This window comes from Chaetodon trifascialis, chromosome 12 (assembly GCF_039877785.1).
Source record: "Chaetodon trifascialis isolate fChaTrf1 chromosome 12, fChaTrf1.hap1, whole genome shotgun sequence".
In the NCBI taxonomy this organism is placed as follows: Eukaryota; Metazoa; Chordata; class Actinopteri; order Chaetodontiformes; family Chaetodontidae; genus Chaetodon; species Chaetodon trifascialis.
In genome coordinates this window covers 2587501-2705928 of record NC_092067.1, presented here as the reverse complement: position 1 = coordinate 2705928, position 118428 = coordinate 2587501, and the positions used below count along the sequence as shown (strand labels likewise).

At 41.7% G+C, this 118428-nt stretch overlaps 2 protein-coding genes across 3 annotated transcripts in view; both read right to left on the bottom strand.

Moving 5' to 3' along the window:
* Positions 1-7605: 7605 nt before the first annotated feature.
* Positions 7606-88644, bottom strand: mao (monoamine oxidase). Its single transcript, XM_070975310.1, has 15 exons — positions 88482-88644; positions 42718-42812; positions 39952-40089; positions 28793-28897; positions 28608-28699; positions 24827-24968; positions 16937-17086; positions 15711-15870; positions 15509-15605; positions 12496-12549; positions 12349-12406; positions 12158-12255; positions 10609-10720; positions 8623-8685; positions 7606-8527 (listed from the first exon to the last, which is right to left on the bottom strand). The coding sequence occupies exons 1-15, from the start codon at positions 88534-88536 to the stop codon at positions 8372-8374; spliced, it is 1575 nt and encodes a 524-aa protein (XP_070831411.1). The 5' UTR covers positions 88537-88644; the 3' UTR covers positions 7606-8371.
* Positions 88645-117823: 29179 nt separating this feature from the next.
* Positions 117824-118428, bottom strand: part of ndp (norrin cystine knot growth factor NDP) — a 21588-nt gene continuing 20983 nt past the window's right edge. For both annotated transcript variants that reach the window (XM_070975313.1, XM_070975312.1), the window contains one exon: positions 117824-118428. This exon is cut by the window's right edge and continues 681 nt beyond it. The gene's annotated coding sequence lies outside the window, so the exon portion shown is untranslated.

Genomic DNA, 118428 nt, shown 5'->3' with positions numbered 1-118428 from the left:
ACCAATAGACCATATTCACATGCCGGCCATTTTTCGTTCACTTCACACTCAAGCGTGGTTAGGCTCAAATGAGAGCTAGATGAAAATATTGATACCCTCATATCTATATGGTAAAGATGAAGCTAGTTTGTTTACTTCATACAAAAATTTAGTGTAAAATAACACATTGTGGTTTTATGGGGGGTTGTGTGCCTAACTATTAAAATTAAATTATTATGTTATGATATATATTAGTGCTGTCAAAAATATTGCGTTATTAACGCGTTAACGCAAATCAATTTTAATGGCTTCATTTTTTAGCGCAAGATTAATGCTCTTTGTGACCTAGTGAACTTGTAGTTTTTTATAAGCTGTGGTGACTGCTAGTAACGTAAGAAAAACTACAGGATCTGATTGTAAACCGGAAGCAAAACAACGGTGAGTGCGAATTCTCCGCCGCCCCCTTGTCAAAACTAGGCGACAATGGATGGCTTTCGACAGAGGCATATGGATGCTATTATGTTGAAAGGAAACAAGAAAGGAAAGTTTAAGCAATGGTTTAACTGCACTGTAGCCTGAGTCCTAGTTTACAATGATGTGCACTTTGTAACTTTATCTTGTATCACCGTTTTGATCCCTTAGAAAGGGTTGTTGAAGGGGCTTTTTTGTAACCAAGTATTTATTTTTTTTGTCATCTGTTTATTGACAGTGTTAAATTGTGTAAGATTTGATTCATTCAAATGTGAATGACTGTTCAAAGTGAGAATGTTAGTGTGAAATATAACACTACACGTAAATACAATTATTTGCTTTCTTGCAGGCATTAGATGAGAATTCAGCCAGTGTTAATCTTAATAAAGCTCATTTAAAAATTGAAACTGAAATAATAAAAAGTTTTACACTGATTTATGGTAAGACTAAACAAACACATGTAACATCTTTGGCTGCCTGATTCTAAATGCATAAAGGCCACAAATCTTTTAAGATGGATGATTGTTGGAGAGTGATTAAGATAATTGTATCCAATTTCTGTGCCTGTGGAATGTGCACTTAAATAAATAACATCCATCCATCCATCCATTATCTATACCGCCTATCCCTTTCGGGGTTGCGGGGGGCTGGAGCCTATCCCAGCTACAATGGGCGAGAGGCGGGGTACACCCTGAACCGGTCGCCAGCCAATTGCAGGGCCACATGCAAGGACAAACAACCATTCACGCTCACACTCACACCTACGGACAATTTAGAGTCATCAATTAACCTAATGAGCATGTTTTTGGTCTGTGGGAGGAAGCCGGAGTACCCGGAGAGAACCCACGCATGCACGGGAAGAACATGCAAACTTCACACAGAAAGGCCCCGCCTGACCCGGGGATCGAACCGGCAACCTTCTTGCTGTGAGGCACGCGCACTACCTGCTGCGCCACCGTGCAGCCCCTAAATAAATAACATATGTACATTAATGTTGTGTGAACCATGGTAAATTCCAGACCTTCATTCATGCATTGTAACCACAAGAAACACAGAAATTTATTATTGTTATTTATGGGCTGCACGGTGGCGCAGCAGGTAGTGCGCGTGCACCACAGCAAGAAGGTCGCCGGTTCGATTCCCATGCCGGGCCTTTCTGTGTGAAGTTTGCATGTTCTTCCCGTGTATGCGTGGGTTCTCCCCGGGTACTCCGACCAAAAACATGCTCATTAGGTTAATTGGTGACTCTAAATTGCCCCTAGGTGTGAGTGTGAGTGTGAATGGTTGTGTCCTTGTGCCCTGCGATCGGCTGGCGACCGGTCCAGGGTGTACCCCGCCCATTGACAGCCGGGATAGGCTCCGGCCCCCCCGCGACCCCGAAAGGGATAAGCAGCATAGAAAATGGATGGATGGATATTTATTTATTAGAAACTCTTACTTTTAGTGAACTTTGTCACTGCAATTCACCTCAACAACCAGGGGAGAAATTCTACGCAACCCAGATACCTGCAGATGAGAAAACAATCTAACACTAAGTCTGGGAGTGGGAACTATTCAGCGCAGATTGCAGATAATTTTCACTGTTGATGGAACTTGTGGAGGTATGGTTGTGGGTGGATGGCAATTAGCAGTTGCTCCATGGCCCCGAGTCCCACAACACTGCCATATGAATCAAATCCATAGTCTAACAGATTGGGAGGCAAATTGACATTGTCAGATTTCATATCACAGTCTCAGTCTAATAAAGAGAGGAAAGTGTGTTTAAAAGTGGGGGAGCATGTCTGTACATGTGTGCTGGTTCTTGCATGTTCACATGCATGCATATACAGATGTTTTGACACTTACATGATATGTAGAAAACAGCAACCCAAGCACAATCAAGCAACTGCTAGTGCAGCTGCTCATGTTCTGTAGTTACACAATCTTTGCGCAGACTGGGAAGCATATGCTGTCAGAGCCTTGTACCGTAGTATTGGAAAGTGGTTGCTCTGACTAAGCCTGGTCTGTCACTCTGGGATTGTACAAGCCTCTGGCTATCACAGCTCAGACGGGTGATGAGAGCAACATAAGTGCCATATCTCAACCAGCAAAACCCAACCCAGAGACCCATATGACTAACCCCTGCTCTGAATCAATGTGTCAGCAAAGTCTCCCTACACCCATCATATGTGTTTGTGTGTATATAAACAATTGTTACAGCAATTATAGCAACAAATGCGCTTGGAAGACAATATTTCATTACCTTGCTTTGACAGCAGGCGGCATGGTGGCGCGCGCCTCACAGCAAGAAGGTTGCCGGTTCGATCCCCAGACAGGGCCTTTCTGTGTGAAGTTTGCATGTTCTTCCCGTGCATGCGTTGGTTCTCCCTGGGTACTCTGGCTTCCTCCCACAGACCAAAGACATGCTCATTAGGTTGATTGGTGACTCTTAATTCCCCCTAGGTGTGAATGTTTGTCTATTCGGCTGGCGACCGGCTCAGGGTGTACCCCGCCTCTCGCCAGCTGAAGCTGGTATAGGCTCCAGCCCCCCCGCAACCCCGATAGGGATAGGCGGTATAGAAAATGGATGGATGGATGGATGGATGGATGGATGGATGGATGCTTTGACAGCCATGTAGTGGCCATGACATAACTGCAGGTAAAAATCTCTGTTTCAAAGGGCTCTTCATAGTCACTTGTCAACTGTTGTAGGTCAGAAACAAACAGTAGGAGGACATTATCTCACTACTAACATCCTTATATTGGCATCCAGTCATGATTTATATTGATTTGACAAGAATTTATCTTGAATTTATGTGAATGGCCCTGCAGTGAGGAGCTCGAAGGGGTGATTGGATTAAATGAAAGAGATGAAAAGGGTGATGTCTTATCCCTGCAGAGCAGAGCAGAAATTCTGGCATGAAACCACACACACACACACACACACACACACACACACACACACACACACACACACACACACACACACACACACAAACGTACTTTTTATTATCACAGCATTACATATACATGCACCACACATGCACACGCCATGCTTTTTTGTGAAATTAATTCTCTGTGTTTGACCCATCCTCAGTCTGTTGATCCTCCGCGGCCGACCAGGAGCGATGGGCTGCCAGATGCCTGCCGACAGCGGCGACCCATCCTTTCTTTCATCACCATTGGCCAGGTGGTGATCTTCTTGCATGGTTTTAGTGGGGGTTATTTAAGGAGGAAACCCCAGGTGAACACCGGGAGAACATGCAAACTCCACACAGAAAGGCCCCCTTTTTTCCTTGAGCAGCAGGCACCAAAGGCATGGTGGAGGACACACCACCAGCGCCCACAGCGGTATTCGAACCGGGGACCTTCTAGCTGTGAGGTGACAGTGTTACTACTTGTGTCACCGTGCTACCTAAATGACATCCTAATTACAATTAGTCACTTGGCAGACGCTTTTATCCAAAGGGACATACATATGAATTCACACACTGATGGCACAGCATCAGGGGCAATTTTGTGGGGTTCAGTATCTTGCCCAAGGATACTTGGGCATGTGGACTGCCGAGGCCAAGGATTGAACCTCTGACCTCCTGGACGACTACTCTACCTCCTGAGCAACAGCCACCCTACATACAGACATGCAGAAGTGGTATTGTTGAACTTCAAACTGGTTTACTCTTTCTCTTACCCTCCTGCTGGTTTGGCTTTGGGCTTGTCTTTTAAAGAACTTAACTCATTCTTACCATTGTGTGGCCATCAACGCTGTACAGCTGACCCATAGCTCCTTGGGGGTTTTGCCAGACATTTTGATGGGCTTCAGTTGACACATGCACACACACACTATGTACAAGTGGAACTGTCTCAGTGAGCTTGGAGGGCTTTGGCTGCATCTTTCCAATATGACTCATTTCTGGAAATTTATTGGCTATCAGCGCTTTGTTCACTGCATTGCAAGTGACATAACATTGATTATACAAGCTATTAATTATTAATGATCAGCAGGAACTATATTTTCAGACATGCTAGCAGCATGGCTCAAAGGATGGCAAAGTCAGTTGGTCTGTCCCATACTCTGGTCAAGACTGATACATTTCAACAATGTAGGCCTACAGACAATCATGGTCTGCAGAGAACGAATCCTACTCAGTCTGAAGATCCCTTGAAAAATAAAATGTCTTGACAACTATTGGATGGATTACCATGAAATTTGATTCTGACAGTTATGCCCCTCTTCACATTAACTGTAGTAACTTTGGTGATTCCCTGATTGCATGACTGCATACCTGCAAAACTCATTCTCATCATCACCCTCCACTGCACTTTGTTTTGTTCTAATTAGTAAATGTTATGTTAACACACTAAACTACGATGGTAATAAACATTCTGCCTGCTTAACATCATCACTGTGAACATGATTCTAGCATTTAACTTAAAGCTCGCTGTGCCTGAGCACATACTCATGACTGCTAGCATGACTGTAGACTTCACATCAATCACATACATATATAATAAAATCTCACTTGTGACTAACAACTAATGCTTTCTGTGTGCACCATCCTCATACAAATAAATGATGTAACACACATCTCTTAATACTCACAACATGATATGGGTTTCCAAAGGTCTTTACTCTGACATCATTCTACAGCTAGTTAGTATATTTACTTTGCCACAGTTACTTAAGATAAGGCCACGCTTGTGGTCATTTTGACAGTAAAAATATTTAAAAGCTGCCTCATAACCATTTGTAATTTTATTTATGCGTTTTTCTTCCTCCTAAATACAAACTTGTAGTCATGTGTTTTTTTGCCTTGTCATATTTTATATTTTTATAGTTAAGCTTAACTACTCCACAATCTTTTCACAAATCCCCTGACAACTGCTGTACTACCACCTGAGGTACAAGCACTCCTTGGGTGGGAACCACTGCTTTAAGTAGACATAGTACAGAATATACAAAATGATACATAGGGACATTTTAAGACGAGTAAAAGATTTATTTCACATTTTGTCTTTTAATAATCACTAGCTTTTTTTGAGGAATCAAAGACATCAAAACATTGGTCACATGAATAATTAAGGAGGGTCAAATGCACAGAAGGACAAGAGGGATGGAGGAACAGTCAAAGGTCTCCAGAAACAATAAAAAGTGATAAGATAATGAATAACAGTCCATTATGCCTGTTGATGGTGCTAGCAGTGCAGCTTGGAAAGATGGACAGAATGCACTGACTGTGCTTGTCTACTGAAGTCAGACACATTACACTTTTAGAGATGGGTAAAAATGTGAGTGACGTCATTATCCAATCATTACTTCTAGAGTAGCCTGGGTGAGTGCAAAACCAGTACATATGCTGGGGTTAAAAGGGGGTAGGTCAAGCGAGTCAGGGCTGGAGGGTCAAAGGTCAGTGCACACACAGTGAAGCTAAGCAACTAGAGAGACATGAGGGCACCACAACAAGGGGAGACAGATAGCGAAGCACTGAAATCACAATACAAAACACACACTGACTTGGTTTCACTGGATATGAGCAGTTTGATCAACCCAACACTCTGAGCGTTCACAGCATTCACAGCTGATACTATGTTTATACACCCAGCTTTACCTGAGTCCAGTCTGTCCTGCATTTATAACTCAGGTAATACAGAGAATGTTTACATAAGGTTTAAGACATGCTAAGAGGGACATGGAGTTGTTTTGCTGGTCCCTGCATATTGATGATTACTGATGACACATTAAACCAATGACATGGTCCATCTAACATCTCACCTCCAGTGCAGGGAGGAGGGGAGCTGAGTAAGGACAGAGTTTCAGAGTCAAACAGGCACTTGAGAGAAATGACAAAAACATGACAACTTCCATTAAGGCACAACAGACAACTACACACATAAACACACACACCACTCTTTGGGAGAAGAACAGCTTGATTCTATCAATGGGCATAAGGAGTTGCGCACACAGTACAATGCTCTTCAAAACAGATCCACTAAGAGAAGAACTCTTTCAGATTCAGTCATGTGTTGATTTGTTTTCAACATCTATTTCCATAATCAGATTTCCCTTATGTTATGAAACAAACATGACTCCTACTCAAATGACTGCAAACACAGAAGCATAACTTATCATAGATGAAGTGCTTGCATTGTGGCCAATAAATTTGTATTTACTGCAAGCTTTCTGTTGAGTTTTTAATTGTGAAACATGAACTGATGTTTCTCCAAATGTCGGTATAATCTTTCTGGGAATGAGCATTCATTAATTCATGTGTTTTGTTTTTTAATCCACTTCCAGAAGAGGCCATTTTCTTTTTTTTCACCAAATCAAAACTTTTCCTACAAAACACAAGATGCATCTTGTGTGATTTAAACTCTAGTCTGAAGAAAATACATTCGAATGCTTTCATTACATTTACCAAAAGATGACCATACAGCAGTGTAGTAGCAATACATTACCCCAAATACAAGTATTAAATAAGGATAAGGCTCCTGATGCACTTTCTTTTTCTTTTTCTCACTGTCAACAAATCCCATGTACTGTAAACCAATACAAAACAAATCTATAGTATTTTAAGCCAGACTAAGTAAATTCCTAAACAGCTGGGCACTGTCATTTTTAGCAAACGGTACTCCAACAGTATTAATGAGTATGTTTGTTGGGGACTTTCAGCAGTGGATTAAGTGTGCTAATAGTGGTAATGTCTGGTATAAGCATGGTATTGAGGGATCAATGTAAACTACAAGGTTCTCTGTGTTGGACAAATTATTAAGTCCTTTGAGTCAAAATATGATTCTTGGCTTGATGTGTCCACATGAGCTGAAACTGTTTCAACTTAAGCAAAATATTTGAACTTCTCCTGAGGCTGTATGACTCCACTTCATAAATGCACAGAGAAAAGAGGAAAAGGAGAGAGCTGGAGTTCCTGCTGAGGTCTGAGATCAGGGAGTGGGCTTTCAAAAAAGCTCATAAATACAAAAAAAAAATGCATTAATACAGCCGAAGTGACACTTACCTGTCACTTTGCTGCTGGGGGTGAATAAACACAAAATGGACAAAAATTGTGCTTTGCGTTGAGTCTGAATACATTTGTTGACAATAAGAAAAACAACTTCACAAGCCTTGTCCTTAAACCTCCTCTGTGATTTTGTGGGCAATGGCACGACTGTTCTCTTCTAGTTTTCTGGATCTCAACAGCTACAGCTGCTGAACCAGAATAAATCAGCACCTAAAATCAGCAGAGGTAATTAGACACACACACACACACACACACACACACACACACACACACACACACACACACACACACACACACACACACACACACACACACACTTGTACTCACAACTAAATGCCTTACCCTGACCTTTACCTACACCTAATTCTAACCTCACCCTGAAAACCAAGTCCCTCAAACAGCCCCTTGAAGCTGTGAGGAAATGTCCTCACTTTCCAAAAATGTCCTCACTGCGTCTTGTTCCGGTCCTTCTGATAGCAAGTACAACTACACACATGCATAAATGTGCAACTGACAAACTCACTCTCACAGATGCATGCTCACCAAGCATGTGCGCATGTAAACAACAAAGCTCATACACACAAAAGCATGATCTCATGTAATCAAGAATGTGAATGTCATTGGCATATATGGAATATCAATAGCGATAGATAGATCAATTTTTTCCTTTAAAGAATTGATTCTATTCTTCTCTTTTTTCCATCACTGGTTTCACATTCTGAATTTCAGATTGATTGTAGATTTAAACTGAAGTTGATGGTGACTGTCTTATAGCAGGGTGCTTCTCAAAAACATTCTATACCCTATAGAGTTCATTACATTGTGGTTTGGGCCACAAAGTAGTGCACTACAAGAATAACAGTACAGTGTGTATTGAGATGTGCTCCCTTTAGATGCAGAGGAGTGAGATGACACGTGTGGGCAGTTTAACTCCGGGACAGGAGGCCCTTCTTGTAGGCCATCAGGCCAGCTGCAGTGGCAACAGACAGGATGGTCGAGACTCCCACAAACCTCAGGAGACCACCGACTGAAGGCATATTCCTCTCCCAGAAGGTGGTGACAAATGGGAGTGCTGGGATATCCTATTGGAAGGACAGAAGGAAGAGGTGGGTTTAAGTTACATTTATTTGTGTTGCGTTTAAATTAGTTAAAACATATTCAGAAAGATCTCCCTCACCACACACTCAGGCTCTGTCTGCCATATCTGACTTTGGTGGATTTTACCCAAAGCACACATGACCTGCAACAGAACACAGTAGTTGTTCACTCAGTGCACCCACATAAAGATTCAAACCATTTATTTCAACATGATATCCATTTTAGTTTGGCAGTGTGACCATGCTAATGTGTTTCCCTGGAGCAAATCTGAAGACCCTTAGCTGACAAACCACTTGAAACCACATGTATTGCTGATGCTGGAGAAGGTTGGGGAGGATCACTAAGGACCAAAATGGCCTCTGTGCCTGGCCTAAACTACAGCAGTGTTACCTGTACAGACAGTGTTATTAATACTGTTTGGACATATTAAATGACATTGTATTACTAAATTCAAAACATTAATCTAAGCTACTGCAAAAAGAAAAGAGGTATTTTGTCTTTGATTAAGGGAATTGCTGCATTAAAACCAATCATCACAACAAAACATTCCACCCAGGTCAAGATGTAGTAAACTTTAGTGCAGTGATTCTCAAATGGTGGGTCGTGACCCAAAAGTGGGTGGCGGGCCTTTGCCTGGGCAAAAAATAAAAAATTTTAAGAAAAAAAAAATCATGTGCTTTTATTTTGAAGGGGATTTTTTTTGCAGCTTGTCATTAAGGGGTGATGGTGGGTCCCGTAGCCAGACCAGTCGAGAACCACTGGTCAAGAGCAGTGATTCTCAACTGGTGGTCGTGACTGACCTGTTTTCAGGGTCGTGGGCAGTGATATAGTGCATGACATGACCCATCTTACTCTGCCTCTCATTGGCTACTCGTCATTGTTGTCTTATATCAGGGTAAGCCAATCAGAGGCAGAGTAGGGCAGGTCATATGTTGCTAATACCATCCAAGGAAAATAAATGCCGCCTGTGATCTGCTCGTCCTGTTGGATAACAAAGTCAATAATTAAATTAATGACTGAAAGAAGGAAATGAAGGAAACAAGAAGCAAACAACTCGAACAACAATCTGCTTTCAGCTATTAGCCAGCAGCTCAGCTAACAACAGGTCAGTTCCTGCTCCCGCTCATGGAGCTGTTGCTGCTGCTCTGTTCTTCTGTGGCTAATGTTAATTTCATTATGATCGTTACTCCCTGAAGTCAAGCAGCAGAAGTTAAGTGACAATGTGCAAATACAACTGGTAGTGATGTGTTGGTTGCGAACGAAACAGCTCTTAGAGCTGCTTCTTTGAAGTGAACGATCAGAGCTGGCTCCTGTTGGAGCCGCTTTGTTTTTTTCCTCTATTTTTTTTCTGTTCAAGCCACATGTGACTGGTCAACTACATGATGTGTAATGGCTTCTCTGTGTCCGCACTGAGCTGGGGGGGGGCCACTACAGAGACAATTGTAGGCAATTTTGGTTGTCACGTCTTGTCATTAAGAGGTGATGATGGGTCCCGAAGCCAGACCAGTTGAGAACCACTGCTTTAGTGTATTAGAGATATAATTTAAGTATAGGAAAGTCATTACCCTTTTACTTGTGCTTAATTTAAAATATGTTTGACATATACTTTTAAAAAGTGTACTTCTAAATAGATGTCATTAAGTTCTACTTAAATGTAGTAAAAATGAATACTAATATAAAGTATTTATAAAAAGTTTATTGAGTTTACTTTAAGTGTACCTTAATGTATTACATTACAACAAATACTTTTAATAGTAATAACATGTACTTAAAGTATACTTATTTTCAAGTCTTTTGTAATACACTATCAGTATGCATCATTAAAGTGTACTACATTTCACTTAATTTTAAGTATATTTAAGTATATTTCCAACACATTGGTGATATAATACAATTGTAGTGCAAGTGTGTTTTGAATGCTTATGAATCATGATTTTCAATGGTGTACTTTAGTACTTAAAATTTGTAAAACGATGCGCCAATTTAGTATAGTATTTACAGTTAAACATAATTTTTCACCTGAGGAGATTTTACTTTAAATGAATGAGGTTGGCTGTGTTCTGACCTCTCTGGCTGCTCTCTCTCCAGCCTGTACTGCCCCCTCCATGTAGCCACTCCATTCTGTGGCCGTCTCTGTGCCGGCAAAGTACAACCTGCCTACCGGTTCCCTCAGTACCCTAGGGACAGGAAAAGACAGAACATGAGAGGCTGTAGAGTTTCAGTTGATTTTTAATGTAGAGATGTGCATCTCCCCGCCTTTTTCCCCTTTTGTGCTCCTATGTTTTCCACTCCATTTGTCTCCCACCTGTCATGTCAGAGTCTGCGTCACTGCAGGGCATGGCCAACCCCCCCCCCCCGGGCACAGCTGGGCTCAGTCAAGCAATCAAGACTCTGCCTACAAAGTTTTTCAGCACCAGGGTTTCAGCCAGTATGTGGAATTGTCTGCCTTGCTGCATGGTAACAACCAAACCAGAGAAGTACCCTTTTCAGTATTTTGCCTTGTCTGCTACCTGCCTTCCTGACCTGCTTTTGTGCTCAGGTGCCTATTCCTCAGCCGTTGTCGTCCATGCCCTGTCTCTCTCAGACTCAGCAACGTTGGGCTCGTCGTCCGGACTCGTCGCTTACATAATCACTCTACATTGATTAAATTGTTAACTTTCTTAAATTGAATTAACTTTCATCTGCCTCCTGTCTCCTCTGTTTGAGGCCGGTATTTTGGGTTCTGTAACCTCTGGTAAAACATAACATCTAAAGTTTAAAGGTGGCCTTGTAATTGAATATGCAGCCATTAGTCTCTAGTATTATGGATGTTTGCCATAAACCAGCTACACAGGATCTGTCAGAATTAGAATCGACTTTATTGGCTAAGTCTGTGTGCACATACAAGGAAATTGACTCTGCTTTAAACATTGCACTCAATGTACTTGCATAGGAAAAAAGACATGCAGCTCAACAAGAACAAAAAGACTGTGTGTGTGTGTGTGTGTGTGTGTGTGTGTGTGTGTGTGTGTGTGTGTGTGTGTGTGTGTGTGTATGTGTGTGTGTGTGTGTGTGTTATTGACATTGTGGAGACATAAATCTGTTTACACAGTCACATTATGGGGGTCTCGCCTTCCCTAAGTCTCCAGGAAATAAACTCTGTCTGTGTGTGTGTGTGTGTGTGTGTGTGTGTGTGTGTGTGTGTGTGTGTGTGTGTGTGTGTGTGTGTGTGTGTGTGTGAGTCATGGCAGATGAGGCCATGCTGAGAGCTGCATGACTGAGTCAACGTCTCACCTGTTATAATTGCCTTCACAGCAGAGGTCGACTATCTTCTGGACATCGTTGGTATACATGTATCTGGTGACTACACTATGACTGACCTTAAAAAATCCCTGAACTTAATGGTTAGTTATGATTGGCAGACTCATCAAAACAGCACTTGACAGCTGGTTAAGTTTTATTCCACATCAGATGAAACAGATAGCCTGGTTGTGTGGTCTCTTTACTCTGGAGTGTCAAATAATGTAGAAAACCACTGTAAATACGTATTTGGGCCCTGTAGACAACTGTAATGTAATTGTACTTGGTCGACTCAAATAACACATTTTAAAATGTGTGTGTAACTTGTGACTTACTTGCCAAACTGGGTAAGGATTCCTGGGGGGAAGTAGGCTGTGTAGCAGCCCCCAGAGTACTCCTCTTCACACCAGTTCTTCTCCTCATAGTGCACCGGCTGACAGACACAATTGAACACATGGATGGCTTAACAAGTGATGAAATTCCACTGTAGCAGTGCGACTATGTGTTAGTCTGTATCCAAACTCACATGCAGGGCCTCGTCTGAGCCCAGCACTCTGGAGTAGATCTCACAGATCCTCTTCAACCTAAACACAAGATAGCAGTTTGGATTAAACCGATCTTGCATCTTGTGAGAGTGTATTCATCTAACATATTGTCTCCACCGCGCACCAACCTCTCCTCTTTAGTCAGCCCTGACAGCTTTCTGCAATTGCGGGCAAGGATGAATCTGGAGGAGGGGGAAGAGATAAATGTCATCCAATGACTACAAAATATGTCACTACACCAGTGAACAAGCAGTTCCAGTTGCATGTTGTGTACACTACAGGGCCAGACTTCTTTGTGGACTTTAAGTCTGTTTTTTTGGTTCCTAAGGTCATTGGAAAATATAAAGGGCTGGATAGACACCAGAGGATCTGCAGTGTTTGTAGTGACAATCGGTTGTTACATGAGAATCAGATTTGTTTTAAATATGCATGCAACCATGATGAATTATAGAGGAATATATTTGCCTACTTATTACTTAACCTACCCCTCTATGTTTAAATTAATTTTGTTAATTTAAGTTTTTTGTAAACTTTGTTCCTTTTTGAAGAATAGTATTACTTTGTCCAAGCAACATTTGTTATTTGCTATTATTGTTTGTTCTCTTTGTGCTCTATACCATGTGGTCATGGTCTTGAGTCACATAAAATAAATGAAATGAAATGAAAGGAAATCTTAATGCTACACTATACTAGGGCTGAGCGATATGGCTGAAAACTCTATTGCGATATAAGTGTTTTATATCAGTCAATATCGATAATTATTGATATTTTTTATGACCTATTTAAAATAAAGACTAGGAGAAAAATACATTCAATTTAAACATTTTTATTTTAAATTGAACCTTCCTCTGATTATAATCCCCTCAGCTATCAAGGCAGAAAGGAAATGTCAACACAACCATGGAAAACACTCAAATAATAAATGTAAAAAAATGTAAAAATGTAAACAGAGAGAAACCTGAGAACTTTTTTTCTGCAGGTTTAGTGCAGGAAGTTCACTAGCTAATTCACCTTCTGCTGAATAAAATGTTTTCAGATATGTAGAAACATAGCAGAAACTGAGGTAGACTTGACATCTGTAACCTACAAACAAACAAACATTATGGACAGCACAGTAACACTGACTGAACTATAAAACCAGCCTAGACATATGAACAACTTTAGTCACTCTTCTTACCCTAAACATACATGAATTATTCAATTATATTTTTATTGCAAGTGTGTTTAAGAAAAAAAAAGTACGTGTAAGAGATGTTTATAACCTGGCTTCTCCACAGTGCTCAGTGAAGCATGTCTTTAGCTATATGATATGCCGCTGCCTCCGTTATGTCTTTGTGCCTTTTAGATGATTTGTCATCAGGCATTGATGCAGATACCTCTGCATGGTGCTCTGCTGCTTGTGCGGTGGTGCTGCAGTTGTTGGACGTTGGCGAATACGGCTGCGCTCCAAAGAGTGAGCGCGGCTAAGGTGGTTAAATAAGTTTGTGGTATTACCGGTCTTGGTGGGGACGACAGTCTTGCATAAGTTACAGACCACATTGGTCTGACGACGGTCCGACTTATAAAATCCAAAAAACTCCATACTGGCGAGCTGACTTTCCCTTTTTATCGACAATTTCTTCGCTCGCTGCAGCGCTTTCTATTTCTCATCTCACTCCTTGTGAAGCATCAAACACGTGACAACGAGATGGCGCAACCGAACTTGATACTGTTACATGATTGGCGTGTTAGCGTGTCTCTCTCACTGATTAGCAATTACTCCCTACATTGCTCGGTTACCTGAGAGCGAGTGCCTTTGTTAACGCAGCCAACCTCACTTCGCAACTTCAGGAAGAAAAAAAAATTATCGAATGTTTTATCGAACGCATTTTTTATTGATATTGATGACGTGTCTATCGCGAGACATAGCGCTATCGTTTTATCGCCCAGCCCTACACTATACAATGATATTTAAACAATAGGGTGCTGCCAACTTTGAGACAACAAGTGTTTGCTGTTACAGCAGAAAATGTCCTTTTACCATCAAATCCCATGAAATGACCCAAACAAAAATGATCTGATCATACTAACAACTACTGTATATATCCAAGGTCTGGCATGTCCAATTCCTCTGTGCCATAGAGCTCCACTGCTGAACAAAAATGATTAAAAACAGATTACCAAGCCATACTGTTACAGTGGGTGACATGTTCCTTCATTATTTTAACTAATTTTAGTCAATCCCACGTACACTGTCCTGCCATTGTACACTGAACAAAAATATAAATGCAACACTTTTGTTTTTGCTCCCATTTTTCATGAGCTCAACTCAAAGATCTAAAACATTTTCTATATACACAAAAAAACCATTTCTCTCAAATATTGTTCACAAATCTGACTAAATCTGTGTTAGTGAGCACTTCTCCTTTGTCGAGATAATCCATCCCACCTCACAGGTGTGGCATATCAAGATGCTGATTGGACAGTATGATTATTGCACAGGTGTGCCTTAGGCTGGCCACAGTAAAAGGCCAGGTGCAGTTTTGCTTTATTGGGGGGAGTCCGGGGGGGTCAGAAAACCAGTCAGTATCTGGTGTGACCACCATTTGCCTCACGCAGTGCAACACATCTCCTTCACATAGTTGATCAGGTTGTTGATTGTGGCCTGTGGAATGTTTTATTTATTTTTATTTATTGTTTATATTTTTGTTCTGTGTAAATATTCACTACCTTCAACCAAATGTCTATGAATCCCCTACTGAAAATACTCCCCAACAAATGCACTGGTTTCTCATGTTTTAGTCATGTTTGTTAAAAACTACAGTGCCTAACTGTTTACAGAAATTACTTTTTAAATGAAATTATGATTTTTAGTCATTTTTAAAGATTTGCTTCATCAGTTGGAAGCAATGGGCTTGGGGCTGCGAAGAAGAAACACAGAAAACCTTTATAAGATGAACAAACACATGGTTTTGGTCTTTTCATGGGATTAGTTGACAAACAAAAATATATGAAATAATACCAGACTTATACTTTAATGCCCATGGTTTTAGAATGACACAATCACAGGTGTGTAATGTGCAACTGTCCACACACTTTTACATGACCAGAATATCTATCCTTTGTAATTTTGCTGAGAACTAGCTGGAGCTCAGTATTCACCCCATAATGGCAGGTACAGTCCCATCAGGCTTTGTGTCATCCAGTGTCAGGCCAATGGGGGAACCCTCCTCTTCAATCACCATACTGCCACAGTAACCTGGTGACACACACCAACCAAGACAAGTGTAAAAAAAAGGAGTGTAAAGATAAAATAAAGACATATACTGCAGCATCCCCTCACTCCACTCCACATCCTGCATACCCTTTTTCCTCCAGAAGTTTTCTTTGTAATAGACCATGCACTTGATGACAGAGCCCATGGGAACGCGATGGATCAGCTGGTTCCTCAGTGGTGGAAGCTCAGGCTTGAAGTGCATCTTCAGATTCAGACCAGGAGGGGTGGCCACAATCACATATTTGGCCTAAGACAAAGACACATAAAAAAGCAAACACAAAAGGGACAGGACAGATGCGAGACAGGTGTGAGCAGCATGACATAGCACATGGCGGCAGGTTGCTAAGAAACCAGTAGATGGCAGCAAAGAACAACACTGTCTTCTGCATTTTGTGATTCAGAATGTTGGTAGAAGAGTTTTATTGTTTAGCATCTATTTCTTATCCCTAAGGACATGTTTTATGAAGGCTAAATTATGCAGTGTACAAATACTGCATGCGTTTTTTCTTTCTGTTTTTACATTTTGCCAATAATATAACAATAATAACAAATGTGGTTGCAGTGCTGGAAGAAGTACCCAGATGGTTTGCTTCAGTAAAAGTATCAATACAACAATGTAAAAATATCTGGTTACAAGTAGTCCTGCATGCAAAAATCTACTTAAGTAAAAGTACATGAGTATTATCAGGAAGAGCATCAAAATTCATTCTGCTGACAAATGACTTTCATAACTGATGTTTATATTATCATTATGATTTATGACATAAGTAGTAAGTGAATACTAATGTATCCATGTGTAAGTAGGATTTCAATTTTATGTATTTTATCTACATGCTATACATATAGGGTGGTAGTTTGGTCACAAAATAAATCTTGGCAGTTTGGAGACAATTAATGGGAGAAAAGAAAGGACCATGTTTTGCTTCACAAATCGGTTTTAATTTGTTGGACTTTTCTCTAATTTTAGCTTTCTTTGATGTACTGATATATTGGGTACTAACTACTAACAACATATGAAATGTGATAATGGACCCAAACAAGAGCTCCCAGCCAAAAACGTTGGGAATCACAGGTTAAACAATGTGTGTTTAACTACAGCTGTCAGCTGTAACTACAGATAAATATAGTGAAGAAATACAATATTTACCTCTGGAATGTAGTGGAGTAGAAGTATAAAGCGACATAAAATGGAAATGCTCAATTAAAAGACAAGCCCCTCAAAATTATGCTTTAATATAGTGCTTGAGTAAAAACTTTATTTCCACCACTGTGTGGCTGTAGCTCACTCAAAATAATTTTTATGATATACTTACTAGGTAGGTCTGTTTGTCCAATGTCTCTACCACCACCATGTCTCCGGTCTGGTCGATCCTGTAGACTGGAGACTGTAGCTTCACATGGTCTCCCAGCTCCCTGGCTATGCACTCACTGATCTGACCAGAGCCGCCAGCAAACTTTCTCTCCTGCACAGGCAGACAGAGAGATCAGGGGTCAGTCACCACCACCACAACCACAGAACACAAATGCAGCGAGACTAGAAGGGTCTAGTCAAGCTTTTTTATGCTGTACTTTCAAGACGGTCTCAATTTATTTGGCATAAAGTTGTTTCTATCCAGTCTGATCCTGCTATGAGTATGACTCTGCCAGGCTATTAAAACCTATAGTTAGGAGGCAACCTACTAAAAATCTGTTGATCTGGTGTTAAATACTGGTTATCCACAATCAACTCTCTTTCCTGCACTGCAAATTTCAACATCTTAACCCAAAGAGAAACTGTGTTTGTAAAGCTTAGGGTAGCAACTGCTGAATGATGGAGAGTACTGTGGGGGTGAAGAGAGATTAAGTGCTGCCAAAGCTCTGATACACAAAATTAAATAGACAGTGACCTTCTCCACATGGTTAGTGTCAATGTCTCTCTGGTCTCCTGATCAGAAACACATTGTGTGTATTCCACTGTGGTATTTGGATGAATTTTCCTGCCAGTCACCGGAAATTATGAGCTGAACCTAAAATTTGTCCTTTTTGATTAGGATAAGTTTATTTTTTCAGTTTCAGTATTTCTTTAAACAAAATATCAGATCATAAGTTAATTTGTACTCTATATATTGTACACATACTCATACATGCACCCATAAACAAGTATGGATGTTTTAAATGAGAAGGTCTGGCAAATGATAAATGACAACAGAGCTGGCCACAACATCATCTGTTTACCTAAACACAATCCCATTCCTCAGTGGCTATGGCAACAAGGCCACTTGGCTTTAGTATGGCGGCAGAATGTGCTCCCCCAGCACTACATGAAAAACAGCTTTTGTCAGGCTCAAAATTATCCTATGCTGATCAGGAGCAAATTAAGGTAAGAGTATTAGGGCTGATTTAGGAGGTTATGGGATCTCTCACTGATGCTTAACCTCCTGTTTTGCATGAGTGAATGAATCTCTGCATGCTACAGTGAGCTTTAGTCCCACATCACTTCTTGGCAAGCCTCTTCTGCACTAGCCTCGGTCCCTCAGGTTGCTTTTTTGAGATTAACTGAACCATGACATTGTAGTATTCTGTCATTTTTTAATTTGGTTTCTTCAAAAGCTGTATCTCATATTAATCTCTGATATAGATACAATTGCAAAACTAGATGTGTGGCTAGACTTTGCCTCTATAAACAGGCAAGAAATCCCAAATGTAGTGGTACAAGTACTGTATACACACTAGGGGTGGGGGATCTGACCTAAAATTTATATCACAGTATTCTTTTTGTTTTTTACAGCCAAGGTATTCTGGAAAAAAAAAAAAAAGACTGGATGTTTTTATTGGTTCCAAATGGGAATGAAAATAACATATAGGCCTACATCCACACAGAAGAAGTAGCCTGCCCCATTATTTAGGTTAATTAGTAAATGTAATGTGATTAATTTTCAAAGTTAAACAAGGGGTGGGGTTAGGCATCTCAACAGCATTTATTTGGCAGAAAACCCAAATTATATTATATAACTACACAGGGATGGACGGGATCCCAGTTTTGTCACCGTCACCAGAGACACATCATGCCACAACATGGAGTTTCCACTTCTGTCATTACCCTGATGAAAATTTCAGCATATTAAAAATAATATGCTTTATTGTGGCTGTGATAACATGCAGGTAGAGGTCTACACCCATACTCATAGAACTGGAGTTACATCCAGTAACTACTATTTTCCTCACTTTAACTCTAACTTCTGTAAAATGAAGATGTAAAGGTAATATTGTGACCAACGCAGGCTTATTTCACAGTTGATGGGTGCAAGAACACAAAGTATTCATCTACTCTCACCATCTGAGGGAGTGAAGATCCAGTGAATTGAACTGATGTAAATGTCCCCACAGCCACTGGATAACTCTTAGGATTCAAACAGGCTTCAGACTGTTTTGAGGCCAATACAAAGGAGGATTGCTGGTTAGCCTGTTGAATTAATGTTAGCATGCTAAGGTGGCTAGCAGCATCTATTCTAGGCCTAAATGGTGGAGCAATGCAGTCAAGAGAAACTGTGTGAACATTAAACCTCATTTGAAGCCTATTAAATAACCACAGTAGTACCTTGGATTACAATTACAATTACAATTGTAAATGACACAAATTGTAAATGTGTCATTTGGCAAATGCTTTAATCCAAAGTGACGTACATATCAGATTTTCATACATCACAAGCAAGGTTCTAGACGGGAGAGAACAACAAGAGTAAGTGCCAGAATGCAACTTTCTGGTCCAATTCTGGACATAGGTGCTATGAGGCAGTGCTATGAAGTAATGCATAGAGTGCACAGAGTGAGCAGAGAGGGTTTTTTTGTTTGTTTTTTAAGAAAGAAGGTGATCAAGAGCTTGGTCTTTAGTGTTTTCCTTAAGATCAAGAGGGACTCTGCAGAACGAATGGAGTTTGGTAACTCAGTGATTTTCAAAGTGGGGGCCGCCAGGGGGCGCTAGGGGGGGCCTCAGAAAACCGGAGGCAAGGTAAGAAAAAAAGCAAAACATGTTAGTTAATAATATTCTTATGCTAAAAACATGTAATAATTATTGAATAGTGAACACACACACAATTGAGAGAGGTTTGACTTCTTCTGTTCTGTTCTTGTCTGTCAACAGTTTGTTGAAAAGTTCATTATTCAGTGGGAATATAATACATTGTTGAAAACATTTTGTTAATATTCTTATGCTAAACAAATGTAATAATTATTGAATAATGAATAAAAGTAAGAAAATCATTCTAAAAGTTGATGTGTCTTTACATATTTTGTAGCATTGTCGGTGGGTTTGCAAAGGGGGTCCCTGGCCAGAAGCTAATGCTGTTTGGGGGGCCATAGTATGGAAAAGTTTGGGAACCCCTGTGGTAACTCGTTCCACCACGAGGAACCACTGAAGAAAAGTGTCTAGCTAGAGACTTGGGCCTTTTTGAGCTGGCAACACCAGGCACCTTTCCTGGGCAGAGCGTAGTGAGCGGGAGGGAGCATAAACCTGAATGAAGGAGTTCAGGTAGGTCAGAGCGGTTTTGATGGCAATTTTGTAGGCAAGCATCAAGGACTTACACCTGATGCAGGCAGCAATTGGGAGCAAGTAGAAGGATATGAACACTGGAGTGACATGCGCTCGTATGGGCTGGTTAAACACCAGGCGAGCCGCCACAATCATCTGCAAGGGTTTTAACAAGCATGCTGGGAGCCCTGCCAGTAAGGAATTACAATAGTTGAGGTGTGATAATACCAGCGCTTGTACTTGGGTGCGGGAAACAGTTTTTTCATGTACAGTAGGTTTTTGGGTTGTCTCACACAGCCAGACCTAATGTTATCTCCACACTTTAAGATAAGATAAGATAGGACTTTGTTGATCCCACACTGGGGGATCAATAAAGTTATACTGCAAAACAAGCTCAGCTGGTTTTCTTTTTAAAGGAAGGCCCTCTCTGCTCTGAAAGGCTAAAGTGAAGAGATAAGATTTTAGATTTCTTTTGAAAATATTCAGTGAGCTGGGTTCCCTGATATCTCATAAACACATCAATTTTCAAATCTTTTTTTCTTTCCTAAGATGGTAAATGGACTGTATTTATATAGTGCATTTCTAGTCTGATGACCACTCAAAACACTTTTACAACACAAGTCTGCATTCACACATTCACACACACATTTGTACAATGGTGGCTAAGCACCTACAAGAATTAACCATTCACACACATTCACACACCGATGGCACAGCATCAGGTGCAATTTGGGGTTCATTATCTTATCCAAGGATACTTCAACATGTAGACTGCAGAGGCCAGGGATCTAACCACTGACCTTCTGATAGGTGGGCAACCTAGATCTACCTCCTGAGCTACAGCTGCCATGCCAAGATGTGTTGCCTTATATTGTTATTGTAGTGAAATAGGTAGAATCATGTTTTGAGTGCAGTATCCTATTTATTTTTATGATACCTTGATATAATTCTATCACCATGAAAAGCAAAAAAAATAAAAATAAAAAAAAATACTGCGATATTAATTTCAGGTCATATTGCCTACCCCCAGAGGTACAACTGTCAGAGTACCTGGGGGGATGTCTATCAAGTACATTTACAAAAAGCAGCAACTGACACACATATTGACTCAGCACACAGCAGAGGGGGCATTCCTCCAGCAACAAAACCAGCTGAGCTTATGTTGCAGAATGAATTATGAAAATGTTGGATCTGGCTGTGTGAGACAACACAAAAAGCAACATGAAAAAACAGTCTCCCACATCCAAGCTACTACGGTGGTTATTTAATTGGCTTCAAAGGAGGCTTAACCTTCACACAGTTTCTCTTGACTGTTCTTCAATATTAAATACACCAACATTGCTCCAGCATGTGAGCCTACAATGGATCCAACCGGACATGTTAACCATGCAACATGGTATTACCAAATTCACCAGGCTAAACAGGAAAATATTCAGATTCAGATTCAGAGTTCCTTTATTGATCCGAGGGAAATTATTATTTTTTTTTGTAGCAGTGCTCCATACAAAACAGAATTATAGATTAGAATAAAATTAGAAAGAAAGAACAAGAAGGAAAAAAATAAAAAATAAAATTATATATATATGTAAAGGCAATATAAAAAAAGAGTATTAAGACTAAGGATATATGTAAATAAGAAATATACAACACAATAAAATAAAATGTACAGCAATAAAACAATTATAAATACATATACTGAGCATTTGGATGTGCAAAAATTGAAGTAGGATGTGCAAAATTGAAATGGAAAATATATACCATTATACCATTATATATTATATACCATATATATACTATATATACTGAATATTGAATGTGCAAAATTGAATTGGATGTGCAGAAACTGAAATTGGAAAATATACATCAGAACAGACAGTGAAAGTCCAAGGGCCATTCAGAGGGAGGAGTTGTGTAGATTGATGGCCATAGGCAGGAATGATTTCCTGTCGCGTTCAGTCCTTAGTTTTGGTGGTATGAGTCTTTCACTGAACGTACTCCTGTGCCTGGCCAGCACATCATGAAGTGGGAGTGAGACGTTGTCCATGATAGTCCTTAGCTTATTCAGCATCCTCCTCTCTGACACCACCGTCAGAGAGTCACACTCCATCCCCACAACGTTGCTGGCCTTGGGGATCAGTTTGTTTAGACTGTTGGCGTCTGCCATCCTCAGCCTGCTGCCCCAGCACGCAACAGCATAGAGAATAGCACTTGCCACCACAGACTCATAAAAAATCCTGAGCATAGTCTGGCATAGTCGCAGTCGCCTCAGGAAATAGAGACGACTCTGGCCATTCCTGTAGAGAGTGTCAGTGTTCTTTGCCCAGTCCAGTTTATTGTCAATATGTACCCCCAGGTACTTGTAATCCTCCACAATGTCCACACTGACCGCCTGAATGGAAACAGGGGTCACCGGTGCCTTGGTTCTCCTCAGGTCCACTACCAGTTCCTTAGTCTTTGCCACATTTAGTTGCAGGTTCTGCTCACACCATGTGACAAAGTTGTCCACAGCAGCCCTGTACTCCTCCTCATTGCCCTTGCTGATACATCCAACTATCGCAGAGTCATCAGAAAACTTCTGAAGGTGGCAGGTCTCTGTGCAATAGTTGAAGTCCGTAGTTTAGAGAGTGAAGAGGAAGGGAAAGAGAACAGTCCCCTGTGGGGCCCCAGTGTTGCTGACCACTCTGTCTGACATACAGTGTTGCAGGCGCACATACTGTGGTCTGCCAGTCAGGTAGTCCACAATCCAGGACACTAGGGGGGCATCCACCTGCATCGCTGTCAGATTGTCGTCAGTAGAGCTGGACGAATGGTGTTGAATGCACTGGAGAGGTCAAAAAACATGACCCTCACAGTGCTCCCCGGCTTGTCCAGGTGGGCGTAGACATGGTTGAGCACGTAGATGATGGCATCCTCAACTCCAAGTCGGGGCTGATATGCGAACTGGAGGGGGTCCAACAGTGGCGTGACCATGGGCCGGAGCTGCTCCAGGACGAGTCTCTCCAGAGTTTTCATAATGTGGGAGGTCAGTGCCACAGGTCTGTAGTCCTTTGAGGCCCTGGGCCGTGATGTCTTTGGCACAGGAACAGGGCACGACGTCTTCCACAGCATGGGGACCCTCTGGAGACTTAGGCTCAAGTTGAAGACATGGTGAATAACTCCACACAGCTGAGGGGCACAGGCTTTGAGCACCCTGGGGCCGACACCATCAGGGCCTGGAGCCTTATTTGAGTGAAGTTTCATCAGCTGTCTTTTCTTCATAAATAAACAGAAAAGCAACATAAAAATGGTAAAGCTTACAGGTTCTAAGTTTGATCACACTATCAATCCAACCATTGCTCTTCAATTTCAAAGTGAATTCTCCTTTGTATTGCCCTCAAATCAGTCTGAGGTCTGTTTGAATCCTAAGAGTTTTCCAGTTGTTGTGGGGACATTTCCATCAACTTAATCCACTGGGTTTTCACGTCCTCAGATGGTGGGAGTAGATGAAGACACTGGGCTCTATTTCTCGAGGTGCAAAGTCAGGTCCGCTTTGCCGATGGGGCGTAGCGGCGCAGACTTTGGTATTTTCGTGCACTGCGCTGCTGGCGCAACTACTCCCCCTTCTCATCTCAGTCCCACCCAGCGGCGCATCTCAGAATAAGGGAGGGGAGAAGGCATGGAGTGGGTTTGACACAGCCGAGGCCAATCTTCACCAATCACACCAGCTCCTCGCCTCACTTTTAAAAACGCTGCTGGCAAGGCGCATGGCAAGTTTCGAAGATGACTGAGGCCACGCAGGAAACTGTCCGATGCCCAAACTTCTCCCAGGAGGAGACTGATGTTCTGGTCCAGGAGGTCCAGGCTCGCAGTGGCCGTATCTACGGCCTCACAAAATTTATTTCATTACTGTCTATCTGTTTAGTGTGGAAAGTTATTGATCATCAGACCATTACACATGCCAAACGCGCTTGCGATGTGGTCAGATGAAATACTGATCAAAATATAGAAATTTAGGTATGACTGTATGCGCTGACTCGTGGCTGTTGCTAATTATTGATCACAGTGAAATGCCATTGGAAACCTGCCTGTGAGGCCATGACTCCGCCGGTTTACAAAAATCCACTTGCCCAGCGGTGCGCCGCTGGCGCACAGAGTTGACCAGGTCTGGGGTGGTGAGCTTTCAGCGCACTTTTACGCTGGACTGAAATGGACCGTAAATCCAAATCCATCAGCTGATTATGCGGACACCTCCCCCTACTGTGCTGCAACGCCCATCCTGGCGTACTTCTGTGCGCCTCGGTTTACCAAAATAGCAAGTGTGCTGTACGCCCGCCTGCGCTGCACGAAAATACCACTGCACGGGGTGTGCACCCTGCACCCCACCAGTGGCGGGGACAAAAATAGAGCCCTTTGTGTTATTGCAGCCAGCAATTGAGAAATTAGCCTGCGTTGCTGATAATGTAATCTTCACATCTTGATTTTACAGGAGTCAGTGTTATAGTGAGGAAAATAGTAGTTACTAGATGTAACTCCACTTCCATGAGCATGTGCGTAGACCTCAATCTGCATGTTATCACAGCCACAATAGAGCACATAATTATGCTGAAATTTTCATCACGGTAATGACAGTATTAGAAAATCCAAGTTGTGGCACTGTTGACGTGAGAAAACTGGTATACCACCCAGCCCTAATACGCACACATTCATGCAGACCCACCTGTCCTCCATTGGTGGTGGAAAATATCCTCATGGTTCCTCCACACTGTTTAACATACCAGAGGAACCACAGAGCTGACACCTCATGAGGCTCAGAAGTCACGTTCACGTTGACAAACAGTGTGGCGAAGTGACGAACAGTGCTTGAAATAGGGGAGAGAGATTAAACACAGAACTCAATCCTTTAATACGTACATCACAAAGACTGGTCTGTCTAATTGTCCATGATGTGTCTAATCAGATTTTTTAATTTTTTAATCATTTTTGAGCTACTTTATTTACAATATTCCACTATGTTAAGGGGTAATTCAGGAAAAAAAATGTGTAGTCTGAAAGTTAATCATGACATCTGCATAATTTATGCTCGATTACCACGTGTGTGGATTCACAACTTCAGATCAGAAAATCAGAATTGCATACATTGTTAGGACCTGGCAGTGTGTCTCTCCCTTGTGTTTCCTTTTCCCTTTTCCCAGTGTGTTTTTGTCTGTCTGTCTTCCCCTGCCTGTGCAGCTGGGTGTGTCCTGCACTTGGCCGGCTCCGCCTTCCTGCGCACACCGGTGGCTGATCAGGCTAATCAGGCACAGGTTAAACTGAGAGAGTTCTTCCTTACCTGTTGCCGGATTGTTCCAGTCTCCTTCCTCCCGAGATCCTTCCAGGCCTGTTTGAATATCTTTATCATAAGTACTTTCATCTCTTGCTATCGTGAGCGTGCTAATGATTTGTTTTCCACCTTTAATGGTGTGTTTTCTTTTGTTCCAGTTGCCTGTCTGCCACTTCCACATGTGCCTTGCCTCAGACCCGTCGTTACGGAGCTCCCTTAGTTCTTTTCACTCTGTTAGAGTGGGCTTTTCGTTTATTGTTGTTTCACTCCTTTTGAGTGCGCTTTTTGTTTCTAATAAATTTGTGTTATTTTTACCTGCCCTCTCTCTGGTCTGCATCTTTGGGTCCTGGTCTAAAACCGTGGTGAAAACCGTAACATACATTGAGATGGGTGGCTGGTCTAAGTGAACTATACTATAATTAGTGCTGTCAATTGATTGAAATATTTAACAGCGATTAATCTCATGAGTGTCGCACATTTTTATCTATTCTGAATGTCCCTTGAATTATCATTTTAATACTGTTATCAACATGGAAAAGTGGATAGGCTTGCTTTGTGCAAATGTTTTTGAATTGAAAACAACAATGTGTAGTGTTATATTTCGCACTAACATTCTCACTTTGAGCAGTTGAATAAATCAAATCTCACACAATTTAACACTGTCAATAAACAGATGATAAAAAAATAAATACTTGGTTACAAAAAAGCCCTTTCAACAATCCTTTCTAAGGGATCAAAACAGGGTGATCCAAAATAAAGTCACAAACTGCACATCATTGTAAACTATGACTTAGCCTATAGAGCAGTTAAACCATGGCTTAAACTTTCCTTTCTTAAGTTTCCTTTCAACATAATAGCATCCATATGCCTCTGTCGAGAGCTATCCATTGTCGCCTGGCTTTGACAAGGAGGCGGCGGAGAATTTGCATTCGCCATGTGTTTGGCCATCAAATGGTATTTCAGACTGGATGTGCTACAGTGATAACTCAGTTCACACCAATACACAAAGATAACTTGTCTTGTCAGTCGACCCATCTGGCAACTTTTTGAAAAAACGGTCGATCCCCCGATAGTTGGAACACACCCTCAGGTCGTCCTTTTTAAAAAGAGGGACGACAACCCCAGTCTGCCAGTCCAGAGGCACTGTCCCCGTCTGCCACGCAATGTTGCAGAGGCGTGTCAACCAAGACAAACCTACAACATCCAGAGACTTGAGGTACTCAGGGCGGATCTCATCCACCCCCGGCGCTCTGCCACCGAGGAGCTTGCGAACTACCTCAGTGACTTCAGCCCCGGTGATGGATGAATCAGCCTCCAAGTCCCCAGTCTCTGCTTCCTCTACGGAAGACATGATAGTGGGATTGAGGAGATCCTCAAAGTATTCCTTACACCACCCGACAATATCCCCAGTTGAGGTCAACAGCTCCCAATCTCCACTGTAAACAGTGTTGACTGAAAGCTGCTTCCCCTTCCTGAGACACCGAATGATTTGCCAGAATTTCCTCGAGGCCGACCGGTAGTCCTCCTCCATGGCCTCCCCGAACTCCTCCCAGACCCGTGTTTTTGCCTCTACAACCATCTTAGCTGCTGCGCGCTTGGCCTGCCACTACCCGTCAGCTGCCTCAGGAGTCCTATGAGCCAGCCAGGTCCTATAGGAATCCTTCTTCAGCTTGACGGCATCCCTTACTTCCGGTGTCCACCACCGGGTTCGGGGGTTGCCGCCACGACAGGCACCGCCGACTTTACGGCCACAGCTATGGATGGCTGCATCAACAATGGAAGTGGAGAACATGGTCCATCCATCCATCCATTTTCTATGCCGCTTATCCCTTTCGGGGTCGCGGGGGGGCCAGAGCCTATCTCGGATGTCAATGGGCGGGAGGCGGGGTACACCCTGGACCGGTCGCCAGCCGATCGCAGGGCGAGAACCTGGTCCATTCGGACTCAATGTCTCCAACCTCCCTCGGAATCTGGTCGAAGCTCTCCCGGAGGTGGGAGTTGAAAACCTCCCTCACAGCGGGTTCCGCCAGACGTTCCCAACAGACCCTCACGGTATGTTTTTGGTCTGCCAAGTCTGTCCCGCTTCCTCCCCTGCCAGCGAATCCAACTCACCACCAGGTGGTAATCAGTTGACAGCTCAGCCCCTCTCTTTACCCGAGTGTCCAAGACATACCGCCGAAGGTCAGATGATACGACTACAAAGTCGATCATTGACCTCCGGCCTAGGGTCCTGGTGCCACGTGCACTGATGGACACCCTTATGCTTGAACATGGTGTTCGTTATGGACAAACTGTGACTAGCACAGAAATCCAATAACAGAACACCACTCGGGTTCAGATCGGGGAGGCCGTTCCTCCCAATCACACCCCTCCAGGTATCACTGTCACTACCCACGTGAGCATTGAAGTCCCCCAGCAGAACAATGGAGTCCCTGGTTGGAGCACTTTCCAGTACTGCTCCCAGAGACTCCAAGAAGGCCGAGTACTCTGCACTGCTGCTCGGCCCATAGGCCGAAGCAACAGTGAGAGACCTATCCCCGACCCGAAGGCGTAGGGAAGCGATCCTCTCGCTCAGCGGGGAGAACTCCAACACATGGCGGCTGAGCTGGGGGGCTATAAGCAAGCCTACACCAGCACGCCGCCTCTCACAGCAGGCAACTCCAGAGTAAAGGAGAGTCCAGCCTCTCTCCCAGAGTCGTTGTCCAGGGTTTGGGTGGTCGGGGCCCCCGCCCACAACTGCCACCCATATCACATAGCACTGGCCCCTTCTGATCCTTCCTGTGGGAGGTGGGCCTACGGGAAGGCGGGCCCACGTCGCTCCTTCGGTCCCGTGGGCAAAGACCCGGCCACCAGGCGCTCGCCTGCGAGCCCCAACCCCCGGCCTGGCTCCAGGGTGGGGCCCCGGTGACGCCAATCCAAGCGACGTATGTTTCCTTGATTTTTTTCTCTTTCATAAGGGGCTTTTGAACTGCTCTTAGTCTGACCCGTCACCTAGAACCTGTTTGCCTTGGGAGACCCTACCAGGGACATTAAGCCCCGGACAACATAGCCTCTAGGATCATTCAGGTGTTCAAACTCCTACACCACGATAAGGTGTCGGTTCAAGGAGGAGCATACCCTACTCTTCTCACCCTTGTTAGGTAGGAAAAATAAATCAGTTTCCTCTGTGCTTTGTTACCTGGTCCAGCAGATCTTTTCAAAGAGCTCCAGCATAGACATCTTGTCCCACTCCTCAGCATGGGGAGCTCTCCAGGGAGCCTCTCTGGGAATCTGAAATACAGGAGGAGGATGAGCAAAAGACAAACATTTGGCAAAGATAAGACAATAAAGAGCAAAAGAAAAAAAGGGTGACTCTTGTTTTACCTCCTTTCCCATCTCGTCCATTGTCCTCCACAGGTTGTTGAAGTCCAACATAACAAAGGGGTTCCACATGGGAGGGAAGGAGCCTTTGAACGGGTAAGACTTTCCCTGTTGGATAAACATAATCATCATCATCATCATCATCATCATCATCGTCGTCGTCGACATCACATTGTATAATAATCAGTTGTCTACATATGGAAATGCTGCCTTTTAGGAGTATAAGTTCACTTTCTCACTTTGCATGCATATGAGTCAGTGGGGTCACATTCTGTATGCAAAACAGCAAACACTGTCTGCTTGGGAACATGCAGTTGGAGTTACACACCTGTTGATATATAGCTTGGCTGCCATGGTGGACTGTCAATGTACTTAGCTGAGATTGGCCTTTTAAGTTAGATATTGGAAGATGCTGGAAGAATTACAGAAGTTCCTTACTGATTACAAGCAGTTTGTAAGGTGCTTTACACAAATCCCTGAGTTCCTTATACCACAAAATATGTAATACATATGGCCATTCAGCCTTAGGGAGCTGCTAACTCTAAAATCAAATTGTTTTCATGTCCTTCTATCGTCAACACTGCTGTGGACAACACTGCTGCGGACAAATTTTGAGGCAAAGTAACTTACAACTCCACATTAGTTGACTTTGAAGAGTAGTAGAGAGTACATTGGTATATTTCCAGTTGTGCAACCAATTGAGAAATTCAGAGTCATCTAGCATGATGAGTGTCCACAGTCCATCTGTTTGTTTGCCTGGACTATTGCTCTATTTCTCAACCATACAACTGATTTATAGTAATTGTCCATTTTTTGTGTGTGTCTCTCGAGCATAATATCACTGACATTAAGCCTGACAAGTTAGTTAGTTTCAAACCACATTTACCAGCTTCCCCTGAAAGACACTGTTATGTGCTGGGGGCACATTACTCACCTTTTTCCTCGTTTGGTATATTCCTTTTTGAAGTTACGTTTGTCTTTGATTGTTTAAGTTTTTTCTTATAGACTTATTTCGTTAGTAGGTTTTGGGAATTTAATTTATCGCACTCCTGCCCCTCCTATAAATAGGCTGGCTCCAGAGCGCTCGCTCCCTCTTGCTTCGCCCTGCCTTTCCCACCTCACTGGCTCCACCTCACTACCTGCGGCGCGCCTTGGTCCGGTGCGCGCTCTGGGCATCAGCTGTGCCACGCTGCTGGCTTCAACCATGCCGGTCAGGTCGTGTTTTTTTTTCTTTTGTTCATACAGTCTTTTTTCCCGTTTGACCTGGTGGGATCGGCCGACCTGTTTTCGCTCTTTTCTTTGGTTTGGGTTTAGTTTGGGGTTTTCTTTTAGCCTGGGTGTCGGCACCAGCTTCGACAGCCCTGTATAGGGTTGGCCCGGTGCCTGCACCCTTTGGTTTTGTTTGGCTGACCTGCCAGGTCCACTTATGAGTTTATTACTTTGATTAGTTTTTGGGCACGGGCTTGTTAAGAGTTTTTTTGCTCCTCCTCTTTCAGACAAGAGTTGCGTCCAACCAACTTAATGAAAACAACAAAACAATAAATTGAAAGTTTAAACCCTTAACTTCGTTTCTTGTGTCCTTTATAAATATGTTTGTCCCTTTTTATGGGTCATAACAGACACAAAGATGACTTACAGATAATAATGCCTTTGTGAGAGAGCTCTTGGTCTCACAGAGGATGCAGGGCCAGAGTACAGACTTTCTTGGATCGCTCTCATACTGTTGTATTGGCTTGGGCTGCACCAGTATTGAGCCAACGATGGCCTCTGATTACTGTATATTGTGTATTTTTGGATTGTCATGTAATTTGCTGGGATTTTATTGGAGATTCTTTCCTGACCATACATAAAACCACCAAATGTACTATTTTATTATCTCTGTAAATTTCCTCTACAACGTACCCCCAACTGTTATTTGGCCTTACAAACATGGCAACTTGCGGAAAACCTCTGGTTTTAATACTGAAGTGTCTTTTTGCATGGTTAAAGTTAAATATCTGGAATACAAACTACTGACAACAGTCCAATGTTATGTTTTGTTTCAAGTTTCATATAACAGTTTAACCTCCTAAAATCAGAGCCAAATGTGGGTCCAGCTCTACAAACTCAGTTATACTGAAGATACAACATTTCCAAAGATTTAATTCTAGGAAATGTATTTAAAAAATAGACAAAATATCATAAAGAAAACCAAAGAAACCAACAACCTTGAACCTTGTGTTTCATTCTGGTGTAAGTAACAGATACCCAATATAAATGTAGTACTATCGTACTGTGTGAAAGGTAATGCATGTTTTCCATTTGAGAAACTAAGGGCAAAGGAGAGTTAAAATCGAAAATCAAGGCTGGAGCCTATCCCAGCTGTCAACGGGCGAGAGGCGGGGTACACCCTGGACCGGTCGCCAGTCATAACAAAAATGTAGTCCACTCCATTCAATGTATCTGCTTGAATTTTTACTCGAGAAAAAGGTGACTGTGCAAAAGTACATGCTAAGAATGAACCCGAGCAGTCGTACAGATGGACACAGGTATGTCCACGCACTCATTTAGGCGCATCTGAGCAGAGTACCGTTATCTCGTCCAAGCATACGGAGAAACTCCTCTGTTGAAAACAGTTTATCAGCCTTTTTCTGCGTGCTATTGTTCTTAGCTCTCATAAAAGGACGAAATGCAAATAAAACAGTAAACTAACACTTCAGGCTTCTCAACAGAGTCCTCTGTGAGTGCTCTGCTTATTCATGAGACGAAGCAGTGAAACTAACTGCGTAGTTACGCCGGTCAATAGCTCAGTGACCCACCCACATTCACCATAGAAACACCACTGACGATCCAGAAGGAAGTAACCCCAGAGATAGGTTATTGCATGAAGAGCGTTCCCTCCACTCTAGAAACCACCTCCTCTTTATGTAAACAAGCAGGACCTTCGTGATTGATCTCAAACTAACACAGAGTCATAGGAGGAGACATTAGCAGCATTTTTTTGGGCTGGAATATAACTTTTGACCACAAAACAGCAAAGGTTAGATATACTTTATGATTTAGCAAAGTTTTTTTTCTGCTACTCTGTGGCTGCTAGCTCGCTGAGTTTTCGTTGCACAGTGAGGAGGCAGACATCTTCGTGATCACCAAACTCTCTGCTTTCATATGATACCGGGCTTTTGAGGTTTGCGTGAAGTGGTGAAATCAGCTGATGCCGTACCTTTGACGTGCACTATTTTCGTTACATGCGCATATAATTTTGTGGGGTACGAATTGTGTTTTGTTTGGGTGACAATGCTTGGTAGAGGCTTTTAGCTGAGTTTCTCCCCATCATTCTGGTATGCTACAAGTTAGGACTGGTGCTTCTTAGCGTGAGCATTGACCGTCTGAACTACGTGCATGTCACGCTGCCCTGCAAAGTGATTTTTAATTAGTCACGGTAATACCGTATACCCCGGGAAAATGTGGGGAAAGTTTGACGGTATCAAAATTTGAATACCACCCAACTCTAGTTCACAAAGAACAATGGCAAAACCAATTAACACACAAGTAGAGGTGCAGTAATGCCCCAGATACTACTGAATGACTGGCAGTGAAAGATGAAACAAGTCAGTGATCAGTGACCCTCATAAAGCTTCTTCTTACACTAACATCTAAATGCCTGCTGCCCTACACTACCATTCTAGCTACAATCTGAAAATATCTGTTAACATTATCTCTCAACAACAAGTAACCCTCTGCGGACTGCAAGGTCAAGACTATTCTTTTCCTGAAGCATCAACACAAAACTCAAGTCGTAGACAGAAAGAGAGGAAGAAGATTAAATGTCTCACAACACACAGTATCACTGCCATGCTCAGAACTGTCCGTTGCCATGTAACAACAGGTCTATCACCATGGTGATGTCGGCCAAGGGAATTACAGAAGGAGAAGTGCAGAGGAGGGGAGGGGGCTAGGGAGAAGAGAGAATGCACGACAGCATCTGTTTCCACATCAGTGAGCAGTGAGTCAGCCTCACTCAGAGGAGAAAGTAGAAACCTAATGCTACATGGAGACACAGCACCTGTACTGCAGAATAGAAGATATTATATAAATAGATGGAGCAATGGGCTAGAAGTCGAGATGTAATATCTCACTTCCTGTGACAAACCCATTGACAATGAGATAATTATTACCTGACTTTGTAGCTCTCTCTCAATTTTGGTTCATCTGCATTTACATGTACAGCAGGCAGTTGTCTTGAGTGAAAAGACCTGCCCAGCACCAAATTATAGGCAGATGGCAGTCTCACTCGCCCTTACGAAACTTTTATAGTTTAGTTAAAGTTTTCAATTGAGAATCAATTGAAGGACCAGTGTGCAGGATTTGGTGACTTCTAGAGGTGAGGTAGCAGATTGCAACCAACTGAATACCGCTTGCATCACCCAACCTTTGCTAGCGCGTCAAACCTGCGGTGTTCAATGAAAACACAAAAAATGAGAAAAGTGCTCTATAGAGCCACTGTTTGGTTTGTCCATTCTGGGTTACTGTAGAAATATGACGCTCCAACATGGCAAACTCCATGAAAGAGGGCCCAATTCCCCTGTAAAGACACCATTCTAAGGTAACAAAAACCCAATGATTCTAATTTTCAAGTGATTATACACTAATGAAAACATAATCATGAATGTTATATTCAATTTCCGCCATATTCTGCCAATAGATCCCCTTAAATTTTATACACTGCACCTTTAAGATATCTAGTTGTCTCTGCTATTGAACAATTGCATATGGTTAGGAGTGCAGCATTTGTAGTGACATTTATATTTTTTTGTATTTACAGTGTGTAATGAAAATGGTCACTCATAGAGATGAGCGCACAGAAAGTTAGCCAACTCAGATCTTCCTGTTTTAGTGTCTTTCACTCTCATCAATCACTTTTTCATCTGCAGCAGGCAGCTGTTTTCAGCTCTGATAAACCCCTGTAATACAACTCCTAATAAATGCTACTTTTGCTCTGTGTCTGCTGGATGTGGAGATAGGTAATTGTCCACCATAAGATGTTCATAAGGAATTTTATGCTAGATGTTGGGTATTCAGCTTCATCTGGCCTTAAGTGTTCACACATTAATGAAGAAACAGAAATTCTTGCTGGGGATGAGCTATTTCAAAGGCGATATTCAACATGTTTATATTCTGATTATGAAAATCTAAGTTTTTCACCTTTAAAAATATTAAACCAACGAACCATATTCAACTATGCAAATCCCTTTATAATTTATGACAGGTGATATGAAAACAGATGAGGGACTTACAACACAACTACAAACTTATTTCTTTATCAGGGAGCATCAATAATGCATTAAATGTTAGGAAAGATCATACTTGCACAATTGTCAACCATTTCTCTCATTGGTCCTGTGAACATGCAGACTTGCATGATATCTCTGATAACAGAAAAAGTAAGTAATCAAAGTCTGTTTCCCTATCTCTGATAGTGATACCTCGTTAATAAATCCAGTGCTGTGAGCCGCAGCTGCCTGTAAGGCAGTAGTCTGCTGATAAGGGAAACCAGCACTGGCCTTTTGGATTACACTCTGCCATAGAAAAGCTGATTAGCTATGCGGCTTGCTTGAAAGCTAGCCCTAATTACACAATGGCTTGGCAGGCATGCTGGTTTACTATCAAAATAGCTGTCCTGTGAAGTAATGTAGACACTGTCATATAGGTTAGATGAATGCAAATATGTATCATATGCTGTTCTCTTTTATTAAGACTTGTGCAGTGATCATGAGACTTTTACATGCACCTGTTTAGAATTTATTTATCTGAATATTTTGTTGGCTAATCTAAAGCTACTTTTGAATCAGTCACAGTGTAGTGACACTCAACGACAATATATACATCTTTGAACTTGAATGTGGTGAAGTATAGGTAAAAGTTTGATTTTTTCAGTATTGCTGAGGAGGGGAAAGGTACAGGAATCAAAGGCTGTAATTAGAGCTGCTACTATTAGTAATACTGCAGAAAGGCCAGGTGTAGGATAACAGATCAAATGATGCAAAAGTAAGAGTATACATACACCAGTTTAAAGCTTCCAAAACTTTCTGGGCTGCAAAAAGGCAATATTTCTATTCTCCTGGGTCTTCATCAGAAGACGACGAAGAAGACGAAGATGACAAAGTACTAGGTATAGGTACAGAATTGACTGCATCCTGCCAATGTAGTATGTAACAGCAGAGATTGATTGGTGCTTTCATGTTTTGCTGTATGCCCTCTTTTTAAAAATACATCCATCCATCCATTTTCTATGCCGCTTATCCCTTTCGGGGTCATGGGGGGGCTGGAGCCTATCTCAGCTGTCAACGGGCGGGAGGTGGGGTACACCCTGGACCGGTCGCCAGCCGATCGCAGGGCAACATACATACACAAAAAACCATTCACGCTCACACTCACACCTAGGGGCAATTTAGAGACACCAATTAACCTAATGAGCATGTTTTTGGTCTGTGGGAGGAAGCCGGAGTACCCGGAGAGAACCCACACATGCACGGGAAGAACATGCAAACTTCACACAGAAAGGCCCAACCCAGGAATCGAACCGGCGACCTTCTTGCTGTGAGGCATGCGCACTACTTGCTGCGCCGCCGTGCATCCTCTTTTTAAAAATATACTATTAAAATATTTTTACATATTATCATTATGATGTAGCTATTCAGAATTGATAATGTCTCTGGAGGTCGCATTGTAAGTGTTAATGTGCATCCTTTTGTTTGATCAGGATGTAGTCAATGTGCCTTTCTTGTCCTTATCACATTGGTCATTTGCCTGCAGAAGATGCAGCAGAGTTGAAATGTTGCATTTTTTTCAGTCCATTAAAGTTTTGAGACTTTATTCCAAGGTGTAGATTATCTCCGGTTACTGAAATACTTTACTGAACCTTTTGGCACAATTCACTTTTCTTTAGCACTCTGTCAAGGAGGTATAGATAAGGATCAGACCTGCTGAATAAATAAATATCTGACAACCCTGGTTTGAACTGTAAAAGGTACAGCCATGTTGTGTTCTTGTTAGGTCCTACTATATGACATTCTGCACTGCACATTGTTCATATTGTTTGTAATATTAATGCCATTATCAGTTCCCATCTAACTGATGAGAATCATGTAACTTTATAATTTCTATGCCACAACAGAGGGAGCCACATATCTGACATCTCCATTGTAAAACCATACTACCAGCTGGTAAAAGATAGATAACTGGAACCTCTTGTCCCATAATGCACTAACACAGACAAATACAGTGTCTGACATGGATAGGGGTGAGCAGCTTATGATGATGGATGCTGCCATAGAAACCAGTCAGAAAGCTATAAGCGGCATGTTTGTGTAAGTCTGGGTCTTGAGGTGGATCTTTCAGAGATAGTAGCTAGGGTGACACAATCACATGGGAGCTCCCTTGCAGAGCACACACAACGCTTCACAACACCAGGGCTGCCCATTTTCTAACTGCCGTCGGTGCCAAACGTCATGCTGCTGCCATTTCACAGCACTGTTGAAGTAGGTCATGTCAGTGGTACATCAGTGCTAAGGACACAGTGGTGAGATGACTAGTACACTGAAGACTATAAAACTAATCTATTCGAAGCATGGCAATACAGTTTCTTTAAATGGACTGAGGAGGGCGCCCCCATTGCTCACCTGGTACAGCGAGTACCATGTGTCACTCTTACGTGATCAGTGGACAAAGGTCTGCGTGTGCTCAGTTACGATGTAGTATCCTCTCTTTGACTGTGAAACGTGCATGCTTTCATTGAGTCCCAGAGGAAGTGTCACATGTATGATTTGGTTGAGGCTGAAGAACATGCATGTCATAGTCTATCTTCTCATCTACTATTAACTTCAAATTAAGCTTGTCTGTTGATGTCTGTTGGACATCCTAATCTGTCTGACATGGCAGACGAATGTACTGTAAAGCACATGTTTACATTCAAGACTTTTCTTTATTTCATACCTAAGTTTAATGTTCATGGTCTGCATTAGTCATTTAAAGTATAATAGTTTGCACAGGGTGGCTGCATGGTGGCGCAGCAGGTAGTGCGCGTGCCTCACAGCAAGACCCGATTCCCGGGTCGGGCCTTTCTGTGTGAAGTTTGCATGTTCTTCCCGTGCATGCGTGGGTTCTCTCCGGGTACTCCGGCTTCCTCCCACAGACCAAAAACATGCTCATTAGGTTGATTGGTGACTCTAAATTGCCCCTAGGTGTGAGTGTGAGTGTGAATGGTGTGTGTATGTGCCCTGCGATCGACTGGCGTCCGGTCCAGGGTGTACCCCGCCTCTCGCCCGTTGACAGCCGAGTCAGGCTCCGGCCCCCCCGCGACCCCGAAAGGGATAAGCGGCATAGAAAATGGATGGATGGATGGATAGATTGCACAGGATTAAAATGACCTGCACTCACAAGAGATTCACAACAAACAATGCGTACATACATGTAGTCCTACGTTACAGGTAACGTGGCCTATTTGATAGAAGCCTCCCTGTTCACTGATTCACTGATCCCTGTTCTCTTCTAGAGCAGTATGATATCTACATTTAGATACACATACAACACTTCCTGATACTGCTACAAAACCGATGAACCACAGAGTATATATATATATATGTATATGTATGTATGTATGTATGTATGTATGTATGTATGTATGTATGTATGTATGTATGTATGTATGTATGTATGTATGTATGTATATATGTGTGTGTGTGTGTGTGTGTGTGTGTGTGTGTGTGTGTGTGTGTGTGTTATTTTTTTGGCCAGATGCAGATTTCAGGCCAGTTTAGGACACACAATGGTGCAAAATTAATAACTCCGACAGTAGAAAGTCTTTCTGTAGGAGAAAGGAGCAGTGATCGATATTTACTGTATACCTATAATAAATACTGAATAGCTACTACTCTAAACAAGCCTCTTATGTCCATGAAATGTAATTTAAAATTTTAATTCTTGAAGTAACGACTAATACAACAGCCCTATGATGAATCATATTTAAAGTCAGTCTACAATACTGACATTGTTGACAGTGACAGAGAGACTTTAACTGAACACTTTACTCTCCACTTCACACTTCACTCTCCACTGTGTACTGTACTGTTTTTTACGGTTTAGTTCTACTATTTTGGGCTTCACACTTACTGTTTAATTGCACACTTACTGTTTAATGTTTACTTACTGTTTAATGTTTACCTTTGCCAATTTGCACATGCTACTGTCTACACCTACCAGTTCCACACACCTGACCCGTATGATTCACAACCTATATTGATATAAGCTGTCTCCCACCTATCCCACAAACACACTCACACACAAACAGAAAGCTGCCACACACTAGGCAGTTCAGTGATTTACAGTACAGGTAGGTTGACCACGGTACATGGCAGCAACAGCAAATCAAATCAGGTACAGGAACTTAACTGTATTAAGGTCAACGGTGCACCCACAGTAATGAGGTATGGAGCAAAGAACAACGAGAACAAAGATGGCCCCAGTGTTTCTTTCTTCCTTCTTTGTTTTATTTTGCTACCATTTCAACCACTCAGAGGAAAGAGAAACTGCATTACAGAAATCCCTCAGGCAAAGATTAGCATCTCCAGTCACTAATGCTAGAGAGGAGAAGGGTGGCTGGCTGCTCAGCAGATATGTAGGAAGTCACAAAAGGGATACAATGTTTGGTTTTCTTCTGCATGATACTTTGGACTTGTCTGAGCAACCATGTTTTTAGTGATAGCTGAAGTTTGCATCACATTTCCATAGCAGATTGTACAGCTAATCTGTCATATCTTCTAGTTACTGCAATTAAAGTTAGCTGCCACTTCTCATTGTTATCAATGATTTGTAGTAACAGCTTTGAGCATGTGAGATTAATTTGATAGACAAATTCTCTCCACTTTTAGACCAGTGGTAGTGTTTTTACTGAAATGATTTTATATAAAATATTAACATATTACTTATAAATATTGAGTTTGATTGTATTAATTAACCAATTGCAGCATATTGTACTATAACATTGTTTTCACTAGTTTTTTTAAATTGAACAAATTTAAGGACATTAAATTTTAGCCCAGACTTCACCCCCTCATCAGCACTGCTGTACTTTGCCACTTCTAGTTGGCTAATTCGATCAGCTTGTTTAGGCATGATTAGGGCTTGTTTAGTGACACAGAAAACAACCATCATGTTCGCTTCACCATCTATACCATGAACCATGGACCATCTGTAGTTGACTAAAGGAGCCTTCTATTCAGCAATGGATAAGTTGCCTGGACTAGCTGAGTTGATGTTAAGGAGGCTACACCATTTATCTACACATGCTATATCTTCATGCAAATAAATAATGGTAGGTGGGAGTACTAATGTAGGTTTATCTGTTAATAGAGCAAATTATGCTCTCAATACCAAGACAAGACAAGTTCTGCAATAGGCCATTCTACAAAAAAGGTATACAGGACATGTATTCCCTGAAGTTTCTATTGGAAAAAACAGAAACATGTTGTGAGTCATGGAACTAGGTGTCAGCAGGTTAACTGTAACTGATAAAACATACTGTATGTCCTTGCTACCATGGCCTGTTGAATGATGCCAGAAGATTAACACAGACATCAAATTCCTATTTATTGGACAATGACTCAAACTCACAATGTTTTCGTTATCTTTTAAAAATGGCCAGCACTTACTGCAGAACTCCAACAGAAGGACATTTGTAATAGGACTGAACAATTATTCAAAACATTATCTAAATTACAATATGGCCAAGGGCCAAGTCGCAAGAGTTGTAGTTTCTGATAAAGCTAAAATGTGTTACAAGATACCATTATAAATGAAGCACTGTGGTGCTGTGGTGCCCCGACCCACAAATCATATTCTCCAGACTTAAGAGAAAATGCTTGTTTGGTATAAACCCCGGAAAAAAATCACATTTTCATTTTTAGATTTTTTTCAGTGAAAATGAAATATGAAATTCCTATCCCAATTAAATTCATAACATAATGGCAATATCTGTCAAAATAATCGCAATATGATGTTTTTGGCATATCATTCAACCCTAATGTTTGACATGTCTGGATCTGCCATATGAGTTGACATCAGCTGAGGCTTGGAGTAGAATATCATCTGCTATTCTAAAAAGCACACACAGAGGCTGGGTTGCTCACATTGACATAATGCACCAGGTTCTCCTGCTCGTTGACTTTGTAGGTCTTTATGCCATACTCATATGCCAGTCGGAGGATACGGTTCTGAGTTGGTCCGATGTAAGCCCCACCCAGGTCAACCCACTTTGTCTCCTTATTCTGAAAAAGAAAAAAGAAAAAAACACATTGAAACATAAAAAGACAAATGACATCGATAGTCTCTCACTGCATAACTGAACTATATTAACTTCTGTGTGGAAAACACCATACCCACCAGGGCTGTACAGTGTTTTTCTAACAACAAACCGTGGATTAACCCCAACATAAAGGCTCTTCTTAAAGAGAAGAAGAGGGCCTTTAAGTCAGGAAATAAGGATGAGCTGAAGGCTGTGCAGAAGAAGCTGAGAAGGAAGATCAGAGAGGGGAAAAACACCTACAGGAGGAAGATGGAGGATCAGCTGCAGCAAAAGAATGTCAGTGGAGTCTGGAGAGGCCTAAAAATCTCTTGCCACAAGGAACCTGACTCCCAAGCTGCAGGGGACCAAAAGTGGGCAAATGACCTGAACATATTCTTCAATAGATAGATTCAATAGATAGACAGATATCTGCCCCTCCCCCGGCCCAGTCCTCCATGCTGCAGCCCTCCCTTTCTGCACCCAGCGAACCCAACCCAACCCAACTCCTCCAATGGAAACATGGCTGACTGCGCTGACTCCAGACACGGACCCGGCACTGGACGGCTTCAAGCTTCTGCGTTTGGCTCCTTCCCCACCTCCCCCTTGCCCTCTACAATACTCAGCTCACGGCCACCCTCCATTGCTCATCTCATCAACCCAACCCCCCCACCCACACCCTCCATCACGCAGCCCCCCTGTGCCAACCTGTCCCTCACAACAACCCAGGTGAGAAACCAGCTCCGGAGGATCAAGGCAAGGAAGGCTGCAGGCCCAGATGGCATCAGCTCCAGGCTCCTCAAGTCCTCGTGGATCAGCTGTGTGGGATTGTTGATCGCATGTTCAATCCGAGCCCTAAGCTGGGGAGAGAGCCACAGCTGTGGAAAACATCCTGCGTGGTACCAGTGCCCAAGACTCCGAACCCCAAGGACCTCAGCAGCTACAGGCCTTGGCGCTAACATCCCACCTAACCCTGGAGCGGCTGGTCCTTGTTCATCTCTGCCCCATGGTGAGCCCATCTCTGGATCCACTTCAGTTTGCCTACCAGCCTGGCATTGGGGTGGACGATGCTGTCATCTTCCTTCAACACCAAGCTCTCTCTCACCTGGAGAAACCTAGGAGTACTGTAAGAGTCATGTTTTTTGATTTCTCCAATGCTTTCAATAGCATTCAGCCTGCACTTCTGAGGGACAAGCTGGAGCACACCGGGGTGATCACCTCACACACTGGATTCTGGATCTCACCAACCGTCCACAGTATGTGAGGACCTGGGACTGTGTGTCCAACACGGTCGTCTGCAGCACAGGGGCCCTGCAGGGAACGGTCCTGGCTCTGTTCCTCTTCACCCTCTAGACTGCAGACTTCACATACAACACATCCACCTGTCACCTGCAGAAGTTCTCTGACGACTCTGCAATCGCCGGCCTCATCACAGATAGGGATGACAGAGAGTACAGAGAACTGACACAGGACTTTGTGGACTGGTGCTGGTGAAACTGCCTCCAGATCAATGCAGGAAAAAACAAAGAACTGGTGGTGGATATCTGCAGACGAACACTCTGCCCCCTGACACCAGTGAACATCCAGGGAACGGACATCAAGACGGTGGCATCTTATAAGCACCTGGGAGTTCACCTGAACAATAAACTGGACTGGACTCATAACACAACTGCACTTTACAAGAAAGGCCAGAGCAGACTTCATCTGCTCAGGAGACTGATGTCGTTTGGAGTGCAGGGGGCGCTCCTGAAGACCTTTTATGACACTGTGGTGGCATCAGCCATCTTTTATGGAGTGGTCTGCTGGGGGAGCAGCATCTCAAAGGCTGACAGGAAGAGACTTGACAAACTGATAAAAAAGGCCAGCTCTATCCTGGGATGCCCTCTCAACTCAGTGGAGGTGGTAGGAGAGAGGAGGGTGATGGCCAAGCTGTCATCCATGATCGAGAATGACTCCCACACCCTGCAGGACACTTTAACAGCACTGGAGAGCTCCTTCAGCGACAGACTGCTTCACCCAAAGTGTGTGAAGGAACGCTATCGCAGGTCCTTCCTTCTTGCAGCAGTCAGACTTTACAACCAGCATTGCTCCCAGTAGACCACACACTCACCACGACTTTAAAACTGACTGCATTATAATATACATCAACTGTGTTCACTTATACTGTGGAAATATTTAGCTCAGGTGAATTTTAACTTAAGGCGCAATATATCAATCTTTCAATAAGGTGTATTATTACTCCTGTGCAATATCAATACTCCAGTCAGCAGTACTATCATCCAATGTGCAATATCAGTACCTATTGTTCATATTTTTCAATATTCCTTGTTTATATTGTTTATATTGCTTGTTTGATATTTAATGTCCTTTTTACTGATGCCCTCTATTTTTTGCTATCCACTTTGCTGCTGTAATACTGGAAATTTCCCCACTGTGGGTCTAATAAAGGAATATGTTATCTTATCTTATCTTATCTTATCTTATCTTATCTTATCATTATTATTAGTAGTAGTAGTAGTAGTAATTGAAGCACAACATAAGTCTGCTCCATAAAATGTTCCTTCTACTGGCAGCATCTGCAGTAGTGTCAGCTCTCCTGGTCTCCTGGTCTTACCCGCACAGTGAATGTACGACCACCGACCCGATCTCTGGCCTCCAGGACCACAGCATTCAGTCCACTGGCTTTCAAAAGCTTTGCTGCACATAAACCTGCAGACAGACAGAGAAATGGTGAGGTGAGTTAGAACAAATATAATGCACTTACTGCACTACACCTAGGCACGATTACACTTGTATACTGCTTGTGCCTAATTGTCATGTGCTGGTGTATAATGTGTGTTTGAAATATGAAATATGTGTGACTGTAGGTGAGGTGTTACTCCTTTCTTTAGTCTTATTTGCCTTTGTGTTCTCACAGTAAACCACAAAGAAGTGGAATAGGTCTGTCAAACTTTATGACAGAAAGGGTTAGTGCTGCACCTTTTTTAAATGAAGCATTCCATCATATGAGGCCTCACGTGATGAAGTTACTCTTCTTGATCAAGTAACTTTAAGACAGAATAGACGGACGAAGGGGATTATTTGGAAACTCTGACTAGAAAGTTTTTTGCTTGTATAGAAACAAATCTTGTGTTTATACCATTGTACAATTTACAAGGAGGTCACCACCAACTTTGTCAAAAAGTGTGAACTGTACCACCTCCAAAAACGCCAGCAAAACAAGCAGATGGTGATACACGTCTGCAGGAAGGTGTGACAGACTACACCCGTGAACATCCAGGGTTTGGACACTGAGATTGTGGGCAAGTACAAATAATGTGTTCACCTGAACCACAAACTGGACTGGACAAACACAGATGTCCTCTACAAGAGGGGCGAGAACCATCTCCATCTGCTTGGAAGACTGAGGTCCTTTGGAGTGTGTATGACACTATGGTGGCATCTGCAATTTTTTATGCAGTGGTCTGCTGGGTCAGTGGAAGTTCTGAGAGGGACAGGAAAATACTGAATAAACCGGTCGGGAGAGCTGGCTCTGTCCTGGACTGCCCTCTGGACACCATTGAGGAGATGGGTGAGAGGAGGATGTTTGCAAAGCAGATATCAATCATGGACAACCCCTCTCACCCCCTGCATGAGACAGTGGGGGCCTTTACATTACTTTACATTTGAGCAGATATCTTGTGCAATATTATAATGTCCTCTTCTGTGCTTATATATTCTTTTTTTTGTATATAATGTACATATTAATATATTGCTGTCTGTTTATTCTTTTTCTACATCTTCTTTTTTCCGCTGGAAGTAGCAGCCCTTCCAGCAGCTCTGTGTGTGTCGTGTGCTATTTTGTACTTTTTTGAGCTTTTAGAGCTTTCAGTGCTCTTTTTTGTTACTGATTAACCTTTATCCTATGGATATGGTTTTTAACAAGCCTAAACTCGTTTATTCAAGGAACCAACTGCTGTTCTGCAAACAAAGTCCCATGCCGGTGTGGTTCCCCAGTTACCTGACCAGGTGAGGAGGCTGTATCGAGGCTGCAGAGCCGGCGCTAAGCTAATGGCTAAGCAGCTAGCAAGAAAGTGGAGATACAAGCCTTCGGTACCTTCGGTTATCATGAGAAATGTGAACTCACTACCGAACAAAATCGATGAACTGGCTGCGCTGGTGAAAAATGTTAAGTCCTACAGGGAGTGCAGTTTGTTGTGCTTTTCTGAAACATGGCTCACAACAAAGTGAAATGAAACAAAAATGAAGAGGAGGGCTTTCAAGGATGGTGATCAGCAGGAGCTTAGGCGAGTGCAGAGGGAACTCAGGGTCCAGCTCAGGGAGGCGAAGGAGCAGTGTGGAAGGAAGCTTGAGCAGAAGTTGCAGAATAACAGCATGAGGGAGGTGTGGGATGGGATGAAGATCATCACCGGCTGCAGCTCGAAGTGGGAGGCCACCATCGAAGGAGATGTGGAGAGAGGGAACCAGCTTAACAACTTTAACTTTAACAGGTTTGACCACCCCAACTCATTCGCACCTCAGAGTAGTACTGCATCCCCCTCCCTACCCTCTGTTCTCTCTCTCCCTCTAGACACCAGCACAGAGGAGACCATCCCCCCACCCAAGATCACAGCAGCCCAGGTGTGTGGAGAGCTGAGGAGGCTTCATCCCAGCAAGGCAGCGGGTCCAGGTGGAGTATCCCCTGACTACTGAAGGCCTGCACGCTGGAGCTGGGAGACCTCCTACAGCGCATCTTCAACCTCAGCCTGGAGCAAGGGAGGGTCCCTCAGCTGTGCAAAACATCCTGCATCACCCCAGTCCTTAAGAGACCAAAACCTGAGGAGCTGAATGACTTCAGGCCAGTCGCCCTGACGTCACACGTGATGAAGACCATGGAGCAGGTGCTGCTACACCAACTGAGGCCACAGGTGTGCCACGCCCATGACTCTCTGCAGTTTGCTTACCAGGAGAAGGTGGAAGTGGAAGATGCCATTGTCTACTTGCTGCACCGATCCCTCTCCCACCTGGACAGGGGCAGCGGTGCGGTGAGGATTACATTTTTGGACTTCTCCAGCGCCTTCAACACCATCCAGCCTCTGCTCCTCAGAGACTGACAGAGATGGCAGTAGGATCACACCTGGTGGTCTGGATTACAGACACTCTGACAGGCAGACCTCAGTATGTGAGTCTGGGGGACTGCAGGTCTGACACCGTGGTTTGCAGCACAGAAGCACTGCAGGGGACCGTGCTCTCTCCAGGCCTGCTCACCCTGTACACATCAGACTTCCAACACAACTCAGAGTCCTGCCACGTGCAAAAGTTCACAGACGATACTGCTATCATGGGCTGCATCAGGAGTGGACAGGAGGAGTACAGGACACTGATCCAGGTCTTTTCACATGGTGCAACACCAACAACCTGCACCTCAACACCACCAAGACCAGGGAGATGGTCATGGACTTCAGGAGGCCCAGAGTTTGTACAGACCTACAAATACCTGGGAGTGCAGCTGGATGATAAAATGGACTGGATGTGCTGGGGAGGCAGCACCAAAAAGAGGGACGCTACACATCTGGACAAACTAGTGAGGAAGGCAGGCTCTGTTGTGGGCACAGAGCTGGACAGCCTGACATCTGTGGCAGAGCGAAGGGCGCTGAACAGGCTCCTGTCAGTCATGGAAAATCTACTGCATCCGTTGCACAGCGTCATCTCCAGGCAGAGAAGCAGCTTCAGTGACAGGCTGCTGTCACTGTCCTGCTCCACTGACAGACTGAGAAAGTCATTTCTCCCCCACGCCATGAGGCTCTTCAACTCCACTCAGGGGGGAACGGTTAAACATTAATGTCAACATTCCTTAATGTCCTGAATGGCATCTGTACAACACTCTGTTCAACATGCACCTTAACTTGCATTCTGTTTGCACTGGACATTTAAACTCTGGACATCTCATTTAAACTCATTTAAACACTTGACGTTTAAACTTGCTTTCTGTTGCATTGGACATTTTTACTTTTAATTCTGTTTGCACTGGACATCTATACTTTTAATTCCGTTTGCACTGGACATCTTTACTTTTAATTCTGTTTGCACTGGGCATGTGAACATTTTTAAATTTTTTACTTATAACTTTTAATTCTTTGCATACTGTGCTTTTGGATTATTTATTAAATGCCTTTTACTTAAAATTTGTGGAATATGCAGGAACTTGGGGATGAATAGATAGATAGATAGATAGATAGATAGATAGATAGATAGATAGATAGATAGATAGATAGATAGATAGATAGATAGATAGATAGATAGATATTCTTGTATACAGGTATCTCTTGAAAAGGGAAGGACTAAACTGAAGGATTAGCAACTAATATTTGCCTTTTGAATGACTTGAATGGATATTGAAAGAGCTATGGGAAAGATGGGAGAGCAGGGGGAGGGGGAAATCTTTTCCATTTCCAAAACAACACAACTGATCACAAACCAACTGACATACTGATGATGTGTGGGGAATGAGGGCAGAACAAAGGGCAGGACTTTCACACAGACTGACAAGCTGACCAACTGCAGAGTCTATAGCGACAGGACAGGCTAAGGCATCGGCTTTCACAAACTGACCTCAGGCAATCCCTGTCATAACTTTAATTCAATAAGACATAACATAAATGCATTTAAGTACAAACACACATATGCCAAGAATTAGCATGTGGCATATACCTCAGCAGTGCTGGACTATGTCAGTGCAGCAGATATTGAAAAGCCTGCCTTAGAGCACAGACTCCACAGAGACAGGGTGATTTATATAAGAAAAAGATGGGTGATACATACCACCAAAAGCATGAGGGCACCTAAACATCACACCAATATATGATTATTGAACATCTCATTCCAAAATCATGGGCATTGATATGATGCTCCAACTCCACTCTTTAGGAAAAGCTTTCCATAATATTTAGGAACCTGACTGCAGGCATGTGAGATTAAGCACAGTTTCCATGTTGAAGGAACAGTTTGCTCCAGAAGTATTTTTCCCATTTTCCCATTTTCTTTAAAAGATAATGTGCCTTTTGTGCAACTTAAAATCTAAATATGAGAGTCTTCTGGACAATGTAACAACCCCATAGGTTTATCTAATGGCTACCAATTATTTCAACTTTGTCCATTAGTCTGGCAGTGCAGAGGGAAATGGCAGATAGGGTGCTCTTAATACTGCAATACCAATGAGCTTCAGCTGTTGTTCCTAAGGACAGAGAGCCAGTAAGAGGTGCTATAGTAGCTGGATTCATGCTAAATAAACCTATCCAAAAGTATTTTAACGGCAGACGGTATCATTTGTTTTCTTAACAGTGTAATTTTATCTTCTGCCTGCTGTTGGTATGGCACAACATTATTTTAAGCTGTATGATTGAGAAATGTATGGGAGTCATAGCTAACTAGTCACTTTATGTCTTATGTGCACAAGCTTGTACCATCTACTTTCTTTTATCAAAGAACCAGTTGTTCAGCATTCAGGTTTGGTTGATTTAGGTTGAACAGTTAATGTTGATTTATGCTGATGCAAGCCATAGAAGTGCTGTATTTGTGAGTTACCTCACATTATTTACTCAGTGGCATTATCAAGTAACAAGAAAGAGCTTTCATCAAATTGTTGCTACAAAGTTGGAAGCACACTATTAACTAAAATACCACTGTACAAGGTAAAAGATTCTGCAACACAGAGTTATACAATGAAATTCAAGATGTAGTCGTTTTATGCCACTAACAAAAAAAAAAACTTTTTGAACAAATTAATAATAACTCATAAGACTCTGTAGTCTGGTGGTATGGTAGCAGATACTTCTGTATCGTTTGTTTTAATCACATCCCATGCCAGTCTATATTGTTTCCAGTCATGATGCTCCTCAGTAAAAGTTAACAAGAACTTGATATGAGAATTTTGGGAGGTTTTCTTAAGAAATATACAGATGAGCGTTCTTAACCAGGGTGGAAATGCAACCCTTAAGTGAAACCAAGGACCCTAGCCCAAACCATGAAAAACAATCCCATGCAGAAAGTACACAAAAGTATGTGGATGTCCTTTTGTCCTGTGCCATTACAAAGTTTGAAGAATGCGGAACACAACAGCAGGAGCTAGCTTGTAGCTAGCTTGTAATTGACAGCATAGAATCACATAGCTCAGAGCTACACTTGCATAAGAAACCCACAGCTCTGCAAATGCTTTCCTGAACCTTGCCCTAATTTCCCATCTTACCTTCCCATCTTCGTCCCCCTCTCCCTGCTCCAAGCTAAGTCCTGTTGAAGGTTGCAAAGTTTATATTAGTTTAAACATAGTTTGTACCATCTATAGCTACATCAGGGTCACCCAACTTTAGTCTTCCGATCCTGTCCAAACACACCCTCCCATCCAGGCTTTGTGAAAAGCATTCACTCTGACCAGAGGAGGCTAACAAATCTGCCTCTGTTAAATTGATGCCATTACCTGCACTCATCTCAAAATGTCTGTATCTGTCTTTGAAAACAAAGAGCATCTGTCTGTTTCTCCAGTTTATGCCTAAAGCTATCATGGAAAAAAGGTAGCATCCTGTTAGGATAAAGCTTTGATCAGCTTCTTTGTCTTAATTGAGACATCATTTATATATATATATATATATATATATATATATATATATATATATATATATATATATATATATATATATATATATATATATATATATATATTATATCATGCAGCAGAGAGGCAGAAAGACCAAAGAGTGAGAAAAAAAAAAAAAAAAAAATCAGGGTTCCCACTCTTTTCTAGAGATCATTTTCTAGGAGTTATCAAGGATATTTACAGTGGTGATCTAGCTGGTATGACAGACAGGTATTGCTACATTGATATTTTCCTCTTTGTGGAATTCTGATGTAAAAAGAGTATATGACCATAACCTTTACATGTTTTAACATCACTACTTTTACTAGTATTCCCTCTTACTGTTATTTACTGTTGTTTCTTGTTCTTGCTTGCTTGCTTCTTTTTTTAAATATTGTTATTATGTTCATTGTGGTGGTTCAGGGTTTTTTGTATTTGTTTTTTTGAGATTCTGGTGTCTCACTCTCTCTGTTTTCTGTGCATTTTGGTGTGGCTGGCAGACGTGTTGAGTGGCAGGTAGTGCAGCTGATCGGCATGCAACAATCATCTCCACCAGTTTTAAGCTCTGTATGACTGTATTATAAACCTGACAGAATGATTTCACCATGGACTCAGCTGCCGTTCTTCCTTTTCTGCAAAGACAGGGCATTCTGTTACTTCATGACCAGTTACTGAAGTCTTAGTTTGATGACAACCAGCAGATTCTCCAAGCAGGTGTCCCAGCTATCATCGCTTGTTTCGATGTTTCCCACATTTGCCCCTCCCTCTGTTTCTGCTGTCACCTCTGCATCTCCTCTGGTGGCATCTGCCTCTTTCTTTCTCTCCCCTAGAGTCTCGCTTCTCAACTCCTGAGCCATTCTCTGGCAATTTAGATAAATGCCATGTTTTTTTCTTTACAGTGTCGATTAGTTTTCTTACATAGACCACAGGCTTTCGTTTCTGGTCAGGCAATGATTTTCTTTTGAACTGCAGCAGTGTACTGTACTGTACTGTACTGTGCTGTACTCTACAGCAGTGCACACTTTACAGCAATGAGAAACCCCACATTATCACCCTTTGCCCTAAGCAGCCAGGAGAGCAGGCTCCACAGTAAATGTGGGCATACTGTCAAGCCATAAACCCATTTGCTTGCCAACGCCTCCTTGCATCCAGTTTCACGCTTTAGATGGTAAAAGACTAGCCAATATCACGCACCGCTCCGCTCCACTCACTCTCATTCTCTCGGCAATCATCAGGAAACCATTCAGTTTAAACTTATCTCGCCTCCGTCGGCTCCTATTGTCCTCAGTTACCCCTGGCGTAGACTTCACAACACGCACATAACCTGGGTTAGGGGGAGGGTGATGGGCTGGAGTAATCGTTGCCTCTCTGTGTGCCTCTGATACACGCTTGCCCCAGCAGGGGGGCCCGTTGGGTCCACTGAGGAAGAATCTACTGATCTGACGGATGCCTAAAGTTTACCATGATTTAGCAGAGGTTTTTAGAAAGGATTGTGCCTTGTCCTTGCTGCCCCACCATCCCTATGATAGCACTATTGACCTCCTGCTGGGGGCACCTCTATCTACTAGCCAGTTATACAACTTCTCCAAGCCTGAGCGTGAGGCCATGGAGAGGTACATTAATGACTCTTCTTCTTCGTGGACAAAATCAATAAGACCCTGCACCCATGCATTGATTTCCAGGAACTTAATACCATAACTGTTAAAAACAAGTATCCTATCCCTCTGATCAGTGCTGCGTTTGAGCCCCTGCAGGGAGCGTCGGTACTCTCTAAACTTGATCTCAAGTCATTGCTGACTTTTTCTGTATAAAAATGGGACATGACTTACCCTAACATTAACAAAGTGCTGTCAGTGCCTAAACAAAACCTTATATAATTAATAATGCTAGTTACTTTGAGTGGATAGGAAATTGCAAGATTGCCTATTTTGGATGGATTGGTCAGCAAACATTTAACTGATTCATTTCGATTCAACATTTTTGCGATTTACGAGGTGCATTAATAGGTTCATTGCAGTCACGTGACATTAAATTCATATGGAGGGCAGGAAGTGAAAGCCACAATAAATGAGATGAAGGAAAGCTGTCACTATGCTAGTTTAGATGAAATTATGAGAGAAAGGGAGAAACTCAGAATATCAGAACATTTGTTGGATGTGACCAGTACACTATAAAGAGAAGTGATTTTTCAACTGAACTGAAAGATTTGCCTCCTATTGAGGCAGTAGATATAGCCAACTACCTGGTCACTCAGGTTTCGTTCTACTCTAGAAACTAAATGAATGCAAACAAAAGTATGGAGGCATCCAACTTTTTTGTTAGTGGTTGGGTCCACCACCTTGGTACCAAGGTGTGCAGGTCTGCAGTTTGTGCCACAATAAAAGAGTAACTGATGTTATATGCAAACAAGCTTTACTCACCGTGTTAATACAAAATGTAATTTGACAGCATTACCTCTCCTTCAAAACATTTTCACTGTTGCTAATTAGTTTTTGTATCAAGGGTTCATATGTGCAATCATGTGCTGCAACTTCGTGATCACAGCATTTCCACAACAGAACTGAGGGCAGGATTTTCACAATACTCTTGTTCATAAACTACCATTTGAAAGTCAACATGATCCTGCACATAACTTGCTGTCAGATTGCAATATTATCTGTTTGGGGGAGCTCTGAGAGAAAGTCTAGTAGTTCATTCTCAGCTAAAGGAAATGGAAGAATGTTAATTTTTCAGGGCAACACATGATTTTCCAGGGCATTTTACTTTTTCTCTCAATTTCCATGGATTTTGAGTGGAAATTGCTCAACTGTTTTCTACGTTTCCAACAAACCCTGAAAATATAAGATTATACGTATGGTTTCAAGAAAAGATATGGAAATATGAAAATGTGCACAGGTAAGAATCAAAAAATTGAAAGAAATGTTTAGTGTATTCATCTGTTTTTTTCTGGTGTATATATTCAAAGAGAAAGATTTAAACACTAGAGATACATCTGCAGTACTGGGGCTGTTTCTGAATCTGAAAGAGGAAGAGCACACCACACACCCACAACCATTCACATGTCATGTGCAGTGGGTGTGTCTGCAATGTTTAAAACTTGGATGAAGTTTTAAGGGCTTTACCTGGTTGAGATACTGCACTACGTAATGACAGAACAAGGATAACATTAAAAGATTACATTAAAAGGTTCACAGTTTTTCAAGTAAAAGAAAAAAAAGACAAACAATGCAACAGTTTGTGCTCGCTGTAATCATCCTCCTGTCCTCTCTAAAGCAATTTCCAGTCAGGGACAAACTCCACAGCCCTTTATTTGTACAAAAATACATTTTTATCTATATATTTACATGAGGACATTGTGTGGCTAGTCTGAGTTGGACAGATCAAGTGGGTATCTACCAAAGTTAAAGTAATTTCAGCCCCATTTCCTCTAGGTGTTACTGTTCCTACTCAGTGAAACACATGAAAACAGAATACAAAGAGGAGATTTCATACTAAAAAGTCAGTAACTTTGGAAGATACCTATTTGATTAATTGCACGTATGAACAGGATGACTGATTACAACAAGCATAACCTGTTTAAATATACCTATGGGCAACTCAATATTGTTGTATGACAGACTTGAAAAAATGTTTTCTCATTCTATCCCCCAGCCATGAAAAATGTGCTTGAAGGACAAATGGAGGAAAAAGGTCATCCAGACTTTGGGGGAAACCATGGAGAGTCAAGGAGAGAGAGCGCAGATTTCTCCTCCTCCTCTCCCCACTCTGATCCAGATTTCTTATGCTGTTACTGTAGAGGCTTTCTTCACCTAAAGACATGCTTGATATATATATCAAACAAATCCAACTGCCTTGAAGCACAGTCTTCCTGTCTCCTTGGCGTGCATTAGGCAGCACCTATCCCTTGTAGACGTGCATTTAAGAAGGGTTCAGAACAGTAATGCCAGTATGTCCGGTGTCATGGCGGCGGTGTAGGTAACTTCGGCGTCCACCCTCCCTTAAATCTTTGCAAGAAATCCAGACTGCACGTCTATTCTTTGGAACATCGGAAAAACCAGACTAACGTACAATCTCAGTCTAAGTAAATGCCGGATACAAGACAAAAAACCACCGCTAAACAAGAAAGGATGGCACGTTTATACAGAGAACTCGGCGAGGAGAACTCGGCTCTGGCAAAACTCATGGAGGAACTCCTGACCAAACATTTCAGGGAGGCCGAGGAGAAATCAGAGGCGCGTGCCAGCAGACTTCAAAAACGCATTGACGACATGAATGCCATCTTGTCGAAGCACACAGAGGAAATCAAAGTCATACGTGCTGAAACAGTTGACCTCCAAAAGCGTGTCACCGATGCTGAAAAGCTTGCAGCTCAGCATCAGAGGCGCCTCCAAGCATATGAAGCCAAGCTCACGGACATGGAGGACAGATCACGCCGAGACAACCTGCTCATCTTTAACTTGAAGGAGGGCACGGAAGGCTCAAACCTACTCGCTTACCTTAATGAGAATATCCTGAAATGGTTTCCAGCCCTTGGGTCTGCTGCACTGGAGCTGATGAGAGCCCATCGCCGTGGGCACTTAACCAAACCGGGCACACTGAACACACAGCACACACGCCCGTTAATTGTTAAGTGTCTCCGTTTCACGGATAGAGATCGGCTACTCAACAAAGCAAGGAAAAATCCTCCGGAGGTGGCTGGCTTCCATCTGAAGTTTGCGGCTGATTACAGTGAGACGACCACCAGACGCCGTAAACCCTGCTATACAGTGATGCACCAGGCTCATACCAAAGGTTTCCAGGCTTTCCTGTTATACCCGGCTACAATCAAGCTACTTCGGGGGAGCAACACCTACACTTTTGCTGAGCCGGGTGAGGCGGAACAGTTTTTAGCCTCACTGGATATGGAGTGAAAACTTCGACGAGGAGGAAAGTACATTCCAGAAATGTTGGGCCGGTTCGCTGACTGATGCCTTGCAGTCTGAATGCAACTCGAGGGGAGGGTGGAGGGAGCGATTGATTCTGCTCCTTCATGGACACTGGTGTAAGCTTTTTGTTTGAGAGGTATGGGACAGCTCTTCCTCTGAAGGAAGAGTGGGGACAGTGTTTGCTTAAGGCAGGATGGAAAAATGTTTCTATTTTGGTACCAGTTTTTGACTTCTTTTTTTTTCTCTTTTCTTCCTTTTCTTTTCTCGTTTTTTTTTTCTCCTTTTATCTTTATTCTTGCGTATGGGGAGTGCATGTGTGTGGATGGGTGGGGGGGTGGTAGGGGTACAGGCTTCCCTGGTGTCGGCACCGTTTCATATGAATAACACTGGCTCTAAATAAGATTATAGCTTTGTCTTGGAACTCACGGGGCCTAAACTCTCCTCAGAAGCGTGTAAGTACCCTTGAGATGCTTTGCAGGAAGAATGTCCATTTTGCTTTTATTCAGGAGACACATTTTTTGGAGGCCTCTTCATGTCACACAACAAAAAGTAAAGGCGTCCTTATTGCTGCAAAACGCAATCTAAATTTCTCTGTGTTAGGAATAGGCGGAAGTGGAAATGGTCATATTACTTTTTGCAAAATAGTTTTAGATGGAATTAAAGTGGCTTTAATATGTGTTTATGCCACTAATTCTTTTGATCAGCTCTTTTTCGATTCTCTGGCCTCCATATTATTAGACCTCCCAGAATACCACCTCTTAATAGGTGGGGATTTTAATTCAGTATGGCTTCATGAAATCGATCGGACAGGCCTAAGAGGTTGTGCAGAACAGCAGCGAGCATCTATTGCTCTGCAGAAATTAGCCAATGATCATGGCGTAATTGATGTTTGGCGAACAATGAACCCCTCTACTTGGGAATTTTCTTTCTTTTCCGCTCGACATAAGACTTTCTCAAGAATCGATTATATCTTTGCCTCCAAAACTTTGTTTCATGATATTTGTAACACTGACATCATCCCAGTTCCACTGTCTGATCACAGAGCTGTTCTGTGCACTTTTTCTCTGAGAGCTGGTAAGTCAAAAGCTCCTCGCTGGTGGTTGAACACCTCCTTACTCCAAAATGATACCCTTAAACAAGAACTTGAGGCTGAATTAGATGAATTCATTAAAATTAACGACAGCTCAGTTGATGATCCCCGGTACTATGGGATGCTGTCAAAGGCTGCATCAGAAATAAAATCTCCTTTGCATCCAAACTTAATAAACTAAGGAAACATCGTATTGAGTCTCTGGAGATCGCAATTGCAGCTGCTGAGCAAGTGCTACTTAGCAACAATTCACCTGAAAACTTACTTAATCGACAGAGATTACTGGATGAACTCAATGGTCTACTGAGACAGGATGTAGAATTTATAATCCATCGCACTAGGCAGAATCACTACATGAACAGTGCACGCCCCAGCTGTCTCCTCGCTTCTAAATTGAGGACAAATGAGGATTTAGCAAATATTGCAGCAATTAGGACTAAAGGTGGTACCTTAACCTCTGACCCTATAGAAGACACCACTTTTAAACTATTTTATCAAGATCTATACAAATCAGAGGTCAGCTTTGATGAACAAGCCTGCAAAAATTTTTTAGAATCCTTAAAATTACCAAAATTAACATCGGAGGCGAGAGGCATACTGGAGGCTCCCTTTATTTTTGGGGGAATGATAAAACAAATGAACAAAGATAGATCTCCTGGGCTGGATGGTTTACCCCCAGAGCTCTTTGTTCATTTTTGGTCCTAGCTCGGCCCATTGCTGCTGAATATGATAAATTTTGCTATCTCGAATGGTTCCTTCTCCACCAGCTCAAATATCGCTGTGATAACTCTTCTGCTGAAGAAGGATAAACCACCTACAGACTGTTCTTCTTATAGGCCATTGAGTCTTCCAAACTGTGAAAAAAAACTCTTCGCCAAGATTTTGGCAAGCCGTTTGGAGAATTATTTGCCTCATCTGATTCCTCATGAACAAACTGGCTTCATTAAGTCTAGATTTGCATCTGATAACGTCTGTCGCCTCCTTCATCTCATATATTCAGCCTCAAGATCAGACGATTCCGCCATCCTTTCGCTTGATGCAGAGAAGGCACTTGACCGACTAGAGTAGAATTATTTATGGGCAGTGCTTAGACATATGGGCTTTACAGAAGGTTTTATCTCCATGGTCAAATTATTATATAATAATCCATCTGCAGTGATATTAACAGGTAACCTTTGCTCATCTAGATTTCCTGTCAGGGCTGCCCTTTATCTCCCCTTTTGTTCGCTCTCTCCTTAGAGCCTATTGCCCAGGCTATTCGAGAGTCAGAGGCATTAGACCCAATAATGGTCTGTGATACACCACATTCCATCTCCTTGTATGCAGATGATATTTAGATTTTTGCAAAAAAATTCATCTAAAACATTGCCTGACCTGCTTAAGATATTTGAAGACTTTGGCAACTTATCAGGATATAAAATCAATTGGACAAAATCTGCATTATTGCCTCTAGGGGATCATAAGGAGAACACACCTTGTAACATTCCGGTTGTCAAACATTTCAAATATCTAGGGGTTTGTATATCGTCCTCACTGGAGGCCATAATTAATAAAAATTATAATTAAGTGCTTAATGATATCCAGAATGACATGAAAAGATGGAGCAAACTCTCCACGTCTTTTCAGTCCAGACTTTCCATTGTAAAAATGAATATATTACCCCGTATTAATTTCATTAGTTCAATGTTACCTCTTGACCCTCCAGCTGGCTTCTGGAGTAGGTTAAAATCCTACACTAGCATTTATTTAGGGAATAAAAAGAAGCCCAGAATCAAGGCCTCCACTTTGCTACGACATAAATCAGAGGGTGGGGTTAACCTACCTAATATTGAATGGTATGTGTGGTGCTTTGCTTTGCTTCCACTCACTGTTTGGGTGAATTCAGCATCTCAAGTGTCTTGGCGCCCCATAGAGGAGAGACTAACACATCCATACAACCTAACAAATCTCATTTATTCTAGCATACCACAGAAGATAGTCAAACGTGACTTTGGTCCAGTTATTACATACATGTTTACTACATGGCACAAAGTCCAGAACCTCGCAAAAACGGACAAGTTCTTTTGCCAGTCTCCTATTTTTCGCAATTATTCCCTCCTAATAGATGGCAAACCAATAATTTTCCCACAATGGTCTGATAAAGGTGTTCATACCAATCAAGACATTATGGGACAACAAGGTCTCCGTGAGTTTCAGGACTTACAAAAATCCTACAACCTACCGGGCACTTCTTTCTTTTTTTATTTACAATTACGTGCGGCCATGCGTGCTCATGGTGTACCATGGGGCGCACTCCTGGAAAAACACCCTGTCATGAGTTACTGGTTAAGAATATAAATAACAATGGGATTATCTCTGCTCTTTACAAATATATAACCAAGGCTTCTTACAAGCCTCTCTCATTTGATAATAGGTGGAGAAAGGACATCAATTGTTCTCAAGAAATTGATTGGCATACTATCTGGCTAAATATGACATTGTCATCCAGAAATCCAAACCATCAGATGATAAACTATAATTTTATTTCATAGATCCTATCTCACCCCTCAAAGACTGTATCAAATGAAGCTTAGAGATGATCCATTTTGTGGCTTTTGCTCAGACAACAAAATTGGTACCTTTATCCACATGGTGTGGCAGTGCCCAGAAGTTGACCGATTTTGGGTAAATATCTCAAGCATTCTGTCTAATTTTTGTTCTACAGGTATTTGTTTCCATGTTTTTTTTACCTTCTTTTTCTTTTATTTATTTATTTATATATTGTTTATTTGTTTGTTTTTGTTTTTTGCTTTCCTTCTCTTTCTCTGTTTGTACTATTATTATTACTATTGATGTTGCATTCTCTGTAATCATCTGTGGGAGGCTTGAAAGTTCTACCCTGTCTGGGGCACACTATTTGTGTTGGGGGGAGGTTTGGAGGCAGATATTGATGCCATTGTAATTTAAATGCGTCTTTCTTGAACATTCAACGACTGTATGATTGCCTCTGTTAATAGAAAAGCACAATAAACAATTGATCACAAAAAAGAAGGGTTCAGAACACACAGTGAGACAAAATTCTCCATCAATAAAGAGCATTTGTATATTTGTGCAGGTACTGTACCAGTCAAGAATATGGACATATCTTTTAATTCAATGTTTTTTCTTTATCTTTCTAATTTTCTACATTGTAGACATTGTAGATTAATACAGAAGATATCAAAACCCAAAACTAATATGTGGAATTAAAAACAACCATTTACTGAAAGGGTGTGTCCAAACTCTTGACTGACACTGATATCGATTACTACAAGGGCACTAGCAAGAGCACAGACCTCTACCAAGGCCAATAATAAATGGACTGTATTTTATATAACTCTTTTCCATTATGATGATCACTCAAAGCACAGGTCTGCCTTCACTAAAAGTTTTTCAAAAACGTAAGGCACAAGACGAAAAGTGAGAAATGACTAAATTGTGTGTTTGGGGTTTTTCAGACTCCAGCAACAGCAGCTGTGTGGTCATCCTACCTTCCGTGTGAGTACTTGAGAAAAAGAAAACCTTTGAATGCCCTGTGTTGCATAAAAATCTCCATGAAAGACAACCAATAAAAAAAATGTAAAAAGAGAGTAAAAAGAAGTGCAGCATGACATAAAATGCCTGGCACTAAGCAGGAAGCAAACAGTGTTATGGCTCATTAAACATGAAGTCCATTCAGCTGCTAATATTGCACCCTTTGTTCCTCTATACTGCAGTTCTATTTATCTCTCAGCTTCTATGTGGCCTCTTTTCTTCTCTGTTATCTAGTTAGTTGTTAGTTAGTAGTGGGAAGTCAGGAGTTTTACCTCTCTCCTGACTTCCCACCACTGCTCCATTACTGTCCACCACAGCACCTTGGGGCCCTGGCTGACCTAATTGTCTGGTCACTCTGAGATGTTTGAAAGGAAAAACTGACTGTGTGTATTTTTATTGCCCATTGTTTTGATGTAAGTTGATGTAAGAATGCTGTTATATTTTATGTATTTGGCTTCAATTTGAAAGTATTAAAGAGTCAGGAGTGAGTTTGTGGTGCTTTTTGTGCAGATCCACAATGCAGTAAAAGCTGCTGCACATACACATACACACGCAAACACTCACACACACAAGCACAAAAACGCACACACAGACATCTTCTGCCCTCTCTGCTGGAAAAAGAGATAGGGCCAGACGCTGTTTCCCTGACAACAGTAATTGTTAAGATGGAGCCACTTGGCAGGAGCAACTTGCCTGTGTATACTCTGTGTGTGCGTGTGTTTAGAAATCCCTGATTGCACGGGGCTGTGATCTAACATAGCAACACATCTATATAATTATTTGTACTATTGAATGTGGATTGAAGAAACCTGTGGTTGTCTTCCTCCATAGACCACCAGTGAAGTCAGTGATGACCATTGCTATATCGGCTACATAGTGTAGGTTACTGGCTATATTGACATAAAGAATGAGTGATCATAGAGAGAGTCGGAGGCCAAAGGGAGTTACAGTACATCAATGCTACACAAACATACTAAGTCATGCCAGACATTTTAAAAAAGCTGTTTTTTTTCCCTAACTAATCTCTGTTCATCAAAATTACATACTAGTTTTTTCCATAACCGCAAAGTCTCTTTCTGAACACGGACATCACAGAGGAAAATGTACATTTTCATTCCAGAACTCAATTATGGAATTGTGAATTATTTTTAGTGCTGTCAAAAATATTGTGCTATTAACACGTTAATGCAAATAAATTACGTAAGGCGTAATTTTTTTAGCGCAAGATTAACGCTATTTGTGACCTAGTGAACTTGTAGTTTTTTATAAGCTGTGGCCACTGCTAGTAACGTAAGAAAAACTACAGGATCCAGTTGTAAACCGGAAACAAAACAATAGGCACGCCCCACGCACGTGTTTGGTCTTGCCTGCTCACTAGCTCTAAAAGAGTAGGCTACCAGTTTGTGTGGATCTCAAGTGCGAAACACCTTTGTACGGTACTTCCGGCGCCGTACGAGCGGTAGCCCTTTACAGCAGCTCGCTAGACTTTAAGAGTTATACTATTCCTGGTACACCCTTTTGTATATACTTTGTGTTAACTGCATGCACTTTGTCTTTTAATATTCTATTCTGTTATTGATGCTGCTGTGAAATTCGGATTTTCCCCTCGAGGGACGAATAAAGGAATATTGAATTGAATTGAATTGAAAATGAATGTGAACAAGATTCTGAGTGAAAAGTTTAGTTTCAAAAAGTTGCCAGATGGGTTGACTGACAAGACCAAAGTTATCTGTGTGTATTGTCCGTGTGAACTGAATTACCCCCGTAGCACATCCAGTCTGAAATACCACTTGACGGCCAAACGGCTGTCATCTGTTTATTGACAGTGTTAAAATGTGTGATATTTGATTCATTCAAATGTGAATGACTGCTCAATGTAAGAATGTTAGTGTGAAATATAACACTACACATTGTTGTTTTCAATTAAAAAACATTTGCACAAAGCAAGCATATCCACTTTTCCATGTTGATAACAGTATTAAGATGATAATTCAAGGGACATTTAGAATAGATAAAAATGTGCGATTAATTTGCAATTAATCGCAAGTTAACTATGACATTCATGAGATTAATCCCAATTAAATATTTTAATTGATTGACAGCACTAATTATTATCAAATTCTATCTAAAATTCTAAGGTAGATCCATATTATATCCATATTCTCTTTTGTTTTTTTTTTTATCACTTTGCACGAACAAAACATTGTTTTTTTTATCATGAGATTTTGGGACCTTCTATCAGACCAAACCAGCCTGTTCTCCCCAAGAGAGTTTATCATGAATAATTATCATGATGAAACTTTGACTATTTCTTCACTATGAATATCAAATTTGAATTTATCACTGTCCTAGTTCTTATTTTCCACAAATAACATCAAATTAGACTTTTTGACATTAATGACAACTTATTTTATTTGAAACCATACTGAGTAATTAAGAACATTGTGGTAATTTGTGGTACATCTGTGTTTTGTTTTCTGTGGAGGTGTGTGGAGCTTGTTTTTTTCGTTTGTCCTCTTTCGGCAGAGGTTAGGGTATGGTTTGAGAGCTGCCAGATTATTGCCACCACTCAGTGGTATAGTCGGCTATCATTCGTGTTACTCGAGAGATGACCTAATTAGCCAATAAGCTACATTTTGTCCTGCTCATTATTTCTCATGAGTCCTTTTCTCCTCGCCTCCTCAGAGGGTCCGCCTCCCGCTTCCAGCCAACAGCTTCCAGCACCAGCCTAAATACAGCCTCAGTACATAACAGAATAATCTGGCCAAATATGGACTCAGTAGACTCACACCAAATTCACCAAGCCCTCAGCAGTCAATGTGCTTTGATAGAACGTCACAAAGAACTGTTGAGAGAGATGATGGGCACCCTCCAGGACTGGAATACCAGTGTGAGTCTCATTAACACCCACCTATCCCAGCTCTCTCCTCAGATGGCGTCTCCTTTGGCTTTGGCTTCCCAGAACTATCCAGCACAGCCCACCACCCGTTCCGCCTCACCACCACCCTCCAGAGAACCCTTTGTAACTCCTCCCATTTTGCTGGGGATCCGGGGTCCTATAGCCGTTTTTTGCTACAATGTTCCTTAGTTTTTTTTCAACAGCTCGTCAGTTATCCCAGTGACCATTCTAGGATGACTTATGTAATTAATTTATTACGAAGGACAGCGGGACAGTGGGCAACAACTGGGATCTAAATCATGGGTTTTAGATTCTTACAAGACCTTTAGTTCTAAACTCTGCAATCATCCCATGTGGGGTCAGGAGGCAGTGAAGCGGCTGCTGTTTATCTGTCAGGGCGTAGCTTCGGCCACCTCGTTCTACCAGGATTTTTGTACCCTAGCTGCTAAAAGTGACTTAAATGAAAAGGGTTTTGTGACCATGTTTGTAAATGGTTTATCTGATGATCTAAAAGATGAGCTTGCTACTCGGGGTAAGCCAGAGTCGTTCGAGGAACTTGTTTCTTTAGTGATCAGACTAGACAATAGATTGAGGGAGAGAGCCAGGGAGAAATTAGGCAAGTCGAAAGCTACCCCTACTGCTCAACTCAAGTCTGGTCATCAGTCTTCTTCCATTCCCAGAACCCTTATGGGTCGAGCACGTTTATCCCCCAGTAAGAGACCCAGTGAAAACTCTGTTCTTTCACAAGTTCTTCAATGGGAACATTTGTCTAAACTAAAATGTCATCCTGGTATTCATCTCACCCCGAAATTTCTCCAGCAATCCTTCTGGTGGCCCACTATCACTCAGGACACTAAAGAGTTTATGACAGTTTGTATGGTGTGTGCCCGTAGTAAAGCCTCTCATCACCCTCCAGCTGGGTTGTTTCGCCCCTTACCCATCCCCAGCAGACCATGGTCCCATATTGCAGTAGATTTTGTTACTGGTTTACCCCTGTTTGCCACACTGTATTCTTAACTATTATAGACCGATTCTCTAAGTCCTTACATTTTGTGCCTCTGCCTAAACTCCCTTCTGCCTTAGAAACTGCTCACATCTTGGTGGCCAAGATTCTTCGGGTTCACGACATCCCTGTGGAAATTGTGTCGGACCGAGGTCCCCAGTTTTTGTCAAAAGTATTGCAAGCTTTTTGTAAAGCTCTCGGTGCTTCCTCTAGCTTCACCTCTGGTTATCGTCCCCAATCCAATGGTCAAACCGAAAGAGCAAACCAGGACCTGGAATCCACACTTTGCTGCATCACGGCTCGTCATCCGGCATCCTGGAGCACATGCCTTCTGTGGATCGAATATGCTCACAACTCCCTCACCAGCTCCGCCACCGGTATGTCTCCATTCATGGGCGCTAACGATTTTCAGCCTCCTTTGGAGGGAAGGCAAGCCACTGTTCCTTCAGTGCAGTCACTTCTCAAATGAGTCTACAGTGCCTGGAAGGCTGTGAGAGTGGCCTTAGCTCACTTGTCCCTGAGAAATCACTGCCTTGCATATCAACACAGGACCCCTTCCCCTCAGTATCATCCCGCAACCTCCCTCTCCTGGTGGACACTCGTAAATTGGCACCACGCTACATTTGTCCTTCTGAAATTGTTAAAATCATTAATCCTACTGCCTTCCGTTTAAGACTGCTGTGAGTGCGCACCCCACCTTTCATGTGTCTTTGCTGAAGGCTGTCTCCTCCAGTGCACTGTGCATTTTTGAAAGCAAAAGAGCATGGGTAGCAGTGTCTGTCTAAAATTATACCTAGTGCAGACTCATTATTATCTAAAGCTGCATATATTCCAAAGTGCTAAAAGTGCTGTTTAAGTTGAATAATTTTTACACAATCCATACTGATTATTATAGAGATTATTTATGTACTCAATTGTTCCAGGGTTCTTTTATACTTCTACTACAACTACTTTGCAAAAGACCCTCACCTGTTTGAAATCGTAAAGTAACTTTAGTTAGTTTTAGGTCAGAAGGTATGATGCTAGTTGCCATTTATAATGCAAAAATGAAGGCTCGATAGCAGTCATGACTTCTTTCATGAGGGAGGTACAAATACCATTTGTTGAGGTGTTGATTAAGCATATTTTCTGTAGGTTTTCTTTTTATTATGGAGGATTTTTTCAAGGCAGCAGAAAACCTTGCATTTTTTGAAAGATTGGGGAATGATCTATCACATCTATGAACAGAAGTTTCATTTTAAAAAGGTTAATATTGAAGTCCACCAGAATATGGCATGTTTTGTTTTCCTTGTAAGCTCCAAAGTGTTGAGAGTAACTCTACACCTTTGCCTTGATGTAGTATGTGTGGATCAGTCTTTGGTTCAGTCAAGTAAAAAGGCTGTTGCAGTAATTAAGGCATGATGTGATGAAGGTGTGTAAACCTTTAAAAGTTAAGATAGAGAGTATTTTTTTGTCTGTTTCTCTGCATGTATTAGTTTTGTGCTAGACTGACAACCTCTCCAGGGTGTACCTAACCTCTCACTCAGCATGATGGAACACTGTACAGGCTCCAGTGACATGCAACCAAGAACAGGATAACCAATTCAGAAGGATGGATGCAGGGATGCTTGAATCGTGGTTGATATCAGTGTTTGCAGCTGCAGCAGCCTGGTTAAACATGAGCAAGACATAAAGTGTTCGTGGTTTTAGGGCTGTCAAACAATATTCTAAATCCAAATACATAATAGAATTGTCAAAAAATTCTGACTTTTGACTGTGAAATTTAATTTTTGATTGGAGAAAAAAGCAGCACTGCTGCTGTGGCACAATAGTTTCCTTTTTTTCACACTCTGCCGCCAAATTTATTTATTTTTTTTCTTTATTTTAACCCAACCGGAGTTGGTGGTGATTCTTGGAACAGTGAAATATGAACCAAAGAGGTTTTGGTGTGTTTCATTTAGTTTTTCTCCTATTTGACTGAAGTGTATATTACAATAATGAATGTTTCTGTGAATAGAGTCTGTTGGCTTTGGCAAGAGCAATACAACGTCCGTTTCACATTAAACAAAAGGATCTTACTCTTTAACAAAAGTGTCTCAGTAGGGATCCTTTCATAATGTCATCTGACACTTATCATAACAATTTGAGCCTTTCAGTGGCAAAAACAAACAATTTTAATGGACATCCATTGAAGGTGGGAAAACGGCTGGTGAGATCATATTGAACTCTTGTTCAATACTGGACCAGTTTTAAAAAATGTTGTCCCCATTACTCACATCAAAACATGGGAAAATACGGTCCATGATCACATATAATATTCGACTGGAATTTCTCCCACTTGCCCAGGTTCAATAACAAAGACCACGCCACAGAGATACAGATCTACAATCATTTAATAAGTCTTGGGATGAAAGAGAGGGTGAATGACAAAGAAAGATGCATTTCATCCCCACACACGAATGTGGGAATGAAAAGAGGGACAGAAGGATGGGGGATGGGGGTGGGGTGAATAGGGATGAGGGTAGAAGGGTGAAGGGTGGTGAAAAGAGGAAACTGGGAAGGTATAGATTCAGGGTGGTGTAGTTGTCTTTTCTGATGTCCTTGGGTTCGAGTTAAGACCCAAAGGAACCTCCACATGAGAGCGGCACGTGGGCATTTCTGAGGTTTCTCAGATCATTACGGATGTACGCGAGGTATGAATGGCTGAGAATTTTAATGATGTGGTCGTGAATTCCCTGCTGGGAAGCAGTAGAGGCAGCTTCAATATGAAACACGTGACCTGAATACAGTTTGGATTGAATTCTGCATCTGAATAAGACTCAGCAGAAGTAATGGTGAAAGCAGAAGCGTGTGGCATCTGGCATGAGTTGCAATTCAGGGAGGAACAAGTGGCGGAAACGTGGCAATATAGCTCTGAGTCTAGAGTTCCGCAGTAGGTTCCTTGATTGTATTGCTGCAGGTGACTGGCGGCTTGGGATGTGAAGAGGGTGTGATAGATGTAAAAACCATTAGGGACAAATAATGGTGCAGCTCTGGCCTACAGTCGGGAAAATGGAACAGATTGTGTCAGAGTATAGAGAAAAAGAGAATGCGAATTTGGCTATTATGAGTTCTTTGAAATGAGTAGGGGTTGAGTAGGGATTGGCTGTTTGAGGTGGAAGGGGCCTAAAGCGGTTTGTAGATCCCTTGGGATATGCAGATTACATGTGGGTGGATGAATCAGTTGAGCAAATCAACATAGTTACTGGTGAGGAACTGTTGCTTAAGCGTGGGTGACATGGGTGATGGTTGGACTTATGTGACTGGGCGTACCAGCGGTAGAGCGGTGACTAGAGAGAACCTGTTCAGTAGAGGGAGATATATGGGGAGGGCACTAGGACAAAGCTACTACTGAAGCTTTGGGAGGAAAAGTTGCATTTAATGAGTGATGTGAAACACTGCAAAAATGGGGGTTATGGGGTTGGGGTTGTGAGGATGGGGGAAAGGATGGGGAAAAAAGAAAAACGAGGAAACAGAGGGTTTTGGCTAATAACACCATAGTTAGGTTGATTGAGCGACAGCGCTGGCAGGATCTTCTAGCTGTGAGGTGACAGTGTTGCCACCATGCCACCACCCTTGAGGAGTGTTTAATACGACCTGGCCCTGTGGAAGGGCCGATGAGGAATGCTGAGTTTCTTCATCTGTGGGATACGTCGTGATGTCATCGGCGTTGAAGCAATGCTGGGAACCCAGAAGTGCATGGGACGCTCGGGAAGGAGGACAAGTGGTGCCTGAGAGCATCTTTCAGCTGAGCTACAGTGAGCTGCAATCATCGGGGGAAAGTGGACTTCTGAGGGTAACCAGATTCCCTGGCAGAATTGGATTTGTGGAGATGGAGAGGACTCCAGGACTTCAGGAGTTGTATCATTGTTCAGGAAGTCGCTGTCGAAGGATTAAGGAAGAGTTCCTTGTCCATGAATAAAGGTAACGATTACACACATGTTTGGTGTAATTTGTGCAGAGAACAAGTCAAAGGGACAATGAATGAATCAGGAGTACTTAAATTGGTGCAGAATTTGGGTGTATTTGAGGCGTGGTCTTGTTCCTGAACTTAGTTATTAAACTTCATATGTTGAAATCTTCCAGGACACTTGGACCAGCACCTCAAAACTCTGCACACAACGTCACTTTGATAAATGAAATGTAGGTCTAGCTGATATGAATAAATAATTCAACAACACAGTACACAACTTTATTTTAATTGTCTATTTTGTAATCTTTTAAAAGACGTGTTTATGTTGAAATAATACACAAGGCCTTCACGCGCCACTGAGCCTCCAACACTGTTTCGACTTCTCATACATCCATAGGGAACACTGCTAGGCAAAACAAATTGTTTCACCAGCATCACCAAAACTCACTAATGAACACATTGTATCCTGTTTGCTGAAAACTGAAATAAATAAGTTGTGGTTTTATGAGGCTAGCTGCTTCTCAGTATTTCTAGCTTTTATGTTAAACTAAGCTGAACAGCTGCTGGCCATCACTCCATGTTTAACTGAAAGATTCTATTATTTATCACTTCCCAGAGCTAAGGCAACTGCTTTAAATGTATATTCAGGTGTTAAGCACATTTTTACTAACTTAACAATAGTCATTTGCAGAGTAGGTTACTTTTCACATGATGGATGTGTTTTTGAAGTCCAACAGTCTCAATTGGGCAGCCTTTTCTACATTAAATTTTCTCTTCCCCCAAGTTGTCATTTCACTACCTTCTGAGCACTCTGAGAGCTGAAAATGTAAATAAACAATGATTTTTCCAAACATGTTCTGTAAGGGAGGAGTCACATTATGCACCCCGTGACACAGGAATGTGTAATAAAACATGTCCATTACTCAACATACCATTTGACAACTGCTTTACTGTCTTCTGAAAGGATTCTGCATAATGCCAAGTTGCTAAAATACTATCAGCGTGTGACGTTTTATCTTCTTTGAAAACTTACTTAGATGTTTGTTTGTGTGTCTGCTAGGCTTGGGCGGTAATCCGGTAATAAGCTATCCCACGGTATCTAAAAATGGCAACGGTATCAGTTTCATTATCGTCATTAAAAAAAATGCTGCGCATACAGCTCTATAGGGGCCTAACATAATTGTAGCATCATCATAACAAAAATGAATTCCACTCCATTCAATGTATGTTGAATTTTTACTCGAGAAAAAGGTGACTGTGCAAAAGTACATGCTAAAAAATGAACCTGAGCAGTTTTACAGATGTTTTAACACAGGTATGTCCACGCACTCATTCAAGCACATCTGAGCAGAGTACCGTTATCTCGTCCAAGAATACGGATAGACTCCTCTGTTGAAAACACTTTTTCAGCCTTTTTTCTGCGTGCTATTGTTCTCAGCTCTCATAAAAGGATGAAATGCAAATAAAATAGTAAAATAACACTTCGGGCTGCTCAGCAGAGTCCTCTGTGAGCGCTCTCCTCATTCATGAGACAGAGGGGTGAAACTCACTGCGTGGTTACGCCGGTCAATAGCTCAGCAACCCGCCCAAATTCACCATAGAAACACCATTGACGATCCAGAAGGAAGTAACCCCAGAGACAGGTTATTGCATGAAGAGTGCTCCCTCCACTCTAGAAACCGCCTCCTTTTTATCTAAACAACCAGGAGCTTCGTGATTGATCACAAACTAACACAGAGTCATAGGAGAAGACATTAGCAGTGTTTTTTCGGGCTGGAATATGACTTTTGACCACAAAACAGCAAAGGTAAGACATACTGTATGATTTAGCAAAGTTTTTTTCTGCTACTCTGTGGCTGCTAGCTCGCCGAGTTTTCGTCGCACAGTGAGGAGGCAGACATCATTGTGATCATCAGACTCTCTGCTTTCATTGATAATGGGCTTTTGTGGTTTGTAAGAAGTGGTGAAAACAGCAGATGCAGTACCTTTGACGTGCGCGACTTTCGTGTTTTCATTACATGGGCATATAATTTCTTGGGATATGAATCATGTTTTGTTTGGGCGGCAATGCTTGATCGAGGCTTTTAGCTGAGTTTCTCCCCGTCATTCTGGTATGCTACAAGTTAGGATTGGTGCTTCTTAGCGTGAGCATTGACCGTTTGTGTGTGTGTGTGTGTGTGTGTGTGTGTGTGTGTGTGTGTGTGTTTTACCTACTGAGAGAGAATTGTCATGTTGTGTTGCAGTTGCTGGCTAACTGTGGAGGACAAATTCAAATCAAGTCTTACCTAATTAACACACTTTTTCCTGTGTGTTCTTTAAAGGTTATCAACCTAACTCTCTACTGCCAATGTCAATAACTCTACAAAGTGAGGTACTTAGTAGCCAGTACTTGCCCTTACAGACAAACCACATGAATTTCACATGCGTGTGTGGTCACATGTGTTGCACATGTTAAACATGGGAAACATGGGGTTTTGGAACATTTTTTAAGGTGGTAATGTGTGAAACCGATGTAAATTCCCATGTGAAACCCATGTGATCACGTGTAACTCATATAAACTTCCATGTGAAACCCATGTAAATTCCTATGTGAAACCCATGTGATTACATGTGAAAATCATGTTATTACATGTGAAACACATGGGATTACACGTGTAACCCATACAAACTCCCATGTGAAACCCATGCAACTACATGTGAAACCCATGTTATTACATGTGTAACCCATATAAACTCCCATGTGAAACCCATATAAATCAAATCAAATCAAATCAAATCAAACTTTATTTCTATAGCACTTTTCATACATATTAAAATGCAACACAAAGTGCTTCACAGGATTTAAAAACAATATAAATCAAAATAAAGCAACAATAAAAACCCATCCCTCCCACCCTCCGTATGTACAAACACCCACCCTCAACTACTTGCATACACACACGCGCACATACACGCACATACATACACACACACACACACACACACACACACACACACACACACACACACACACACACACACACACACACATTCTTACTGCAGACGATAGCAGGGGTCACGAGACATGGCAGGGCACTAATGACTGAGGAAAATGCCACCTTTGGTGTCGTCCACACCGAGAGACATCAGGAACTGTGAGCACAGGGGGCACCCGCACCCGGGCCCACCCGAGCCCGACAGACCGGTGGACCCCACACCAAGGTAGGGAGTCCCCCAACCAGCCGGGCCAAGAGGGCCTGAGGACAGTGCCCCCTGCAACAGATCAGACACATCTCTCAGTGTAAACCAAGTGGGTGTGTGTGCAATACAAAATAGTCTTAGTTCTTACATTTTCTATATAACATTTAAACCAACAAAACACAAATCCAAACTAGGACTGCAAGCAGTCATGGATGTGCCTGGCAGATGTCGTCTCAGAGGACAACGAGTTACAGCAAATGAAGCTCATTTACACAGCATCACCCAGGACTCAAACTCAACCATTGAAACTAAGGGCAAGCCACTAACTTGTTAAGATATCTGTTAGTGGTATAAAAAGAAGAGGTGCCATGCTATGACTGAGGCAGCCAGCAGGGTGCACGATATCATCTGTCCATCCATACAAAGGCAGATTTCAAACCAGTGTCCAATATTCGGTTTTAGAATTTAAAGAAGTTAAAACAAAAAACAAACACAAGTGATACAAAAAGTGTTTATTTGCAAACATGCAATGAAATGTATTAACAGAACTGTCCATAAAAAGGATCAAGATGCCCCTAAAAATCAAATGAAGGCGGCAAAAAAAATGTCTACAACTTTTGTTTATTTATGTGTGTGTGTGTGTGTGTGTGTGTGTGTGTGTGTGCGCGCATATTGTGTGTTTGTGCATGTGTGTTGTCTGAGTCCTCTGGGTATCCTCCAGCAGACCCCCTGTTGTGGGATTGAAAGACAAAATCAGTGATTAGGGCAGTACAAACACCAGTCTATTCTATCAAAGTAAAGGTTAATTTCTTTTCTATCTGGATTACAGGATTAGTTCTGTTATTTTCAAGTAATGACTGGTCTATGCAGAGTAGTCAAATATATAAACAAGCACAGATCCTGTGCAGACCCACAGCAGCTTAGAAGCCATCCAAAACTGGATTCTAGGAATCAAAGTATCATCAATATCTTGGCATATACAGTATAAATAGGTTACCCTGTTTCCCTCTCAGCTCATCTCCTGGTGTCTTTTAATTTTTGTGCAGGCTTTGATCTCAGTGTCTCCAATGGCTCTGGGAACTTTTTTGACATGGTCTGTAAGAAATGAAATGCTGCTAAATTTACTCAGGGTTCACCAATTAATTCATATTGTGTAAGATAGGTGTCAATGAGGATGCTAATGAAAATAATTAAAAAAGAGCAACATTTTTGTGTGTTAACAAGCTGATACAATAGCATTTTGCCCAACCCAAACAATATTCTGGCATGTTTACCAATTACTAGCTTCACTTTGCCTTTGTCAGGGCTCGGCCTTTTCTCCCCCCATAATCCCCTTTTTTCCTGTGACAGAGCACGTCACCATCTCTTCCACAGTGAAGATGGAGTCCATCACAGTCCTGGTGAGCTTCTTGTAGCCACCACACCTTTGAGCATAATCCAAGGTGGCTGGATTCATTAAATCTGTTGCAGACTCATTCTGCAAAAATGAAAATATATTAGAATACATCCATGTACTCCCAGAATGCAAAAAAGTCCAGTTCTCAGAGGTGTGGCATTGGCATGGGTGCTGGTGAGAAAAAAAAAAGATTTCACTGAACTTCTTTTTTACTGGGGTCCAGGTTGTGTGGCGAAGCTTGTGTTTGCATCCCACATGTGCAATGTGTAGGTGTAAGGCCTAAATTAGCAGCTAGTTTCTAGTAAGCAGTCTCAAAAATATAGGAAATATTTGAAATCATCATTTTGGCACAAATAGTCTATGTATTATTACTGCGTGGTGATAAATGAGTGTGTGCTCAGTCTATTCAAAACAGGGTTAGAATTTATTTATATTTTAAAAATAACTAAATGTTTCTAGAGCAACAACAGAAATGTTTACAAAAGCAAAGTTAAAAGCTAAAATAGCATGTTTAGATAATGCAAAGCCTTGTTGTAAACATGTAATATGTAAATATGTGGATTGAAGGGCATCGTATATTTCACTATGAACTCTGCTGTTGCTGGGGTCATTTCACTGTGTCGTTTTGAATCTCGTTCAAAAGGAGTTCTGCTCTCTAACATTTTGGTCTGGTGGAAGACGGATTTTTAGTGACACAATCCTCACACAGCCGACTAAAGACACCTAACTAAAAACAGGTTCAAACAACAGCCGTACTGTTCCTCTTTGACACTAAAGTCACCTCTAGTTCTTCGGTGTTCAGTTCTGCCAAGGACATCTTCACACAGTAATACTGCCAGCACAAAAGCTTTTGCTTACCATTTTTCAAGTTGTTATCTTCAACTACTCTCACTCCCATATGTCATATGCCACTGAAGTGCTGCTTTTCTTTGGAATCGGGACTAAATTGTCCAATGTTACTTCTAGCACAGTGGAGACAATTTTTCCACACCAAGAATGTAAAGTTTTCCTCAGGTTTTTGTTGTTGGTGGGCGTATGTAATGTAGATTTAATTCCTTGCATCAACGAAATGCCTGTTGTTAATGTGGGTTTCTCTGCAACATGTTCCTTTTTGTCTGTTTCAACAGCCTACTCCGCTGGGACATCAACATAGCGGCGCTGTGGCTTGGCGCTGTCCATGGCGCTGAGCTATGGACAGCGGAGAGGCAGCTGAAAAGTCTCACTTCTCTCTCTGTCAAGCCTGACGACCCGATATCAGGTCAAGTAGAACGGTAGTTACAAAATAAAAATCCTATAAATATAAGGGGCAGTCTAAATGAAACGCAACATATAATAAATATAACATATGTGTGTGTGAGTGCACTGTGTGAATGACACTGAGACGAGAGGCTTCAGGGAGGTAGGAGGAGGAACTGGGATATTCAAAACCTGTCAAAGCATTAATAGCTGGCAACTAGAGTGCCATCACCTAACACTAATTCAAAGAAATGAAAAGACAGCAGAATTTAAGTATAATGAATGTATGGGAAACACTGCATGGTCCACAAATGAAATCACTTCTCCTGACTATGTAAATGATACCTTTACCTCTCCTATCTGGTTGTGAAGAGGGGCTGGGTGGCTGCTAGAAGGCACCAGGTGGTGGGGGTAGGCTGAGCTGCCTGTATAGCGTCTTTCACAGTTTTTGTGATTGTATCTGCTAGCCTTGCAATTAAATCAAAGAAAGAACACTTACCTATTCAAAATCACTAATTGAGTTGTGACTTATTATAGTTATAGCATTGTTATCATAATATTGTCATGGAAATAGGTTCAAGGTTACTGCAAGGGCTCCCCTCCATACTTACCCTCTTACAGTTGAATGGTCAACCTTTGCAACTGCCTGATCTCCTTAGTCTTGTCTTTTATCCTCTCCTCAATCTCCTTTAGGTCATTTTTGTAGCCCGTCTATCAGGAGAAAAGGGAAGATAAAGAGAGAAGAAGCTTAGAGTGAGGGAGATCTTTGGTAGTATCTTGTGATACACTGTAAGCCCAAAATTGGTGCTTCTCTGTTATCTGTTGCTCTGGTTAGGACAAGTGAAGAATGTGTGTTGTAATCCTGCTGAAATGTTTTGAAGCGAATTGCTTTCTTTATGTCATTAAACCAACAAGTGCAACACCAAAATCAGGTATGAAAAACTGTCACACTTGTAACTTTTGTGAAATAAGAGCTAATCGACTTAATTTCTCTAAATTCTCTCACATCAACTCTCAGCATCACTCGACTGACAGCTCAAGGAGACAGTCCAGCCCACAGCTATCAAAGCGATAACAGCTGAGCTGTGATTGGTGCCTTGAGCTTTGCATTGCACACAGGGAGTAGTAGTTTTTTTGCATGCCTGAAAGCCATGAAACAAAATGATACAGTTTTCTTAATGATGAATATTGATATAACTTTGTGGTTGCATCGCCTGCAATCTGAGCGATCACCTGTGCGAGGAGGTACTTTTTGCAGTTCGCATACATTTTTAATCGCATGCGAGCAAAACGGTCGTAACGTAGAGCCCTCAACATGCTCGTTCCGCGTCCTGCACAAGCCCTGTTGATGTATTTTTTGTTCGATGGGAACTTCTCCACATTAGGAAACTGACTTCACAACCATTCCAGTATGGATTTCTACAATATATGGAAGGTAAGGATTCACCTTTTTGTGTATCAGAAGAGTTCAACCTTAAAAAAAAAACAAAAAGCTGAATTTAACTCTCCTGTTGTCTTCGCGGTCAAATCTGACCAATGGACAATTTCTCTCTCTAAATTATGTAGTTCATTTCATGTTTGTCATAGGGTTCCTTGACTTTGTTCATACATGGCATCTGACCACAGAACATGAATTTTGCGATTTGTTTTTCAGTTTTTGATGTTTTATTGAACTTTGATGTTTTATTGAACTTATGTACACCCTTGGTCATTAAAAACAAATGGGTAAGATCACAATTAGCGTATAAAATAGAGGTATGTGTGTGTGTCTCTAAATTAACTTTTGTGGCAGCACAATGGATGAGGCTTCAGATTATTTCTTTGACCATGACACTGGACACTGATGAGGAGGGGAGAAGGGAGGAAAATGAGATTGAAGATGCCTTTGAAGAAGAGGTGTCAGGCGATGAGGATGACACATATGATCAAGATGAAGGGACTACTGATGGGGAACAATTCAGTGATGAAGAGGATACTCCTGCCACGGTTACATTCCAGTCAAAGAATGGGAGTTTGTCCTGGTGTTTATCCCCACCTGAGAGGAGAGGTCGGCTGTCAGCAGAAAATGTCATCAAGAGGACTCAAGGGTCAAGGTATGCCATATCCTGGGTGGATGACGTAAAGTCCTGCTTCGAACTGTTCCTGACAGAGGAAATCCAAACAACAGTCATGAACATGACCAACTTGGAGGAGAGAGGGATGTACAAAGACGCCTGGGAGGAGGTAGACCAAATGGACATTCAACCCAACGTGGGTATCTTGATTCTGTCCAGTGTCTACAGATCCAAGAATGAATCCACCGTCAGCCTATGGCATTAAGATTCTGTAAATAAGTAGGAATCTGCAATCTTATGAGCCACAATGCCCCTGAAGACTTTTCACTGTCCTGGGTGTTGTATTTCAACGATCGGGACACAAGAGAGTGAGATATGTTCAAGCATCAGAGGCAAGAGCCACCAGGAAGAGGTGCCAGAACCAGCCTTGTGTGCCACAAATGTAGTGCATCTAATTGAACATAGTATTTTGTGTCACTATCTGAAAATTTTCAATGGTTTCAAAGCAAAAGTCCTTGTTAGACATTGAAACTACGTAATCTGCAAGAGAGTAGCAGATTATGTCTAATCTAATCTAATATATATACAATATAATGCTCACTGACCACAAATTGGCATGGGTGGATGGGCATGGTGGGTCTATGTCAGGCCATAAATAGCAAATGGAGGTTCAAAACGTATTGTTCACAAGAATTTTAGTTGATAAAAAAGATGAAATACAACATTAGGTGATAATACATAAATATTCATGGTTTTATAATCAGCTAGAAGGGAACAGTCAATTTTGAACGGGAAGACAAAGGTAGTTAACAGAAAATGAAGACAACAGGAGGGTTAATAAAACTCCAGTTAGTAATATATGAAAAAAAAAAAGAAATATATATATATGCGCACACACACACACACACACACACACACACACACACACACACACACACACACAACTCCAGTTATGGAGTATATATATATATATATATATATATATATATATATATATATATATATATATATATATATTTCTTTCTTTTTTTTTCAGATACATTAACCATTGTGGAACTTTATTGCCAGATTCTTGAACGGGCCAACTCCAGTTACTAATATATATATATATATATATATATATATATATATATATATATATATATATATATATATATATATAATTTATTTTTGTATTTATTTTTTGCAGATACGTTAACCATTGTGGAACTTTATTGCCAGATTCTTGAACGGGCCTTGGTGTCTATTGAAAGCCAAGAGAAGGCCTTATGTTATGCGTTCCTCAGCCTGCTGGTGGTGCTCTGTGATGTGACTGACCTTTCTTTCTTGCTCCGCCCCTTTAAGGTGGAGATGGTGGGTTCCTGATTGGGGCAGGTCTGATGGACTGGTCTCTATCTCTCCTTCCTGGGAAGCAGCAGGAGTTGCAGCAGCTTGTTTCTGTTGTACTGCTTATGTTGTGTTTCTGTTTTTTCTGATGGGTCCAGCAGTCTTATTTTCATGGCTTTATTTCCTTTAAGGTTTAGTTGTGATATTTTCAGGGTAGAGGAAAGATCCCAGATCCGATGGCCTTATGTGGGCTAGTCTGGAGCTTTTTCCTTCCTTTTGTTCAGTTTGGCTGACCCATCAGTCCTCTTGTTTGGTTGAAGTTGTTTTTTGGGTTGATTGGTTCATTTGTATTAATAAATTTAATTTGTTCTGCTGAAAAACTCCTTATGTTAGACCTCTTTTGTGAGTCATTTCTTTGGGGTCGTAACACATAATAAAGGATAAAGTTGAACACAATAACAAAATAATGAATCAGAAAATTGCAATGTTAGGGGTTATTTTATAGCGAGGTTAGCTAATATATTCAATAATGCCTAAGGGTTATTTTATAGCAAGGTTAGCTAATATATTCAATAATGCCGAACTAGCTGTTATTAATATGATAGTGTAAGGTTATGCTGTGATCTCGTATGTACGTTGAAGCTAGGTCAGTTAAGTTAGCGGTCACAGTGTCTTGCTCGCTAAGTTTGTTAGCCAACCTAATGGAGCTGCAACGTTAACAAGTTCCCTACAGAGCACTACTATACGTTAACATTTTGTTGCTTGACTTAACGGTAAGTAATAATAAGATGGGTGCAATTGATCATAAATACTTATGGCGCTAACATTAAATTACATATTCATAACTGATTCACTTACCTTTTACACTGAGTATCTGGGCCGGAAAAGCTTTCCAGTCGCCTTTACGTGGCTTTACTCCAACCACTCCGTGTTCCACCAGGCCAGTCCTCTTTGGGTCACTTAACATATTTTTGTCCTTCACATTTCTCTCCAGTCCCACACTTACTTTGTTTTCTTCTATCCACTTTATTAGCACATACATAGATTTCTTGTCCCTTTGCTAACGTAGGTTATACCTCTGGTCTACTTAGCTTTGCCTCAGCAACTGACAGTAAAAGCAGAGCCAATCAGATTTTTCAGTGGGCTTGCAAAGTCTCCACATGCGTCATCTATAGCTTCCGTTTGGTGCACACGCAATCAGAAGGAAGGGATGTAGCAGAGTTACAGAGGACAGCTAAGCCATGCCTTTAGAATGGAGCCTTCACATAAGAAAAGGAGGATGTACAGATGGTATTTGCGAGATGACAATGAGGCCTTACCCAGACGACAAAATATCGCATGGAGAAATTTGGTAATGGAAAGAAAGTGGATCATCATAGCCAAACTTAGCCAAATCTAGCTACCTTCCTCGCTAAGGTAACTAGGCCAGCCAAAATTGTCCATCTCTAAGCAGCAGTAATGTTAGTAGCATTGCTACACATTTGCTTCCATTGGTGTGTACTCAAATGTGTGTGTTAAAAAGTGTTAAAGATTTGTATAATATGTGGGGTTTACCTGAGATATTACTTTTACTTGCAAGTTCCACATACCAAAACACCTAATATTAGTGACTTAATGTCAGATCCCAAAGTTGGTGGAGACAGGTAAATAAATATATCAGTATGAAGTCCTGTTAATCTTGTTTATGAATGTATTCGAGGTATTTATACAAATATGTTTTAAACTGTAATAACCAACATCTATGCAGCTCTGATTCTGATTTGATTGAAGATGGCAAGGTTTGGAATCATCCAAAGGTAAGATGGCATTTGTACATGCTGGGCAATTTTTAAGGTCATTGTATAGGTGTAATATTCATATATTCATTGAACTCAATTACCTCATTGAGCTATGCCACCCATTACTGTCTCCCCCAAGCAGTCCCTTGATGACCACACATGCAGAGACAGCGCCCCTTGTTCAAGTTTGGACTCTGACTTTGAGGTGAGTTTGCATTTTAAACAGTCTAACAGCTCAGAAATCATGGTCTAACTCAATATTTGGCTTTATAAGTATTGGTTCTAAAAGGTCCCCTAAACATCACAATATCTAACATGTTTTTTGTTTTTTTCAGCAACCCAGTGGACATGCTGTAGATTACAGCGATGAGGAACAGGGGAGGATGAACAATGAACCTGAAAAAGTAGGTTCACTCACTCTTTATTTCATGTGTATTTTCATAATGATAAAGACTTAGCACCACTTTGAAATAATGCTACCTATATCTCCTCCTAGCAGTCCCTTGATGACCACATGGACAGAGACAGCAATGGCACGGGCACAAGTTTGCACTCTGACTTCGAGGTGAGTTTGTATTTTAAGTTTTAACTTTTAAAGCGGAGTAATCAAACATGATGTTCTGGGGGACCTCTCAGAATCAAGGACAGAAAACATAAGTAATAGTAGTGCTAACAAGGCTAGAAATTGATTTACAGTATTTATTCATCATCATCATCATCATTATCAAGATGACGATTTTGTATAAATATTGTATATTGATTTCTACATCCTTTCCCTTTCACAGAAACTGATTTAACACAACAATTTAAATCCAGCACTTCTCTTAACTAATAATAGCTAATAGCTCTCTGTAGCACCTCCTCGATAGCAACGTGGATGACGACGATGGTGGTGATGGTGGTGGTGATAACGGCTCAACTTCTGATTCTGAACACATGGTAGGATCATTTTTAATACAAACCTGTCTGATTAGAGATATGAATCAAATCCTTGTTGAAGTTCAATCACTTCCTGTAAAATATGAGCTGTTGTGGTTCACACTACATGGAGTTGGATAATCTTTATTATAATATATCCCAAATTTGCACAATAGAGCCATCAAACATTTTGTCCTTGTGCCTTAGTTAGCTCGGAATGGGCACTGGAAATGGCTGAGCAGGATTCCAAATAGTGACAATTTATCCTGATAATGCACTAATAACTCTAACAACCTGTGGTTCTTAATATCGTGTAGAGCCAATGGTCAATATTTAGTCAATATTTTATGGCAGCCCCCTGACACTTCACAGCTGGAATCCAGATTCTTGATTCTTCTGCCAATAGCAAGCAGTTTAATTTATGATGTCACAACATTTCATATTGACTTCTCCAAATTTTGATATTTATTCAACCACAAGATATGCTCTTGCAATCCACCAAATATCTGCTCAAAAATTTTTTCAAAACAGGGGGATATGATTTTCATGTATATTGCCCCAACTGATTTTGTGCTTTGGAAAACATGCCAGGTGTCAAAAATGAACTAATGAAAAATGGTAACTTTTTCTTTACCTTACCCCTTGTTGGCCAACTGAAACAGGTCCTAGAGATTTTAAATCTTGGAGAGTTCTTTCAATACATACAGTACTGCATTGCTTTCAAGACTACATCTGGTGTCATTATTTCATACTTCAGTCCAGCCTAACTAACTCATTCAGTCAAAATAAAAGGTTTTTAAATGCCTACCACCTTTGTAGTGTATGTATTGCCTTTATACAGATTCTATATGTATTTATCATTCATCAACATTGCTGAACCTCTGTGTTTGTCAGTACTCAAATTACTGCACTTGTTTAAAATGTTACGGTGAAACCTTGAAAATGTGCAGTATTTGTCACATCGTTAGCCTCATAGCATAATTGCCTAAGTCATTTTTTGGCCAAATTGAGATATCTGCCTAACTCTACTCTCCTGACACTGCTGCTTCATCCTACCTTATCGCCCGAAAAACCTTAAAATATGACTTAGGCAATTATGCTATGAGGCTAACGATATGGTAACATGATTTCCACATGTGCTCCATATGTTGCAATGTGGTAAAATGTTTGCTACATGCACTCCACATGTTACCACATATTACAACATGTGTAAACACATTGGTACCCACGTTACCACATGTGTTAAGAATCTGGATGTGTGAAACACGTTACCACATGTGGTAATGTTGTAACATGTGGTACCACTTGGGTACCACATGTTGTGTCACATGTTACACACAGCTGTAGTTTCTCCTTAGTTTTCCTTTGCTTTCTTTATGCACTTTAGAACATTCACAGCCTTTTTACCCTCCATGCACAACCCACTTTACTGATCCTACTGACATTCACATCCCATGCATGTGATCTTTTGTTATACTTTTTTTGTTACTTTTGGTGTAACTTGTTATCTGGTTTTATCATTGAACATGGTGTGTCTCATATTTGTCATAGCCCAAGACCCAGGTTGTGACAAACTGAGGGCTTGTCTAGTCTGGGTTAATTTATAATTAGTAAGTAATCATTCAGGTATTTTTGATAGTTTGATTTTATATACTGTACTACTTTTAAGCTTAACTGTAGGTTCTGGTCCTGTTTCTCTTTGAGCAGCGTCACTGTCCTTAGTCTTTCTTTCAGTGGCTCACTGTTCTCTGGTCTTCATGCTCTATTCTATCCCTGCACTCTGTCTGCTCCGTTTCATCTTCACTTCATAACAGCTTTGTTAAAAAAGAAATCTAACTGTTCTTGGGGAGGGCCAGACTTTGAAAAGAGCATAAGATTGGTGAGATTCTCTGTCAAATCTGCCTCACACTTTCTTTCTTTCTTTCTTTCTTTCTTTCTTTCTTTCTTTCTTTCTTTCTTTCTTTCTTTCTTTCTTTCTTTCTTTCTTCATGTCATTTAAACCTGTCTGTACTGTAGAATCTAGTGAGAAAAACAACAACAGCAGACCAGACTCACAGCCTTCTAGAGAGAGGGAGAGAGAGCACAACAAGTGTGCTGTTCAGCGCGGATATCGGTCAATCTGATATAGTGCTTCTGGCCAGTCATCCTGCATTCTTTATGAGTGCAAACATTGCCTCAACATTATTTGTCATCACTGTAAATGTGTGCAGGAATGTCCAGCAATATAAATATTTGTGGGAATTAATTAAATTATGTGCAATACCTGCAATCCTGCACTGAAATTATGGTGTCCCTGTCAAGGTTGTACCATGAGAGCTGTTTGCCAATAACTGTACTAGCTGAGCATTATGGCATTAATGTTTGAGATAACAAATGCAAAGGATGAAAGTTTTGCTTTGTCTGCTTTATAGGAGATGGGTGCATTGGGGATGGGAGAGCCTCCTTTGGACAGCTTTCTGCCACAAAATGTTATTTGTGTGTTTGATGAGTCGTACTTGAGTAGGTAATGCTCAAGCTGCAGGTGAGCGACAGCTGGATAGGTAAAGATACAGATGGGGACTATTTGCATATTCACAGCTCTGCACATAGTAATGGAGGGAAAAGATGAAAAGTTAGATCTTCAAAATATATAATTTTGATGAAGGGAGACAAGTTTTTAAGGGTTTAATTAATAAGTTAGGAGAGGAACAGTAATATATTTGGTTCACAAATGTGGTCCTGCTTTCAGTAGTATACCAATACTAGGGCTGGGCGATATGGCTGAAAACTCTATTGCGATATAAGTGTTTTATATTGGTCGATATCGATAATTATTGATATTTTTTATGACCTATTTAAAATACGGATCAGGAGAAAAATACATTCAATTTAAATATTTTTATTTTAAATTGAACCTTCCTCTGATTATAATCCCCTCAGCTATCAAGGCAGAAAGGAAATGTCAACACAACCATGGAAAACACTCAAATAATAAATGTAAAAAAAGTGTAAAAATGTAAACAGAGAGAAACCTGAGAACTTTTTTTCTGCAGGTTTAGTGCAGAAAGTTCACAAACTAATTCACCTTCTGCTGAATAAAATGTTTTCAGATATGTGGAAACATAGCAGAAACTGAGGTAGACTTGACATCTGTGACAAACAAACAAACAAACATGATAGACAGCACAGTAACACTGACTGAATTATAAAACCAGCCTAGACATATGAACAACTTCAGTCACTCTTCTTACTCTAAACATACATGAATTATTCAATTATATTTTATTGCGAGTGTGTTTAAGAAAAAAAAAAAGTACGAGTAAGAGATGTTTATAACCTGGCTTCTCCACAGTGCTCGGTGAAGCGTGTCTTTAGCTATATGATATGCCACTGCCTCCGTTACGTCTTCGTGCCTTTTAGATGATTTGTCATCAGGCACTGAAGCAGATACCTCTGCATGGTGGTCAGCTGCTTGTGCGGTGGTGCTGCGGTTGGTGGACATTGGCGAATACGGCTGCGCTCCAAAGAGTGAGCGCGGCTAAGGTGGTTAAATAAGTTTGTGGTATTACCGGTCTTGGTGGGGACGAAAGTCTTGCATAAGTTACAGACCACATTGGTCTGACGACGGTCCAACTTATAAAATCCAAAAAACTCCATACTGGCGAGCTGACTTTCCCTGTTTTATCGACGATTTCTTCGCTCGCTGCAGTGCTCACTTTCTATTTCTCATCTCACCCCTTGCAGAGCATCAAACATGAGACAACGACACGGCGCAACCGAACTTGATAATGTTACAGATGCAGCAGCCTCGAAATTCCCCTCCCAGCCAGGGGCCATCTAGCTCCCAGCCGGCTCCCAGCCGGCTGCCAGCCAGCTACCAGTCCCCCCCCTCCTCTTGGGGGTGTGCCCAGAATCCACTATAAACACGCCTCTTCATTCAATTGCAGGGTGTCACCAGGAGATGGCGTGTCCCTCACAGGAACACATCTCAAGGGCAAAGATTTTTACTCCACTACATTCATCTGCTTTAATAGGCTTATTTGTAGTTAGGCAGTCACAGTTACTCAACTATTTTACGTTGATTATTTAGATCAACTTAGAAAAATATTTCTCGCACAAAGTCTTAAAAAAGTCATAAATGTGTGTTTCCATCAGTCTGTTTTAATGCATATTTTCGATTTGCAAACAGGAAATTCCTAAGTTTTTCTCTTACAATATACTGCATGAATTTTTTTGTGATTATTGCGATCAAAAAAAACAAACTCATGTAAAAAAGTTTTATATAATCACTTCCTATATGATAATAAGCATACTTCACATTACAGAACCAGTCAAAAAGATTCAGTTCCCAAAAAGCCCAAAACATAACTTCGAAAAAAAAAAAGTTACAAAATCATTCCTGAGTGAGTGAAAAGTGATGTAGCTTTACAAAACAGCCTGTGACTCCAAGAATAAACAGGCTCCATCTGTTTACATAGAGTTTGCTTTTGATAATTATCAACAAAAATGATGACCTAATTTTACTTTACATGCGCTGGAACAGAGACAGAGCTGCAGGAGCACAGCGCGTCATCTTGAGATTCCAGGGCTCGCCTATGTTTTCCGCAACAGGCGCGCGGCTCTCGGCAAAAATAGACCAGGAAGGCCAGTAGACAGTCATATTAGTATTGGTTGAATATGCGCTAATTTTTGCGATCGCAAGATTTCCTGGTCGGACTGATAATATACATTTTGATGCATGAGGGAGGTGGGAGAGTTGGCTTATCCATAAATGTAATTAAGTGTAATGGAAACATTTAGTGAAGTCTATAAAGTAGCCAGCGACACAGTATTAATATCTGTGGCACAAATTGATTTTTAATTACTGGAGGTACGCGCTCCCCTCAGCCCTCCACCTGTTTTACTGGCCATAGCTAGTCTGTGGGACAGTGGGGGCTGGGGGCCTGTTTGGCTGGCGACCATCCATTGAGTTAGAACAAAGGATACACTGTAATGCAAATAATGACTTTTCAGCCAACAACACGGCCGGCTCGACACTACACATGCCTGACAGAGTGACAGACAGGAGAACATCATGACGCCCGTGGTGATGATGCGCGATGTGTCAGTGAAACTACAGGTTTACTCAGCTCTGAAATGTGCCGGGAGTTAATCGCTTCAAATGCACAAATGCAGTGAAGTTCACAAACCACCAACAGTTTATAGAATAGGATGGACTGTCTATCAGTGGCCATTAGAGCAGCTCTCTAATAATTAAAATAGATGTCACACTGTGCGGAAGAGCTTAATAAGTTAACAAGAGATTTGGCCACGACAGCTGAAATGTAAACTTCTGTGATGCAAAACTGTGTTTGCTTCTGATGTCTAAGTGTGAAGCGTTTAAAATCATGTGCATCTTCTTTGTACTCAGAAGCACATCAAGAATGCATTTTTTACTCCGGAAATTATGAAGAATCAACAAAATATCACAGCCTAGAGAAGGATCACAAACTTTTCAATGTCTAATGTCAATTTACTAGTCGCCTTTATATTTATTTATTTACGTGCATAACGTGCTGTCTGCCACCAGCTTTGTGTGGAAATACTTCAAAATATGAAACAATGAAACAATTGGATTTATACTTTATCCAAAATTGGGGTGAAATATTGCATGCCACGGATTAGATAGATACAGAAATCATCATCTTAGAAATACTCATGATACTGATTTCACTGTTTATTGGCCGTTTTCATGTGTGTGTGTTAACTGATTGGCCAATAAAAACAAGTAGATTGGCCCATCTACATCGGCCCATTGGCCCTTTATGCCCCACAACATTGTTTTTTTTTCATTGGTCTGATTGGACCATTAGGATTATTCATGATTGAATGTAGGTGTCTGTGCGGGGGATGAGGCTCGCTGGCTGCGGAGGGAGAGTTGATGTTATAGTAAGAACCTGTCTGCCTGGTCTAACATGATGAAGTCATGTTGAACATGTCCGTTTCCCAAAAAAACATTTATTTGAGGTGCAGCGGCACAATATTAATATCAAACACGCGTGTACAACGCCTGACGTAAAAAATGCATTCTTGGTGCGCTTTCCCACGACTATAACTCAGTGATAATTAACTACAGTATATTAAGCCTATGATGTTGAACATCGCAGTGCGCAGTGCGAGCCGTCTGTTGCGCTCCGCAGCTGCCTGTGAAGGTGAACGAAATCTGGAACCTTTCAGCTCAATGACATGACTTTGAAAGCACCAAGTGACTTGTTTTAACGAATTTCGTTAGATTAAAATATGTAGAACTGTAAAATATCACTTCCATGAGGCTGTTCAGTCAGACATTAACAGATCACAGGCTGAAATTGGCATTTCATCCTCCCGTCCCTCCCTCTTCAGCGCACTGTAAATGATTTCTGTCCAGTAATATACTGTACACACACATACAGGACTCTGCGTATTGCTGGTCGCCGCATCAAATAGCGACCCGCAAATCTAAAATGCACTACAAACAGGAAACCCACCAACTGAAAAGCAGAGTGGCTCCGCGAATCAGGCAGAGTATTAAACATTTAACTATTTAGCAGTTCAAAATGCAAGAAAACCGCGACGCACAACTTCTGTTATTCATGATTAATTTTCTGGGCACAAATCACTCGGCATGCAGAGATGCTCTGGGAGCCTCTCCAAAGGTGGAGAGCGATGCGGAGGAAAAGGCAGGATTGGCAGATGAGCAGATCCAAGTTTGTGAACGAGCACTACAATAATGTGGATGATTAAGCATAATTATATTTAAAAAACTGCACAGGGTGCTTTACTAGACAAGCAGTTTTTCTTACAGCAGTGGAGGCTATGTGCAGATCTAATGAACGACTCAGCAAAGCTGACACGGTAACCAATTATAATGACTGCTCCTCCTGGTGGACTGATCGAGCGGTGCAGGTAGTTTCTGCAAATGGAGCTTAGGGGGATCTCATTACAGTCATGAACCCGCCTACTGCAGAGCAGGGACCGGTCACGGACCCGCCAGGGCCCCAGCACGAGATTAGGGGAATTTCAAGGCCGCTACATCTGTACATGATTGGCGCGTTAGCGTGTCTCTCTCACTGATTAGCGATTACTCCCTACGTTGCTCAGTTACCTGCCTTTGTTCATGCAACCAACCTCGCTTGGCAACTTCAGGTTTCTTCCAACGAAGAAAAAAAAATTATTGAATGTTTTATCAAACACATTTTATATTGATATTGATGATGTGTCTATCGCGAGACATATCGCTATCGTTCTATCGGCCCAGCCCTAACCAATACATAGATGATACCCCTCCTCAAGATCACTGACCCCGAAATTTCTTTTAAGAATGTTGTCATTATATCATTATATGGCAATTTGACAACTTCTTTGGGTGAGGGTCTGTAGAAAAGAGGAATCCAGCCAAGTGTATAGGCTCACAGCCCAGCAAGTGCAGCCAATTTCACTAAATCATCTCCTGCACAGAGCACACTGCACTGGACTGCATCACAATGTCGAGTCGAGCCAGGAGCAGTAAGTCTTGTCAACCAACCAACCAATTGTGCAATCTGTGTGTTTCAGTGCTTCCCTCCTATAGTTCCCTATTTACTCTCCTTTAAAACTCATTTCCCTTTATCTCTTCCCAAATTGTCATACATTCTTATCTTTCTCCCTCCTTCCTCCTTTCTCCTTTTCCACATTCTCAGCTGAGACACAGCAGGAAGAAGTGGTTTCCTCCTTCTCTTCCTCGTTATTTCTGTTTTCTGCTCTTCTGTCTCTCCTCCCCCCTTTTCTCTGCATCCTCTCTGCTGTTGGTTTAATAACAGGCTGTCACAAGTGTTTAATGTTTTCTCAGAAAGTGCTGGCTGCCCCTCGAGGGCCACAGACCTGCTGGTGGTTCATTGGCAAGCAGGAAAATAACAATTGCATTTGCAGGCAAATGGAGAAACACACATCTCAGGAGAGAGGGTAGCAGAGTCGCAGAGAGAGGAGCAAAGAGAACTCTCTCTCCCCGTTGCTTCATCTGTGCTTTGATTGGACAGTGATTGTTATATGTGGACCTCCTTGCAACCCAGAAAAGGGCAGCAGTATAAACAAATGGTGTAATTACAAGAACCTAATGTGACACAAGGGAAGAGGGGCAGGACAGGAGAAAGCCAGTGGGGGAGGGGGGGGCTGCTTGCCAAATGTAAATTGGATTTACTTTTTCTGTAGCATTTGTTTTGCTTGTTTGACTGGTATTTGAACTGACACTGACCTAAATTCTTCACTGTCGGACAGACAGACGGACATGCACACACACAGGAAAGCAGTCAATTGATCTATCACTGACAGAGGTTAGACGGGGGAACAGAAAGAGCACGTTCAGTCACTGTCAGGCCAAACAACATCAGTCAACACATCAATGTGACAGGCTGCTAGACTTTGCACTGAAAAGACTGACTGCTCATCTGCACAAGCACCATTCTGGTTTGATTCACAATGCTTTAAATAAACACAATAATGAACTTTAGCAAAACAACACTTTCCAAAACAAAATCATGTAGTGCTTTATATGGCTAGACCAGGGTTAAATCATTTCAGCACTACGGTAAATGAAATCACGTCATTTAAATAGAATAAAATCTCCCAACAGTGAAGATTAAAAAAAGACAACTAATATTAAAACAGATAAGACACAATGGGAATAAAACAGTATGAAATACAGGGTTTTTAAACAGATACGTTTTGAGAAGTGATTTAAAAGATGTCACCATGCCTCAGATTTCCAGCAGGCAGTTCCAGAGCTGAGGGGCCCTGACTGCATAAGCTCGGTCACCTTTAGTTTTGAGCTGGGACATACAGCCAGCAGAGCCCTGCCCGAGGATCTGAGGCTGCGCTCTGGCTCACAGGGGAACCGACTAAAAAAGGGTTGTTATGTTTTTGTCTTCCTGCCAGGAGCAATAAGTCTTGTCAACCAATTGTGCAATCTTTTTTAATAGCCAAGCACAAGCGTTTTGTATCAGCTGAAGGTGTGAGATTGTTTTCTGGCTTAACCCTGAAAACTATGAATTACAGAAATCTATCTGAGATTAAATGAAAGTATTGATGACGTTGTTGAGGTCAGGCCAAGAGAGAAGAGACCTGTTCTGGTGTATAACTGCAGCAATGCTCATGAAAACAACAGCGATCAAGATCAAGTCCTGTAATGCCATATCAGAGCTCTGTGATGCAACACACGGATATTTAAATCAGCCTGTCCAGAGCTTTAACTTAACTATTCTGTGCCAACCACAGCACTGTAGATTGTTTCTTATCCACAGGAAATCCTGCTCTGATTTTCTTTTTCCTTCCAAGTCTCATGACACACATACAAAATGAAGCACATGGAAAAGAAAACATGAAACTGAAGGAAAATTGCACAGTGAAGAAGGTGTAGTCAAAATGCATTGCTTCCCTGTGCTCGGTTCTAACAACAAAAATTGAACAAAAGGAACATTCTAACTCATTTGGGTGCACAAAACGTTTTTTGTGCTTTTTGGACTAAGTCTCATCAGTCTGTTAATTGAATTATTGACAAAGTTCAGTGAAAGGGGGTGTGTACTGAAGAACAGTGACCACCAAAGTACATGCTTGGAAATATTCCCATTTCAGAAAGTATATACCCACCTTCTACACATGAAACAACGTGTTACTTAACAAGACAGCCTGCTTGCTAATGAAGCTGCAGAAGTATTGGTTCAGAAACCAAAAAGCACAAATCTGTCTCTTTGATAAGGACTTTGTCTTTCTCCCGACGTGCTAACATTGTGATTGTCATTGTCTGCGCGAGAATATAGCCGTCCTGATAAATAGCTTGTAATTAACATGGAACAATTCAATCGTACAGAAGTGGGGAGACAACAGCACCAGCAGCAGCAATGTTTGTAATGCTTATATCATGCAAAACAGCGGCTGACAGTAGAGTAAATTCTGCAGAGGCAGACCGAATTCATCCTCACCTCGTCTGGCTCACTGACAACATGAAAACAAGTAGGTAGGAGAATAATCTTTCAAATGAAACAAGTGAAATCACACGTCAGCCTTACAGGTGCAATCAGTAAAAATGTTTTGGCTCTTATCTAATATATAATAGCTCTTATATAATAGCTACAAAGTATTCTCTGCCTGATTAGCTGTTACTTAACAGGCGCTGCTGTGGAGATACAGCGGTTGACAGGGGAGAGGTAGCCTCACGGAAGAGACGCGTACGCGGAGAAAATGGATGGCACATCGTGAAGAAGAAAACCCCGCATTCTGCCAAAAGGAAGTTTCTATAATTCTCAGATCACTGGAGAATAAGTTAGGGGTCACTTCTTGACCACAATACATGAGTAGCTTTTGTGCAACAGTTGTCTAGTCACCTACACAAAGCGCACCAGCCCACCGCTGGGAGGTGCGCGGTGGTTTCGATGAATCAGTTTATGTCCATAGTTGGCTCATCTAACTGCGAATCTTCTTGAGCAAAGTAAAGTTTAGTGCTGTCGTGCCTACCTGATATTCCTCCGCCGACTACTATGACATCGTAGGTGTTGCTGGGCGCAGTCATGGTGCTGTCTGCTCTGTGTGTGCCAGCTCCGCCGTCTCCGCTCGCCGCTGAACGCAGGGCGCTTGGGGGAGAGGAGCTTATTAAAAGCGCCAGGCAGGCCCACTCCCTCCAGACTCCGCCCAGCGATTGTAGATCAGCGCTCTGCTTTGTGGATAGGGAGGATTATTGGCGTCATGAAGCTGCAGAGACATTAATTTTACCAGTTATATATAGCATTTAAGGTTTGGAGACGGCCTTCGCCCCTGATTTTCGCCTTTGATTGTCTTTCTCTACTCTTTAACTTCTCTTATCAGTTTTTTTCTTATCAGTTCTCATAAGCTTATTGAAGGCTATTGTCAAAAGATAAAACTTTTATCAACTGCTGTAAATCTTTCAACTATTCAACCTTCATAAATTACGTGGGCGTTTTCTCTCCATTCAAAGGCTTTATTGAAAAGCTTCATTGAGCCCAGTTTTGACTGTGCCAAGAGAAGGGCGTCTGCCTTTCATAGCTCTGCTCTCAATAAGTGGGCCTGTGTGGGAAAGACGAAGTTGCCAGAGCAGCCTGTTATAAGAAAACAATGTGCAAGTTTGATGCCAAAACAATAAGAATGAAAGAGCTGTCTCTCGTCTGAGAGTTATAGCCGTTGTCTCACATGCAGGTCGCATCTACTTCAACCCAAATATCAGTTCTGTAGTTTAAGAAACAAAAAGTTCTGCCATCTAATATAGTATGTGGTGATGAAACTTTCAAGCTGAATTCATTTGATCCATTTTTCCTGTCTAGATAACACAGTTATTTACTTTGAAAGTCCTCAGTATGCAAGCAAAAGCTCAAAGTTATCGTCTAGTACAGACTTTTGAGACTTTAGACTGCTTCTTTATTGATCCCAATTTGGGGAATTATTTTGTAGCAGTAGCAATTAAACACACAGACAAACACAGAATGTATACAACGACTGTTTAAAAAAGTAACAAAAAAGTACCAAACAATGTAAACAGGAATAACAGCAGTGTCTTAAAAATAAAAATATATCTAAGTATAACTAAATATATAGTTACAAAATATGTATTATGATGTATGATACATATTATATAATATTATAATAATATAATAAAAGTACAACATAAGTAAGTATATAAACAAGTATAAACAGTAAAAAATTTGTGCACTTTCAGATGATAAATAAATGTAAACAGTAGACCATATGTGTAGTATTGCAGTGGTGCAGATAATATGTAAAATATTGGGGTTGTGAGGTTGGTGGATTAACTGTTTAAGTTGCGATTGTACAGTGTGATGACTCGTGGCAGGAATGATTTCCAGAAGCGGTCCTTGTGACAGTGGAGCTGGAGCAGTCTATTGGAGAAGGAGCTCCACTGTCTGTCCACGAGGTGGTGTAGAGGATGACGCAATACACCTGCTGCAGCATGCTCATTCCCACCTGGATTGTAGCAGCAACACTATGAGGATCACTTTCTTTGATTTCTCCAGTGCATTTAATACCATCCAGCCGCTGCTCCTGGGTGTGAAGCTGCAAGTGATGGGAGTCAACGTGCCCACAATCTCTTGGATTACTGACTACCTGACAGACAGACTGCAGTTTGTCCAACTGGGCAATGTTCTGTCTGAGACTGTAGAAAGTAGTACAGGAGCACCACAGGGGACTGTTCTGTCTCCCTTTCTCTTCACCTTGTACACCTCAGACTTTCAGTACACCTCTTCATCGTGCCACCTTCAGAAGTTTTCAGATGTCTCAATGGTGGTGGTGTTATGATTCATGAATCAATGGATTTTTTGTAGGACCCCAGAGGCAGACAATCAGCACGAGAACAAAGGGAGCTGTTTAACGCAAACGGTTTATTTAACAGTAACTAACAAATAAACCACAAACTTACAAAAACCTGACTAACAACACACAATACAAGGAAACACAAAATCAGCCCAAAAAAAACAAAATATCAAGGAGAGCGGGTAGGAACAAAACGCACTACTAAGGAGGAAAACTGACACTAGGAAGCTACACTATGGTTAAATAACAAACAAAGACAAGATGCGCATGCAGGCGACTAGAATGCGAGACAAGGAGCTTTGACAATCTGGCAGCGAGACATCTCCGCCATGCTGCTTAAATCAGGAGGAGGATCAGTGGAATCAGCCTCAGGTGCGCCGTCTGCACTGCCAGGCTACACCTCCACTGCAGAAACAGAGAGAAAAACTAACACACCACAAATACACAGAATAACATAATGAAATAATAATCACGCACAATATAACAGGTGGGATGTATAAAGAATGGACAAGAGGATGAATACAGAGTGGTGGACAATTTTGTGCAATGGTCTGGTAGAAATCACCTGCTGCTTAACCTGGCCAAGACCAAGGAGATGGTGGTTGATTTCAGATGAAACAGGACGACCACACAACCACTGTGTGTTCTGAGGGAGAATGTCACAGCGGTGGAGGATTACAAATACCTCGGAGTGCACCTCGACAACAGCCTGAACTGGAAAACTAACATCAATGCTGTTTACAAGAAGGGGATGAGCAGACTCTATTTCCTGAGGAGGCACAGACCATTCAACGTAAGCAGCAAGATGTTGGAGATCTTTTACCAGTCTGTTGTTGCCAGTGCATTCTTCTTTGCTGCAGTGTGCTGGGGAGCAGCATCAGAGCCGGTGACACCAACAGACTGAACAAACTGATCAGGAAGGCCAGCTCCATTATTGGCTGCAAACTAGACTGTTTGAGGAGGAGGTGGAGAGGAGGACACTGGACAGACTGTTATCCATCATGGACAACCCTGAACATCCTCTTCACCACCTCGTGGACAGACAGACTGCTTCAGCTCTGCTGTCACAAGGACCGCTTCAGGAAATCATTCCTGCCACGAGTCATCACACTGTACAATCGCAACTTAAGCAGTTAATCCACTAATCTTACAAACCCAATATTTTACATATTATCTGCACTATTGCAATATTGCACATACAGTCCACGGTTTACATTTATTTATCATGTGAAACTGCACAAATATTTTGCTATATTTAGCAATTTATTGCTGTTTTGTATTTGTAAATACTGGCTATATATTTAGTTGTAGTCTATTTTTTATTATATTATTATAATATTATATAATATGTATTACACACACACACACACACACACATATATATAAAAATATAATTAAGTAAAACTGTGTGTGTGTGTGTGTGTGTGTGTGCGTGCGTGCGTGTGTGTGCGTGTGTGTGTGTGATGATATGTTTAGTTTTACTTAATTATATTTTTATTTTTATTCCTGCTTGCATTTTTGGTCACTTGTTGCTTGTTACTTTTTTCTAAATATTGCGTATACATTCCATGTTTGCCTGTATGTTAATGCTACTGTGACAAAATAATTTCCTAAATTTGAAGCAGTCTAAGTCTAACGCATTTAGTTGCTCCGTTTGAAGTTCTCTTATGGTGGAGTGGATGACATCACCATCAGCCTTCAGAGGGATGTAAACAGTGATCACAATGGCAGACGTGAAGTCCCGAGGCAAAAAATAAGGCCACATCCCCACAAGTAGCAGCTCAATGTCTGGGCTACAGAAACATTCCTTAACGGTAACGTGTCTGGGATTACACCACTTCTCATTCACGTCTCTGTCTGCCCGCACACACTTCCACACTCCAGTCCAGGATGTCTGAATGCAGCCACAACTCAGTGAAGGCCATAAGGCTGCACTGTCTGTATTCCCACTGAGTCCTGACCAGTACTATGGGCTTGTCTGTCTTATTTGCTGAAGAACTACTGTTCCCTTTGATGATCACCTGAACGAACGGTCCATATCTCTGTGCCTTCTCCCTCCTTTTGGCTCCAGCTCTGCAGCCCCGACGTTGTCTCTTCAGCTCGTCAGGCAGTACAATCCTCTCTCCGAGCAGCAGCATGGGTTTACACAACTGCTCGCATTTGTAGACAATGCCCCCACTCCCCTCTGTACGGCTCTGTTACAAAGAGTGTAAAAAGTAACAGAAAGGCCACCAAAAAGTTGTAAACCTGCGTGCGAACATCATGACACAGTTACCAACAACGCAATTAAGAGATAGAAATTAAAAGAAATGGAAAAAACACACTAAATGAACAAAAGCGACACAGCGCCATCTTGCAAAGCAAGCATCCATATCCTATCCTGGACATGCACTGGCTTCACAGTTGTATTCTCAAGTTTCTGTTGCCCTCTTGTGGTTGGTGACAACCGGCCAATAGCTGATCTTTGTACATGCCCTATGAGGTGCCCGTGGCCTGCTCATGTGTCACCTGGCCATCATCTGGCGGTACAGCTCAGATTGTGAGCTGTTACAGGCATAGTTCATAGTTTCCATGCCACTAAACTAACAAAGTTTTTGTGTGGAGATACATTTGCGGCATTGCTCGAATTTTAGCCTAAACTGAGAAATAGAAGAGGCTCAGGACCACAGTCATACATGTAGAGGGCCAGCACAGTCTGCATGCTATTGACCTGGCTGGTCTATTAACCAAAAATGGGTTTGTTCATTAGGGAAAATTATCTGTTTACATTGTAAATGATAAATTCATCACCTGATTGTGAGAATCTGTACGAATGTATAAGATGTGATTTATAAACATCTTGCCGATTCAAGTTTTCAGGTGGGTTGACATTAAATTAATACCCTCTAATAGGTTAATTTGACTGGGATTGTGGTTAATCCGAATCCTCATCTAATCTGATCTAATTTATGGAATAAAATTCTTAAATCCCATGCTAGCACATCTCTATCCTTACAGGGACTATTGGGCAGTGTGAAACTGAGGAAAAAGGGGGAAGGTTAGAGTGTAAGTGTTTACATACACAGAGTTATCAGTTGACACCTGTGCAATCTAATATCCATTACAGCAACTCAGCAATACAGTATATCCTAGTGTTATCAAGATCTGAGTGTCAGATTTTGGTCATTTTTAAGACTTTACTTGTTTTTGTTTTCCAAGTCTAATTAGGAACATATGTCTAATTAGACAATGCATCCAGTGTAACAGTGTGAGCAACTGAGCAAATCTTTTTTTTTTTTTTCTTTTGACAAAAAGCCTGGAATCAGTCCTGAAAGTGTAATATACAATAAGTGATAAGTTAATATTCTGCATATTTTCTAGGGGAATGTCCCCTTGTAATGTACCAGCCAGTCAAGCGGTTTCAAGCCTTTCCTCTGAGCTTGAGGTGTTTTCTTCTCCTCCATCCTTCCATTTGTTTCTCTCTTGAGATGTGTACTGGAGGAATATCATGTACTTGTTGATTATCTAAAGCAAGGGTGTAGTTTGCAGTTGGGGTGTACATATGCCTAGCACTTTTCAAAATTCTATTTTGGTCCACTTTGTTCTTAAGGCTTCAGTTTTATTCACTCACTCTGTTGAAATAGTAGAGGAGTAATCCATCCATCCATCCATCCATCCATCCATCCATCCATCCATTTTCTATACCGCCTATCCCTTTCGGGGTTGCGGGGGGGGGGGGGGTTGGGTGGGGGCTGGAGCCTATCCCGGCTTCAATGGGCGAGAGGCGGGGTACACCCTGAACTGGTCGCCAGCCAATTGCAGGGCAGTAGAGGAGTAATAGTAGTTGAAATTTGCTCCACATCCCCCAATTAAAATTCTGCTGTTACATTAACGCATCAGTACATAAAATCCAATGATAGAATACAACATGTTATGATTTAGCTCCGGTGTTTTCTCTCCTAGGTCTAACGGTGTTTTTCTTTCCTCCCTCTCTGTCAGCAGGCTGAGTGAGAGAGAGAGTCGGGTCTGATCTCCTCAGGTGCGAGTTCATTAGACACACCTGCGCCTCATCGGCTATTCAACCAGCTTCTTAAGCCAGCTCCAGGTCGACTCCTGTGCCAGACTATTCTTTATGCTTTTGCCATACTAGTCTTGCTCCTGTCATGATCACCTGTCTCTCTCTCCGCGTGTCTCCAGTGCTCTTTGTTTGCTGTGTAGCTTCCTAGTGAGTTTGCTCCTTGACACTTTGAGTTTTGATAGTGTTGTACCGATCCCTAGTGAGTTTACTCCTGGACACTTTGAGTTATTTTTGCCTCCTGAGTGAGTTATCGCCCTTGTGGTGTTTTTGTGTTTTTGCCTTTGTTTGCTACTTTTCCTGCAGTGGTGTTTTTGGTTTGTTTTACTTTGAGGGAGTTTTCTCTGTGAAGGTGATTTTGTGTTTGTCAATAAACTTTTTTTGTTTACAACTCTGCAACTGGGCCCAGGCTCTTCCTGTCCACATGTAACACAATATTTAATGATAACATTTTAAAAAGGGACAATGTGCGTTATTTGTAATTTTACATTTAATACTGTACTTAGGTAGGTCCACACTTTGCTGATAATACTGCAAATATAAATACAATCAAACTGACTGATTTTCCCAATATTACATCAAGGATGTGATCGATGAGGAAGTGAGGGGATGTGGGGGATTAGGTGAAACAAGTGCATGTGTTTTTACATATTATATAATATACTACTATCTATATTGTAATTAAGGTTTTAATAATACCTTAAATTCTTATTGTCCTGTCTTATGCTGCCTCATAAAGGTTCAGATCACCAATTTAAAGTTTGGGATTTTACGTATACAAAAGTACTGCGTAGTGACAATAGTTTTAAATTTCAATACTGACATCCTTATTAGATTACCATATCTCTATAATCCTGTTGCGGCTTCCAAAACAAACCTTTTAGCCGCTGAGAGTATGAGGTTGGGTCCTCAGGTTCGCAGATTTGTGACGCGCTAGAAGACTATGATGACAGATACACTGAGATCCAAAGATGCTTTTGGTGCATTTATTAGAAACAAACAGCACAGAGCATTCACAGTGCAGTAAAGATGGATGAATGGAAGAAAATGAAAACCAGTGGATTAAACAGATAAAAAGTGATGAATGAATGAGTGAGTAGCGGTCAACAAAAATTACAGCTACTACCCAACCCTGACTCTGTGTCACAGGTGAGTGCGCACCTTTATACACACACACTTTCGCACGTGCACACACCTACTCCCACGTGAACCACTGCCTGTGCAACACACACACACACGCACACACACACACACACACACACACACACACACACACACACACACTCAAGCACACCGTGCTCCTCATCTTCAACCTGTATGTCTCCTACAAATCCTATAAAGTCTTGCTACTTCATTATCAAATCACATGTACATGTACTTCCACACACACACACACGATAAAAATTGAACCATTTACTTGAACTATTTATTATGCTCATAATATGTCAGTTTTATGTGCATATCTGTGTCTAGCTGTTTCTGTTGTTTTTTTTTTTGTGCTGTTTGCTTAAATCAACGCCTTGTAGCTCAATAGATTGTGAGACGATCAAATGGTAAGGTGCAGCTGTGGAAACTGATATAGGTCATGCTGAATGATAAAATGATGATGCAGAGGGAAAGTGCTGGACAGATGAGGGAATATAACATACATGAACAAAGACTGGAGGCAGAGGGAGATGGTGCAGACTTCGCAATTACAATATGTGTGGGAGTTGAAGTTTAGAGGCGCAGTTTAGAATAGCTACAGAGTAACATAAGACCACATCTTTGGCACTCTTTTTTCTCTGCAAGGTGTCTAGGTGTATTAAGCTTTATTCAAGACACAGGACACATGACACAAAAGAGAATACACATGGTTATGAGTGAATAGAGAACCTAATACTAGTGATAGCCAGATGAAGCTTCTTGAAGCCTTGAAGCCTTCCAGCCAAATGGTTCACCAAAAGGTTCATTTCTTGAGGCTTCATGTGCACACAAACCCTCCTGCTGGTCAAAGACTGTAAAAGCCAGAAAATAGCCAGAAATGTGAATAGCCAGATATATTATAGATATATTCTAGGTGATTTTATCTATTTGTAATAAAGTCAAGACTGTCTTGCAACAGTGCAGCCATGGGAATGACTGTCAAGTAAAATAAATCAATTCATCTTAATGCATTTCATGTGCCGTTTATGTATTCATTCATATAAATAAAAGTTAGATTTTTGTTTACTGTATTATGGTATGTAACGTGACAATACAATGGACTTGAATATTACTTGTTTATCAAATGTTTATCAGTAAATCATTTTGTAAACGTTTGAATAACGTGATGACAGGGGAACAATTGTTTTAAAACTTTAGCAGTGTTTTAACAAGGTAAGAGGCAGTGAATGTGCTTGTGAACATGAGGAGGGCAGTGAATGGGCTTCCGCAACTGAAAGACTTTATTCATTTTTATTTAGAAACAAAATCTGTTCCACTGTGCTGGGATTCAGACGATTCAAACTTCTCCTACTTTGGAGAAAACTCTTTCACAGGGCACAGATGAGGCAGGGGTGCACAAGAACTCCACAGCAAGTTTGTACAAATTTGGATAAATGGTTCGTTGCCTCTCCCAGTATTGAAGGGGGTCCTCCGTCCTGGGAATGTTTGGTCCGGCCAAAAATCTCTGGACTTCTGCGGTGGCATCAGCAGTCACATTGTGGTTTCTCTGGGTCTCCTTCACTGTGTCATCTAAATGACGCCACAGTTTGTTTCCTGAGAAGCATAAAGAGACTGTGTAAGTGAGAGTCATAATTAATCAATTTTTGACCTTAAACCAAAGCAAAAATAATTACCACGTCTTTCAATTACAGCATCCTGTGATGACGTTGATGTTGATGCTGTAGCTGTAGCTGTAGCTGGAGAGGACCTTATCATGATGATACCAAGGCCTCATCCAGCTCCTTCTTTCTGGTCACTAGGAGAAAAAGACAAGCTTTTTAAATATAGTATTACTTCTGTCAATTTCATTATTATAGATGATTAGGAAATATGTGAGGAATGGAAAAATACGTTCCTACAGTGGATATTGTTGAATTACTCACTTGGGCTGGGTCCAGCCACATTCCCCTCATCATTTTCATGCAAAGCACGAAAATGCCTCACCATGGATGAGGTGTTATTGTTGTACCCCAGTTCTTTTTCGACACACTCTCCGAAGCATTGGCACGGTAGGAACCATCACTACCTAATACTAATGATTATGGAAGTTGGGCGCATGCGCATGCTGCAACTGGCAGGGAAAAGTTTGGCTGGGAAATCGTGTTTTATTGTTTAACGTCTGTTAGTGTCTGTGATAACGAGATTCCAAGTGACTTTAACTGTGCACGGTGCTTTTGACTGAAGCTGACATGGATCTTTTTTGCGTTGCATCATTATTTTTGCTACCTCTCCTGCTTTACCTGGATATCATCTCTGCCTGCCTGGCCAGGAGGCAATACAGCAGAAGTGAGCTGATGCAACTCGACTTTGTGAGACTGGCTGGCGTGCCAGACATCACGCTACAGATTTGGGGTCTCATTCGAAGATATCCTGATAACATCTACGGAGAAACAGGGGGAAAGAGGGGAAGGAAGAGGGGAAAGCGAGGAGGCGTCCAGCTACGACTGAGGAAGATGCTTCTGCTGCCCTCAATGATCCTGGGGAACGTCCAGTCCCTAAGAAATTTAGATGATGAACTCCAGGGGAATAGCTGCTTTCTTAAGGATTACAAAGACTGCTGCATGATGGTGTTTTCGGAGACATGGTTAACCAAACGAGATCAGGACTCAGACCTGATGATCAGTGGCTTTTGAGCACCGTACCGCCTATATTGGAACAGCGAGGTGACGAAAAACTCGCGGGGGGGGGGGGTATGTCTTTATATTAACCAAAGATACTGTACTTACGTAACAGTGAGAGAACGTATCTGTACCCCTGATGTGGAACTTTTATCAGTGTCATTGCACCCCTTTTACCTACCTCACGAGTCTCCCCAGCTCTTCATTGCAGTTGTGTACATCCACCCTGGGCGCACGCCCGTCCCCCCCCCCCCCCCCCCCCCCCCCGCTTGTAAAACTGTGTATGATGAAGTACAAAAACTGCAGTCTATCTCCCCTGATGCCTCGGCTTTTGTACTGGGTGACTTCAACCATGTTTTCCCTCGAGAAGTCGGTCCTCAACTTTCACCAATATGTAACCTGTCCCACCAGACAGAATAAGTCTCTTGAGCTTGTTAAGGAGGTACATAAGTCACTTCCGCTACCTCCTCTGGGCCACGCGGAGACCACAACTGTGTGTATCTCATGCCCACATACAGAGCTGTTCTGAAGAAGGAAAAAGTCTCTACAAAGGACATTAAAAATTGGACAGAAGAGTCTGTGCAGTGTTTACAGGCCTGTTTCGACTGTACTACCTGGGATGTGTTTATAGAGGCATATGAGAGAGATTTAGATCAGTTAGCCGATGTAACATGTTCTTATGCCGCATTCTGTAGAGACATGATCATACCATGTAAAAGGGTAAAAATGTACTCTAATAACAAGCCATGGGTTACAAAATCTGTCAAATTCAGCATACAGACCAAGAAACTTGCCTTCAAACATGGGACTGCTTCTGAATTGTATTTAGCCAAAAGAAATATGAAAATTGATATTCTAAGGGCGAAACAGGACTATAAAATAACTCGGCTGCAAACAACCTGGGCTCAGCCTGGTCAAATATGAAAGCCATTGCCGGCATCAGTAACTCAAAAAATATAAGCACTGTCACTTTAGAGAGGTTTGATGCAGATTCTGACCTTGCAAATGCTCTTAATCATTTCTTTTCCCGATTTGACACCTATGATTTTAGTAGAGAAATACAGGAACTCAGTCATAAATTAGCTGACCAGAACCACCTCACAATTGAAGAGGGAAATGTTGAAAAGGTATTCTCTTCCATAAATCCAAATAAAAGCTATGGACCTGACAATAAGTGGTAGACTGGTTAAGTTGTGTTCTAAAGAACTCTGTCCAATTTTTCACTTTTCGATAAGTCCTTACAAAATCAACATGTCCCAAAATGCTCGAAGGATGCAGTAGTTGTTCCAGTTCCCAAGAAAAGCTGCCCCAAGGTACTGAATGATTTCAGGCCTATTGCACTGACATCTATTGTTATGAAAACGTATGAAAATCTAGTGAGAAATTAAATCTTAAAGAAGACAGAGTCTGATATTGACAATTCCAGCTTGCCTATAGGCCACACAGAGGTGTCGAGGATGCCACAGTTACTCTGATGAACGTGCTTTTTAAACAAGGAAAGGGAACACATGCTCAGCTTTTATTTATAGATTTCTCTTCTGCTTTTAACACAATTCAATTCCACATCTTAACAGAAGGACTCCTTGAGCAATTTGATTTAAGTAAAAATCTTGTTGGTTGGGTTTTAGATTTTTTAACTAAAAGGACACAAAGAGTGCGAGTCAATGGAGTACTGTCTGACCAGATCTGTTCCTCCACTGGCTCCCCTCAGGGCTGTGTCCTGTCCCCTCTCCTGTTCATCCTTTACACCAACATGTCCCAGCCGCAGCTTTACCCTGGTGTCTTGGTTCAGCAACCTATCCCTAAAAAATAAGAACTCCCTAAACCAAATTGTGAGGTGGGCTAGTAGGCTGATTGGAGAGCCACCGCTCAACCCAGAATCCCTACATACTAGGCAGCTACAGAGGCTAGTTGGGTCTATCTTAGAAGATGGATCCCACCCACTATTTGGTGAATTTCAGCCTCTCCCATCCATCCATCCATCCATCCATCCATTTTCTATGCCGCTTATCCCTGTCGGGGTCGCGGGGGGGCCGGAGCCTATCTTGGCTGTCAACGGGCGAGAGGTGGGGTACACCCTGGACCGATCGCCAGCCGATCGCAGGGCACAACCAAGTAACTTTTTTTTTTTTTTAATTTTCGATGATGTCAGTTTACATGTTTTATAAAATGTGCCGGTACAAAAATAAAATTAAAATACCTAGCAAAATCACAGCATGTTTTTCTTTCTACGCAACAAAAATTGTCTCGCAAGAAATTCCGAGAGTGCGACCTCGCATATGATTGGACGCCTCCTCTGATGCAATGACGTCGGCAGAAAACGACCTCAGCGTGTCTGTGAATGCAAATGGAGTTTGGATCAGGAAAATTACGTTGCGAGTCCTGCTAAACTTTAACTCTGTTCATGCAATGGCCGGATGTTGTCTTCAGTTCACCCCAGAAGGCACTTCTCTGCGACGAGTGGACGGCCTGGCTATGGAGCGACCATATCCAGAAAGTCCAAACAATTTAGAGAAGAGACTGCTGAGCGCCTTCAGTGGATTGTCTCGGATGGTAATGCAGCTAATTGCGCAGGCGAGGAGAATGACCGTGATAAAAGCCAGACTGCTCGCTCTGGAGGAGCAGCCCCGACTGAACTGCAGCTGTGGAGAGGAAGAGATGGGTGCATAAGTTGCAGTAAGTAACGTTAGCATTTAATACTACATTGTGCAGTTTTTAGGCAGCCAAACCTTTATTATTCTTATTGCACTAAGTTCCGAATGTTTGGTAACCGTTCACATTACATTTAACATTACAATGTATTTTGTATTTTAAAGGAAAAGGTGCGGCGTCTGCACAATAGTGACGGAAACGACAGGTGATATGAACCTGAGCAGGGGTAATTTAATAAAATACACAGGAATACACAGGAAATATTCTGCAGAATAAAAGTAAATGTAAACGTTGCATGACCTGTTTGTACTCTTTGTGTTATATAGACTGAACTCGTCCCACAACGAAGCAGTGACGTCACACTTGATGGCCAATTGAACTGGGAGTCCAGACATGGATGGTGTGGACAGAGGAGTCCTTTTATGTAAGTTTTTTTTTTTTTTAAACCCCTTTCTGTTGTTTCTTTTTGTTGTTGTTGTTGTTGTTTTTACTGAAGCCTGTCTTAATTATTTCAAACGAATATATATTTTCTTCCAGCGGCCTGTAAGACATATTATGAGACAGTGCGGAGGAGCTTCAGGTATGCCCAGCCAGCTCTTTCAGTTCAGGCAGCAGCTGTGAAGATTTCAGCTCTCAGTAGACAGAGGAGGAAGCGGTTAAGAGTTACACGAATGCCGAAATGTAACAGTGTTTCACAACAATGTAAAAATGCCTGTGGAATTATCCAATGGTTGTTTGTGAAGCCAGCAGGCCAGCCTGAGTAGATCAACGTCGGTAGCATTCATGTGCTAATTAGAGCTATTCACACCTTTGCTGAGGCGCAAATAACCACGCCCCCCGCCGACAGATAGTTAGTTTCCGACGATATTCGGCGCGGGCGAACTTCCCCGTAAACTCCCGTAAATTGCCAATAATCAACTAAATTTGCGGGGGTTTACTGGTTGTAAATGTGGTTTTTCATGCAGTGTCTGAGTCCAAGTACTGTTCCAATTCAAAAGTCCGCATCTCGACAAGTACAGTCAAATACCCGGATGTGTTCTTGCCCCTCCCATTTTATTGAGGAATGCTCGGATGGTGACTTGTGTGGACTTGGGGCTACCATGTATCCCAGAATGCATTTCGTAGCAATGATGATGGAGGAGAGGATTCACAACTATAAGTTACAAGTTTCGAAATACTGCTGTTTTAGTAGTACAGAATGTGGTTTTAAGATTATTTTATGTGAGAAAGTGGATGCTAAAACTTAAAATCTGTGGTTCATCGTGATAGCGCATAGTTTAAAATTTGCTCCACGTGTCGTCCTGTACGCTGCTGTCCCAATTGCAGAACGACGGTCCTGCATCCTCTCGTCCTGGAGAGACTGTACTCCCAAAGTTGAACTTGCTTAGTCCAAACGGCCAAGTTTGTAAGTCCAAACTTGGTGTACTTGGTATTGAGAAATGGCCAAGATCTCAAACACCATTAGAATGCATTAAAGAATCATTTTACCATAGGTTAGCATGCTAGCATTAGCATGCTAATCATTAGCCCAACAACCCGACATCAAAAGTCAAACCTGTGTGCACCAACAAGTTCATAGGACCTCATGTTAGCATTAGCATGTTAGCATTGTGGCTAATGCTAACAGGCCAACATCACTCATTACATCATATTTCAAACTCACCAGTAATAGTAAGTAAGACAAGTGGCTCGTTATCAAGCCAGTGCAGAGCTCGATGACAAGCTGATTATTTGAATCAGCTGCATAGCTGCAGCTGAAGCTACATATGTGTGTTTGTGTGTGTGTGTTTTGTGTGCTCAGAGAGGCACTGAGGCTCAGAGGTTGCCACAGCAACTTGAGGTGGTTGCCATTGACGGTAGGGGCCCCCCAGGCAGACAGGGGCAGACAAAAAACGTGGAGAGTAACAGCCATTTTCTGCCTCTGCACTGGTCTGACATCTGGACTTATGCTGACAAAATGGTAGCTCCTATCAGAAAAAAAAAACACAGACCGTCATCGCTGTCAAGACTTCCTGAACGATTGGCGTGATTTCAGTGTGCTCTACAGAAAATATTTTGGAGACACTTGCAAATTTAAAACAGGGGTCTGTTCTGCTTCTCTCAGAAAATCTTTGTATTGGAGTCTATGAGGAGCAGAGACAGACGTGGCTGCACTTAGAGGCTGCTAATTCAAATTCAGTAAATCTCTCTGATTTTTTGAGCACATTTTGAGAGACAGAATAAATTTGTCTCTAAATGTGGAAAAAATCATGTGTGTAGAGTGTAAATTGTGGCTGGGAGGAGTGCGGAAATAGAATAAATCTAGGGTAATTTTAGGCTTTGTCCCACTCTGACCGATGATGTCATCCACTCAGACACAGGTGCACATGCACACACGCCTGCTCTCAGTGCAGCAGACACACATGCTTTCAGATGTAGAAAAAGTGATTTTCTACCTCTGCACTGGTCTGACATTTGGGCTTATGCTGACAAAACGGTAGCTTCTATCAGAAAAAAAACACAGACCGTCATTGCGGTAAGGACTTCCTGAACGATTCAGTGTGATTTCGGTGTTTCTAAAGTCAACATTTTGAAGACACTTGCAAGTTTAAAACAGGGGTCCGTACTGCTTCTCTCAGAAAATCTTTGTATTGGAGTCAATGAGGAGCAGAGACAGACGTGGAAACACTTAGAGGCTGCTAATTCAAATTCTGTAAGTCTCTCTGATTTTTTGAACACATTGTGAGAGACAGAATAAATTTGTCTACAAATGTAGAAAAAAATCATGCGTGTAGAGTGTAAATTGTGGCTGGGAAGAGTGTGGAAAGAGAAAAATGCTGGAGTTTTTTTTTTCAGCTCTCTCCCACTCTGACCGATGACCTCACCCACTCTGACATGAACATTCCATGCAATACACACTCATTATAATCTCCAGCGGTCGCTGTGGTGATGGGCGCTTTTGGCTCTATGAGGGTCTGAGAAACATCTGAATTTGGCCTCGGCGCACCCCTCAAACAAACGCTTCTCATGCAAACAACAAAACTCCTATTGCCAAAATTTCTTCACCATCAAAGCTACAAGGCTTTGTTGTACACGCTGATCACTTTCTTTTTTTGCTGGGGTCAAAAATGAGGATTTTAGAATGAGTTAAAAAATGGGTGGCTTCTGTCTCTCCTGTTTTTGATTTGTATTGTACCCAATGGGCCAGGTCAGAGTTACTCTCCTCGCTCAGAGGCACAGAAGTCAAACATCGTAAGTCCTATTGTTTAGCCAGACATATTGTGAGAATCAGCACAAGCGGCACTACAACTTTGGAAAATTTCACACGCTTAGAGTGAAATTTGTGGTTTGGAGGAGCGTGGAAAGAAAAAATTTCAGGCACTTTTCAGAAGGTCTCTCCACTCTGGCAGTTGGTCTCCTCCACTCTAGCACAAACATTCCGTGCAATACACACCCATTAAATTCTCAAAATTGAAAGTATGCCGGACCAGTTGGCAGTACAAAAAGTCCGATGATTTGTTCGTTTTTTGACCTCCTCCCATTCATTTCTTATGGGAAATTTATCGCAGTTTTTCGCGGCTTACGACTTTCCTAGCTGTAGGGGCAATAGGCCTCAGTGTGATTGCCCTGTGGCCCTAATTAGGCTATTGACTACACACTAACTTACTTAACTTATGGAATATACAGCCTTTTTTAATCTATTTATTTATTTATTCTAGCCTAGCAGAACCCACTGTCAGGGAGATTTTCAACTCCCACCTCCGGGAGAGCTTCGACCAGATTCCGAGGGAGGTTGGAGACATTGAGTCCGAAATGGACCATGTTATCCACTTCCATTGTTGATGCAGCCGTCCGTACCTGTGGCTGTACAGTCGGCGGTGCCTGTCGTGGCAACCCCCGAGCCCGGTGGTGGACACCGGGAGTAAAGGTTGCTGTCAAGCTGAAGAAGGAGTCCTATCGGCTCTGGTTGGCTCATGGGACTTCCAAGGCAGCTGACGGGTACCGGCAGGCCAAGCGTGCGGCAGCTCGGGCGGCTGTAGAAGCAAATTCTCAGGTCTGGGAGGAGTTCGGGGAGGCCATGGAGGAGGACTACCGGTCGGCCTCGAGGAAATTCTGGTAAACCGTTCGGCGCCTCAGGAAGGGGAAGCAGCTTTCTGTCAACACAATTTATAGTGGAGATGGGGAGCTGTTGACCTTGACTGGGAATATTGTCAGGTGGTGGAAGGAATACTTCGAGGATCTCCTCAATCCCACTGTCATGACTTCTGTAGAGGAAGCAGAGACTGGGGACTTGGAGGTCGATTCATCCATCACTAGGGCTGAAGTCACTGAGGTAGTTTGCAAGCTCCTCAGTGGTAAAGCACCAGGGGTGGATGAGATCCGCCCTGAGTACCTCAAGTCTCTGGATGTTGTAGGACTGTCTTGGTTGACACGCCTCTGCAACATCGCATGGCAGTCGGGGACGGTGCCTCTGGACTGGCAGACTGGGGTGGTGGTCCCTCTTTTTAAAAAGGGGGACCGGAAGGTGTGTTCCAACTATCAGGGGATCACACTCCTCAGCCCTCCTGGGAAAGTCTATTCCAGGGTACTGGAGAGGAGGATCTGGCCGATAGTCAAACCTCGGATTCAGGAGGAACAATGCGGTTTTCGTCCTGGCCGTGGAACACTGGACCAGCTCTATACCCTCCACAGGGTGCTTGAGGGTTCATGGGAGTTTGCCCAACCAGTCCACATGTGCTTTGTGGACTTGGAGAAGGCATTCGACCATGTCCCTCGTGTCATTCTGTGGGAGGTGCTCCGGGAGTATGGGGTTGGAGGCCCTCTGTTGAGGGCTGTACAGTCCCTGTACAACTGGAGCAGGAGCTTGGTCCGCATTGCCGGCAGCAAGTCGGACCTGTTCCCAGTGCATGTTGGACTCCGGCAGGGCTGCCCTTTGTCACCAGTTCTGTTCATCATTTTTATGGACAGAATTTCTAGCCGCAGCCAGGGGCCGGAGGGGGTTCGGTTCGGGAGCCGGCAGAATTTGTCTCTGCTTTTTGCGGATGATGTTGTCTTGTTGGCTCCCTCGAGCCAGGACCTTCAGCATGCACTGGGGCAGTTCGTAGCCAAGTGTGAAGCAGCTGGGATGAGAGTCAGCACCTCCAAGTCCGAGGCCATGGTTCTCGACTGGAAAAAGGTGGCTTGCTCCCTTCAGGTTGGGGGAGAGTTCCTGCCTCAAGTGGAGGAATTTAAGTATCTTGGGATCCTGTTCACGAGTGAGGGAAGGATGGAGCGTGAGATTGACAGGCGGATCGGTGCAGCGGCTACAGTAATGCGGTCGCTGTACCGGTCTGTCGTGGTGAAGAATTTACCGGTCAACCTACGTTCCTACCCTCACCTATGGTCATGAACTTTGAAAGAACGAGGTCCCAGATACAAGCGGCTGAAATGAGTTTCCTCCGCAGGGTGGCAGGGCGCTCCCTTAGAGATAGGGTGAGGAGCTCTGTCACCTGGAAGGAGCTCAGAGTAGAGTTGCTGCTCCTCCACATCGAGAGGAGTCCGATGACCCGGCCCCGGATAAAGCGGGAGAAAATGGATGGATGGATGGATGGATGGATGGATGGATGGATGGATGGATGGATGGATGGATGGATGGATAGCCTAGCTTTTTGTATCTGTTATGATGTCTTTTATTCTGTATTGTATCCTCTGTATTTTGATACGAATAACTTTTTGTATACTTTTTATTCATGTTGTCTGGAGCACTGTTGTCATTGTCATGTCACTGTCTCTGTCAATGACGTAAATGTTGTCTGTGTGTGTGTGTGTGTAAGCAGCCCACTCTCTTTTTACCTGCAACCAAATCTAACGTCGGGTACAAATAAAGTTACCTTGCCTTGCCTTACCTTTATACTGTACATGTCTGGGTTTTTTCATCGGCAGAGATTGTCCCCTCCTCCTTTTATGTCCATCTTTGTTGTGCAATAGTGAGACCATGACGGAGATAATGAGATTATACCGTTAAGCATGTTAGTGTTCTAGCACAATTGTCATATTGTATTCATATTTTCTTAGTAAAGTATGTAATGACAGCTTGATCACAAACCTCAGCACTTAACAAATGGGAAGTCAGTGAAAAGTAAAACCAGCCACAGGTGTGTAAAGTGTGGGTTGTCAATAGAGGGCAGCAGTAGCCTGAAAGTATTTTATACTTTAAGTATTCTATGTCTTTACAACTTTATGATGTGCTGATTATTTTTCATAATTCATATGTCCTCTAGATAAATGAAGACTCATTTAAAATTTAAAAAATGATAAGTTTAAGTTAAGTCGACTATTAAATGATGTGTGCCTGTAGTTACACCAAGATTTTCCTGTCAACATGTACAGCAAAATGAAATGAGTGAATAAGTGATGTAAAATTTAATACAAACACAGTAACAATGATACACCTTTCTGTAAAGCATTTTCATTGTTTGCAGTTTATAACATACTAAATAGTACTTATAAAAAAGACATATAAATGGTATTTATATGTCTACTTTATTTCACAATTATATGTGTATATAGTGTATATACTGTGCATGAAGTTTTATAACTAAATTCAGGAGCAAGGACTATGCCCCGAACACATCCATCACTTCCGCACAAGCATTGAAGCTCACCTGCTTCATTCATTTCCCCTTCGACTCTGTCCCCCCAAGCCCCTTTTTCTTCTCTCTCTCTCTCTCTCTCTCTCTCTCTCTCTTGTCTCTTGGTTGAATACAGGAACCACAGCAGGTTTTTACTGAAAATCTGAGCTCACTCTAGTTCATTGTCACACTCCATCCATCCATCCACTGCCCATATCTCTCCCTTCATTCTCTCATCCCTCACCCTTCTTCCCCTACTCCATCATCCCTCTACCCTCATCCCTCCTCCTTTCATCCCTTGACCCTCATCCCTCCTCCTTTCATCCCTTGACCCTCATCCCTTCATCCCCTCTTCTCTCAGCCCTCATGCCTTTATCCTCTCATCCCTTCATCCCTTGACCCTCATCGCGTCATCCCTCAACCCTCATCTCTTCATCCCCTCTTCTCTCACCCCTCACCCCATCCATTCATCCCTTCATCCCTCCTTTCCTACACTCTGCCTTCCCCTCATCCCTCGACCCTCATCCTAATCAGATCAGATCAATCAGATTGTCAGATCAGACAAAAACTCTTGCTTTCTTGTTCCCTGCTCCACAGCACTGTTGACAAGTAACAAAGTGAGCCACATTCCCCATCTTTAGCAGCTGTCACTAACTGTTACCATGGACACACAACTTTAAGCACTTTGATGGCAAATATAGTCAGTTTTCATTTCCCTGTCATTCACATTAGACCTATCAAAGAACAAGATTAAGACTGGCCTAACTATCAGACTCTTGTTAAATGAGTCTATGACAGACATCAACTGCAACTTTTAATAAATAGACTTTGTGCCTGTTGGCTGAAGGTCATCAGTTGCACAAAGCTGTTGTCTTTTTAATATAATAAGTGGGATTCAGTTGTTGTGAATATTGGGTGAATTATTATATAGATTATTTTAGAATAAAAAAACTGGTAATAAAGCTACACCTCATGTTAGCATTCTTGCACAATTGTCATTATTGTATTGTAATGTGTGTAATGTGCTGACAGCTTGATCACAAACCTCAGCACTATACAAATGGGAAGTTAGTGAAAAGTGATACATGAATTTTTGTTTAACAAGGAGGCAACTATAGTGCAGTCCAATAAAATGCCTCTTTTTTCTGTGATTTCTATTTACTGCTTGGATGGCTATAATGAGAATCATGGATGAATAAACACATGTAATGTCTGTTCATGTGAAGGGTTCTAAAAAGACCACATCTGCCTGCCTCACGCACTCAAAAATGGACTGAGGTAAAAACTGCCTCTAGAACTTTCTAGGCATCTCCTTTGTGTTTCTCAGCTAGTGTAACAGATGTATATATTTGATAGTAGGAGAGAGTAAATCCCCCCCCCCAACTCCTGGTTGGCAAGAGAGAAGTTGTCCTTGCCTCCTTTCTCATCCCACACGACACAACGCAGGGTTTTTGTTGCAACTGTATTATGAGTATTAGGCCAGACTGGCTACACTAAGACGCCCATAAAAGAGTGCAGTTAGCATCAGCTTCACAGTCATTATCTTGCCCCCTGTCATTCTGTCATACTGGTATCCCAAAAAATTCTACCTCTTGCCACATGTCACAAAATGCCTCATCTCCGCCAATGTGTGTGTGTGTGTGTGTGTGTGTGTGTGTGTGTGTGTGTGTGTGTGTGTGTGTGTGTATGGGGAAGGGGATGTTTGGAGGGGTAGCTGTGTATGGTACATGAGGTGAGATGATATCTATGTCCTTTCATCTGCTCACAATGTGCAAAGTAGGTTCTTCTCACCACAGTTTACACTTAGGTTTTCTAAAGGTTTAATGATTCTACAGGTCTCTCGTTAAAAATAACTCTACAACTTTCATTCCAATAATTATAAGAAAAGTGGTCTTTGCAAACTTGTGTATTGATATGTCTGTAGGTCAGTAATGGGTCAAAGAATCAAAAATAAATGATAAAATGTCAGAAAATCATGGGGAAAATGCTTTCATACTTTCCCAGCCTAATTCAACAAAACATTTAATTTACATTGAAAACCGCATAAAACAGAGAAAAAAAAAAGAAGCAAATTCTCAGATTTGAGATGCTCAAAATATATTATAAGAAGTTCGTATCTTTAACTGGTGAAATGAAATCCGCGGTAACTGGCTAGTTGTTGTAGCAGCTAATCTAGCATGTCCTCATACTGTACTCAAGGGGATCATGTCTGCGCTGAGTTAATGCGCAAAGTGTTGAAACAGCGCTGGTCAGGTCCACTGACAGCAAGATTTGTTTTGTTAGTTACTGTGATTTTAAACACAATGTATCGTTTTTCATGTGAAAAGTGAGGTGCGTCCCTGGGACGATTAAAGCACATTTAAGACCTGTCTGATCTGAATTGAAGACAATTTAATACTTTTTAAGGCCTTTAATTTGTAAAAAAAAAAAAGACTTTTTAAGGACCCGCGGTCACCCTGCATTAAGATTGATTTATTAGGTTTGTCGTTATTGAGTTATATGACTAAAACAGGTTTTGCTGCTGATCTCCTCCTTAGTAGTGACAAGCCTAGCTTGCATGCTGGTCCTTCCGCCTGCATTATTTCGAATGACAACTTGCAGTTAAATTTTCAGTACGTTGTACTCACCTTTTTCTTGGACGGGAGTTCCAGTTGCCGAAGTGTGTCCGAGTCTGATATCGCAAAGACTGCTACCTTAATCCTCCAGTTTGGCCTTGTGCATGGTTAGCATTAGCGTTAGCTGCTTGTCCTGCTGAAGCGACTTGGAAGTTCGCAGGTCTGAAAATCTGTCTCATCTAACTTTCCACCGTGCTGTGAGTAAAGTTTGGTGCAGATGAACCTGTCACCTGTCGCCCAAGCGACGAGGATATGGATGCGATTGTTTCTGGGGATGATAAAATATTTCTTAAAACCCCAATGGCTTGTTGCACTGCTCGAGACTCCTCTCCACCTTCCATGCTGACTGTGACCTAAACGTGACCCGCCCGCTTGAGCTTCTCAGCCAATCACCGCGCAATAAATGATGGACTTCCTTTTCCACTATACTGACTTCCTTTTCCACTATACTCTCTCACACATACATGTATTCTTCTCTCACATGCATATATTTTATTTATACATATACATATATGCCTATTTATTTAGGAGAATGTATGTTCGTGCAAGAGTGACAATATATGCACGTGAAAGGAGAAGTTGTGTCTGTGTGAAAATGAAAATATATGTATGTGAAAGGAGAATGTGTGTGTGTGTAAGAGTGACAATATATGTATGTGAAAGGAGAATATATGTGTGTGCAAGAGTGACAATATATGTATGTGAAAGGAGAATGTATGTGTGTGTAAGGAGAATATATGTGTGTAAAAGGACAATGTATGTGTGTGAGAGAGAAAATATATGTATGTGAGAGGCAAATATATGTGTATGAGAGGACCAGAATGAATTATGGCTTGTACGGCCCCTCATAGCAGATAAAGACAGATTAATCTCCTGAGTCAAAGGGCAATGATTTTATTAGGCTTACGTGTGAAGCAGCTGGCCATGCTGTCAGTTGTAGTTGGGCCTGAAATGTCCAACAGCATATTGTGCTGTTTCACAGGGTAGGGGAAGACATCTGTACACATGCACTTTACGTGTGTATGAAAACCATGAAGAGTCTGTGAGTCATAGAGCTCTGTACCCTGGCTGTGCTGAACACTGTCACCCTTTTGCATACATTTAGAAAAGGATTTTCAAAAGGATACTTCATTAATCTACACAGATAGATCCAGGTTGTGGTCAGATTGTCTTTTTGGAAGTTCCTGAACCCTCCTGTACAAAGGGAAAGGAAATAATGCCATGGGATGCATATCACAATGTAAGTTATCCTTGCTTATTGAGCATTTACCATCTTATGCCATAACCTGATAATATGCTTAAATGTATTAAACTGATGGGTGACCTATGAACATTATGCTACTGTTGTTACAAAATCATCCAAGTGAAGTTAACATTGCAGTGTACCTTATGCTCAGTTTGCAAGGAAAATCACTCTTAATATTAATTCAATTCAATTCAATTTTATTTATATAGCGCCAAATCACAACAGAAGTTGTCTCAGGACGCTTTCCATATAGAGCTGGTACAGACCAAAGTCTTTATCTACAGAGACCCAACAATTCCCTCATGAGCAAGCACTTGGTGACAGTGGCGAGGAAAAACATCCTTTTAATAGGCAGAAACCTCAGGCAGAACCAGGCTCTGGGTGAGCGGCCATCTGCCTCGGTCAGTTGAGTGAGAGAGAGAGCAAGTGAGAGACAGAGAGAGAGACAGACAGAAATGCAATCATGGTACGGTCACGGTAACAGTGACAGTGGATGTAATAATAATGGAACTATGACTTATAGTAGTAGCAGTTGCAGTGGATGTCAGGCAGGGCCAAGGCAGGAGGCGTAGCTATAATCCACAATCCAGTTTCAGACACTATCCATGGGAACCTGCAAGACAACAAAGCGCAAAGGCCCCGGGGAAGAACGAGTTAACGAGCTAAGTTAGTGAGATGCCTTGGTAGGACATGAAAGTGTGCAGAGAAGAAGAGGAGAGGGAGAGAACGACATAGGAGGTCGTGTATCTTTTGAGGTCCCCCGACAGTCTAATCCTGTAGCAGCATAACTAGGGGCTGGTCCAAGGCAAGCTTGAACCCTAAGACTGGAAGATGGTTCCAGAGGAGAGGAGCTTGATAGCTAAAGGCTCTGGCTTTAGGAACCATAAGTAAGCCTGTGTAGCCAAGTCAAAATTTGTTATTATGTTTTGTTTATTTATTTTTCCTAAAATTTTTCTTTTGTGTTATGAACTTCCCCAAAATATTTTTTTCCTCCTGTGAAAAAAAAGAACAGAAAGGTTCTTATGATGTTTTCCAAGTGTATGCCCTTTGTTCCCCTGGGGCAATGTTTTGGTGTTACACCACCTAGCGTCATAGAGCTGTTTGTGCTCTGAGCTGGTGAGTCACATTGTGAGACGCGGTCTCCATTGTCTTATTTACTGTATTTTTTTCCCCGTTCAAAACCACAATATGTTGATATATGTTGTAATGTCACATGCTAATGAAACTTGTGGTCAAGCCTCCATTGATTAGCAACTTAGTAAATTGAATGTTAAGCTGAGCTATTCATGTGGAGTTATGCCTTATGCTAGCTGAACCGTTTTGCTCCTCTGTTTCTCTCATTTTCATGTTGATGTTGTGGGGTTGTGCTCTGCATGCTATGGCTGTATGATGACTGTTGTTTCATGTGACATTTTATTGTGGTTATGTGAATTTAATATACATTTTGTTTATAGTGGTGGAGAGTTGCAGTGTGGATTGTTGTGTGTGATGCCTGTTTTTTTTCTCTTCATTCTGAAGGTATGCTAGTTGTCTAATTCAGTTCATTTTTGATGTTTTTGCACTATAAAAATGAGCTAATGTGGGTGAATTAATTTAATTCTTTTATACTGTGGGAAAGATTTAATGTATTTTCATTGCACTTTGTATCCTGGGTTTTGCGTATGTTGGATTTTGTTTTACAAGGTACACCGTATTATTGATTTTTAAACAGTATGAGCCATGTTGTATATTTTGTATAATATACAAAGAGATAGAGCTGTGTGTGATCTGAGCTGTGGTGGAGAGTTGCAGCATGGATTGGTGTGTGTGACGCCTGTTTTTTTCCTCTTCACTCTGAAGATTAAATGCTCATGGATGCTCAAACCCGGTGTGTGTCTCACCTAACTTGATAATACAACGCAGAAATACAGCTGCTGCACCTGCATTCTGAGAACGCAGTGTTCTAGTAGGGAAACAAGGTACTATGAGCTCTTCAAGATAAAATGGTGCCTGACCATTTATGGCTTTGTAAGTAAGGAGGAGGATTTTAAATTCTGTTTTCACTTTTACAGGGAGCCAGTGCAGAGGGGCTAATATCTGAGAAATATGATCTCTCTTCTCCCATTTTTGTCAGGACATGTGCAATATTCAGCAACAAATTTGGGCAGCCTGATGGTAAGGAATTGCAATTATCCAACCTGGGAGTTACGAATGCCTGGACTAGTTTTTCTTGCAATGTTAGGTAGGTGAAAAAAGGCTGTCCTTGAAATTTGTTTTACATGGGAGTTGAAGGATATGTCCTGATCAAAGATAAGTTCCAGATTCTTTACAGTGGTGCTGGAGGCCAGCACAATGCTATCAGAAAGTGAGTTTCTAGGGTGTTTAGGGCCTAGTACTATAACTTCAGTTTTTTGTGGGTAATCCAGGTCTTTATGTCCTGGAGACACGCTTGTAGTCTAGTTAACTGATTGGTTTCTTCTGGCTTCATTGATAAATATAGCTGGGTGTCATCTGCATAGCAATGGAAATTTATTGAGTGTTTCCTGATAATGTTCCCTAAAGGAAACATATACACTGAACAAAAATATAAACACAACAACAACAACAACAACAACAACAACAACGACAACAACAACAACACACAACACTGTTTTTGCGCTCATTGTTCATGAGCTAAACTCAAAGATCTAAAACATTTTCTATATACACAAAAGGTCCATTTCTTTCACATATTGTTCACAAATCTGTCTAAATCTGTGTTAGTGAGCACTTCTCCTTTGCTGAGATAATCCATCCCACCTCACAGGTGTGGCATATCAAGACACTGATTAGAAAACATGATTATTGCACAGGTGTGCCTTAGGCTGGCCACAATAAAAGGCCACTCTAAAATGTCCATTTTTATTACACAGCACAATGCCACAGATGTGGCAAGTTTTGAGGGAGCGTGCAATTGGCATGCCTCACAACCGCAGATCACATGTAACCACACCAGCCCAGGACCTCCACATCCAGCCTGTTCACCTCTAAGATCGTCTGAGACCAGCCACCCGGACAGCTGCTGCAACAATTGGTTTGCATAACCAAAGAATTTCTGCACAAACAGTCAGAAACCGTATCAGGGAAGCTCATCTGCATGCTCATCGTCCTCATCGGGGTCTTGACTAGGGATGGGCAAAAATATCGATATGGCAATATATCACGATACTTTGTCTTCCGATTCAGTATCGAAATTCAAAATTTGAATATATAATATTGAATCGGAAGACAAAGTATCGCGATTCAATATCGATATTCAAAATTTGAATCGGAAGACAAAGTATCACGATATATTGCCATATCGATATTTTTGCCCACCCCTAGTCTCGACCTGACTGCAGTTCATCGTCATAGCCAGCTTGATTGGGCAAATGCTCACATATGATGGCGTCTGGCACGTTGGAGAGGTGTTCTCTTCACAAATGAATCCCAGTTTTCACTGTTCAGGGAAGATGGCAGACAGTGGTGGTGGTGTCATGTGGGTAAGCGGTTTGCTGATGTCAACGTTGTGGATCGAGTGGCCCATGGTGGCGGTGTGGTTATGGTATGGACAGGTGTATGTTATCGACAACGAACACAGGTCCATTTTATTGATGGTATTTTGAATGCACAGAGATACTGTGACAAGATCCTGAGGCCCATTGTTGTGCCATTCATCCACAACCATCACCTCATGTTGCAGCATGGTAATGCACAGCCCCATGTTGCAAGGATCTGTACACAATTCCTGGAAGCTGAAAACATCCCAGTTATTGCATGGCCAACATACTCACTGGACATGTCACCCATTGAGCATGTTTGGGATGCTCTGGATCGGCGTATACGACAGCATGTTCCAGTTCCTGCCAATATCCAGTAACTTCACACAGCCATTGAAGAGGAGTGGACAAACATTCCACAGGCCACAATCAACAACCTGATCAACTCTATGCGAAGGAGATGTGTTGCACTGCGTGAGGCAAATGGTGGTCACACCAGATACTGACTGGTTTTCTGGCCCAAGCACAGAACCCTACGGAACTCCGTGGCTGACTTGAGCGAGCACAGAGGAGTCATCATTAATGTGTACAAACTGAGAGTGATCTGAAAAGTAGGATTTTAACCAGCTTAATGCAGTTCCTTTAATGCCAATGAAGTGTTCCATTCTCTCCAATAGGATACCATGATCAGTGGTGTCAAATGCAGCACTAAGATCTGATAAGACTAGTACAGAGACAAGTCCTTCATCTGATGCAATTAGAAGGTAATTTGGAACTTTAACCCATGCTGTCTCTGTGCTATGATGCACTCTAAATGCTGATTGGAAATCCTCAAATAATTAAATAACTATTGTGTAGAAACTCACACAGCTGATTAGCAACTGCTTTCTCAAGAATTTTTGAAAGGTTTGGTGAAAAACCCCTGGATCAAGAGTAGATTTTTGAAGAAGAGGTTATTACGGCTACTTCAAAGGACAGATTGATCATATCTAATGAAGTCACACATTCTAAACCTTTGGTTTAATAAAGACAAAGCTGAAACTGGATCATCTCTTTAGCAGGTAGAAAAATCAAGCTGGGAGTGAGTATATTTGTGGGTTAAAATGTTATACATGAGCATGGTGAAATAAGCCAATTGTGACCTAGAGGCAGGTGTTGAAGGAAATGGGGCTGTGGGGCAGGTAGCTGCCATGCAGGCCTCCAAAAAAGTGGAACAACTTTTTCCATTCAGGTCATAATCGGCATATTAGCCAACACAGAAGTCTGTCTTTCAGGAGAGAGGGATATGAGTTGTTCTTAGCCAGATTATGTTTTTAGTTCAACCTGGTTGAAACTTGAGAATGATGATTTATAGTAGTAGATTTGTAGCCAAACACATTATGCCTCTCTTGCCTAAATTCAGTGATTAATTTCATACAATCAGACCAATTGGGAATCGTGTCAGTAAAAATGAGTGGACAGGAGGGTGAGTGTGGGCAACCAGTCTCAATGTGACAACCATTTTGTCTCATTTTTGTGACTGGTAATCCATATTACTTTTTTTTTTTATTTATATTCCAACCTTGGTGATGAAGTAATATTTTTCATGGGGTATCCATCTTTACATAGCCTGCATAATAAAACAGTTATAGTGCACAGGGAGAAGTATCTAAAATGCGCTTTCAGTAGTCCATCTTCAGATCATTGTAGTTTCACCACTGCAGACCCACGTCAACATCTGCCATCGCATAAAGATGTAGTTTAGTGCAAGTGCAATCAGAATCTTTTAGCATCACAACTGTCTTTTCATAAGTCCTTAGGAATTCTGCTTGAGAATTCTTTCCTTAACTTCCTGACATTGTCCATCAAGGTCAAGGAAAAGTGTTTAATAAAATTCATAATTCATAAACAATTTTGTTGAGTATTCCACCAGGCCCTCAGTTGTTATTCTCCCTTAAAGAAGTCAGTGCACAGAGTCAGCAGCATCGCTGGAGCTGATGGAATTTAGTGTTTTGCACATGGAGACCTCAGCAGAATGGGCCTATTACTGACAGGACTGAAAGGGTTGGTCTCTCTGGGCATTCACATTGTTTCTCAATGATTGTTCTTCTACACTCAGATTTATTGTACCAAGACTAGGGACTAACAGGCTGGTTTTCAGTGGGCCAAGTTAGTTACAAGTTTCAGTAAGGTTACAAAACAGTGTGTGTGTGTGTGTGTGTGTGTGTGTGTGTGTGTGTGTGTGTGTGTGTGTGTGTGTGTGTGTGTGTGTGTATAATTTATAGCATTTTTACAGGTACAGTCACAGATTGGTTTTAACTAATTAAAATTGGAAACAAAGATATGAAAACAAAGATATGCCTTAATAATTAGAATTTTTAGGAATAACTGTACAACTATTTGTGTATTTTTACCACTATTGAATTCTTAATGTCTAATCCTAAAGACTTAAATGAAATCAAACCCCACTTTGGTACTATTTATGGTCCACTATTGAATGTATTTACATTCTGCCTACTGTTTGTTCACTTTTGTACAGCTATTTCAGAGATGTAGCAACTGCTTTTACAAACTGAACTGAATTTCATACTATTGTTGCTGATACCACTGATTACACAGAAAAAAATACTTTGAAAACCTGAATTTATATGGTTTGAATTGCCTTCCTATGGAAAGTATTTATGAAGTGATGCAATTCCAAACTTCCTTTTTAAGTTCACATTTTTATCAAATTCCATTGTAGTCCTTCATCAGATTGTTTCTTCTTAGATCATATGATTGAAAGGATGTAGCCTGACAAAGGTCTGATTGACTCCATCAGGCTCAGCTCATTATCCTTGTTTTGAAATTTTCATCTTTCATCATCTTTCATCATCTCTGAATTTCAACATGAGACATTGGGTAGTGGATAAATGACAAAAAAAAATAAAAATTCAGTTGCTTATAAATCCAAATTATATTGACCCTTTTTGCTTCTATAAAGCAGTTATAATTCTAAATGTATGCACTGAAATTTCTGTTGTGTAAGACAATTGAACTTTTTCTGATAGAAGAAACCACAATTTGTACAACAGGACTTAGTTGTTAATCTTTTAATTCAAATAAACTGACCACAAGTACTAAAGGCCAATGATGTCTTGGAGCCTGGTGCACACACACCGAATTACTTATATGTGAGTTGTATTCATCATGGTGGACTATGAGGAAAATGTATTGAGGCATTACAGACATGCAAGGCAACCATAGCACTTTTTTGTTTGGAAGGAGTGTTTCCTCCAAGTCATTTTGGCGTGTCATCAGTAACAATATGCAACAGGCAAAAGCAGAAGTTTCATGAATCTGGCATGACAGTAGCTACAATTTCAACAATGTTGATATGAACATCACAAAGATTCATATTGAATAGATTACATTTGAAATGAACACTGATAGCCTTGACAGTCTATTGACAGTCTGCTTAACCTTTATCCTGGATCATCTTCAGAGCTTGTTTTACACTATCTGCCATGACTCCTTTATTGTTCACATGAAAAGGTCTCATGTCAGCATGGCATATATTTTATACAGCTAGATGAAAGTCTGCAGGGAATGTGTAAAATGTTATTGGGTGAATAAGCACAGTGCAGGTGCTTCTCTATAGATCCACCACATGTCAGGACTCATGTGGACCCGCTTGTTCTCATT

What these genes read in the sequence shown, in the direction of transcription:
- mao (XM_070975310.1), bottom strand. Translation starts at nt 88,536, where the DNA reads ATGACTGCGCCCAGCAACACCTACGATGTCATAGTAGTCGGCGGAGGA. An exon ending in GTCGTACATTCACTGTGCGG is followed by an intron (nt 40,090 to 42,717) that starts GTAAGACCAGGA and finishes TTTCTTTTTCAG; the next exon opens with AATAAGGAGACAAAGTGGGT. An exon ending in ACTGTACCTGCCATTATGGG is followed by an intron (nt 12,550 to 15,508) that starts GTGAATACTGAG and finishes CCCCTCCTCCAG; the next exon opens with ATTCATCCTTGCCCGCAATT.